Here is a 144,179-nt window from a genome sequence, read left to right on the forward strand (position 1 = left end):
GAAGTTGAACATATTTTCATTTGTTTATACCTCTTTTGGTAAACTGAGCATGTTTCTTCCCCAATTTTCTCAAACTTCTGGTCTTTTCTGCTTGATTTTTTAAAGTTCCTATAATGGGGGGATATTAACCCTTTATCTGCAAAATACTGTTGATTTATGTTATATATTTCTCTTCCAGTCATTTGCTTTTTGACACTACTTATAGTAATTTTTGCAATGCAAAACACTGCTCTTGTATTCAGCTTTATCAACAATCTTGTATTATCTCTGGATTTTAAGCCAGGAAAGCATCTGGGCTGGGCATTTGTTAGGCTGTAGACCCCCAAACTGGGGAGAGTTATGGCTGAAAGCCCTCAGTCTTTGGGTTCGATCACCAGCATGTAGTCACAGCTAACGGGATGGGGCCTCGAGCTGCAAGGATGAGTATTAATAGATACCCTTCAGTCTGTTATTGGGGGAGGCAGAGTGTGTGGCTCGGGAAACTCATGTCTGTTGGAGGACTTAGAGGGGGTGTGGATGAAGGCCATTATAATATTGCTCTCCCCTTTATAGGACCAGAGCCCAGAAGAAATACAGAGTGACTCTCCATGCTCCCAAGAAGTTGAATATTTTGAGGTTCTTGATAAAATGAGGTACACATTCCAGGTGTGCAGCTTTGTATAGAAACAGTTTATTAAAATAAAAGGAAATACAATATATAGAAGGACTGCTGCTTAGAAAAGTAAACCATAAGCAAACTTTCTCATGAACACTGGAAAAAGGCAACATTGTTTTTCCTCCATTCCATTTCTGCAGAGCAGAATGTTTCCTAGTGGTTTCTGCCATCTTCACACTCATGGTAATGGAAGAAAGGTCAGAACATGTTTTTATGGTAGGAGTTTGTATCTGGCCTCATAAATTTTGGGCATCCAGAGGGTATAAGTTTAGCAGAGATTACCGAACAAGGTGTTGAAGGTACAGCCTGGTTTCTTCTTGCTGCTTATTATAAGAGTAGATGGATAAACTGAAGGAACTGTTAAACAAGGAACCAGAACTTGAAGATTTGGGAAACTCTCAGCCTATCCATATTACAGAAAATAAGACGTCCTGGAAAGAGCACCGGTGTGGCTGGACAACTGTTTCATAAAGATATAAGTTTGGAACCAGTCAACTATCTCAGCAGAAACTCTGGCAGATTGGATTAACCGTGATACACATGGGACAAACCGAAGGCATTCTATAGGTAGGAGAATAGATCTACCCAACTGCAAACATGTGCTACCCATCAAGAAGGAGGAATGACCCCAAAGGTGAAACAGAGATGAGCAGGTCTGCTACTCCCACAGTGGGCCCAGAGAGTAAAAGTCTGGGGGCCAGTATGTCTCTTCCATGGTTTCAGTGGGCCTGGCACCGCCAGTGCCACCCAAGTGGGACCAGAGAGCCGAGTACCCAACCAAAGATAGTCCTTGAGCCTTAAACATAATAGAATCTAACTTACTAGGTTTTGGACTTGCTTGGGACCATCAATCCTTTCTTCTCTCCACTTTTGGAATGGGAATGTAAACTCTAAGCCTGTCCCGTCAGTGTATTTTGGGACCAGATAATTTGTCTGGTTTACATGTTCACAGCTAAAGAGGAATTCTGCCTAAGGATGAAACGCATCTCTAGTCTCACCCACGTGTGAATTAGGTGAGATTCTGAACATACCATTGATGTTGGAAAGCATTAAGACTTTTCAAGTTCTTAAAATGGGTGAATGTATTTTGTATGTGGGAAAAATGTGAATTGGGGGGGCGGGGGCGAGACTAGAGGGCTGAATTATTCTGCCAAATTCATATGTTGAAGTGATAGTCTATGTGACTTTTTTGATGACGTGGTCTTTAAAAGGTAAATGTTAAGAGGTCCTTAACCCAATATGGCTGGATCCCTATAAGAGAGAGAGACCCCAGGAAAGCACACACATGGCAAAAAGGCCACATGAGAACACAGCAAGAATGCAGTTACATCTGCAAGCAGAGGAGAGAGGCTTCATTAGAACCAAACTGCTTACATCTTGATCTTGGACTTCTAATCTCAAATACTGAAGAACAGAAAATAAGTTTCTGTTCTTCAAGGCACCAAGTCTGTGGTATTATTATTATTATTATGGCAACCCTGGCAAATGAGCACACATTCCTAGTGGAGGAAGGAAAACATAAACCAACTCTCTTTATCACTGAAAGAATGCAGTACTTTTTCTCCACTGCAATGGAGAAAAGGGAAACATTTCCGAGTGACTTCTACCACCTGCACACTGAGGGCAAAAGGGAAAGAAAGGTCAGGAAAACAGCTCTTGTGGAAGGGAGTGATGGCCAGACTTGGTTCTCTTATGTCTGTGGAGATGAGACTTCTGGCTAAAGCCCCGCCCACACTCCCTGCACACATATGGCTTCTCTCCTGAGTGGGTCCGCTGGTGTCTGATGAGGGCTGACTTGAAGCCAAAGCCCCGCCCACACTGCCCACACACACATGGCTTCTCTCCTGAGTGTGTCCTTTGGTCAGAGATGAGGTCAGATTTCTGGCTAAGTCTTTGCTCACACACTCCATACCCATCAGAATCCTCCCCTAAGTGTGTCCTCTGGTGTCTAGTGAGAAGTGACCTGAAGCCAAACGTGCGGCCACACTCGGAGCACATGTAAGGCTTTTCCCCTGTGTGTGTCCTCTGGTGTCTGATGAGGGTGACCTTCTGTCCAAAGCCCCGCCCACACTCAGGGCACACATAAGGCTTCTCTCCGGTGTGAGTCCGCTGGTGTCCTATGAGGGCAACCTTCTGCCGAAAGCCGCGCCCGCACTCAGAGCACAGGTAAGGCTTTTCCCCTGTGTGTGTCCTCTGGTGTCTGATGAGGGTGGCATTCTGGCGAAAGCCGTGCCCACAGTCAGCACAGACATAAGGCTTCTCCCCTGAGTGTGTGACCTGGTGAATGAGGAGCAGGGACTGCTGCCTGAAACCACGCCCACACTCTAGGCACAAGAAGGGCCTCTCACCAGAATGTGAGCTCTGGTGTTGGAGGAGCGATGCCTTCTGGCAAAAGCCTCTCCCACACTCAGGACATACGAAGGGCTTCTCCTCCAAGTGTGTCCTCTGGTGTAGGACGAGGGCAATCTTCTGACGAAAGCCTCGCCCACACTCCTGACAGACAAAGGGTCTCTCTCCGGAGTGTATCCTCTTGTGGTTAGTGAGCGAGGACGTATACCTGAAGTGTCGCCCACATTCCCTGCACGTGTACGGTTTCTCCCCTGAGTGTTTCCTCTGGTGTATGGTGAGGGAGGACTTCCGGCCAAAGCTTCGTCCACACTCCCCACAACTGTAAGGCTTCTCCCCTGTGTGCATCCTCTGGTGCTTGAGGAGGTCTGACCTCTGGCAGAAACCTCTGCCACATTCAGGGCATACGTGATGCTTCTGGAGGCGAGCCAGGCTTGAGTTTGTGCTGCGTCCTCGTGTATATTTTTCACATGTGACTGCTCCAGATTCTGAGCAGTCTGCCCCTGTCAACATGTCAGCCCCCTCAGGAGTCATCTTCTGGTCTGTTCCTTCCCCTCTGTTGCCTTCCACCTTGTGTACTGGCTGACCTTGAAATGGGCCAAAGAATAATATGCTTGAAGTCCCACTTAGCTGCAGCCTCCTGACCACGGCGCCAGAGCCTTCGCTCTCTCCATCTTCTGCTTTTTCTCTCAAGCAGCTTGGAGCTTCCAGCGGGAAGTGACTTCCTACAGAAGAGCTTGGGGAAATCTCAGGGGGGTGGCCACACAGCACATATTGTCTGAGGAGCTGCGGACTAGGAAAGGCCGCTGGGCAGGAGAGACTGGGCTGGAATTCTGTCCTTGGTTCTGCTGGAGAGAAAGTCTGTCATAATCAGCACGGTACCTTGTGGACAGTGAAACTTACCCAGCAGTCATTCCTCAGTTCACAGAAAGACTTCTTTTAGAGAGCTACCCCCTCCCGCTGTGACACCTTCGTGTGTGTACCGATGCAACACAAAAAAACTCACAAGACGAGCCAGCTCTAAATGATCAGCCTGGCAAATAGTTTCAAGAAAGCCTGAGAGACAGCTTCAGCCCCATGAAGTGCTGCCATTAGAGTCATACATTTCCCGCAGTACAATTACCTCACAACCCACAGGCATTATCACTGATATAAACATTATCACAAATACAGGTTGGAGCAAAAGCAGGTTTACAGTTGTGAGTAGGTGAAGCACAGAGTTTATTCTCGTATTATTTTTGTATTGTTTTCCATATGAAATACTGTAAACCTACTTTTGGCACAGCCTGTATATGCTTTTACTGAAAGTATATGACTTACTACAAATTTCTTTAGTGATTTTTTCCTACAGGAAAGGAATGGGGTCATTACAAGGAATCTTTCCACCTGGAGGCCCCACCGGGGAGGCAGTACACGGGATCCCTGCAGGAAATGAACCAGGAGGTGTTGCCACCATCCTAAACAAGTGTTTTCTAGAGGATATCTGCCGGGTTTTATGCCAGAAAGTGGGGACTCAACAATGAAACAGTCTACAACCCCTTAAAGGATTCTGGCACCTGGTGACCCCAATCAGTGCCAACCTGCTTTTCTTAGTGTTGTGCAAATTGTTGTGAAAGGAACAATACCCCCTGCAATAGCTCTTTACTGGGAGACATCAATTTGTAGGCCTTGTTTTATTACACTGGTTCTATCCACCTGAAGCTGATGAAAAAACAACCCATGACACTATACTCCAGGGGTCCTCAAACTTTTTAAACGGGGGGCCAGTTCACTGTCCCTCAGACCGTTGGAGGGCCGGACTATAGTTAAAAAAAAACTATGAACAAATTCCTATGCACACTTCACATATCTTATTTTGAAGTAAAAAAAAAAAAACAGGAACAAATACAGTATTTGTATTTGCATGTGGCCCGCAGGGCGTAGTTTGAGGACCCCTGCTATACTCAGTATCCCAGGCTTTTTCAGACCTAGCAGATTCTTTCTTCAGTCAAAATAAGATGTGTTTTATAAACTTTCTACAACATTGGTTGTAAACTACAGTCCACCAAATGTTTTGTAAATAAAGGTCCAAAGCCACACTCTCCATGTAGTGTCTATGGCAGCTTTCACAACAACGGCAAAGTTTAGTAGTTGCATCAAAGAAGGCAAAGGTTGGAAAGACTGAATTACTTACTATCTGGCCCTTTAGGCTAGAGGAAAATCTTTCCTGAACCCTGATTTACATTATTGACTCATTCGATCTTGTCTAAAATGCCAACTTTCAATACTAACAAGTATAGCTACTGTGAAACCCCTTCCTCATACTTCAAGCTCCCTAGTTTTGCTTTTCAGCAAGTTCTTAATAAACTTAGTCATGTGCGTGTGTGCGCGCACGTGTGTATATGTATGTATATGTAGCTGGATCTAGAATCTCCTGTGAAATGGCCTTGAGAATCACAAGTGCTGACTCCACTGGGCATCCAGATGTGACAGTGAACATCCTTTCAGTCTTGCATCTATTTCTGGCATCAAGAGGTCCCACCATGATTGGTCAAATGTGCTCCAGTGCAGCTCACTGAACTGTCAGTTTATTTTGTTAATCTAGGCTGTCCACATTTCACAACCTGTGGAAGGTGTATATATCTCTGAGCAGCAGTTTCCAATAAATACTCTGTTGTAATTCTAGAATTCTGACAGCTGAGCTTTCAGTACTGCACAACTGTCTACTTGTCTCTGAATTGATGGGAAGAGAAAAGCAGCCACTGCCTTCTTCTTGTCTTGCTTGTACACTCGATGACATAAACCCTAAAGCCAGTGGTACACAGCACGTCATTACAGCAGTGCCTTTCACTGGGAAAGGAAGCACATTTGTGTGTCTTGTACATGAAAAGGTGCCACATACTAAACCTGACAAGCTCAGGGGAGGCCTGCATGGTGGCCTTTCAAACTCACAAAGGATGGTCCAAAATTAAAACTTTTTAACTGAAAGCAATTCATGATGAGTAGTCATGTCCTAGGCTAGAAATCTTTCCTGACAAAGGTCAATTTTCACCTTCACTAAGCCTGTTGTTTTTTTGCATCTACGATAACATATCTTTGGAATGTGAAATTAATTTCCTTTTTCTGGACCCCTCAAAGCACAGGCGCTACTCTGTGGAAATAAAAAATCCCTTCATTGTTACTGAGTTAAAATTGTTGACTGTTAACTATCCTGCACCCACCTATATGAAGAAGTATTGTCTATTATTTTACTTTTTATCCAACCCCAGAGGTTCCCCCCTTTTTTGCTTTCTCCCACCTCCCTAATCTATCATGAATGCATTTCATATAACCCACTTATGCCTCTTCTTTTGATTGTAATGTGTAAGATAAGGTGCAAAACTGCCATTTTCTGGAGCATTTTCTCAATCCGGTGAGACTTTGCTTCCTGGCAATTGCCATCAGTTTGGCACAAATAAACTCACAAAAATCTTTATAGGTTTGGATGTTTCTTACATTGACATTTACTTAGAGTAGTTGGCGGGATTCCAGTGAAGCTCACCCAGGACCCCCAATGTATCTGGACCCAGTGATAGGATCCAGCAAGGGGCCCATTGAGCCCCGCTGGTTACCAGCCACATTGGGTGAACTTGGATGAGTTGTCTCTCTGATCCAGGACCTTCCCTTCCTTGTGGTAGAGGGACAGACTTTACTTGAACTGTTCTTAGAAAATCCTCAAGGTGGTGCTAAAAGATAGGAGTTGAGAAGAGTGGCTGGCTTTGATTTTGGCTTTTCAGTTGGCATTATTCCATTGCAGTCTGAGCAAAGACTTTTGCTGATGAGACCCTGCACTCGGGCTGTGACGATGAGGACATACCCTCTCTCCAGCCAGAACCTTAGGTGTTCTTAGGAGACTAAAAATCTTCGTGGAGGTGTCAGAGGACATTCCTCACAACCTGCAGAAGCCCAATAGGAAAATTCCAACTCAACTGTAATTAAACAATTGACTTCTACAGGGATGCACATATAAAGGTGGTTTCCCTAGTGCTCTGAGTCCTCACAGCTGTATTAAACAACTGGGGAGACAAACTGAGGCACGTAAGAGGGTTGAATGCAACTCAAGGAGTGAGAGCCTAGAGCAAGCATGTCAAACTCGCAGCCCACAGAGAATATTTTTGCAGCCCAGTCAATATAACAATATGTAAGAAACGTTTTAATAAAAAAATTCATAACTTAATTTTTACAATATCCAGTTATACATAATTATTAATAACAAACTACAATGTTTGCTAATGACTGATTACTATAATTGTGTTGCATTCATTTCCCTTACGTGCCTTACTTGCAGGCAAACCATTTCTCTCCACTAATACTAACAGCGAATATTCTAGCAGCCGATTGCCACGTTATTTGTCTTGTACTGACTTGTTTGGTGTGCGCAACAGGAAATATTTCACTTTCAGAGAACAGAAAAATAGGTTTATTTGCATTACACTTATTAATTTGTGAGGTTATTCAGTATCTACTAAGTTAATGTTAAAGAAAAATATTAATTTTTATTAAAATGTTCTATTATTTTATGTTAATGATTACTCATTTATTTCAGCCCCTTGTATTCAGCATGTCTCTACTGAAATAAACCTACGTTTCTATGAAAATTGAAGCTTTTGTTTTTTTGCGGCCTACATAAATTTAAACCTTGGTTATTTGGCCCATGTTAGCCTTTGAGTTTGACATGCTTGGCCTAGAAGAGCTCAAGTTGTAAGCAGCACACTTAGACCCACTACATAACCTTCCTAGAAAATTTGTTCAGACTGCAGATATCCAAAGAAAGATTAAAATTAAAATGGGAAGTCATGCCTGTAAGGTCCATGAATCCCAAGAATCCCAGCCCCCCATTAATACTCGCTCAGAGTACATGTATAATTCATATGGAATCTCAACTTGCAAGAATCTACAGATATGGGGAAATTTAACTAAAAATGGTATCAGCTTGAAACGGCCAAAGTGGGGGATTTTTGAGACTCCAAACTGATTTTTCTGCATGCTCAAGTAGAAAAAGCCGGCTGTAAAACTGAACAGATGGGAAGCTTATCTTGATTGGAAATTAGGAACTTTTAGGAAAGGCTCCGCTAAAATATCTTCCCTACAGGAAGTTAATAAGAAAAGTTAAGGGGCTGTCTCTGAACTAAAGAGGGCTTCCAAAGCCAATAAATGCCAAGACCCCATTCCTCCCCGCCTCCAGCTCCTCCACTATACCCTTTGTTCTCGGAGCTTCCTTGTACAGACTTGCCCTCCACCCCGCTTCTCCCTTCTCCTCCTCTCTCCCCTCTACTACCACTCCCTACTGACCTAAGGAAAAATGATAATAAAAATTCAGAGAAAGATAATTCAGGAACTTTAGCAGCTTGTCTCAGGTAGAAGGAAACCAGTGATTATATATATTCCTTGGACTAGCACAAAATTAAGAAATCTAACCAAAGATTTCTCTGACCCTCTTCAGGACCCCAACAAGTTTGTAAAGGCATTTGATTTAACTGTTAGAACATATGATTATGGCTATTCTGACCTATTCCAATTAATACACTTACTGGTTTCTGAGAACAAGGCAATAGGATGGTTGAATCAGGTTTGCTGGCATATTCCTGTAGAATATTTTTTTAAAAAACGAAGAGAGACAGACCAGGAAAAATGCAGGTAATTAGCTCACCAGCTTTACCACGCCATACCTGAGATTCTCGCCTGGAAAATGGAGTGGACCAAGATCCAGCAATATAAAAGAAAGCCTGATGAATCGGTGCTTTATTTCTTTGAACATTTTGAAAAACTTTCAAATTCTCAGTTCTGTCTCCACACAGTTTTAAGAATCATCAAAATAATCTCTTATTAAATTTGGCATTTTTGGAAGGACTAGATAAAGAGCTTATAACTTTGAACAAAAAACATGACCTGGCAGACAGCCATCAGAACTGGCTATTCTGGCTGGTCAACTATCAAACTATTCAAAAGAAAGAAAAATATAAACCTGCCAACTTTATGAACTTAAAGCTCCAACAATTAAGCAATCAAGTCAGATCTACTCAGAGGTTTCTAAGACAAGGGCAGAGAAGAGTCTTTTTACTATAAAAAGCCAGGTCACCATAAGGAGGATTGTAGAAAAGTGAAATGGGATTTACAAAGAATAAAAGAACAGAAGCAAGCATAGGGCTGCTCTAAGGACTATGAGAGGGTATTTCCACTATTTACTAATACTTTAGGAGAAACTGAAATTATCATGAAAGGGCAAGTTACTAAGGCCCTTGGAGATACTGGGGCTACATTATCTATTCTTAACCGTACCCAGCTAAGTTTCCCTCTCCCTCAAAGCTTCTGTGCACACGGTAGGGGTATATAACCAACCAATGACTTTTAAAATCAGGACCTGTCTCCTTTCAATCAGGGAATGTTATGGGGCAACATATATTTTTACTGGTCAAATCGGTCCCAATTCAGTGGATAGAAAAAGATTTTCTTAAAACCCATGATGCCCACATATCCTTTTCCCAGAAAGGTGAAATGTACTAGTATTCAGGACTAGATCAATCAGATACTGAAACAATTGGAGAAATTATTAAAGGAACTTCCACAAGAGGAAAGTAATCTTAAAACTGAACGTTTGTTGCAGTATGTTCCAATGCAACTTTGGATCCTTTCCAGAACAGATATTGTCAAGATCAATTCAGCCACTCCTATTAAAATAACTATTGATAATACTTTGCGTCTACCTAATATTTGCCAATATCCTTTAAGACCTGATGCACTAGCTGGAATTAAGCCCATTATACAAGACTAGAGGCCCACTGCATGACATTCGAGGGGTACTTAATGCTCCCGCCACCGCTGCTGCGCCTGCCAGTCGTGAGCCCTGCTTCTGGCTGAGCGGCGCTCCCCCTGTGGGAGCACACTGACCACCAGGGGGCAGCTCCTGCATTGAGCATCTGCCCCCTGGTGGTCAGTGTGCATCATAGCAACCGGTCATTCTGCCGTTCAGTCGATTTGCATATAAGGGCTTTATTAGATAGGATTAGTTAAAAAGGGGACTTAAAATTCCATGTACAAGCCCCTGTAATTCTCCTATCCTTCCAGTAAAGAAACCAAATGGAAAGGATGGAGATTTGTACCAGATCTCAGTGCTATACATAAGATAGTTATTCCAAGACACCCTGTGTTCCAAATCCACATATTTTATCAGCCATTCCTTGGACTGCTGATATTTTTTCAGTAATAGATTTATGTAGTGCCTTTTCTAGCATTCTAATAGAAAAAGACAGTGCATTTTCTCAATCCATTAAGAAAATTCTGTACAGGTTTGAATGTTTCTTGTGTTGAGAGTCTTCTGTATTAAATATGGTGACTGAGTTAAATATTATTAATGTTGCCCTTATGGGAACCAATTTAACCATTTGTCTAATAAGAATATTCATCATAATTTTTGTGCTTAGCTAGTAATATGGCACATTTTAGCTAAAAGTGATTTGGAATTCCAATGTCCACTTTGGATAACCCTAAACTTTAACATGGTTTTAAACTATGGTTCTGTCTACCTGATGAAAAATCCAGAAGTTCCTGAATAAAAGCACAAATAAAAATAAAATTTAGCAAAATAATGATTTTCAGTGAATCAAAAAAATTCCATGATGTAGAGGAAAATCAGCTCATAAACTCTTGAAAAATCTATAGCTGCTCTTGGGCTGATTGATTATTGAGATCAATAAAAGTACATCAGTAATTGTACATGAACTCAAAACTTTCCAATACAAAGAGAAAAACCAATGCCTAGTGGCTCATTAAGGAAATGTTTCCTTCTGCAGCTGCTGGATGTAGTATAAAAGAACAGCTGTGAGTTAAGTGAATAACCTTAGACACTGGCTCACAAGAGGAATGCTTGTGCTGTCACTGCTTTTAAACAATTTAAAGAATTTTAAGACTTGGTTCACAAATGTAAAAGGTGGATGTTTTCAATGTTAATCAGAATTAGTCCTTAGAAATTGGAAAATTTTCATAATATGCCATGTCCATGATTTTAAGACAATATAAAAGAAATACTAACATATAATTAATTTTATGTATCAACTTAGCTGGCCACCAATGTTTAGTCAAACATTATTCTGGGTGTTTCTGTGAGGGTGTTTTTGGATGACTTGAACATATATATAGCCGATTGCCCTCCCTTATGAGTAGCCTCATCCAATCAGTTGAGGCCTGAATACAACAAAAGGTTGACCCTCTTCCAAATAAAAGGGAATTCCTCTAGCCCAGTGGTCAGCAAACCGTGGCTCACGAGCCACATGCAGCTCTTTGGCCCCTTTGAGCGTGGCTCTTCCACAAAATACCATGTGCGGGCACGCACGTACAGTGCGATTGAAACTTCGTGGCCCATGTGCAGAAGTCGGTTTTCGGCCTGGGCTAGTCTATTTTGAAGAAGTGGCGTTAGAAGAAGTGGGGGGTGTAGGTCGGTCAGTCAGTCGGGCGACGGGAGATGATGGGAGACGCGGCGCAGGGGGCCGCAGGATATGCAGCGCGGGGGAGGCATGCGTGATTCATGCACGAGTTGAGTGAGCCAGTCAGTCAGCAGTCTCATGTGCAGTGGTTAGTGCTAGTCGCGTCCGCAAATCGCGCACGGGTGACAAAAGTACCTACTCGAAGCATAAAGTTATCTGTATTTTTCCAACCAGCTGCAAATCCTACAGGTATTTTTGTCATCAATTTAAGAATTGTAATTATTTTGTGTTGGTGGCTTTATTATTATTTTAGCAAAGGCCAGCTTAGGAGTACCCTAATTAAGTTAATAACAATGTACCTACCTATATAGTTTAAGTTTAAAAAATTTGGCTCTCAAAAGAAATTTCAATCGTTGTACTGTTGATATTTGGCTTTGTTGACTAATGAGTTTGCCGACCACTGCTCTAGCCTGTCTTCAAGCTGGCACACAGGGGGAGGAGGATGCTTTGTTTTTTCCTGTTTTTGCACTCAAACTGAAACACATCTTCCTGGGTGTCACGCCTGCTGGCTTTTGGACTGAAACCACACCATCAACTCTCTTAGGTCTTCCATAATCAATGAAAACCAATTCCTATAATACATTTCATAGTGTGTGTGTGTGTGTGTGTGTGTGTGTGTGTGCGCGCGCGCACGTGCGTGTGCCTAGACATTTCTTATAAAACTACATATACAGTTACCTAATGCCCCAGTGTACTGGGTTGATAGTATCCTACCAAAACTCATGTCTACCTGGAACTGCTTGCATTAAACACCTCAATCTTACCAACCAGACAGATATTGCTAGAAACTATCAGAATAGTCAAAAGAAAAATAGTGCTAACACCAAATGCTGGCAAGAATGCAAAGAAAATGGATCACTCAAACGTTTGCTAATAGGAATATAAAATGGTATAGCCATTCTAGAAATGGGCATGGCACTTTTTCTACAGAACTGAATATGCCACTACCATGTGACCCAGCAGTTGCACTGTTGGCATCTACCCCAGAAATGATAACCTTGTGTCCACATAAAAACCTGTACACAGATGTTATAGCTGTAAAAACCCAAATGTCCTTCAGTGGGTGAAAGGTTTAACAAAATGGTACATTCATACCATGGAATACTACTCAGCAATAAAAAGAAGGAAATGTTGATTTGGATGAATCTAAAGAGAGTTATGCTGAATAAAAAAAAGGCAATCCCAAAAGGTAACATATGGTATGATTTCTTTTATATAACATTCTTGAAATGACAAACGTATAGAGACAGAGAACAGATTAGTGTTTGCCAGAAGAACAGGGGAGAAGAGGGAATTGGCTGTGGCCATAAAAGGGTAGCACAAGGGATCATTTTGATGGAATTCTGTATCTTTGAATCTAGCAGTACTTATATGAATATACATGGAAAAATTTTCAGAAAACCACACACAGAGAAGAGTGAAGGTAAAGCTGATAAAATCTGAATAAGGTCTGTGCATTGTATTAACAGAAATACAAGCCTGGTGTAGCAAGAAAAAAATCAATGCAGTTCACTAAATTAAAAAACTAAAATAACTCTCACCCAACAAGGTCTAGGAGAGAATTTTATGAAGCTGATAAAGGGCAGTTATAAAACTTACATTTAGGAGGAAAGCATTCCTCATAAGATCAGGAGCAAGGAAAGGATGTCACTCTGACCATTTAAATTCATTCATTGCACTGAATGTTCTTGCCGTGCAATGAGGCAAGAAAAAGAAGTTAAAAGATATACTGAATGAAAAGAAAACTATACTTATTCACAAATAATAAGATCATCTATGTAGGAAATCCTATATAGTAAAAAAAAAAAAAAAAAAAGAATATGAAAAAGCTGCTAGGACTAAGAAGTAAATTTTGCAAGTTTACCAGATACAAAATCATTATACATAAATTAATTGTATTTCTGTGCACTATCAACAAACAACTGAAAAATGAAATTTAAAAAGAATTTAAATTGCATCAAAACAGAGGGGTAAATTTGACACAAGATGCATAAGACCTGTGTACAAAAACTATAAAACAATGCTAACAAAAATTAAGAAGTATCATAAAAGTGAAGTGATATACTCTGTTTATGTATTGGATGGCACAGTATTATTTACATGTAAATTCTCCACAAATTGATGTAGATTAAACTCCATCCCAATCAAAAATCCCAGTAGACTTTTTTTGTGTGAAAATTACCAGGCTAACTCTAAATCCACATGGAAATGAATAAAATCTCTAATAACTAAAGCAAATTTTTAAAAAATGTTGGAGGATTGGTACTAAGTTTTAGCCTTATTATAACACCACAATAATCAAGACTGTGGTATTGACATCAAGATATACAAAGAGAAGAGTGGGAAAAAACAGAGTCCAGTTATAGACCCATACACACATGGTTAACTGATTTACCATGAAGGGAATAGGCAATTCAAAAAATAAAGGGTTGTCCTTCCAATAAATGGTGCTGAAAAATGGATATTTGTAGACAAAAAAAAAAAAAAAAAAGACTTAAATACCTAGTATAAAAATTTATTCAAAATAGATAATAGACCTAAATGTAAAATAAAAATCATTAAACTTTTAAAAACAAAAAAAAAATACATATGAAATCTTTTTGACCTTTAGGCAAATATTGTTTAAATATGCCACCAAAAGTGAGACTCATGAGAGAGAAAATTGACACTTGCATTTCAAAAGTAAGAATTGCTCTTTGAAAGACTACTAAGGGAATGAAATGCAAGCCACATTTAAGAAAATATTTGCAAATCAAATATCTGATCATGGATTTCTATAATGAATATAGGAAGAGCTTTCAAAACTCAATAATAAAAGATAAGAAACCAGTTTTTTAAATGGGTAAAAGATTTGAGAAGACATTTCACCAAAGAAGATATACAGATGGCAAATAAGCACATGAAAAGATCCTCAACATCATCAATACCACACAGCTAGAATGTCTAAATCTAAAATAATACTAAGTGTTGACAAAGATGCGGAGCACCTGGAATTCTGCTGGTGGGAATGTGAAAAGGTGAAGCCACTTTGGAAACAGTTAATATAAAATTTAACCTTTTATATTAGTAAAAAATTAAATATACACGTATCACATGATTCAGCCATTCTAGTCCCAACTATTTATCTGAAAGAAATTAAAGCATATGTCTACACAAAGACTTGTGTCATGAATATTCACACAGACTTTATTTGTATTTGTCAGAACTGGAGACTACCCAAAGTCTTTCGATAGAATAGTTGAATAAATTGTGATATCGAGAAATTAACTACTGATCTATGCAACACTATGCATAAGATTCAAAGTAATGATGTTAAGTGAGAGAATCCACTATGTATTCTGTATTCAATTCCTATGAATCCCATAAAATGCAAACAAATCTACAATGATAGCAAGCAGGTCAGTGGTTTCCTGGAAATGGGAAGGGAGGAGAATGAGGCATAAGGAAACTTTGGGGTGATAGGTATGCTTGGATTTTTTGGATCGTGGTGATGAATTCATAGATGTAAACATACATCAGAACTTTTAACCAAAATTTACCATTTAAATATATGTAATTTATTATACTTTGATAATATTCCTTATAATTATCCCTTAACTATTGTACCATAACATATTTTTATATTATACTATAATTATAGATCATAAAAAAATATTTTTTAAATTAAATTAAAGCGATGAACTTACTGTAAAGTACAAGTCCAGATGTATGGTTGTATTTAGATGCAAAAAAAAAAATTTAACAAAACAAAAATAAAATGCCAGGAATGTTGAAAATAAAACAATGAAAAAAGATAAATGATGAAAAAATTTATCCTTACCTTCCAACATTCACATAAAATTAATTCCAGTTGGATTTTAAAGACCTATAATGTTCACAGAATTTATATGGCATTTCTACAAATCAGTAACAGAAAGAAACAGCCACATAAAGAGGCGGAAACACCTTGAACAGGCACCTCACAGAAGAGGAAACACCAATGGCTAACCAACACAGAAAAGATGCTCATGCGCACAGGAAAGCAAACCCCCGTGAGGCTGCAATGCAGACCAGATACAGCGGTAAAAACGAGGTCTGACAGCACCTAGAGCTGGTGAGGGTGTGGAACAAGCTCTCAGCACCGCTGCTGGAGTGTGAGTGGCATCACAGCTTCAGGCACAATGTGGCACAGCCTAATCAGGTTGCGGCCACTCGTGCCTATGAACCGACACTGCACTTGCTCCTACGTAGGCATCTGGAAAAACTCTTGCACATTTTTCCAAGGAAGTAACAAGAATATATAGCAACATTGTGTAACAGCCAAAAATCAGAAATACCTTAACTCTCTAAAAGAAAGGAACTTCAACTGCACTAAAATAAGAATATTCACATAATGGAATCATGTACGTTTTTAAAAATATGAACTAAACCTACACATTATAATGTGAGTCTCACAGAAAGTGGGTGAAAAGGCATGTTCCAGAGGGATGTGTGACATCACCATATTATATGCAGAGAAGATTACAAACATACAAAACAACACATTATATCAGCAATTTTAAACCTTTTTCAACTCATGGCAAACAAACTACTAAAATGCTGCAGCACAACAAATATTTATTTTTTGCCAATCTGACAAAAAAAGGTATACTTTTGATTCATTCACACCAGACAACTGTTGTTGTGTTGGATGTTGTCATTCTTTTATTTGGCAATCTAAGGGAAAGAGGTCAGTGCCCCTGACTAAAAGTCAGGTGTTGCATGTGGCGCACCAGTGTGCACAGGCAAGCGTGGCCTCAACCTGATCAGGCTGTGCCACACTGTGCCTGCAGCTATGATGCCGCTCACACTCCAGTGCTGCTGCACACGGGTTGAAACTGCTGCTCTATATGGTTGAAGAACCATCAAATGGGAAATAAGGATAAAGGTAGGCATGGAAATGCTGATGCAGGCACTGGATTCTCAGGGGCAGGGTGGAGGAGCAAAATACCACCAGGGAAGCTACAAGGCTGGTGCCTGGACTTAGAACGCCTGTCAGGCTACAGGGAAGGCACAGTGGCACTCACTGCATAATTCTTTATACCCGGTTGTAATCTTAAATAATCCATCATAAAATAAAACAATGTTAATAGAATGTATGACTAGAATCAATGCACAAAAATGTTACCAGGTTAAGAATAGTAACAGGACACTGTCTAGCAGGGGCAGAGGACGTAGGCTCAGAGGGCAAGTTATATAGAAGATCAGGCCCAACAAGAAAAGCCCAAGAATAGGGAGACCCTAGGTGTGCTGGAGAAGGGCTGCCAAGTGAGCAGTGATGCTCCCTGGGGGAGGAGGGCAGTGTGCCAGGGAGGCCCTCTCTGTGGTGGGCAGGAGGGCATGGAAGGGAGGGCTGGAGAAGAGCTTCCCCCCAGCAGCTCACAGATGCTACTCCTTCCTCACCTGCTGAGCGCCTCACTGGCCTGTGTCCTTGTCTGCTTGGTGCTTCTCACTCACCTGGACAGAGTTCCAGAAGGCATTGGCTCTCCTCTCGCCAGGGCTCGTCCCCTTGCTCCAGTTGTGTGATGAATTTTGGTTTGGAAAAGGCAATTCCTACTCACAGGAAAAGAAAGCAAGGTGACCGTGGGTTAGTGGATTAAAAGGCAATCAGAACTTAGAGTCAGCTGGGAACGCAATAACCCAGAAGGGGGTGAGGAGGCACACAGGAGGGCAAAGGCTCTCTGAATGCTAACAGAGTGACTAAGGAGGGGTAATTCTGGGCCTAAAAGCAGGACACTCATTCTCCCCTGTGCTGGATTGAACACAAATATTCCCCCATTTGCAGCACCACCTTTTGGGAGGAAGGGGACTGAAAACAGCCACTTCTGGAATGAATTGCAGTAAGACCCCACATCCACACCTAACTAACTTCACTATTTTCAAAGCTAGAGAACCCAGACATTTCCTGGGGATACAGGGAAAATATTAGTTTTCTTTCTCAGCCAAAAGCCTGGTGGCTGCTGCCTAAATGACCACACGCAGACTCCAAGACCTGAAAAGGGCTGTCCTTACCTAGCGACACCAAATGGCTGTAGGTCTCCAGCATTACATCCCGATACAGGGTCCTCTGGGCAGGACTTAACAGCTTCCACTCTCTCTCGGTGAAGGCCACAGCTACATCTCTGAAGGCTATTATTGTCTGTAATAGAAACACATCCTGCTCACCCAGGAGCCAGCCACACCCACTAATCAGTTCACCTATGCTACTAACCAGCACTGAGGCAGCAAGAAGGCTGGTGTGGGGCACCTGGATGAGACCCATTGATCCTGCTTCTAACCTGAACCCTGATGCCATGGGTCAACACTACAAATCCCCTGCCCACCTGGCTGGTAAGTCTATTTAGGAGTTCTCTGTTCTGCTCTGCTGATCTCTATGTCCGTGGCACTGTCAACAACAGTGTTGATAACTGTAGCTACACAGCAAGCCTTGGAATCAGCCAGGGCAATTCCTCCAACTTCATTGTTCATTGAAGGTATTTTAGCTATTCTAGGGCATGTGCCTTTCCATATACATCTTAGAATAATCTCATCTATAGCAACCAAAAATAAGTTACTGGAATTTTGACAAGATTTGTATTAAACCTGTGTATCAATTGGGGGAGAACTGACATCTTTACTATGTTGACTCTTCAAGTCCATGAACTCATGTTCTTTTGATTTCTTTCATCAACATTGGGGGTTTTTGGCATACAAGTCCTATATATGTTTTGTTAAGAATTTCTTCTTTTTAAAATTATATTTTTCGGCCAAAACCGGTTTGGCTCAGTGGATAGAGCGTCGGCCTGCGGACTGAAGGGTCCCGGGTTCGGTTCCGGTCAGGGGCATGTACCTGGGTTGCCGGCACGTCCCCAGTGGGAGATGTGCAGGAGGCAGCTGATCGATGTTTCTCTCCCATCGATGTTTCTAGCTATCTATCTCTCTCCCTTCCTCTCTGTAAAAAATCAATAAAATATATTAAAAATAAATAAATAAATAAATAAAATAAAATAAAATTATATTTTTCGTTTCAGTGGCCATATGTTCATTGTTATGATACAGAAGTACAACTGTTTGTATGTTTATCTTGAATCCTGCAACCTGGCTGAACTCACTTGATAGCTCTGAGTATTTTTTCTCCTAGGTTCCTTGCGATTTTCTACATAGACAATTATGGCATCTGCATATAGGAACAGGTGTATTTCTTCCCTTATAATCTGTCTGCATTTCATTTCCTCTTCTTGCCTTTATAGTAGCACTTCTGGCACATTAATGAATAAGAGTGGTAAGAGCAGACCTCCTTGTCTTGTTCTTGATATAAGGAGGGAAACTGTATCTCCAGCATTAGGAATACTGAGATACCACTCATTAGGATACCAAAGAAACAGAAAATAATAAATTTTTGGCAGGGAGTGGAGAAAGTGGAACCTTTGGGCATTGCTAGTGATAAAAGTAAAATTGTGTTTTCTATGGAAAAGAGTTGGGCATTTCCTCAAAAAGTTAAACATACAATTTACCATAGGGGCCAGCAAAGAACTGAAAGCAGGGATTCAAACAGATAGTTATACACCAATGTCCATAACAGCAATATTCACATTTGCTCAAGTATGTACAGATAATTGTATATTATTCAGCCTTAAAAAAGGACATTCTGATACATGCTAAATTATGGATTAACCTTGAAGACATTATGCTATAATAAAGTGAAATAATCCAGTCACAAAGGACAAATATTGTTTGATTCCACTATATCAGGTACATAGAATAGGCAAATTCATAGCGACACAAAGTAAAATAGAGGTTACCAGCAATTGGGAAGAATGGGAAATGGGGGGGTTATGGTTTTAATGAATAGACTTTCACTTTGGGAAGATGAAAAAATTTTGGAAATGGAGAATGACAGTTGTACAACACTGTGAATGTACTTTATGCAACTGAACTGGACAGTAATTCCTCATTTAACATTCTTTATAGGTTCTGTGATTTTTAAGCAAAATGATGTATCATGAAACCAATTTTACCATAGGCTAATTGATATAAACCAGAGTTAAGTTCCTATAGTAAATGATCATTTTAACAAAATGACATTGAACCAAAACACATTATTCAAGGACCTGATATGTATTTAAGAATCATTAAAGTAAGAAATTTTGTTATATAAATGTTAGCAATAAAAAATTAGCTCTAGATTTTTTGTAGATGTCCCTATAAAATAAAGCAGTTGCCATCTGTTACTACTGTTCTGTGCTTTTCAGAAATGGTTGCTAAGTGTTCTCAAATATTTTTACTGCATCGACTGATGTAATCATGTGGTTTTTTTCTTTAGTCAATATTGTGGGTTACATTAATTGAGTTTCAAATATGGATCCAGTTTTGTATCCTGGAGTAAATGGTCCTTGGTAATGGTATATAGTTACTTTTATATATTGTTGAATTCAATTTGTTAATAATTTAAGGATTTTCATGTCTATATTCATGAGAGATGTTGATCTCGTTTTAGATTTCTCTGTTGTCCGTGTCTGCTTTTGATGCCAGCTTAATAGCTGCCCCATAAAGTGAAATGGAAAGTGTTCCCCTCGCTTTGTTTTCTGGAAGAAATTATATAGCGTTGGTACTAAGCCTCCTTTAAACAGGTGGCAGAATTCCACAGTGAAATCACCTGGGCCTATAGCTTTCTTCTGTGGGGGTTTTAAATTACAAATTGGACTCCCTTAAAAGTTATATGGCTGATCAAATGATCTATTCCGTATCGGGCAAGTTAAGGTACTTTTTGTTTTTCAAGAAATAGGTTCATTTCATCAAAATTTCCTGATGGCTAGAGTTGTAGTAATATCCCTTTTTAAATTCTTGACACTGGTAATTTGTGTCTAATCTCTTTCTTAGTCTTGCTCAATGTTTGTCGATTTTGTTTTCAAAGAACAAGTCTCATTTCACCTTTTTTCTCTATTTTTATTTTTCAATTTTATTGTTTTCTGCCTTTATAATTATTATTTCCTTCCATTTGTTCACTCTGAGTTCATTTTGCTCTTATTTTTGTAGTTCGTAAGGAAGCTTTTGGTAGGTTCTTAAGATGGAAGCTTAGATGACTGACATAAGACATCTTTTTTCTAACATATACATTTACTTAGTACTATAGGTTTTACTCTCGGGACTCCTCTAGCTGCATCTCACACAGTTTGATATATTGCATTTCCTTTCCATGTGTGTTCTTATTTGCCTTGAGACTTCATTGTTTTGATTCATGGATCATTCCTTCTAGTGTGTTATTTCTTTTCTAAGTGCTTAGAGATTTTTCTGTTAACTTCCTCTTAATGATTTCAAGTTTGATTCCATTGTGGTCAGAGAACACACTTTTGTATGATTTCAATTTGTAAAAGTTTGTTACAGTAAACACATTTTTATTTTGTATTATGTGTTGTTTTACAGCCCAGGATATGTCCATCTTGGATATGTTTTTGAGGGCACTTGAAAAGAATATGTACTTTGTTACTGTTGGGTGGAATGTTCTGTAAATGTTGATTAGATTCTGTTGTTCGATGGTGTTGATAAGTTCTTACTGATTTGGGGTCTAGCTATTCTATCTCTGAGAGAAAGATAGTTATGTCTTGAATTGTTGAGTTGTCCATTTCTCCTTTCAATGTTCTGTTCTCATATTTTGAAGCTGTTATTTGATGTGCATACATTGAAGATCATAACGTCCTCCAGGTGAACTGACGCTCTGTGTCTGGTAACTCTCCTTGCTTTGAAGTCTACCTAACCTTGTATTCATATAGTCACTCCTGCTGTATTTGATTAATGTTATATGATGCACCTCTTTTATCCTTGTGTTTTAACCTGTCTACATTGTATCTGACGTTTCATTTAGATAGCACATATGGTTGTTGTTTTAATCCACTGTGCCAGTCTCTCAGTTGGTGAGCATTCTAACTTTGTTTCTCAGTTTTCTTTCTTTTTTAAAATTCTTTATTGTTTAAAGTATTACATGAATCTCCTTTTCCCCCCCCATTGACCTCTCCCCAGCTGCTCCCACTCCCCAGCACAAGCCCTCACCCCCCTACTGTCTGTGGCCATTGGTTTTGCTCATATGCATGCACACAAGTCCTTTGGTTGATCTCTTACTCCCTCACCCCCTGCCTTCCCTCATAGGTTGTACAGTCTGATCGATGCTTCTATGTCTCTGGATCTATTTTTGTTCATCAGTTTATGTTGTTCATTATATTCCACAAATGAGTGAGATTATGTGATATTTATCTTTCTCTGACTGGCTTATTTCGCTTAGCATACTGCTCTCTAGTTTGATCCATGCTGTTGCAAATGGTAAGAATTCCTTCTTTTTTACAGCAGCTTAGAATTCCATTGTGTAGATGTACCACAGTTTTCTAATCCACGCATCTGCTGATGGGCACTTCGGCTGTCTCAATTTTCTTATTACTGACTTCTGGTGGGTTACTTGAGCTTTTTCAAAAATTGAATTTTGATTTATCTATAGTTTTTTAGTATATCTCTTTGTATAGCATTCTTAGTGGTTCTAGGGGATACATTATGTATGTGTAACATCAATTTCCTACTCATGTCATTTTACCAGTTTGAATGAAATATAGAAACCTTATTTCCCAATATATCCTATTACCCTTCTTACTTAAAATGTAACTTTCTTAAGTACTTCCTTTGTATACATTTAGGATCACATCATCCATCTAATTATTTTTGTTTCAACCACCAAAATTACTTTAGAAAACTCATGTATAGGAGGAGTGCCTACTGTATTTACCCTGTTTTTCCTTACTGTGTTCTTTTTCATCCTGATTGCATCAAGGGTTCCCAAGACCACCCTTAGGTTTGATGTTCACTACAAGGACTCACAAGACACACCATATAGTTGTACGCATGGCTGCAGTTACAACAAAAGGATACAAAGCAAAATCCACAAAGGGAAATGGTATGAGAAACAAAGTCTAGAGGAAACCAGCAACTAGCTTCCAAGAATCCTCGCCCAGTGGAGACACACCTGGCGCACGAAAGTCCTCCAGCACGGCCGTGTGACAATATGTGTTAAATGTTGTCTAACAATAAAATTCATAAGAGGCTAAGTATTCAACTTTTTTAGTAGGAGCTGGCCCAGAGGCACCCGCTGCCTAGCACATATTATAAATCGAGGTCCCAGAAGGAAAGCAGGTGTTCAGCATAAACCAACCCACTGTATACTTTAGGCCCAGTGAGCCATTCATATCAGTTCTGGGAACGTTGCCAACCCTCCTGAAATGCAAGGCCCTGATGCCAGCCAGAGGTGGATCTAGCCAACAGGACTTTCTAAGGATAGAAGTATCAAGCCTGCTATGTTAATTCTTTACTGTGCACAAATGTTCCACGGTTCCCTCTTTTATTTGTTAATAAAATTGCCTTTATTCATTCTCCTGGAAACAAATTCTCAGTTTCTTTCATCTGTGAATTTCCTGATCTCCCCCTTCATTCATGAAAGATATTTTCATTTGTTACAGGACTTGGCATTAACAATTCTTTTCTTTCAGCTCCTGAAAAACATTGCATCCTTTATATCTAACCTCTGGTTTCTGATGAGAAATCCACTACCATTCTAACAGTTTTTCCCCCAATGAGAAAAATGTGTTTTATTTTTTTCTGGCTCCTTTCAAGGTGTTTTCCTGATCTTTAGTCTTCAGAAGATTCATTATAATGTGTCTTGGCATGGATTTCAGTGGGTTTATCATGTTTGACATACACTTGGCTTTATGGATCTGTAGATTTACATCTCTTGCCATATTTGGGGGATTTGCAGCCATTGATTCTCTAATACTTTTTCACCCCTGTCCTCCTTCACGTCTTCTCCAGAACTACAATGGTACACATTAGATATTTTGTTATATTCCCACAGTTCGTGTAACTGTTCATTTTTTCTTCAGTACATTTTCTCCAAGTGGTACAAATTGAGTAATTTATATTGTTCTATCTTCTAGTTCACTGATTTCTGTTCCCTTGAATCTGCTACTGAGCTTTTCTTCAGGTATGCATTTTTCAGTGCTGAACGTTCCATATGCCTCTTCATAATAACTTCTGTTTCTTTGCAGAAGTTTTCTAATGTTTCATTCATCTTAAGTGTGTCCTTTTAGCTGTAGATATCCAGTTGTCCAACTGAATGGCCTTGGTACTTTTCCAACTGAATGGACTTGGCACCCTTGCCAAAAATCAGCTGACTATATATGTGAGGATTATTTTTTTCTGAGCTCTCAATTCTTCTCTGTCATCTATATTTTTATCCTTTTGGCAATACAACAGTTTTCTGTTTGTAGCTTGGCACTAACTATTGAAATTAGGGAGTGTGAATCCTCCAATTGTTCTTTTTCTTTTTAAACTGGTTTTGGCTATTAAGGGTCCTGTGAGATTCCAAATGAATTTTGGGACAGGTTTTTCTATTTCTGCAACACACACACACACGGGATTTTGATAGAGACTGGATTGCATCTACAGATCACTTTCACTGCTGCTGTCATCTTAGCAATATTGTCTTCCAATCCATAAGCATGGGGAGACTTTCCACTGATTTAGGTCATCTGTAATTGCAGCAATGTTTTGTAATTTTTAATGAGCAAGGCTTTTGCTTACTTGGTTAAATTCACTGCTGAGTATTTTGTTCTTTTTGATGCTATTATAAATAAAATTTTAAAAAGTTCTTGTTTAGATAGTTCCCTGGAAATGTACAGAAACACAACTGACTTTTATATGTTGATTTTACATCCAGAGTTTCACATTCAGTGTATTCATAGGTTTCTCTCTACTCCTATGAATTGTCACTTGTGGATTCCCTGACACTTGTTGTAAATTTTGACTAAAGGTTTCTCCACAGTCACGAGATTTATGGGGTGCTATGGACTGACTGTGTCCTCCAAAAATTCATATGTTAAGCCCTAACCCCCAATGTGTGTATATCTGGAGATATTGCTACCACTGTAATTAATCTAGTTATTAACAACAGGAAAGGAGCAAAAGGGACGAACAAGAACAACTGCATAGTCCTCTGCAGCTCTATGGGGTCAGCTTTTTTGGGGTCTCCCCTCCCTGCAAAGCCCAATATTATAGGTATGTCATTTGGGCAGCTTCACTAGGAAGCTAAAGCTTTACACTCCCCAGGGAGCCACCAGCCTATTCCCCACAGATCACTGGGGGATGGGACTGGACAGGGAGAATAAACACATGCCCAGTAAATTTGGGCTGACACCAGGAAGGAACTTGCCTGTCAGTCTCACCTGGGAACAGGCCACTGGTCAGAATGGGCGTGGCTGCTGTAAGGGTGCTAAACAAGAGTTCCTTCTCTCTTTTTTTAAAAAAATATATTTTATTGATTTTTTACAGAGAGGAAGGGAGAGGGATAGAGAGTTAGAAACATCGATGAGAGAGAAACATCGATCAGCTGCCTCCTGCACACTCCCCACTGGGGATGTGCCCGCAACCAAGGTACATGCCCTTGACCGGAATCGAACCTGGGACCCTTGAATCTGCAGGCCGACACTCTATCCGCTGAGCCAAACCGGTTAGGGCGAGTTCCTCCTCTTATGCTCCTGGAACTCTTACTGCTCCAGGCGCGGTCTCCTGCATTTGCCCCCATGGCCCATGGCCCACGGCCATGTGGACACCTATACACAATGGACTAATGGACAGCTGCTAGCCTGATGCTGGACTGGGCCTGGTTCCAACATGGAAAGAGAACTCTGGACTCTGACTCTGCTTCTAGCTCTACTCAAACCCCAGCTGCACTTCTTCTGTAACTGGACTAAGGGAAATGGGACTTGGGAACCCAGGATTGTAATTCAATGCAAATAAAAATCACTCATTCTCCCATGTGAGTCTCATAAAATTCTTTTTCTTGAGATACGGTAAGAACTCCACCCCTACCACCCAGTGGGGAAGAGGACACCCAATTTCTCCAATAACAATATGGCCCCCAAGGAAGTAAGGTTAAATGAGGACATAAAGGGGTCTCTGATACGATAGGCAGGTGCCTTACAAGAAAAGGAAGACACCAGAACTCGTTCCCTCTCTGTCTCTGCCATGTGAGCACATAATGAGAAGACAGCCATCTGCCAGGAACCCAGTCAGCTGGCACCTTGATCTTAGACGTCCCAGCCTTGGGAACGAAGAGAAAATAATTTCTGTTGGTTAAGCCAGCAGTTTGGTATTTTGTAATGGCAGCCCTAGCCGACTAATTCCGATTTTGGTTATGAGAATGGGGCACTACTGTAACCTAAAAGTGTGGAAGCAGCTTTGGAACCGTGTGATGGGTAGAGGCTAGAAGAGTTTTAAAGTGCATATTAGCAAAACCTGAAGGGAATGTTGGTAAAATACAATATTCCAATTTCTCCTTTCAGGAAAAAGCCCTGAGCAGAAATGGCTAAGTGTCATGTTGTATGTATATATAGGTATAATATTCTATATAATTCAGGTCTGACACATACAAAGTATCTGAAAATGCAATTTAAAGAATCCAAAAATATGTAATTTCTATGCCTCAAATAACAAACAGCAAAACAAACCCCTTTGGGAAATTAGTTAATATTTGGTCTCTTTATGAAACAAGTATGTTGAGTGCCTGACACTCTTCCAGGTATGGAAACTTCACCTTAAAAACTAACCCACTCAGATGCTCTTGCCTGGTATCAACTTTTCACAAGGAAGCGAAGCACAGGAAACATTGTTGGTCATAGACAGGATTAAGTTCAGGGTATGCTGAGGATCCCACAGGAAGTGGCAGAGTAGGTATGGGGAAAGTAAGCTGGCACAGCATTTCATTCTGGCCAAGAATGCTTCTCTATTCACACTATAAATCAGGGGTCCTCAAACTACGGCCCGCGGGCCACATGCAAATACAAATATTGTATTTGTTCCCGTTTTGTTTTTTTACTTCAAAATAAGATATGTGCAGTGTGCATAGGAATTTGTTCATAGTTTTTTTTTAAACTATAGTCCGGCCCTCCAATGGTCTGAGGGACAGTGAACTGGCCCCCTGTTTAAAAAGTTTGAGGACCCCTGCTATAAATGGTAAAGTGAAACGTACAAAAGAAAAGTTTCCCTCTTACATTAGGGAACATTCTGAATTGTATGCACTATATACACTTTTTTTTCTCAAAGGCATAAAAGATTTAACAATTGAGGGACACACAGCTCTCAATGATGTCTGGTAACATCAAAACCAAAGACTTGTAACTTATACAGTAATAGGCAAAGATCTACCATATGAGCCCAGCATTAACATGAAGTTTAGATATTGCAAAAAAAAAAATCTGCCTTATTTCTAGAACAGGCAATACAAATCTGAATGAGCACAGCTGACGCTACGTTGAGTGACTAGTATAACCAGCACAGAGTGCCCACAGCATCTATGCAGGTGGCCAGGAAATGTTAACTGCATCTGATTATGAAAGTTCCCATGCTGCCTGAGAGATTAGAACATCTTTCTATTAGGATATATATCCATTCCATTATATATTTCCAAATCCTTGGTTTCAACATGGCAAACTCTTTCTCAAAATCCTTCAAAGCCCATCTTGCTCCAAGTTCAAGTCCATACTCCTCAGCCTGGCTTTCAGGAGTCTGAACTGTCTCCATCCAGGCTCAGAGGAGACGAAGGCAAAGCCTTCAGGGGCCGGGCAAGTAAGAGTGAGAGAAGCAGGCACTTGGCCTTGGGGTGAAGGGGCGCAAGGGGCGCAAGGGGAGACGCTGTCGTCTCCAGCCACGAGCCGTCTGCCCCAGCGTGCAGCTGTAGGACAGTGGGAAATAATCCCTTCTCGGAGAAGCTGGCAATCCAGACCTTTAGGTGTAATCTTCCAACTTGTGGAAACTCATTTAAATATAAAGCATGGGTCCAGCCAGACTACATCTGAGTCACAAACGAAAACAGTTCAGCACCCTTCCCTCTACACACAGAAAAGCAGCTCCAAGCTTCCCAAATGGTGAGTCGCCCAGACTGAGACACACTATGCTTCCAGCCTTATTTCAACAGAAATGCCTTCCCTCAGCTCTTCAACTTGCCAAGTCCATGGCGGGGAGGCGGAGGAGGCGGTCACTTCCTCCCTCGACAGCGTTCCTCCACTTTATGAGGCCCTGGGAATCACTGGGCACTGAAGCACGAATGTCCAGTATTTTTAACTTAACTTCAATCAGTTTTCTACTTGGTGAATTCCTGAGTCGTGAATGAAAAGGCTCCAGGTAAGATGGGCCACACCCCCAAGGTCAGGGTAGGGTATTGCCTAATACCAGCAAGGTATTAATTAGGACAAGAAAAGGCGACGGGGCCATCCTGCAAGAGCTGGAAAGAAATTCCAGGACTCACCTTATCCCTGGTTGTCAGGAGCCCTGGAGCCATACTCCTGGTCGCTGAGTGCTCTTCCTAGAGAAGAGGCAAGTTGCACAGGCAGAGCTGGGGAGAGAAGAGCAGCGGAGGGTGCTTAGGAGGAAGGTCCCATCTAGCATCCCAGGTCAGCCCGAGTGAGGGGAGGTATGGAAGGCAGTAGCTCATCCTTAACCAGAGTCCTGTAAATAGGGCCCCAGAGCTGGGCCACCAGTGGGCTCAGCCCCAATGCCTGGTTGGGAAATGAAGCCACAGCGGCTGGTGAGACTTTGTCACTGTGTGGACTCAATTAAGAGGAAAGGGCCTCAGAGTGGCCACAGGTGAGCATTCACATTGAGAAATAAAGTGACTGTCATAGTGAAAACAGAAGTTCCACATCCACGTCTGCCCTGAGGCTAAAGGACAAGGCCCAGAAAATTAAAAATAGAGAGCACTACAGGCTCCACAGAATGCAGATTTGGGGGGAGACTTGAAGCAGGGTGGAAGACATAACCTATTTCAACCTCCCCTCCACTTATATATCCAAGATTAGCTTCCCAAGAATTGAAATATGTCTTGATTAAGAATGGGCAGTTGGCCGAAACCGGTTTGGCTCAGTGGATAGAGCGTCGGCCTGCGGACTGAAAGGTCCCGGGTTCGATTCCGGTCAAGGGCATGTACCTTGGTTGCGGGCGCATCCCCAGTGGGGAGTGTGCAGGAGGCAGCTGGTCGATGTTTCTCTCTCATCGATGTTTCTAACTCTCTATCTCTCTCCCTTCCTCTCTGTAAAAAATCAATAAAATATATTTAAAAAAAAAAAAAAAAAAAAAAGAATGGGCAGTTGGCAATTGGCTCAGATCTTCAACAAATCAATTTCATAAAGAAGTTTTTAACAGGAGAGATTTTTCTTAATACCAAGCTGCATAGGAGATAAACCACTCATCAGATGTCATGTATAGGCCTTGTTTGCACAAATGAACATTTTGGGGACTATGAATGACAACTGGGTATTAAATGATGTTAGAGAATTATTGTGAATATTGTTTGGTGTGATCATGATATTCTAGATATAGAGAAAATGAGTCAAATGCGGTCGAAGTACTAAGAGGTGAATTGACATATTTGTAATTTTCTTAAAATGTAAAGCCTTCAACAAGTTAATAGCAGAGGCAGGAAGGGAGAGAAAGAGAGTGTAAGCTGGAGTGTACAAGCACTCTTACGGAATTAAAGGAAGATGAGGAGACATCGATGCATGCAAGGTGAGGACCTAGACTTCTTTTAAAAATATTTTTCCATTGATCCTTAGAGAGAATGGATGGGAGGGACCAGGGAGGGAGAAACATCCACTTATGTGAGGGAGACACACTGACTGGTTGCCTCACTCACGTGCCCCAACCGGAGCCAGGGATTGAACCTACAACTGAGGTACATGCTCTTAACCAGGAATTGAACTTGAGCCACTTCTGTCTGCAGACCAATGCTTTAACCAGTGTGCCAAATTGGCTAGGGAAATGTTTAGACATTTTTGAGGCAATCATGGAAATCTGAACACTGACTAGATATTAGATGGCATTAAGTAATCAGTATTAATTTTATTAGACTTAGGATAAGAATGGGCTATGCCCACTGTCTCTCCACCTCTCACTAGGAGGGAGGCCTGTCCCATGTGGGATACCATCGCCCATCCCCTTCTGAAGAGCCTAAGCAACCAAACAACTGAATGACCGGTTGACCAGTCGCTATGACACACACTGACCACCAGGGGGCAGATGCTCAATGCAGGAGCTGTCCCCTGGTGGTCAGTGCATTCCCACAGCCAACCTCCTGCAATCCCTCCCTCCAGCCGGCCAACCTTCCACAGTCCCTCCCCGGATCGGCCGGATGTGGGGCAGGCCAGCGGGCCAACCTCCCACTGCCTGACCAGGGGGAGGGACCATAGGAGGTTGGCCGGTCGGCTCCCTGATCAGCCCTGATTTCTGGCCAGGCCGAAGTACCCCACCCATGCACGAATTTGTGCACCGGACCTCTAGTGCTTAAATAAGAGTGCAACGTCTACAGTTAATATCATATTTAATTATGAAAAACTTGATGCTGTCCTGCTAAGATCAGAAACAAGACTAGGATGTCTGCTCTCAGCACTCCTATTCAATATCACACTAGAATTCCTAGCTAATGTAAGAAGACAAAAAAAGGAAATAAAAGATAAACAGATTGGGAAAGAAGAGATAAAATTGCCTTTGTCTGCAGATGACCAGATTGTCTATGTAGAAAATCTCAAAGAATAAACAAGAAATTTCTGGAACAAATGATTACATCAAGATTGAGGATACAAGGTTAATATACAAAAGTCAACTGCTTTCCTATATACCAGCCATCAACAAATGGAATGTGAAATTAAAACCACTAGACATTTCTATTAGCTCCCAGTAAAGTGAAATACTTAGGTATAAATCTTTTCAAAAAATTGTATGAGATCTAGATGAAGAAAACTACAGAACTCTGCTGAAAGAAACCAAAGAAGATCTAAATAAATGGAAAAGGACAGTCCATATCATGGAAAAAGAAACTTGGTATTAAGATGTCAGCTCTTCCCACTTGATCTATACACATTCAACAAAACCATCATCAAAATCCCAGCAACTTACTTTGAGTAGATTAATAAAATGGTTCTACTAGTAAAGATTATATAGAAAGGCCAACACAATACTGAAGAAGAACAAAAGCAGAAGACTGGCATAACTGGATGTCACAACTGAGTATAACGCCACAGAAAAAAAAAAAAAAATATATATATATATATATATATATATAGATAGATAGATAGATAGATATAGATATAGATATATATAGATATATAGATATATATGTAGTTAAAAAAAATAGTCATGGGGATATAAATTTAGCGTATTGCAATACTATGTATGGTACCAGGTGGGCACTGGAAATATCGAGGGGACCACTTTGTAAAGTATATGATTGTCTAACCACTATACTGTACACTTACAACTAATACAAAATAATACTGAATGTAAACTGTAATTGAAAAAAATGTAAAACAGATAAAATAATAAATGGAATAAAATGATGAACACGGAAATAGACCCACACAGATAGAGTCAACTGATCTTTGACAAAGGAGCAAAGGAAATTCAATGGAGAAAGAATTGTCTTCTCCATAAATGGTAGTACTACTGGAATAACTGAACATTCACATGCCAAATAATAAATAAATAAATAAGAAATAAGAATCTAGACACAGATCTTATACCTTTCATAAAAATTAACTCAAAATGGATCACAAACCTACAGACAAAATGTGAAACAATAACTCCTAGAAGATAACATGGGAGAAAATCTATGTGACCTTGGGTGTGTCAATGTCTTCTCAGATAGGACACCAAAAGCACAATCCATGAAAGAAAAAAGTTGGTAAGCTGGATTCTGTTAAGATTAAAACCTTTTGCTCTGTAAGATACTGGTAAGAAAGTAAAAAGTCAAACCACAGAGTAGGAGAAAATGCCTGAAGAAAAAAATCATCATCAGAGTTAAGAAACGCACTATACTTCCCAGTAAGTGAAAAAACAAACTGACAGTAAACAGTAAGGAAACAGGTTTGAAAACACTATCAAGCAGTATTGATCTTATTTAAATTTATAGAACACTAAACCCAAGTGCAGAAGTACACACAGACTCTTCACAAGGAAATGACATTCTGAGGCATATAAAACAAGTCGCCAATTTCAAAGGACTACAAGTAAAGAGTATGTTCTTTGCCCAAGACAGAATAAAAGTGGAAATCAGTAACAGTGAGATATCTAGAAAGACCTCCATAATTAGAAATTAAGCAATACTGGTCTGAAGGAGATATGGATGAAAACAAATATTCCAAGGAACATGAAGAAATGTTATGAACTGAATGATTCTAATAAATACATGTCAAAACATATCACAACTAACCAAATTTGTGGCATGGAGTTATGGGCTGTAGTGTGTCCCCTATCAAATTCATATGTAAAAGCCCTCATCCCCCAGTACTATAGAATATGACTGTATTTAGCATAGGTTGTTTAAAGAGGTAATTAAGTTAAAATGACATTATTAAGGTGGGCCTTAATCCAATATACTGGTATCCTTATAAGAATTTGAACAGAGATTTCCAAAGAGAAGATGATGTAAACACAGGGAGAAAGCCATCTATAAGCCAAAGAAAGGCTTCAAAAGAAACCAACATTGCTAAAACCTTGATTTTTAACTCCAGAATTGTGAGAAAATAAATTTCTGCTATTTAAGCCACCCCATCTGTGGTGCTTTGTTATGGCAGTTCTAGCAAACTAATACAACAGCTGAAGCTGTTCTTAAAGGGAAAGTGATATTCTTAAATGAATGCACCAGAAAAGGAGAAATTTTTTAATTAAAAAAAAAAATTAGCTCACACCTTTTTTTTTTAAATACTCAAGGATATTTTTTCCATTGGTTTCTAGAGAGAGTAGAAGGGAGGGAGGAGGGGGAGAGAGAGAGAGAAACACTGACATGAGAGAGATACATTGATTTATTGCCCCCCACACGTGCCCCTACTGGGGCTGGGGAACCTGCAACCGAAGTATGTGCCCTTGAGTGCCTTTGACCAACACTAACCACTGAGCAAACAGGCCAGAACCAGCTCACACCTTTTAAGAAACTAGGAACGAAGACAAAACTTTAGCAAGAAGATAATAAGTAATAAATAGGAAAAATCAATGGAATAGTCAATAACACCAAAAGCACAAATAGGCAAATGAGGCTAAGCTTAAAAACTTCTGTGCAGCAAAAGAAACAACACAGTGTAAAGGTATAGTACAGGATGGGTCAAAATAGATGCAGGCCATATACCATATACAGGGTCAATATCCAGAATATTAAAAGCACTTCTACAACTCATTAACAAAAAAACAAACAAACAAAAAATAACCTGACTAAAAATGGGCAAACTACTTGAATAAACATTTCTCCAAAGAAGAGAAACAAATGGTCAATAGTGCATGAAAAGATGCTAAACATCATAAATTATCAGAAAAATGCAAATCAAAATCACAATAAGACAATCTCTAGCCCAACAGGAGTGACTCAGTGGTTGAGCTTCAACCTATGAACCAGGAGGTCATGGTTAGATTCCCAGTCAGCATCCCCAATGGGGGATGTGCAGAAGGCAGCCCATCATTGATTCTCTCCTATCATTGATATTTCTACCTATCTCTCCCTCTCACCTCCTCTCTGAAATCAATAAAAAAAATATATTTTTTTAAAAAGATACCATCTCTACCTGTTAGAATGGCCATTACACACACACACATACACACACACACACACACACACACACAAAATAAGTTTTACAAAGAATAGGAAAATACCCTAGTCTATTGTTGGTACAATTGTAAAATGGTGCAGCCACTATGGAAAACAGTAGAGAGGGAGGTTGCTCAATAAATTAACGATAGAAGTATCATATGATACATTAATCCCACTTCTGGATATATACCCAAAGAAATTAAAAAACAGGATCTTGAAGAGATATTTACATACACATGTTAGCCAAGGTGTGGAGGCAACCTGAATGTCTATCAACGGGTGAACAGATAAAGAAAAAGTAGTAAAAACATAAAATGAGTATTAGTCATTCAGCCTTAGAAAATAAGGAAATCCTGCCTTATCCTGGATGAACTTTCAGGGCATTATGCAAAGTAAAATATGTCAGTCACAAAGAGACAAATGTTGCATCATTCCACTTCTATGAGGTATCTGAATTACAATAAATTAAATTAAATGGAACTCCAAAAAATAATCAATGAAGCCAGAAATAATAATACAGGAAGAAAAAAATAGAAGAGGCAAATAGAAAACAAACAGTAATAGTAGAGACCAAAATCTAACCATACTGATAATTACATGAAATAACCCACCAATTAACTGAAAAGCACAAACTGTCAGACTGGATAAAAAAAGCAAGGCCCTACCGTATACTTTCTACACGAAGCACACTGTAAATATAGGCACGGCTCAGGTAAATACAGAAACGATGTAAACAGACATAGCATGCACACAGTAAGCATAAGAAGTTAGGAGTAGCAATATATCAGACAAAGCATATTTCAAAACAAGAGCATTACCAGAGACACAAAGACATGTTTCATGATAATAAAGGAGTCCATTCATCAGAAAATATACTAACGGTAAATGTATAAGCATTTTATAACAGTGCTTCCAAATATATGAAGAAAAAAACCAGAATTAATGGAGAAACAGAAAATTCCATAATCCTAGTTGAAGAATTTAACACCTTGTCACAGTAGTTGCTAAAATGATGAAACTACTGCTAAATAAATTGATAAAAATAACTAAACAGTTAGAAAATAAAAGATCTGAATATAACAATCAAGCAACTTGACCTAACATAGTATTAGAACAACACCCAACAACTGCAGAATATATTCTTTTCAAGGACACATTCAGCAAGACAAGATATATACACTGGGTCATGAAATAACTCCCAACTTACAAGGGCTGACACTGTACATACTTTGTCTTTGACCTGAATGGAATTAAATAAGAAATAAGTAATAATAAGTTGAAAAATCCCAACATATCTGGAAATTAGACGACAGTGGATGGAGAAAAACTGCATTTATCAAGTATAGACAACTTGATGACTTTTTTTTTTTAATTCTTACCCAAGAATATTTTTCCATTGATTTTTAGAGAGTGGAAGAGAGAGGGAAAGACAGAGAGAAATATCGATGTGAGAGAAGCACATCGATTGGTTGCCTCCGTGCACGAGCCCCGATCAGGGCCTGGGCCTGGGCCAGGGAGGAGCCTGAAACCAAGGTACGTGCCCTTGACCAGAATTGAACCCGGGACCCTCCGGTCCACAGGCCGACGCTCTTTCCACTGAGCCAAACCGGCTAGGGCTCTCTTGGTGACTTTCATTAAAAATGGAAGCAGAGAGATGAGGCAATAAATGAAGGAAGAAATCATGACCCTCCTCTGGTCAAAACCCTGCAGTGGGTCCCCTGGACCACAGATCCACACATTACCTTACCACCCACGCCCCTGCCAAATAACAGCCCAACCCCCTTTCCCACTTGAGTTCCCATCACTGCCCCCACAGATGTCACTTTCCAGGCAGAAAGGATAGCCCCTCATTATCCTCACATCTGGGTGCCAAACAGTGACCCAGGAGGAGCCAGGACCAGACACGGTGCCTGTCCCTCAGAGAACCACCTCAACCAGCGGGACAGTCAGGCCACCGGAATGCACCAGGCAAGCCCTCAAGTCCTCACGTGCAAGTGCTCTGGGAATAATTCTGCCAGAGAACATTCAGAAATATTTGCATTGGAGACCATCTCAGCTGGTTAACAAGGGTGATCGTGTGAAGCATAAAGGCATGAGGGAATAAAACCGCATGGATTGGAGTAGACCCCCTGTGGCTGTCAACTGCAGCCTAGCTGGAGTGAAGGGTGACAATGATTCCGGAAAGGCTGTTTGTGGGCCAGTTCCGAACGGATAATCAGCATCACCTAACACACTCTCCCTGAGCACTCACTGTGTGCCCTCACCCCGTCCAAAGATCACCTTTCCACCTCCCACCCAGACATTGCTATTAGGCCTGTTTTACTGATGAGAAAAAGGGAGGGACATCGAATGAGGGCAGATGCCCAGGGTCACAGGGTCAGTACTAGTGGAGCCTCAGAGTCTGACTTCAGAACCCACCATAAAGAGAGGAGGACCTTTATGTAACAGGAAGTAGATGAACTAGAATGTGGGGAAAGACAATATGCTGAGCTAACATAAAGGTGAGGCGAGAGGAGAAGAGGGGAAAGAATGGACAAGACTTAACAGCTCATCAGATTACTGGGAAATCTGGAAAACTCAAGGAGGCAAGAAGCCTGAGGCCATGCAGTCTGTGCCAAGAGGTAGCATCCTGCCATTGAGATGGCAGGGCAGAATGGGTGAGAAGGGAGAGTGCAGGGGATGCAGAAGGCAAGTCCCCGAGAGCGTCCTGCACGTGCCCCTCACCTGGCTGCTGAGAGCAGGCTTTGAACTGTAGCAAGGCATTTTGGGACAACTGGGGAAACGGAACGCAGCCTGAATGTTAGATGGCATTGATAAATTGGGGTTAATTTTGTTGGGTATATATATGGGGTATAAAGCGTATTTTCTTTAAGTCCTTATACAAAAGAGATGCATAGTGAAGTATTACCCGTAGAGCGTTATCTGAGATTTGCTGCAAAGAAAATCTACGCTGGAGAGCAGAATGTTGACAACTACTGCAGCTGAGCACAGTGTCCTCATTGCTTTGGCTGTATTGTCAGATTTCCATCATTTTAAATTTAATAACCCATCTCCCTTCACATCCACAAAAGTAGAAAAAAACCTTAAAGGAGAGGGATATTACATATACATATAATTTATCTTCTGGGAAGGAACACGCAGAATTTAGTGTAACTTACTTAATAGTCACAGTTTCTTACTTCCATCTTCTTCCTAAAGAAAAATAAAGACTTCTTTTATTATTTGGCAAGAGTCAAAAAGTCTTTATACCCTTGGAAGAGAACATGACTGGCAGTCTCTAGGTATAAACAGAGAAAAACAAATCTAAGTGACCCACTCCTAACCCCAGCCAGCCCTGTGGCTAACCTATGCCTCTAACTACTATTCCTTGGTTATACAAAATGAAAGTTCAGAGGCATTTTAAAAAACAAGGACTATTAAATCTTTAGACTGTTGTATTTTCTGTGTTTTTAGTTTTAATTAGTTGCTATCACTCTAACACTTACATAATAATCTGGGTTTGCAGCATCTCTTTTTTGAAAAAAGAGAGGGGATAAACTACAAATACTGGCTGGTCTGATTCCTGCCCTCTGTTAGTGTCATTACTGTCATCAACAGAAGTTAATGTCACTAGGGACTGGGCCCACGGGTCAGGAGAAAGTGAACAAATGTTCTATCTTTATCACATTAGATGCACGAGAGACAAATTTGAAGGGTAGAGCACCTGCTTTTACATTTTCCTTAAAACTTTGAAAGTTGCCCTAGCTGGTTTGGCTCAACAGATGGAGCGCTGGCCTGTGGACTGAAGGGTTCCAGGTTCAATTCCGGCCAAGGGCACATGCCTGGGCTGTGGGCTCCATCCTCAGTAGGGGGCGTGCAGGAGGCCGCCGATCAATGATTCTCTCTCATCATTAATGTTTCTATCTCTCCCTCTCCCTTCCTCTCTAAGATCAATAAAATATATTTTAAAAAATTAACAAAACTTTGAAAGTTAAAGAACGGCTGGCTCCAAGGTAAAAGTTACTATAGCATTTCTCTCTCTATAAAATGAGAATTCTACTACCTAACATACAAGGCTGGCTGAGGAAATAAACTATGCAGTGCACAGAAGGCAGGCTGCCAACACAGGCATACTGCTGTCAAACACGACTTCTCACCACCTGTGTTTAGCCGGGGCTCAGAGGCCCCGAGGACAGTGGGTCGGGATGAGTGCCTTGGAGATGTTGGGAAGCCCAGGAAACCACCTGCAGCTCTGAGCCACAGAGTACTACACACAGGTACCAGGGACAAGCAGAGCAAGGAGCCCTCTGTCATGAGCAAAGGCACTACAGGGACACAAGGGCGTGCTGCCCACCTGAGAAGGGGCTGCCAGGCCCCCAGCCCCTCTTCTCCCCACCCTAACAGGCAATCCCGCTGGATGTGGGGGGAGCATGGGGTGCACCAGGGCAGACTGGAGCAAGAGAGAAGCAGCTCCAGCCAAAGGATTCTCTCCCAGCCCAGGTGGGGTCCTCTTCACGAAAGTATCAGAACCAGGAAGGTTCTACGTCCCTACAGAGGCAGGGTGTGGGTTTTAGCAAAAGCCTGCTCTGAGCTCATGTCAACACTTAGCATGACATCATCTTCTATGTGCCTGTGGAGTTTAGTAAACGCACAAAGTAACGTTCCTGAGCACTTAGCATATGCGAGACACAAGTTTTACCTTTTTCCACAATGAGGACAGGTTCAGTGAGAAAGGGGCGCACCTGGATCTGAACTCCCCCTACAGAGGCAGGACGGCAGGCCTCGCAGAAGCTCCTGGGTAGAGGCAATGCCCAAAGAGGTGCACGCTTGCAGATCTGGGGGGAGAGGGCAGGTTCTGGTTGTTAAGTAGTGAACCTGAGTGATGACTCCATGGAACCTCACGGCCACATCTGGGCATGCTTGCAATGTTTTCATAATGAAAAGCTGAAAATAAGAACTTAAGTATGGATTCTGACCGCCCTCCCCCTCCCTCGGCCCCTGTAATTCAGGGGTCAGCCAGCCGCCCGGGGGGTTTGCGGGAAGGGTCCCTGCCCATGGGCTCCATACCCTTTACCCCACCCCGGGCTCTTGGGAGGGCCCCGCACCGGCGGGAGCCATGCGGACACAGGGAAGCCCCAGGCAACAGGAATACTGACCCCGCCAGGACCCCAGCCTCCCGCAAGGTTCTGGGGCCGCTAAGAGAGTCGCTTGGCCTCAGGCGCCCCACCCCAAATAAGTCTGCGGGCCAGCGCTTCCCCCAAACCCGGGTCCGCGGGGCCAAGCAGCGCCTCCCCCAGCACGGCGGGCACCACCCGGCCGCGCGCCCCCCGAATACCCAGAGGAAGCCCGAGCGCAAACCCACAGCCCTAGGCACGTCTGCTCCGGGCCAGGGCGCGCGTGTTCCCCAAATCACCCGTATTATTACAGGCCCCGACAGGACAGGACGGCGGGACCCCCGCCCTGAGAACTCACACCTCTGGGCCAGAGCGACACTTCCCACGCTTTCCCTTCCCAGGTTTCCCGACTGTCCTTCCCTCGAGCTGGCGGCCAAACCTACCCCGCCCACCACAGCCTCGGGAACAGTCACCGGCGCCAAGCTACGTCCAAGGGGCGTGTGGGTCGCTCCCCACACTGCCCCAGGGCGGGACTACAATATCCAGAATGCCCCGGGGCGGGAACTACACTACCCATAGTGCCCCAGGGCGGGAATATAATACCCAGAATGCCGCGGGGCGGGAACTAAGCTACCTACACTATTGACAAAGTCCCTCGTGAGGACTACACCTCGCTACCCACACACCCACCCGCCTGCCCTCACAGCCCCACTGGACTCGGACCTTCAGCCATGGTCTCAGGTACATGCCCACTCATCTGTCAGAATTACAGCCACTCGGGCTCTGGGACAAATTGTGAAAAATCAGACCAGTAAAGTCAAACTGACTTCGGGTGCATGAGAAGGGTGGTTCAGGTGAGCACTAAAATCTTTCTTTTTTAAGTTACAGGGTCTTTGTAATTTTTGTTTAAATTATTTCTAAAAAATGAAAAGGTGTTAGTTGCCTGGATGTGTACTTGTCCTCCATCCTGCAGATTGACCCGGGTTTTTACATTTAAATAAAAGCACATAATGAATGAAGTACTAACAAATGCTAACGATACTGGCATTTTTCTTTTTTTAAGAGAATATTATGAAGTTTGTTTTAAAAAAAAAACAGAGGTGTCACAGAATTAGTCCAGACATGTTTACTAAACAAAAACAGTCAAACAACAACCCTCAGGAGTAAAAATCACAATCCCCAAAGTCTATGTTGTCTGAAATACCAACTTTTACACAAAATTACAATACATAAAGAAACAATGTGACTCATACTCATGAAATAAAGCAGTCAATAAAAACTATCATTGAGCCCGGCCTGCATGGCTCAGTGGTTGAGGCTCGACCTGTGAACCAGGAGGTCACAGTTCCATTCCCCATCAGGGTTGCACCTTAATCCACAGTAGTGGGTGTACAGGAGGCAGCCTATCTGTGGTTCTCATCACTGATGTTTCTACCTATCCCTCTCCCTTCCTCTCTGAAATCAATAAAAATCTATATTTTTTAAAAGCTATCTTTAAGTAATTTCAGACAATGAATTTAGAAGACAAAAATGTACAAAAAACTATTTAAATATACATTTCAAAGAAATGGAACCACATTTAAATAAGGAATAAATCATGATAATAACAAGTAGAGGATATCAATAAAGAGAAAGAAAATACTTTTTTAGAGAATCAAGTGGAAATTCTCAGAAAAGAACAATAACTGAAGTGAAAATTTTACTAATAGGGATCAGGAAAGATTTGAGATGGCAGAAGAAATAAACTTGAAGATAGATAGCACCTTTGAAGTCTTCTAATATGACAACCGAGAGAAAAGTAATTTACAAAAAAAAAACAAACAGTGCCACCTGTAGAACCACCTCAAGTGTACTAACATATATGTAATGGGCCGTTTCCAAATCTTAGCTATTGTAAATTGCGCTATGAACATAGGGGTGCATATACTCTACCTGATGGGAGTCTCGGGTTTCTTAGGATATATTCCTAGAAGTGGGATCACTGGATCAAATGGCAGTTCCATTTTTAATTTTTTGAAGAAACTTCATACTGTTTTCCACAGTGGCTGCACCAGTCTGCATTCCCACCAGCAGTGTACTAGGGCTTCCTTTTCTCCACAACCTCACCAGCACTTGTCATTTGTTGATTTGTTGATGGCAGCCATTCTGACAGGTGTGAGGTGCTACCTCATTGTCGTTTTAATTTGCATTTCTTGGATTATTAGTGACTTTGAGCATTTTTTCATATGTCTCCTTAGAGGAATTCTTCATGCCCTATACCTAGAACAGTGATGGCGAACCTTTTGAGCTCGGCATGTCAGCATTTTGAAAAACCCTAACTTAACTCTGGTGCCGTGTCACATATAGAAATTTTTTGATATTTGCAACCATAGTAAAACAAAGACTTATATTTTTGATATTTATTTTATATATTTAAATGTCATTTAACAAAGAAAAATCAACCAAAAAAATGAGTTTGCGTGTCACCTCTGACACATAAGTCATAGGTTCGCCATCACTGACCTAAAAGATGGAATTCTTTCAGCTAAAGTTTTTATATATTAATTTTCTTACTTACAAATATGAGTTTTTCAATAGGTAGTAGAGTCACCTCTACCTTAGATCAATGTGTTAGCATAGTTTGATAAATTTCATTACTTACACATTTTCTGAAACTACAAAAGTCTATATAAGGTTTTAATGCCTTTTGAGTGATGGAAGAGACCAAAGTTCATTAAGGAAATGGTTTATTTTTACTTAATGTTGTTCTTATAAAGTGTCTTATTAACACTTAATATTTATTTTCTTATCTTTCTCCCCTTCCTGTTTGTGAAAGTAATGAATATCTTAGAAGATGGAGTTAACTTTGATTTTCGAATGTGGGAAGGTTTGTGGTTTGACCTGAGCACAGCAGTGGAGTTGATATGGGCCACTAGGAAGCTTGGAGTTGTTCATGTGAGGGGCACCTGTGCTTTTCCCAGTTCCCTTTGCAGAGTACATTGGCTGTGGCTTCTCTACTATTCGTGTTGTAATCACAGTTGCCGTTGGTTAGGTGGGGAATTGGGAAGTCAGGACGTCACCTGGTTGGCAGGGTGGTCCTCAGTCCCTGTAGTAAAGGGGAGGTTGCATGGAATGGTTTCTGAAGGCACTTTTTCATGTAAAAGCCTTGAGTTCTGTCAGAATTACTTTTCCTCCAGAATTAGTCTTAACTCATAGTTAATTTCAAATTGCAGTTTTTGTTTTAACTCAAAGTGAACTTTGGTGATACCTGAAAGGTCAAGTGGAATTTCTTTCCTGTCTCTCTTGTTCTTTGCTGCCAAGAACCCACTTTCTGTCCCCTCTTGCTAACATGTCACAGTGTTTTTATTTCTAACAGTTCTAGGAATGGGGGTTTTCCCCTTCCCTTCAAAAGTCAGCCAGCCTTTCTCCTGGTTAGAAATGACTTGTTTTCGTTCCATTTTTTGTTTTTGAAAGCGAAAAGCTTTTTACTTGCTGTTTACATTTATGAAGTGTTAGCAAATTCGTCATCTCGATTCAAATTCCTGGCGATTCCATGATTTAAATGCAGATTGGGGAAAGTACAGTCTTAAGTCAGGTAGACTTAAAGGCATTGTGCTCATTAGGTTTGTTAAGCAGTGTGCTTCTATAAGTTGAGAGAGAAACGAAGGCTTGTTTCTTACAGGGTTTATGCATTTTTGAATAATGGGATCCCAGACCTGTCTAAGTTGAACTAGCCTTGCTTCATGTGTCAGAGGGAAGAAGTGAGGAGCTGTTTGAAGAATTATTGAAAAATCAACTCAGTTTGTTAACTGGTCACTAGCATCATTAACATCTGTTCTTCCTAGTATTTTTGTTAAGAAAAATATTAAGTATGTAAAAAGTTGAAATGGAACATGTCTATTAATATATCCATCATCTTGGTTCAATAATTAATGTTTTGCTAAAAATGTATTTATATGTTTGTTTTTTAGTTCAACTATTTGGAATTACGTTGCAGATATCATAACACTTCACCTATGAAAACTTCCATTTATATCATCCCCACCAAAAAATAAGGATAATCTCTAACTTATTCATATTACTATTATCACATCGACTAAATTAGCAGTAATTCCCTAATGATGATTTTTCCCATGAACTTTGCTTCCATTCTGAATTGTCTGCATCCCATCCACTTTTTAGATTCTTCTTTTTCCCAGTTGTAAAACTAACTACATCTTTTCAAAATTTGGTTAGTTGTTGCTTGTGAAACTTATGATTTTTATTAGTCCTTTTTAACAGTATTTTGTGTACACAGCTTTTAAAGATATCTGATTTTGCATCCCCACATTCAAGTCTTTGTTGGTCCATTCTGTTTATCCTACTATATTTTGCCAAAGTCGAATCTACTTGACTATTGTACACAAAGACTTGGTATTGTATCAACTCACTAGAAGCCAGTGCATGAATTCACACACGGGTGGGGTCCCTCTGGGTGGCCTGCAGGGATCGGCCGAAACCCGCAGTCCAACGCCGCCTGCAGCTCCTACCTGCCGCTCCCGCTCATCCCGGCCCCACTGTGCCTGCCGCGGGCTCCCGCCCAATGAGTCCCGGGAGAAGCTTGCGCTGTCTCAGTAGTGCTCGCCAGCCATGAGCCCTGCGTCTGGGGCCCTTCCAAGGGGAGCGGCCTGTGGGATCGGGCTGAAACTGGCTCTCCGACACCCCCCGAGGGGCCCCAGGTTGCAAGAGGGTGCCGGCTAGGCTGAGGGACCCCACCGGTGCACGATTGGGCCATGGTGTGTCTGGGCTCCAGGGTGTGTCTGGCCCATCTTGCTCAGACCCAATCCACTGGACCCCAGCAGCAAGCTAACCTACTGGTCAGAGCATCTGTCCCCTGGTGGTCAGTGCACATCATAGCGACTGCCCAACCAGTTGACTGTCTGCCCCTGGTGATCAGTGCACGTCATAGCAAGCGGTTGAGCAGCCTTAGCATATCACACTTTGATTGGTTGTTTGGTTGTTCTGCCGTTCAGTCTATTTGCATATTACCTTTTTATTATATAGGATTACCTAACAAATTCAAAGCACTCCTTAACATGTATTACTGTGATTTTCATGCTTTCAATGTTTCAACCTCCACAGTCCACAATGCTGGTTCAGAGTGGAGCCTGTTAGGATGGGCCTCTGAGGGTTAGGAAGTATAAGAAGAACCTGCAGGTTAGGAGAAACGTAAGATGATTAGCTCATGGGATGGCATCCACAAAGAGGAAGCTGAGATGGAAACAGAATTGTGTTTTGTGCTGCCTTACTTATTAACCAGGGAATCATGCTTACTAGGAGCACGAAGGCAGTGCTAGACATACTTAGAACCTGAAAGCGCATGAGGGCTGCAGGAAAGGGGAAGGGGGCTGGCCAGTTAGGTTTTAAGCTTTGCAATACTTCAGTTTTCATGTTAAGAGCTGCTCATAAAATGGTTTCAAATTTCTTAGATTTGGAAGTAAAAAATATTTTATTTGTATTCAGGACAGTGGGAGGCCATTTAATTAACGCAAAATTGTAGAAAGGGCTTCAGGGGTGTGGAGCAGCCGACTGGTGGGAGCACCTGACCATCAGCATGGGCTAAATGAGCAGCCTTTTAAAGAGGAGTTTTATTACCCTTGTGTTGTGGAATTTTTTGTTTTGGTAGATATTTAGTTATTTTCATTTTTAAAAATCTTTTAATTTTTAAATTAACCATCTGTTACCATCATTGTATTCTTAAACTTCATGCATTTCTACTTTTTATCCCCATGAGTTGTTCATTACTCCCAAGTATTTCCTCCCATGGAGTCCCTTTTCACCATCTTCTTTTTATTGTACAAACCACCTTGCAATTTTATTCCAGCTTTTCCTCTCCAAGACCTCCTGCAAGCATTGATCTCCTGTACAGTTATGCAGTCTCTGTATTGCTCTCCCTACATCACCGCCCAGTTGTGGTGAGCAGGCAGAGGAGATCCCCAGCCCAGCTCTTCCATAAGACCAGGCCAGACTCAGAAACAGAGAGCAGACTGACAGCTGTCAGAGAGAAGGGGTTTTGGGGGGCTAAGTGAAAGGATTAAGCTCCCAAAAAATACTCATAGACACAGATAACTGTATGGTGATTACCAGGAGGAAATGGGGTAGGGCAAGATAGAAGAGGGTAAAGAGGCGTAAAATGGTGACAGAAGAAGGCAAGAATTGGAGTGGTGAACACACAATACAATATACAGATTATGTATTATAGAATTTTACACCTGAAGCCTATATAATTTTATTAACCAATATCACCCCAGTAAATTCAATTTTAAGAAAACAATGAACGATTTTGTGTAATTTGTAAAGTTGGGGATTATTATATGTTTTATATCATGGCTTGTTTTAAGAGTTAAATTATGTAGTAGTTGTACAGAGTGCTTATGCAGTTGTATAGTTCTATTTAAGATCTTTTGTAAATATTTATGTAGCATCACAGGCTAGCTAAGTTATAAATTTTCATATTCTAACAACCGAAAATAACTTTACTCTTGTTATTGTGGATATTATTACTTCTAAATCTCACCTTTTAAAATAACTAATGATATAGTAAAATGCAAAAATATGATTTTAAGGTCATAATCAATCTATGGACAATATTATCAGTAATTTGTAAAAAGAAATATCACAGGAAGTAGTGCTTCAGAATATTTTCTGGGTTTCCAAAATGGCAGCAGATTTGGTGGAAGCTACACTGACCTTCTCCAAGGACCAAACTGGAATTACAACTAAAATATAGAAAAATCATCCAGAATAACCAACTGAAGACTAACTGGAGAGAAGCCTTATAACCGAAGACTTAAAGAGGAGGCCACATCGAGACTGGTTGGAAGTGCAGAGGCGTAAGAGGGCTGGCCGGACTCCCACAGGCAGGAGCTGAAGTTCCAGAGGAAGATCTCAACTGTGAGAAGTTTCCCCCTGACAAATCTGGGCTCTAAACCCAAAATTTGCTTCCCCGTCCAGAACACCAGAATCTGGAAAGGTGTCCACAGAACATCTGGCTGTGAAAATCAGCAGGGTTTCTGCTCACCAGGGAGAGATAGCTAGAAATTCAGGCACCCTCTTAAAGGGTCAATGCACAAAATTTTATTTGTAGCCGCTCACCTTGGGCTCCAGCAGAGGGAGGGCAGAGTAGACTAGAGCTGTATGAGGAGAGTCTAGGATGGGTAGCTCTGGGGAGAGAGCTGAGAGGATAGCCGCCTGGATCCCAGTGTTGAGTCATTCCCCCATACTGCAGAAGATATCTTTCTCCAGATGACCTTTCCCACCCATGCAGCTTTAGCCTGGGGGAAGCAATAGCCCCACTCATTAGAATCCCTCTTGCCCCACCCTGTGGAGCTTATGTAAAGCTGAGCTCTACAATCAGAGGTTCATTAAGTGAGACTAACAAACAGCCTACAGGCAGAGGCAGATCCCTGTGTGCTTTGAGTCTTTGCCTCATCTATTCCTTGGCCCAGGGCTAGTAAAAGCAGACTTTGGTGCACATTTTGGTCCTTTCTACACACACCCAGGCCCAGCAGAAGGAGCCACAACTTGTGGGTCGCTGATAGCCCCAAACAGATTGCGGGGAGCCAATCACAGACAGTATCTGACATTGGCCTGTACCACAGTCCCTCCAAAGAGGCCCAGAAAAAATACAACCAGTAGCCATCTTTACAGAAAAACAGAGCAGGATCCAAAAAGCTGCACAAGCAGCATATCCACAGGGAGATCTCAGCAGGCACCAAACCCAGCTGAGGTAAATTCCACTTCGTATAATCAGCACTTGCACAGCCTTTTGCACACTGTGTTGGGGGGTTGAGCCTCACTGTCAGCCAGCCTGAGGGTTGAGCTCACACATGAACAGGTCAATAGCAATCAAGATTCAATTACAACAGGAGCATCCACACAGCACACACAAGAGACATTCTTAGAGCAGCCAGTGGTAGTGACCAGGGAGACTGCACCACTGAGCCCCACAGGTCACCTACTACATAAGGCCTCCCTACCAAGACTGGGAGTCATAGCAGACCTACCTAATACATAGAAACAAATGCTAACTGGCAGCCAAAATGCAGAAACAAAGGAACAGGCCTCAAATGAGGAACAAAAGAATACTCCAGAGAAAGGGAGTGGAGGTAAGCAATTTATCAGATAGAGAGTTCAGAGTAATGATTATAAGGATGTTCAACAGCATGAAAAGGATATAAAAGCCATAAAAAGGACCAGTAATAAATAAAGAATGCCACATCTGAAATAAAGAGTACACTGGAAGGAATAAACAGCAGGCCCGATGAAGCAGAGGATCAAATCAATGATTTGGAGGACAAGGTAGGAAAAAACACCCAATCAGAGCATCAAAAAGAAAAAGGACTGTTAAAAATGAGGATAGTTTAAGGAACCTTTGGTACAACATGAAGCATAATAACATCCATGTGATAGGGGTACCAGAAGGAGAAGAGAGAGAGCAAGGGATTGAGAACCTATTTGAGAAATACCTGAAAACTTTGCTAACCTGGTGAAGGAAAAAGACAAATCCAGGAAGCACAGAGAGTCCCAAAAAAGATGGACTGAAAATGGTGCACACCAAGACACATCATAATTAAAATGCCAAAAGTTACAAAGAGAGGATCTTAAAAACCACAAGAGAAATGCAGTTAGTTACCAACAAGGGAGCTCCCATAAGACTGTCAGCTGATTCCTCAACAAAAACATTTCAGGCCAGAAGGGATTGGCATCAAATATTCAAATTGATGAAATACAAGGACCTAAAACCAAGGCTACTTTACCCAGCAAGGCTATCATTTAAAATTGGAGGTGAAATTAAAGGAGTTTGTCACCACCAAACAAGTATTACAATAAATGTTACAGGGCTTGCTTTAACAAGCAGAAGAAAAAGAAGAGAGGAACATAGTTTTTAAAAAATGACAAAAAATACATACCTATCAATAATAACTTTAAATGTAAATGACTTAAATACTCCAATCAAAAGACATAAGGTAACTGAATGGATAAGAAAATAATACCCACATATATATACTGTCTTCAAGAGACCCACCTCAGAACTAAAGATACACACAGACTAAAAGAAAAAGGATGGAAAAAGATATTTTATGCAACTGGGAAAGAAAGAAAATCTAGGGTAGCAATACTTATATAAGACAAAATAGACTGAAAACAAGAGATATAGTAAGAGACAAAGAAGGACACTACATAATGATAAAGGGATAAATCCAGTTAGAGGATATAACTTTGTAAACATTTATGCGCCCAACATAGGAGTACCTAAATATGTAAAGTAAATCTTGACGAACATAAAGGTAGAGATTGACAGTAATACAGTTATAGTAGGGGATTCTAACACCCCGTTCACAACAATGGATTGATCTTCAAGATAAAAAATCAATAAGGATATAGAGGCCTTAAATGACACAAAGATCAAATGAATTTCATTGATATCTTCAGAGTATTCCACCACAAGGCAGCAGAATATACATTCTTTTCAAGTGCAAATGGAACATTTTCCAGGATAGATCACATGTCGGGACACAAAATAGGTCTCAATAAACTTAAGAAAATTGAAATCATATAAAGCATCTTCTCTGATCATAATGCTAAGAAACTTGAAATCAATCACAAGAAGAAAACTAGAAAACACACAAAAACATGCATGCTAAATAACATGTTACCAAACAATGAATGGGTTAAAAATGAGATCAAGGAATAAATCAAAAGATACCTTGAAAAAAGATAAATGAAAATGAGAACACAACAACCCAAAATCTGTGGGACACAGGGAAAGCAGTACTAAGAGGGAAATTCATAGCATTACAAGCCTATCTCAAGTAACACGAAAAAGCTCAAATAAACCACCTAAGTTTTCACTTAAGGAACTTGAAAAACATCAACAAAATTCAGAATGAGGAGAAGGAAGGATAAAGTAAAGATCAGAACAGAAATAAAAAAAAAAATAGAGTCTAAAAGACCAGTACAAAAAAAATCAATAAAACCAAGAGCTGGTTCTTTGAAAGGTAAACAAGACTGACAGACCTTTAAGCAAGCTCATCAAGATAAAAAGAGATAGAAACCATATAAATAAAATAAGAAATGAAAGAGGTGAAGTAAAAACTGACACCGAAGAAATACAAAGGAATGTAAGAAAATATGAATAACAATATTCCAAGAAGTTGGACAATCTAGAAGAAATAGAAAAATTCCTAGGAACATGAACATTCCAAAATGAAATCAGGAAGAATCAAAAAACCTGAAAAGACAGATTAAAACTAGTGAAATTGGAGCAGTAGTAATAATTTTAAAAACTCCCAACAAACAAAAGCCCTGGACTGGATGGCTTTACAGGTGAATTTTACCAAACATTCAAAGAAGAGCTACCACCTATCCTCAAACTATCCCAAAAAATTCAAGAGGATGTAAGACTCCCAAGTTCATTTTACGAGGCCAGCATTATCCTAATTCTAAAGCCAGATAAAGACACAACAAAAAAAGATAATTATATGTCAATATCTCTGATGAACATAGATGCTAAAATCCTCAACAAAATATTAGCAGATCAAATCCAGCAGTGCATTTAAGAAATTATACACCAAGATCAAGTGGGATTTATTCTGGAGATGCAAGGTTGGTACAATATCCACAAAACAATAAATGTGATACACCATGTAAATAAATTGAAGGATAAGAACCATATGATCATATCAATAGATGCAGAAAAATCATTTGATAAAATCCAGCACACATTTATGATGAAAACTCTTAGTGAAGTGGGGATAGAGTGAACATACCTCAATATGATAAGTGCCATATATGACAAACTTACAGAAAACATCATACTCCTTGGGCAAAAACTACAAGTGTGCCCCTAAGATCAGAAACAAGACAGCAATGTGGGCATTCACCACTCTTATTCAACATAGTACTGGAAGTCCTAGCCATAGCAATCAGACAAGAAGAAGAAATAAAGGCATCCAAGTTGGAAATGAAGAATAAAACTATCAGTATTTAAAGATGACATGATACTGTATATAGAGAACACTAAAGATTCCACCAAAAGACTACTAGAACTGAAAAATGAACTCAGTGAAGTAGCAGGATACAAAATAAATATCCAGAAATCAGTCCCATTTCTATACACCAATAATGAACTATCAAAAAGGGAAACTAAAAAAAAAAAAAGGATCTCATTCACAGTTGCTTTAAAAAATAATTAAAATACTTAGGAATAAATTTAACCAAGGATGTAAGAGACCTGTACTCGGAAAATTATAAGACACTGAAGAAAAACGTTGAGGAAGATACAAATAAGTAGAAGCATATACTGTGTTCACGGATAGGAAGAATTAACATCTTTATAATGTCCATATATCCAAAGCATTCTATAGATTTAATGCAATGCCTATCAAAATACCAATGGTATATTTCAGAGAACTAGAACAAATAATCCAAAAATTAATATGAAACCAAAAAAAGACCCCAAATAGCCACAGCAATCTTGAGAAAGAACAGCCAAGTTGGGGAGGTATCATGCTACCTGATATCAAACTCTATTACAAGACTACAGTAATCAAAATAGGGTAATACTGGCATAAAAATAGACACATAGGTCAGTGGAACAGACTCAAGACCAAAAATAAAGTCACACTTATATGGTAAATTAATATATGACAAAGGAGACAAGAACATACAGTGGGGTAAAGATAGCCTATTTGATAAATAGTGTTGGGGAAATTGGATAGATATATACAAAAAATGAAACCAGACTACCTTCTTACACCACACAGAATAAATGCAAAATGGGTTAAAGACTTAAATATAAGACTTGAAACCATAAAACTCCTAGAAGAAAACATGGTGAAATTTCACACATTTCTCTGAGCAATATTTTTTCTACTATATCTCCCCAGGCAAGGGAAACAAAAGAAAAAAATTAACGAATGGGACTAAATGTTTTTGCACAGAAAACGAAACCAGCAACAAAATGAATAGATAACCTACTGAATAGGAAATATATTTACTAATGGCACATCATTGAGGGAATGAATAATATGCAAAATTTATAAGAAATTCATACAACTCAACACTGGAAAACCAAACAATTCAATTGAAAAGAGGGCAGAGGGCCTGAATAGACATACAGATGGCCAATAGACATATGAATGTCACTAATCATCAGAGAAGTGCTAATTAAATCCACAATGAGATATCACCTGACACCTGTCAGAATGGCTATCATCAATAAATCAATAAACAAGTATTAACGAGGTTGTGGAAAAAATGAAACTCTCATGTGCTGCTAGTGGGAATGCAGATCGGTGCAGCTGACATGGAAAACAGTATGGAGTCTCCTCAAACAATAAAAAATGAAACAGTCTTATGACCCAGTGTTTCCACTTCTGGGTACATATGTCCAAAGAAACCCAAAACACTAATTTGAAATGATATATGCACCCTTATGTTCATTGCAGCACTATTTACAATAGCCAAAATATGGAAGCAACTCAAGTGCCCATTAATAGACCAGTGGATAAAAAAGTGGTGCTACAAAAAAAAAAAAAAAAAAAAAAAAGTGGTGGTACATATATACAATGAAATATTACTCGGCCATAAAAAAGAATGAATACCATTTCCAACAGCATAAATGGACTTAGAGGTCATTATGCTAAGTGAAATAATTTATTCAGAGAAAGGCAAATATCATATAATTTCACTTATATGTGGGATCTAACAAGCAATATAAACAAAATAAACGCAGATTCATTGAAACAGAGACCAGATGGTTCCCAGAAGGTAGGGGGGTTGAGGGTCTGGGTTAAAAAAAAAAAAGAAAGGTACTAAGAACTACTAATTGCTAATTACAAAATAGTATTGGGGATGTTAAGTACAGCATAGGAAATATAGTCAATAATATGGTAATCTCTATGTACAGTGCCAGGTAGGTACCTAAAATATCAAGGAGACAACTTTGTAAAGTATATGATTGTCTAAACATGATACTGTACACTTGAAACTAATAAAAAATAGTAAATTTAAACCGGAATTGAAAAATTAAAATATTTTAAAAGAAGCCCAACCATGACTTGTAAATTCAATCACACAAAAAATAAGGAAGTATCAATAAGCAAATTGCTACTTTACCATATTCTGAGCTTAAACATCGGTAGAAATACTTGAGTCACAATATAAATTTGAAAAATTTGCCAAAACCGGTTTGGCTCAGTGGATAGAGCGTTGGCCTGCAGACTGAAAGGTCCCAGGTTTGATTCTGGTCAAGGGCATGTGCCTGGGTTGCGGGCACATCTCCAGTGGGAGATGTGCAGGAGGCAGCTGATCGATGTTTCTCTCTCATCGATGTTTCTAACTCTCTATCTCTCTCCCTTCCTCTCTGTAAAAAATCAATAAAATATATATATTTTTTAAAAAATTTGAAAATACAAATGTTAACCTTCATTGATTTTATTCTACCATTATCACTTTTCTTTCTCATTATTTCCCTGAATGAATGCCTGATGGTTAATTTTCCTGTGTACTTGAATGTCCCAAGAAGGTTTTAATTTCTTTCATATTGTATTAACATTTTAGTTTGGTGATTTACACTCTGTTTTGTAACATCCTGTCAAAATGGTACAAAGTCAGATCATCCTTTAAAGAAAATTTGACTTTGATTGACATCGGCCTATTCAACAGCAATGTTATGAGACAAGAATACAGGGGAGTAATATTTTAAAGGATTGAAAAGAAACAAATTTTAAGCCTTGGATTATATGCAGTTAAGGTCTTTTAAATTCGAAGACACAGAAAATGATGTTATCAAAAAATAAAGTCTCAAAAGTTGTATTTCACATAAATCCCTTTGAAAATATTTCTAGAGGAATTCTCCAGTAGGAAGAAAAATAAACCTCCAAACACACTATTAGTTTTGTGGAAAAAATGATTGATGTTAATGACCTTTATTGTATCCTAGAATATAGATGAAAGTGTAGCATATTCAGATAACTCAGAATTAAAGCTCCAGAAAATATCCCCTTGAAATAAAGACTGCTGTGATGGAGAAAGCAACATCAGAGGAGGCAAGAGCGCTTGCTTGGCTGGCTGAGATGATATTAATATCGACATATATAAGAAACTGAAGAGGAAATTAACATAATTAATGACATAAAACCATTACAATGTAAGAAATTTCCAAATTCCATATAAATAAAAAGAACACTTGATCTATAAAGTGTAAGATTCAACAGGAGGGGGGGAAAAATAACAATAAAGAAAGTATGGAAAATAAAGTGTAAACTAAGATGGCAGAAATAAATCATAATACAGCAATAATTAAATGAATCAAGGTAAAGATGGTCAGATAAGATTTTTAAATGTAAAAAATTTTTAAACAAAACATATTGAAAATAATAGAAAAATACAGAGGGCAAATATGAACACAAGGATGACCTAAGCCCAAATATTGATAAAAGGTTGAATCCAAGGTAACAATGGCATAAAGGAGGAAAAGACTGGGAACCGTAGAAGCAATGGTAGATGTAGAAAAATGTGCTTGTTCATGACAATGCAGTCAAATGAACTCAAATGCCCTGGTTCCCGTAAAGCTGTCTAAAAATATGACCAGCAAGGAGGGGACACGCATCCCTTTTAAGTGCACCTGGAGTGTTAAGTTTTCCGTATGGATCCCGATTACTGCTGCTGAAGGGATGCAGAAGGGTACCATAGGGAAGTCTATTTGGTACCATAAGCTCTCTCTGGATGGTTCAGGCTGGACTTGAGGCTCCAGACGTCTGGAGGGGAGGGCATGGAAAGGCAGGGCAGGGTCAGAAAAGCGAATATGGACAGAACACACTAGTGATATCCGAAGAGGCTGCTTAAGACCTGAATCAGCCCCAGGCTTTGACCCCTTGTCTTGCCTTCCACCCTTCAAACCCTAAGGGTCTGTCCTCAGCTCACCCTGACCCATTCCTGGTTTCTGGGTGTAGCACATGTGCACATGTCTGAATGTTTGTGTATTGTCCCCAAATTTATATGTTGAAATCCTAACTCCTAAAGATGATAGGGCCATTGAGTGGTACTTGTAAGCCCTTATTAATGCGATTGGTGTTTTATAAAAAAGGCTCCAGAGGTCCCTAGCCTCTGTCCACCATGTGAGAACACAGCGAGAGGCTCTAGCTATGAACCAGGAAAGGGCCATCACCAGAAGGTGACCTTATGCCTTGACCTTGGACTTGCCAGCCTCTAGAACTGTGAGAAGTAAATTTCTATTGTTTTTAATCTGCCCAGTTTGTGGTATTTTGTTCTAGCAGCCCTCAGGGACTAGGACAGCGTGTTTCAAAACATATATGGAGAGTGAAGACTGGGCCAACACAACATTTGAAAAAAAGTTTTAAGTAGAAAAATTATGGATTCTTGGATTTGAAAAGACTGGATTGGTTTGTGAAAGGATGAGTGTGTGTGTGTGTGTGTGTGTGTGTGTGTGTGTGTGTGTGTGTGTCCCAAAAGTCTTTGTGCAGTTTAAAGCTTTACTAACTCCAGAATTATAAGTGCTACAAATTTATAGTTATTATTTAAAGGTTTGACTACATATAACTCTTTTATACTTAGATTTATACATCTTGAATAACAAATTTTAATTTTTTGTGTGTAGGTAGCTCTGATTGAAAATGTGACTAAACAAACACTAAGAATTCACAAAACTAAGTAAGTGTAAAAGTTTTGAGCCTGGGTTTATACAAGACAAAAACATGATGTGCGGAAACTAGAGTTGAGGGCAGAAGAAATAAAATAAAAATCCCTGGGAAATAGCCACAATTTCAGGTTCAAGTTCAGATTTTCAAGGTTTATGAAACTGATGGGCCTCAAGTCAAGATCTCTTAGGGACAAAGGGAACTGGGTGACATCTAGGTTCCAGATGAAATTAATAGAAAATTGGCTAAAATCTCTCTGGCAGGGTGGAAAAGACCTGGGAGGACAGATCTAGAAGGTCCAGTAGGGTACAGGAATATGTGGGGCTGGGTGGTGGGGGATGGGCATCCTCCTCTTCTTGTCCCTCCCCCACCCTCAGGAACCTTTATGACAAGGTCACAGCTCTGTGATGCAGGCCTGGGTTTCTGCCCAAAGTGAGCTGGCAGTGTTCCATTGCCTGAGGGCAGCAGTGCGAGTCAGATCATGGAGAACCTTCTCTTCCCTCTGAAAAGCGCCATTGCTACCTGGCAGCGCTCCAGTCCTTGCTGGGTGATCGATGTCATCCTCGGCATCGTGTGTGGGGTGCTGCTCTTCCTTGTGTTAGTCCACGGCTCCGAGAGTGATGGACCCTCCCCACCACCGAGGGAACATAGAAACACCAGGAAGGTAAGGATCCCTTGGCCCAGACCCAACAGAGATGATCTTTTTTCTCTTCTTATTCCCACTTTTCTGAATGACCCAGGGAGACTCCTTGGATGGGAAGAAAGAGCAACTGCTCTCAGGAAAGAATAGAACCTCATCCTGCTGGGAATCAGCCAGGCGGGGCAGGGGTTAGAGCAGGTGGGAGGATTTCTATGCAGAGATCTCTGACCAGGAGGCCAGGTGTGGTGGGGGATCTAGGGCACAGCCCCAAACACAGTGACCAGTGGCCAAGGACAGAATTCTAAGGGCTGGACCTGTGGGGGACAGGCCCAGAGTCCTGGTTCCCCACTGCCTTCCTTGGCAGGTGTCTGGGGTGAGCCTCCCCTCTGTGGGGCTGATCCGAGGGCAGGAACCTGAGGGAGCCCCTGGGGGCCGCTAGCAGGGGCTGGGGCGGGCTGTGGCCTGAGGGAGCTCCAGGTGGGCCCACAGGTCTGAGGATGTGTGTGTTTCTTGAGCTGAGAAACAGAAATAGAAGAAATCAATGGTGCATCTCACATAGAAAATCATTTCTGCATTCTTCAAAGCAGAAAACAAAATATTTTACCCACTTTACAACTACGTAAAAGCCAGCTTTAAATCAACATGGTTTTATTTCTATCATAAATACTCACTGAACCATGAATTTCTCAATACTTGAGGAGAAGAAACAATAAAGCTAAGACTCCACAGAATACTTCAGCATTAAAGACACTCTGATACTAAAAAATAGTAATAAGTAAAAGAAAAACCAGAATGCCGCAGTAGGTAAATGTAGAAAGTCATATTGCTCACGAACACTGAGCGTCTGCCGCTTGTCTAGAGAGGAGAGTGAGAATGGGGTCCCAGCCCCTCATTTTTCTTGTCTCAGCGTTCAGTGGAGCTGAGGAGGAGCAGCAGGAGCAGGAGCAGGAGGAAAAGTGGAGCTTTGAAAGGTGAGCTGCTGCCCTCCCTCAGCCCTGCCTGCGAGTTTGCCTCCATCTGCATGTCCCTGAGGCCCAGGGCCCGGTCCCCGAGGATGCCAGGGCAGAGCCGTCTCTCAGGAAGCAGAGCCCTCGGGAGGCTCCAGGAAGGAGGGAGAAGGCAGATGCTTCCCAGATTCCGTGCTGAACGAAGCCTGAGGGCCTGGGAATGGGTGTTTCCCTAGCAGGGGTCCCAGGAGGGGCATTTGGGCTGCTGTGGACCAGTAGTGCCTGACTGGGAGCTGGGACCTCCAGGTCCCGCTGTGAGTGTGTTGCTCACCTTTGCTCAGATTCCTCCCAGGTGCCCCTGCCCTTTCTCCCCCACAAGGAAGTAGGGAGGGCCGCAGGGGATTGTGGATAGGAAACACTTTGTAAATGACAAAGCACTACCTGTCCTGAGCCTTGCCATTGCTGTCAGGGGTCATGTGGCCTTGACCCTGATGCTTGGGCTCCTGAGTCAGCTCTCCAAGGTGTCACTCTTAAAGGGCCATGGCAGTCAGCCTCCTGTAAGACCCCCTGGCCCTGGTGTACCATGTGACGCAGTCTCCTGACTTCCAGCCTGCAGAGAGTGCCTGCAAGAACTGGAAAAGGCTCGGAGCCTAATCAATCTTCTTGGAAGGTAAAGAATCTTCCCCTTCTCTCCAGGGTCCTCTTCCCTCCCGAACCTATGATGTCACATTAGGCCGCCTGGCTCTGACCTGGGAGGGGCCATGGGACAGGGTGTGGCTATGGCCTTGAGGTGAGGGACAGCAGGAGCACTGGGAAGTCAGGGTCAGGGCCATGGAGGACCCTGGGTCCCAGGTGCCCACCCCGCCCAGCCCGCCTGCCTGCTCCTGGCTGCAGCCTGTGCCTCCATCTCCTGCAGCCACCTGGAGAGGCCCCCTGAACAGGGCAGCTTTCGTCAGCGCTCCCGTCAAGACCCCTCTGGTGAGTTCTGCAAAGCAGCGCCTGCTGGAGCCAATAGGCCCTATGGGGAGCTTGTGGAAGATGCTGCTCCCACCATGTCCCCCTCGGCTTCTCTGGCTCCTGTGACTGAGTACCCATTACCTCTGGCCTCCACCTTGTCACCAGGCCCGCCAGCTCCTCAGTTTCCCTTCATTCCCGCTCATCCCTGAGTGCCTCTCAGCCACCAGAGCCTTTCCTTCCCCTAGATGACCTTTCACCCCAGCCACTTGCACTTTCCTGTTCCCCCTCACTTCCCCCTGACTCAGGGGCCCACCTTCCACCTCCCACAGCCTCCTCTCCCCGCCCAACACCAGCCTCCACTCTGACTCTTCCCCAGTGGGACTCAGTAACACTGACACTTGGCCCCATCCTGCAGAGTTCATGTCCACACACACCTCGGTCAGCTTCTCCCACCCCAGCCATCTCAGGCCTTGGCCACTCAAACTGTCCCATTTCAGCCCTGTCCTGGTGGCAGGTGGCTGCCAAAGCCTCATGCCTCTCAGCCTCATCACAGTGGGAGTCCCAGCAAGAGCACCCGTCTCACCACCCACCAGAGGCCTCGTTCCAGGAAGACCCCGCAGACAGGCAGGCAGAGGCTGGGGACCTCTCTTTGCTCAGCTCTGATGAGCAGAACCTCCTGGAGACACACATCGCAAAGAGAATCAACATAACGATTTTGAAAGAAAATGAAAAATACGCATCATATCCAAAACAAATGCACCCAAACTACCACCCGCACCCTTTGGGGAATACGTGGAAATCACTGGGTGCTGAGCAGGACACCACAACCCCCCAACCCTTCTGGAGCATGGAGGGCGATCAAGAACAACTGCATAGACCTCTGCAGCTCTACAGCCAGCTTTTTTGGGGTCTCCCCTCCCTGCATAGCGAATCCCTGGAGGCTACTGCCTGGCCATCCAAGGGCTCTTCCACATTACAGCCTCCACCTTTCTTATTCAATGGCATCTCGACTGCCTGCCCAGTTCAACTGCAGGCTACAATACCTCCACTGCTCTCCCATTCCCAGCACATGTCTCACTTGGAGTCCCAATCTCCACCCTTGCTTCCAACCATGCTTCAATTACAGCCCCCACCTCTGGCTCAGGTCCAGGCCCAGGGCCATCTCCCATCCTCTCTACCAACCCTACCACCTTCTCCACCTCAGATGAGGGGCTGTGGACTATCATGCCCGACAGCCCAGAATAAGCCGCAATCTTTAATCCCAGTTGATATTCAACATCCAGAAAGGCCCTTGTTGCAGAAGCAAGTAGAAAGTGGGTGGGATTTATCCTCTGTAGTCAACAGATCTCAGGAAGTCTTCACTGTCTTCACAGCCAACCTTCCCAAGGACAGCATCCTTCCTGAGAATTTTCCAATCAGCCCTGAGCCCCGGAAGCAGCTGGAGCAACATCCCCAAAACTCGCATATGCAACACAACTGGGAGCTGTCCCCCAAGATCCGAGAACCTCCAGAACTAGGGCAACATCAGAGTGAATCACCAGGAATATGTCAGGCAAAGGACAAGCATGAGCCCTCACAGCCCTCTTCACTCACAGGTGAAAGCAGCAACGATGCACAGAACGTGGGGCCTCAGCTAAGCCCCGATACAGGGAAGGTCCCAGAAGACCTCTCCAGGGGCTCAGAAATCTCCTTAGTGACGTTTCAGAGGGGAGACTCTGAGGAGTCAGAAAATGATGAGATGCTTTGGAGAAGGGACTCCAGAAGTGAGTTACTGAGGAACTTAGACAAAAATCTACAAAACACGCTAAAAGGCCACTTGGGCAGAAAGTTGGGACAGGTGAGCAAGAACCTGATGAGTGTGCATGGACCCTGGCTTCCTGTCAACCACTCTTATGCCACGGCTGACACTCACATGGAAACCAAAAATCTAGGAATCTTAAATGGCTGGGAACCCTGCATGAACGCCTCCCCCGGGGCCTTCTTTCTCGATACAGACATTCAAAAGGTGCTAGAAGCACATGTTACAAAGTTATGGGTGAAGCACCGGTGGGGCCTGCCCCTCAAGGTCCTCAAGCCCGTGAGTCTCCTTAAGTTGAAAAGGGCTCAAGCCTCACCCATTCTGCAGTCCCCCCTTCCCCCCTCACCCAGCTGTGTATCTGGGGCCTACTCGATAGTCAAGGTTGTTGAGTTCCCAGGAAAACCTCCTCAGGCCTGTCCGGGAGAGAAAGTGAAAACAGAAGACTCAGTTCCCACCCTGGCAAGGCCTCTCCTTGCCCCCTCACCTGTGTGTGAGGACATGCAGGGTGCTCTGGGAGGGACCCCACCTGGTGCTGACCATGGGCCTGCAAAGGCCTCTGTGACTAGGCAGGTGGAGTGGGCCGAGAGGGGCAGCTTAGATCTCAGTCCAAGTTCAGCAATGGCCAGGAATGAGCCCAGAGGGAAGAGTAGCAGCGGGGCCTCACAAGACCCCTTCGATAGGGTAACAATGCTGGAGATGAACTTAGGATCCCAATCTTTGAGGGCCAAAGAGGTGGAGGAGACAATGGAGGCCAGTATGTCCCCTGCTCTTCAACCAGAATTGGGAACAAATGTACAGACAACATCCCAAAACATCAATGCACATTTGAGGAATGTGGAAGCTCCAAGGACCAGTAGCGTCTCCCTATTCCCTAGAATGTCTGTTCTCCAAGATCCAGGAGAGCCATGCCTTAAAAATGAGGTCACTAATGAACTTAAGTCCAAAGTGAAGGTACCTTCAAAGAGCCAACCTCAAGACTGTCCCACACACAAGCCCCTTGCTGCAGACAACTTGGCTTCTCAGGTGCACCATCGCCACTTCCAAAGAGAGCTCCCTAGAGTCAGGCTAGCTTCCCATGTGTTATGTGGCCTTAAGACACCCCAAAGGAGCAGCCAAGGGAAGCAGGAACCCAGGATCTCAAATGTTCAAGACTCTTGGAAGAATCAGAGACAAATGATCGTCCCTGCCTGTAAGAGAGAGAATTGTAGGAGGCCCAACCCAAGAGAGCAGGCAGAAGGGCCTGAGAAATTGGGGACTTCTCACACCATTAGAAAGACCCCCTCTGCCATGGCTATGGGCACAGTAGACTCTGCTGGGAGGAAATACCTTCAGCTGGGGCCAGAGAAGAAACAGGGTCCTCCAGAAAGTTTCTTCAGACAAAGAATGAGGCTCTTTTTTCAGGGGATTTTCTCGAATAAACAACTCAAAGGTCAGGATGCTCTGCTAAACTACAAGCTCAATTCAGCCCCTGCCCAGGGCCAAGGACCAGTCAAAAGCATATCGATTATGGACCCCAAGATCCCTGAGGCTCAGACACTCATAACAACTGTAGGACAGATTCTAGAGGAGAAAATTGCCATTCACCATGGACTTCATACCACAGCATTAAATGAGCACATACAGGAACCCCAAGCCCCAGTGTGTGGGTGCTTTTGCTACAATAGGCTTCCCTTCTACTCAGAGAAAGGGGGAGTGATGAGTCATACAGCCTGCAGTCAGCAGGCCAACTCTAAGGACCAGAATTGTTCCACTAGGGAAGGGCAAGTCCGACAGACAGAGTCCTTGGAAAGTATCAGATTCAATGATGAGCCCTTGGGCCTGAGTTGCCTCACATCTCTTCCCCCCAAGAAGATTTTGTCTTCAGTCCATCTCTGCCAGGATGGGCCAAAGGTGCCAGGTGCCCTAGGCCACCATCAACACTGCCCGAGGCACTGTCTTTTTCGGGTGGGTGTCTTGCCTGGTCGACCATAAACATGTCTCTATGAAAAAAATCAGTCCATTTTCTCAACACATTCAAAATATTTAATTTTCCTCAATATATGTTTGTTTCCTCCTGAGAGGTTGTGCAGTGGCTTCTGTCTTTGGTGTGCTCCGTGTGCACTTTGGCTTCTAGAAGGGAGGGCCATAGAGGGAGACTGACATTGCAAGCTCACTCCTTATCTCAAGTTCCTTCATTGCACCATATGTTTTCACAAATAACAAAAACTACTCAAACAGAAAGAGAAAAACCCATGAAGACCCCACCCCAGGATCTGGTTCAACCCATCTTTCTCCTGCTTCCGCTCTACTTTGAATGTTATGCAGCTGTAGGGGACAGGTTTACGGGGACATCACAGGGCTGGACATTCCCACTCAGGTTCCAGAAAGTATCAGAGCAAAGTGGATGGAAGTTTGGGGGGTGGGGGTAATGGTGTGGAGGTTGCTGGGCCCTGAGTTCAGAAGCAAGCTCTTGGTGTGAAATTGATAACATCTGCCCTTAAGACCCCTTCTCTCCCTGATGAAGGCTGGGGTGGAGATGTCCCTGTGAACCCCTCTTAGCTCACCCTCCCCAACCCTGCCTTTCCCACACTTAGAGCCCAGTGAGGAAGGCACTCTTCGCTCTGTGGATAGGTGGCAGCGTCAGGGAGTCTGCTGAGGGCTGAGTTCACCTCTGCCCCAAATGAATGAATGGCCATGGTCATGGGTCACCTGCCTTCCTCTATGTAAATCCTAGGGAAGCAGTTCTGGCTGATGGAATGGAGCATGACTGTGGTACCTACTAGTATCTGACAGGCGGACACGATGAACCTCAGGCGGAATGTGGGTAAAGAACTGAAAAGGTGGGATCCAAGGAAGAAGGCAAAGTGGCACAGAGTGTTCATCAATGTGCAGTGACCGAGGAGCCCGAGGTCCCACCGCCATCTACCAGCCTGGGGCGGGGGGAAGGGCTGCACCCCAGCTCCCTGACCACAGACCTAAGGAAGCCACCTCTAGGGCCAAACTCAAAAAAGTAAAACAGGGAGGGTTAATGTCCTCACAATAGTTAATAAGCTTGTGCATCCTCACCTCCTGAAAGGATGACAGGACAGGTGGGGAAGCCAGGACTAGGGAATTCGGGATGCCACACCCAGCATGGGAACCTTCAGAGAAACACATGAACCAACACTGCTCCGTGGGAGATATGGGGACTCAAAAGGCTGAGAGACCAGCTGCCATCACGTAAGTTACCTGGCTCCAGTCTCGCTCACCCAGAGCCGGGCAGCAGAGGCCATCGGACAGGACGTGGCACACGGGAAAGTGGAAGTGACCTGCCCAGGATGGGGCTGCAGCCCAGGAGGGGTCCCTTTGTGCTCTGCGCCTAGTGCAGCTGCCCCCGCCCCCCCGCCCCCAGCCACACCTAAAGCAGGAAGACAGCAATGTCTCTGGGGTGACTGTGAAGATGGGGGCAGCAGTGACAGCTCAGCCAGGACCTGTGGGAAGGGTGACACCCAGGGCAGAGTGTGCCTTGCACCCTCAGGAGCTCAGGACCTTGAGCCTGGCTGCTGCTGGGTGCTCCCAGGAGCACAGAGAGGTGAGTTCTTGGAGTGCAGGAAGCTGGGCGTGAACCCCACATTCCTGTCAGAAGTGCCACAGACTGGGACGCTGGTGAAACGAGAAACAGGAAGGAGCAAGTCCCTCTGCCCATCTGCTGCTGCTCAGTCTTCCCTAAGGCGCAGGAAGGCCAACTATGGAGAGGCCCGCACAGGGACCTCCCAACAGAGACAGAGACCTCACAGAGACTCTCCATGGAGACCTCTCTCACAGAGATGACATGCAGAGACACCTCCCAACAGAAAGACACACACAGGCCTCAGAGACACTGCCCAACAGAGAGACAGGGACCTCACAGAGACTCTCTCCACAGAGACCTCTCTCACAAGATATTACAGAGATTCTCTCCAGAGACACCGCCCAACAGAGACAAGAAAGACCTCACAGACACCTCCCCAAAGGTAACACACACAGACCTCAGAGACACCGCCCAACAGAGACAAGAAAGACCTCACAGACACCTCCCCAAAGGTAACACACACAGACCTCAGAGACACCGCCCAACAGAGACAAGAAAGACCTCACAGACACCTCCCCAAAGGTAACACACACAGACCTCAGAGACACCGCCCAACAGAGACCTCCCACAAGATGACTGGCAGACACTCGCCACAGAGACCTCACAGAGATATCTCTCAACAGACACCTCTCTCAGACACTTTCCACAGAGACCGCATACTAAAACCCCACACCAATGTCACAGAGACTTCCCAAAGATCCCTCCAACACTGGCCTCACCCAGAGACAATACACAGGGACCACATGTGGCCTCAGAGATACTTCACAGCAAGACCTCACAGAGAGACTTCCTGTAGAGACAGGAGAGACTCCCACTGCCCCACAGAGACTTGGCACGAACCTCACATCCCTGTGCCAGGATCCTGAGCATCACCATGTCCTTCCTAGGGCACATGATCCCCTTAGGGACCTGGCAGCACCAAAGAGGTCTCAGCTGTGCCCCCTTGAGGTCCTCGAGACACTGTTAGTATTGCACTAAGTGGGGGTGTCTGCTTGGGGGAATGCTTGGGAAATTTTGTTCTTTTGTAGTATCATCGCCTCTGAACACAAAATTACAAATTCCCTGTGTAGATTTGTAAAGTTAATTGTTCCACGGGGTTTTCATTAGTTGGAGAATCGAAAATTTAAAAAACAACTAAAACACAGTCAGTTTCCAATGAAACAAAATCTCTTTCGTCCACTTTCAGTTACTGTCCAGCCAAATGCTATCACTATCACATTTTTATTTTGTTGGGGACAAGACCTGAACTTGACATGACTTGTTTACTTTGGGACATCGTGACAGTGTGCAACAAATAGACTCTAGGAACGAAAGAATCCAGGAGCGAGTCCTCTGGACTTCACACTCGCTCCCAGGAGGCTAGCTCACTAGCAAAGCATCTTGCACATTAACAGCTCGCACCAGATTTGTGGTGGTGGTTTTATTTTATTTTTTTCAACAAACACTCATGAGCATTTTTCACAAATAAGTCATATTCCTGGCAATATTCTTATATCATCTGGCAAAATTATACTTAAGCATGTTATTCCTTAAAATGTAGCAATGCCCTCAAAAATATTATTGCACATGTTCCAGGATATGACAGTCCTAAAGTTCTGCTAATATACTTAAAAGGATGACCTATTAGGATTTTATTTTCAAATAATTCTATGAAATGCATATTTTCTAAGGCAGCATGCATTGTGTAATAATTACAGAGCTGAAAAGGACACATGCTTAAAACAATGTTGAAATATTACAAAACATCTCACTGAGGCCACGCTGACACACCTATAGCCTAATGCAGGTACTGAGGAAGGGCTGCTTAACATCCAAGTGGAAGGCAGTGTTCATTCAATCATCCTTTGTATTGTAATAACAAATAATAACAGGCCTCACGTGTATCCAGCAATTTTCAAAGGGTGCACTTGCAGAGACTACCTATTTCTCACTGCTAATAGGCAGCCAGTGGCCCTTGCCTTGGTAAAGTCTCTTTTAATGACAGTTGTCAAGTGTGTATCTGGCTAAGTCTCTCAAATGATCCATCGGGATGACAGCCTCAGGCCTCTCTCTAAGGGGAGCGGGGCTGATACCAGGGCCTATTTATCTCAATGAAAAGTAATCCTGCCTTCTGTTCCCCATAATTAACAAGTGTGTAACTATCAATTTTTCTACTCCCTTAAGTCACTGAATCATAAAATGATGGAATATGGTCATGGTTTCATCTAACATTCTCCAGATCTTTTTTTACGGTGCAACATATGCTGGTTAAGTTTATTAATCAGAATAAAATGGGATCGATTGGGGGAAAGTTCATAGAGGAAAATATCTTTTCTAAGTTGACTATCTTAATGGGGTTCAAATAAGTGATTATTCTTTCATCATTTGAATTAAAGTTGAAGATAAAAGATATATAGAGACAAGTGAGAATGACAATACCACATATCAAAACCTCTGGGATTCAGTGAAAGCAGTAATAAAAGGGAAGTTTATATCATTAAAGACCTATCTCAAGAAACAAGAGAAATCCCACATAAACAACCTAACATGACATCTTAAAGAAATAGAAAAAGAAGATAAAAAAACAACCCAAAGTCAGCAGAAGAAAGGAAATAATAAAAATTGGAGGAGAATGGAATGACCACATAGAGAACACACAGTCTATCCAAAAAAATCAATAAAACAAAGAGCTGGTTCTTAGAAAATATTAATAAAATTCATAAACCCCTGACTAGACTCACTAAAGAAAAAAGGGAAAAGACCCATATAAACAAAATCAGAAATGAGAAAGGAGAAGTCACCACAGGCATTACAGATACACAAAGGATCATGCTAGAATATTATGAAAGAATATATGCCACCAAATTTAATAACCTGGAAAAAATGGATAAGTTCCTAGACAGATATAAACTTTCTAGACTAAATCATGAAGAATTGGAAACTCTAAATACCAGTATACTTGCTGCTCCATCAAGCATCAAACATTAGTGAGGTAAGTTAGACATTGCCCTGCCTTTAGGGAGCCCACGATGTATGGGGAGAAAGAAAGTTCACAATTTGAACATATGACAACTCTGGGTGGAATCAGAGCATGTGAGAAGGGCATCCAACCTGGAGGGGAAGCAAGGGAGGAAGAATGTTGTCAGAAAAGACTTTTTAAAGAGATGATAACTGAACAAGGTCTTGAAATTTGAACTGGAAGGGACCAAGCTAAGTGTAGGGAATGATAGTACAAAAGTATGTAAATGGCATAGAGGGTGGCACATTCAACTGCTGGGAGAGTATAAAGAGAGAGGAGGTAGAAGAGGATGCAGTTATGCAGTGCCTTGTTATGATGGGTCACTTAAGCCATGCCAAGGAGTTTGCATCCTTTGGCCACTGGTATCCATTCCTTCCTTGCTTTGGGAGGAGTTATTTTACCTTGTGTGAGTCTTGGTGGCATTAATTTAAACACCCTCTGCTACCAGCGGATGGATGGGCAGTTGACTCAAGCTAAGCCAATTGAAACATCACCAAGTGTGAGAGGGAAAGTAGTTAAGGAGAATATGGAAACATCTTCATTACAGAGAAAGTGATGGGGGTTTCTTTGGGTCATGAAAAGATTGGGAGATTGGATGGAAAGCCAAACCCAGGGTACAGATGGTGTGTGATGCTTTCCTATAGCCTGGATTCTTGTTACTTCATTTCCACATCTCATAACTGGATATAAATACTGAATTTTATTGCCCAGCTGGCGTGGTTCAGTGGTTGAGTGTAGACCTATGAACCAGGAGATCACAGTTCGATTCCTGGTCAGGGCACATGCCCAGGTTGTGGGCTCGGTCCCCAGTGTGGGGCATTCAGGAGGCAGGGAATTGATGATTCTCTCTCACCATTGATATTTCTATCTCTCTCCCGTCTCCTTTCCTCTCAATAAAAATATATTTTTTTAAAAAGTAAATATTGTATTTTATTCACTGGAAATATGTACTCTATAGTTATTGTAATCATATTTTTATTGATTTCAGAGAGGAAGGAAGAGGGAGAGAAACATTAATGATGAGAGAGAGTCATTGATCAGCTGCCTCCAGCACCAGGGATTGAGCCCGCAACCCAAGCAAGTGCCCTAACTGGGCATCAAACTGTGAACTCCTGGTTCATAAGTCAACACTCAATCACTGAGCCACACCAGCTGGTCTGTATTCAGATTTTCTAATCAAAATTTAAATACTTATTGTTTTAAATCAGCACTGTTATGGAAAATTCAGACTATGTAGACATCATTTCTCTATGGCAGTTTGGATGGGGTGTACTATTAGAAATTTTTTTGAGTAATATATGCAAAAACCCTTTCCAATTTTACTCTTATCCCATGTTCACCTAACAACCTTTTTGAAGTTTCAACCCAATAACAAAAAGGTTTCCAGTAGAAAATGATTTCTGTGTTATTTATGTTATATGAGAATTCTTCATACCTGGTGGATGTCTTGAGACCACACCAAATCACCACCCAACTAGTGCCAGAAAGAAAACACCAAAAGGGTAAAATTGGCAGGCACCAGCCATGCTAAAACAAATCCACTCAGAAGGTCACATTCTTCACAACAGCTGAGGCTGTAGTGATGACCAGTCTTTATACCCAGTAAACCTGAGGGTCAGTCTCACCAACTGAAGTGCCAACGGCAATCAGGGTGCAACTAGAGCAGGAGAGCACACAGAATCCACAATGGTACATTGTTGGGGTGCCTGCTTGGAAAATCAGGGAGACTGTGCCACTGGCCCTCACAGGACACCTACTCTGCCAAGACTGGGAAACATAGCAGATCTACCCAATACATAGAAACAAACACAGGGAGGCAACCAAAATGAGAAGACAAAGAAATATGTCCCAAATGAAAGAACAGGACAAATTCCCAGAAAATAACTCAATAAAATGGAGGCAAGCAAGTTATGGGATACAGAGTTAAAAACACTGGTTATAAGGATGCTGAATGAACTTAGGAGAAGAACAGATGATCTCAGTGAGAACTTTAACAAAGAGGTAGGAAATATACAAAAAGGAGATAGAAAGTATAATAAAGAACCAGCCAGAAATGAAGGGTACATACACTGAAATGAAGAATACTGGAAGCAATCAAGAGAAGATTAGATGAAATGAAGGGTCAAATCAACAATTTACAAGTCAAGGTATTAAAAAAACACCCAATCAGAACAGCAAGAAGAAAAAAGAATCCAAAAAATAAGAAAAAATGGGTAGTTTCACGGGCGTCTGGGACAACATCAAGTGTTGTCCAAGGGTAAGAGAGGGAGAAGAGACAGAGCAAATGATTGAAATGTACTTGTGGTAATAGTAATGGAAAACTTCCCTAACCTGTTGAAGGAAATAGACACACAAGTTCAGGAAGCACAGAGAGTCCTAAACAAGATGAACCCGTCCTTACTGTTTTGGCTCAGTGGATAGAGCATCGGCCTGTGGACTGAAGGGTCCTGGGTTTGATTTCGGTCAAGGACACATGCCCAGGTTGCGGGCTCAATCACCAGCAGTGGGCATGCAGGACGCAGCCAATCAATGATTCTCTCTCATCATTGATGTTTCTATGCAGGAAGCCACCCATTGTCTTCACTATCAGAGAAGTGCAAACAAGGATTTCGGAATACTGGGGAACCTTGAACACATGGCAAGGGCCAGAGTTATGCACCGATTGTCTAGTCCAGACAATGGGGGCTCAAGCTATTTCCTGATCAAATAGTCTCAGAGTAAATCCTTCTAATATTTACTGACCTTTAGTATAGTCTGTCTGCTACCGCAATTGCCTGCCTAAGGGCTTTATGTGTATGCAAAGTTGAATAAAAGGCTGGTGAGGCCTGGGCACCAGTGGAAGTCCTTCCCCTTGAGTTGGGCTTGCCCGCCTGGCCCCCAATATTTCCAAATTATTTCTTGTCTCATCTCTTTCGTTTCCGTGTGGCCCCTCATCCAGATCCTGAACCCTGAACCACACGGGATGTGGGGGAACACACACATTTCTATCTCTCTCTTCCTCTCGCTTCCTCTCTGAAATCAATTAAAAAAATATATGTTTAAAAAGATGAACCCAACGAGGCCCACACCAAGAAACCTCGTAAATAAATGGCAAAAGTTAAAGACAAAGAGAGAACATGAAAAGCAGCAAGAGAAAAACAGTTTGTTATGTAAAAGGGAGCTCCCTCCCATAAGACTGTTAGCTGATTTCCCAACAGAAACTTTGCAGGTCAGAAGGCATTGGCACCAAATGTTCAAAGTGATGAAAAGTAAGAACCTTCAACCAAGGTTACTATACTCAGTAAGGCTACCATTTATAATCAAATGAAAGATAAAGAGTATGCCAGCCAAGAAAATACTGAAGGAGTTACAAGAAATGTTAAAGGGACTTCTTTAAGAAAAAGAAGGAAAATAAAAAATATGAATAAGAAAGTATTACAAAGAATATATTCTCATTGACAAAGGAAAACACATAATAAAAGCAGTGGATCAACCAACATTAAAGTTTGTACAAAGGTTAAAATGTAAGAGTAGGAAGATCATATGTAAATACAGCAGTAAATTAAGGGATACACACACACACACACACACACCACATAAACAAGGAGAGGCTGAATAAAAAATGATAGTGATTTTAGAATGTGTTCAAATTTAAGTGACCATAGGCTGCTATAAACATAGCTTGATATATTTGAAGCACATCATAACCACAAACCAGAAATATACAAGAGACATATAAGAAATAAAAAGGAATTGAAGCACAACACTACAGAAAGTCAACAACATTCAACAGAAGAGAGAAAGAGGATAACAAAGGAATAGGAGAACTACAAGAACAACCAGAAAACAACTAATAAAATGGCAATAACTATATATCTATCATTAATTACTTTAAATGTAAATGGATTAAATACTCCAATCAAAAAACAAATGGATAAAGAAGTGGTACATATATATAATGGAATATTGCTTGGCCATAAAATAGTGAAATCTTACTATTTGCAACAAATGGACCTATAGCATATTATGCTAAGTGAAATAATTCAGACAGAGAAAGACAAATGCCATATGATTTAACTTATATGTGGAATCTAAGAAACAGAATAAACAAACAAAACAGAAATAAATTTATGGATACAGAGAACAAATAGTTGCCAGATGGCAGGGGGATTTTGGAGGTAGGTGAAAAGGGTGAATGGATTAAGAAGTACAAATTGACATTTAAAAATCAGTCATGGTGATATAGAGTGCAGCTCAGGGAATATCCTATATAATAAAGAGGTAATATGCAAATTGACAGTCATGCCCTCACAAGATGGCTGCCTACAACCAGGCGGGATTAGTGAGGGATGACCAAACGACTGAACAAGCAAGCTGCGTGGGGTGACCAGGCCAGCAGGGGGGGTTAGTGAGGGACAACCAAACGACTGAACAGCAGGCTGCATGGGCAACCATGCCGGAAGGGGCAGGGGGTGTAGTTGGGGGCAACCAGGCTGACTGGAGGGGAAGTTGGGGGTGATTAGGCAGCAGGGTCAGTGAGGGGCAGCTAGGACGGCAGGGGGGCAGTTAGGGGCGACCAGGCTAGTAGAGGGGGCAGTTGGGGGTGACAAGTATGGCTGGGGGGGGAATTGGGGTGACTAGGCCAGTGGGGGGGTGCAGTTGGGGGCGACCAGGCCAGCAGGGAGAGGGAAGTTGAGGGCAACCTGGCTGGCAGCAGGGGGCAGTTAGGGGCTACCAGGCCAGCACTCAGAGGCAGTGAGAGGTGATCAGGCTGGTGGCAGGGGCAGTTAGGGGCAACCAGGCAGGCAGGCAGGTGAGCAATTAGGAACCAGCAGTACAGGATTGTGAGAAGGATGTCCTGGATTGGAGAGGGTGCAGGCTGGGCTGAGGGGACCCACCCCTCCACCCCCGCCTTGTGCACAAATTTCAATAATCTTTAATAATAAAAATATAATATGCTAATTAGACAAGACATACTTCTGGACAAAGCCGGAGCTGCAAGGGAAGCCTGAATCCAGGGTGCTAGAGGGAAGCCAGTGCCGGCAGCTGAGGGAAGGAAGGCCAACTCTTGCACAAATTTCGTGCATTGGGCCTCTAGTACTGTAATAACTAAATATGGTGTCAGGTGAATGCAAGACTCCCCAGGGGAATCACTTTGTAAGTTATATAAATGTCTAACCTCTACGCTATGAAAGTAATATAATATTGAATGTCAACTGTAATTGCATATTTAAAAATTGAATTTTAAAAAAAGAACAAAATAAATAATGTTGTCTAAACCACCTAGTCTATGGTATTTTTTATAGCAGCCTGAGCAGATGAAGACGTAGAGAATATGTAAGATGTACATATCTTTGGGGTTGTAGGAGTAGAGACAAGAGAAGATGAGGAAATGCGACATTGAAAAGATAATACTATGTTCTTGAGTTGATGAAGAATGTATATTGTCAATTAATGAATCAAAAGCAATCACAAGGAGGATAGACATTTTTTAACCTGAACCTAGTTGCACCTCTTGAAATGGTAGAACTCAAAAGACAAAAGACAATTTTAATATCAGTTAGCAAGGAAGATGAACACCTACAAAGAAAACGTTATTAAAATGATGGCATAATTTTCAATACCAACTACATAAAGTATATTAGGTGAAAGTACTTTTCAAAACCTTTGAATGGGAAAAATTAGCATCTACAATTGATTATCCTCTAACATTATAATTTTTATAAGTCCAACAACAAATATTATGTTATTTTTAATATAAGCACACAATGCGAAATTATATATAATTCCAAAATTAAATGAGATCCAATATATAAATTTTATTACCCTGAACTCAGAATGTTGAAAGAAGACCAAGGCAAAATGATATATACAATATGATACTATATATAACCCCCCAAACTATCATTATATATAATTTTGGTTACACATAGCTATAATAAAACCATAAGCTCTTTTGTTTTGGAATTTTATCAAAATTAAAAATATAATTAGCATGTGATTCCACAAACCTTTCTTCAAAACAATTCAAAGAAGGATCTCAAAGAAATATATGCACACTCACATTCATTGCTTCTTTTTTTTTTCACAATAGCCAAGAGAAATCCAAGTCCATTAACAGATGAACAGATAAAGAAAATGTGATCTGTACATACCATGAGCCTTGAAAGCACGGAAACCGTAACACATGTTACAAGGTGAATGAACCTTTGGGACATTAAGTGAAGTAAGCAAGTCGCAAAAAAACAAATACTGTGTGTGATTCCACTCACACAAAGTATCTAAAGTAGTCAAAGACACAGAAACAGAAGGTAGAAAAGTGGTTGTGCAGATCTAAGGGAGGAGGTATTATTACAATATTATTGACTATATTCCATAATTAGGGAGAATTAGGGCCCAATGTGTACAGAGATCCAATGTTGAAAGATGACAATTTTCTAGAGATCTGTTGCACAGCAATGTAAATATAATTAACACTACTGAACTGTACACTTAAAAATGGTAAGATGGATTAAAGAAGGAAGAATCATAGGAATACATTTCCACAATACATGATTGTCAACAGATTTTTAGATTTGACAACAAAGGCAACAAAAGAACAAAAAAAATAAATTCGGCTTCATCAAAAGTAAAGACTTGTTTTCTTCCAAAGACACTATCAAGAAAGTAAAGCACAGTGCTCGCTTCGGCGGCACGTATACTAAATAGAAAGTAAAGGACAGCCCACAAAATGGGAGAATTCTGTGGAAACCTTATCTCTGGAAAGACACTTTTACCTAGAATATGTAATGAACTCTCACAGCTCAATAATAAAAGCCAAACCAACTAAACGCTGGCAAACGATGAGGACACATTGCTCCAAAGAAGAGGTACACGTGGCCAGAAGCATAGAAAAGATGCTCAACATCAGGGAAACGAAATCTCCATCCGCACTGAGATGCCGCTCCGAGTCACGAGGGTGGTGACAGGTCGGTCCTATGTCACTGGGATTTCCCCAGGATGCCAGGGCTTCCTCCAGGGGATTGATTCCTCGTGGAGAAGGAGGAAGTCTCTGTAGCCAAACCTGCCTGGTGCCTCCCAGGCTGTCCCAGTTCCTGGTGTGGGACCTGCACTCAGTCACCTTACCTCCCCAACTCCACTATCCTCACAGAAAATCTGGGGAAAGGAACTCACTCCCACTCTTTCTTTGGCTCCCCATCCCACCCCCCACTCCTCACCCCACCTCCGCTCCAGGAGCTACAAGGAAGTGGAGCAGCATAGAGCGGCTGAGCACACAGGGAGCACCTTCTCCCTATGAGCATCATGATTTCCCTGGAGGAGTGACGGGAGTGCATTGCTGTTTCCACAGATTCTACTTTAGCCACTAGTGTAGGGAGCAGCTCTAGGGTCAAGCCTCGTGCTGACCTGTGGCAGGGTCACAAACAAGTCCCAGCCTGGAGGGCAGAGCTCTCCTAGCATAATGAAGCCTGACCTTGTAGCCCTCCCTAATTCCTTCCTAAGTAGATAATGGGCTGCGGGAGGTGCAGCAAGTGTTGCCAAAACAAGAACATTTGTATACATGTTCATCTACCCTTGTTTTAATCAGACTATAAAATAAAGCATTGGCTTGCAGGCTGGGTCTTCTGTGTCCTCATCCAGGCACGGGAGATTCACCAAGCCCCAGCTGTATTCTCTTGTCTGTCTTTTTTTCAATGCTTCACAGACCCTCCTCAGGTTCACCCTTGGCTGGGCTAGCGAAGCACAACTAGGAGCGCTATCCTGCTTCCTACCTTATGCGCTGCCCTCAGGGTGTCGTGTCAAGTTTATTTTCCTGTAATAAAGAAGGTTGGCTGCAGGGAAATATGAAACACTTCTTCCCTTTTCTCCCCATTGCACCTACTGTAGTATTTTCCAAACGCTAATGTGCAAATCTCTCCAGGATTCCACGTACCCCGTGGACTTGGCCTCACCCACAGTTGAAGCAGCAATAGGCCTCCAGTCGGCCCCACTGTGCAGGTGCCAGGGAGATTTTGGGGTTCCCAGGGCTCCAAGGTGGGGGCAGCCCAGGCTCTGCCTCCCCCTGGGAACTGTTCACCCAAACAATGACTCAAAGGCAGAAACAGCAGGCGAGTGAGGACAGGCGCAGAGACACCCGGGGCCAGGTGTGAACCTGATGATGGTGACAAGGCACACAGGGGTGGAGCAAGTGTGTTCCCTTCAGACACAACTCAGTGCTCCTGACAACCCTAGGGGCGGGGGATGGGGGGCGGTTACCCTGGTTCACCACCGAGACCCTGAAAGCAGAGACGTCCCAGGACATATTCACACCAGTGTCCGAGGGTCCGGGCTCTGCCCGTCACCCACATATTTGCATCCAGGGCCTGCCACCCAGGCAGGGACACATCGGGGCTCATGGGGAGGATGCTCACCCGGGAGGGGAGGCGGCTTCTGGACCAGCCCCACGACACACAGAGTCTGGCACAACCTCCAAGCCCGTTTCTCTGTTTGAGATCCAGCTGGACAGGGAGGGGGCAGCGGCCGGGGAAAGATGGGCCCAGGTGAGAAGTCTCCTCCACAAAGTGCCCAGGAGGCTGGGAGAGTGGGTGCTGCCCGCCACACGGGACAAGGGAAGGCAGCAGAGGACCTGAGGGCTGACCTGCGATTTTGTGGGAGGGGGTGAGGGCCCTGACATGAGTCCATTCTCACCCGAGCTCTTTGTGGGGGCAGCAGAGGGTCAGGCCTCCTTTCACTGCACAGCTTCAGCCCCATCCCATCGCTGCTGCCGGACCACCGCCCGGGGCCACAGCTTTGCATGCTGGGTGGGCTGGGGCCTTGCTTGGGAGCCTCAGCCGTCCCACCCAACCTGAGCCCAGGGAAGGAATCAGAAAAGAACCTGGGGAAGAGGCAATGCCAGGAAGCAGGGGGTGAGGGCCAGGGCGTGGCCACATGGGAGCAGAGCTGGGACAGGCAGTTCTGCAGACAGGGGTCTCCTCCTGGCTCAGCTCCGTCCCTCACTGCTGGCTCATCTCACTCTTACATCCGTGCCCAGGTCCCTGCTTTGTCTGTGTGGTCGGTAACAGTGCCCACAGCCGGTGACGGGGCCCTTCCCTCAGCCTGGATCTCAGCTGCCACCAGCCCTGGGGCCACACGCACCTGGGCCCCTGCCGCCCCTGCTGGTCGAGCTTGTGAAAGGGCCCCACAGGTTGTGAGTAGGACCTGTTTCCCACGCGGATGTAAATCTGCGTCAGCATCGATCACACAAGAGTCCAGCCCTGGTTGGGAGGGAAGGGACAGCAGTCTTGGGCGTCCTTGAATCCCCGTTGTCCCTGAGCCCCGTCCCCCAGCCACAGCACAGGGGTCCTCCTTCCCCAGCTGGACAGGATCGTCCCACACAGAAATCCCCCAAGGGACTTGGTATCCTCCCCACCCTCTGCAATTCCCCGTGTACCCACCTTTAACAGGCTTGTCGCCATTACTCTCCTGTCACCCCCTTGTTCCAGACTCGCCCCCACCCCCTTCCCCTTTCAATCACCGGCTGAGACAGAGGATGCTCCTCCTGCAGGAGGCCCATGGGGGACAGGTGCCCCTGAGGCCCAGCCTTTCCCTCTCGGGTCAGGGCACAGTCTGGCCTTGGAGCAGAAGTGGTGGAGGGGTCCCTGGGCATTAGAGAGCTCTGTGCTCCCAGGAGCAGGAAGAGGTCCCTGTCAATCAGGAGGAGGGACTGAGGGTCCCCTGTGGATGCAGAGCGCCCAGGACCTCCCGCATCCTCCCTTCCTCTCAGGTCCCCTCTCCAAGGAGCAGCGCAGACCCGAGCACAGACACAGCGGCCCCCAGAGCATTTTCAAACGAAATTATCTTTATTCATAACAGACCCACAATGTCCCAAAGGTGCTACTCCTACTCTCACCCCAGGCCCACCCCCAACCTAATGGTCCTGCACTCCCTCCTACCCCCACCCCAGGCCCACCCCCACCCTAAGGGTCCTGCCCTCCCTCCTACCCCCAACCCAGGCCCACCCCCACCCTAAGGGTCCTGCCCTCTCTCCTACCCCCACCCCAGGCCCACCCCTGCCCTAAGGGTCCCGCCCTCCCTCCTGCCTCCCACCCTCCCATGTCAGTGGAACAGCAGGATCAGCCCTGCGATAAGAAGGAGCCCTTGGCTCCTCTGGGGGACAGCCAGGCCCCATGCAGTCCGGGCCCCTCGGGGCGCTGGCAGTGGGGGGCACACCCCTCTGCTCCATCCTGGCTGCAGTGCCGCTTCCTCCCACTCCCTGGGTCAGACGGGTCACACTTCCTCTTGCGAGGCTGTGAGGAGGGCACCAGCCCCAGAGCCAGTGCTGGCCGCCCACAGACCCCGAGGTCGGCCCCTGAGTGGGGGGTCTTCTCAGCATGGACGGGGCCTCCCCCCAGAGCCCACTTCTGAGACTTGGACGCTGCAGGTGCAGCTCGGCTGAGGCCTCGTCTCTGAAGGGACTGGGACTGGGCCGCACCCCGGGGCCCCCGACCTCCAGGGCAGGCCAGGCCCGAGGCGGGGACAGGACTCAGAGAGAGCGCGCAGGGCAGCAGGCGGCCGGGAGAGGCCCAGAGGAAGGCCAGGCTGCGGAGGTCCTCGTCCTCCTCACAGGGCCTGTCTGCTGGCCCGAGAGTCTCCCTGACAGGAGAGGCCTCTCTGGGGACGCAGGCCTCCCTGGGGCCCAGTGCACAGTCAGCAGGCCCGTGGCCCTGGGGAGCAGAGGGGGGGCATCGAGCCCGCAGTGGTGGGTGCTCCTGACGCTCCGCAGAGACAGCAGAAGCCTGGGGCCTGGGCCGGTGGGCGCCTGCTGGGCCGCGCCTTTGCTGGTCCTTGAAGTCAGTCTCTGGTGGGCAGGCTTTGTCACTGACCCCCAGCTGGGGGCCACGGTCACGCCTCTGGGCATCTTGGCTGGTCGCAGACTCAAAAGGACTTGAGTCCCACAGGGGAGCACCGTGACTCGGGGGTGCCTGCACGCCCCCCTCCTTGGAGGCCAGGAGTCCGTTGTCTACCAGCTGGGAGGAAGAAGGGACAGTGACTGGCGCTGCTCACGTGTGTGAGGAGGAGGAGCGTGGGTGATGGGACAATGGCACTGGGGGGAGGAGGGGGAGGTGACACTGTAACTTGAATCCACGACAGTCATGTGTCTCTCCTCTGTCCCCTGTGCCATATTCCCAGCTTTGTGGCCCCTCCCCTTCTGAGCTCCCACCCCCTCCTCTCTGTAGCCCTCTCCTTCTTGTCCTCCTGCCCTGCTCCCACCCAGGACTGGCCCCTCGGCATGTGGTGCCTGCAGGCAGGGGAGGCATGGACACAGTTATGTGTGTCCTCGTTCTGGGCTGCTCCCTGCCCTGGTTTACCTGAGTGCACACTCCCCTGGCTCCCTGAGGGCCCCCGCCCCTGATCTACCTCCCTCCCTCCTTCCCTGACTCACTAGGGCCTTTCCCTCCTCTAACTCCCCTAGTGTCCCTGGATGCTATGGCTCACTTGGGGTCCCCCTCCCATCTTTCTAATGTCCACCCTCCCCTGGCTCACCTGGGCAGCAGTGAGACCTTCCTCCTGCTCCAACTCCTCAGCTAGGGCCAAGGGATCCTGCTGTGTGTCTGGGGAAATTATTTGCTTCAGGAACTGGGAGTCAATGACCTCCTCCACCTGGGACAGAAGGAAGCTGCTGTGAGCCCCTTGGCAGGGAGCAAACTGGGAGTCAGCGGGGCCTGGAGCACAAGTGGGAAAGCCAAGACCCACCCGGCCTCCTGCACAGGCGGGTGTTTTACTCCATCATGGTCATCAGGTGCACACACACACACACACACACATACATGCACATACACACACGGGCACACCCACATGAACACAGCACACACCACACACACACACAAAGCGCACACATGCACACAGACACACACACTCGCACGTGCCCAGCTCAGGAACAAAGAGCAGAGCCCAATCCCATCAGCCTGGGAGAACCCAGGTCGGGGTGCTGCAGCGCCACCCTCTGGGATCTTATAGACCCGGAGCTGCCAGCCAGCCCACCTGGGTGACAAAGTCTTCCTGGGAGCACAGCTGGTCCAGGTAGCTCAGGAGATCTTCATCCTGCAGCCACTCCATTTCTTCATCTTGCCATCCTCCACCTGGCGCCCCCATGGGCAGCTCATCCATGATGTCCATGTCCTCCTGCTCGGCCTCAGGGGGGATCCCATTGTGGGACTCAGTCTCCCGGGGCAGCAGGGCTGTGTGGGTGCACTGGGTGCTGGGTACAGCCTTCCTGGTAGTGCGAGCTGGGCAGAGAGGGAAGAGGAGGGAGCGTGAGGGGATAAAGCTCCCACCTCCAGGGCATGGGATGCTGAGGGCAGTGTTGGGGGCATTGATATGGGTGCGGCTGGGTCGGGCCACCTGAAGCCTGTGACTATGTGAGGGGAGAGGCCAGAGGGGAGCACCCAAGAGAGTCATGTGTGAGGACGTGTGGAGCCACCGAATCTCCAAGGGGCCCCGCAGCCAGCCCGCTTCTCAGCCGACTTCATGTGGGGCCTTTGACAGGGAGCGGGGAGAGGGGATGAGAAAGTGGACCAGGTCCAGACCCCATGGGGACCAAGGGCTGCTGAGGCCCGACTCTCAGGGCTGTTTCCCTTGAAAGACCAAAGCCCCCCTGAAGGCGAAGGGCCCCTGTGGGTGGGACAGTGGCCTGCCCTAGGCCCTGTTGCCTTTGGCCATGGGCTCCCGTGGGAACATGCTGGCCTACCTGGCTGCCCGCCCTTCACTGGGGCTGGGGGCCCCCGAGGATCAGGTCTCGGTGGGGCAGGAGGCGGCTGGGTCTGCGCCCCCTTCTTCAACTGCAACTTCTCAAACTGCATCTGCTCCTCCGCCTCAAACTCCATGAACCTGGGGGTGAGGGGGGCACAGCTGTGCTGAGAAGGAGGCCCCAGGAGCCCAGAAAGGCAGCAGTGGGTGGGGGGATGGTAGAGCCAGGGCCTTGGGGCTGTCAGGGCCCGGACACTGGGGAGGCAGGAGGCTGGCTGAGCACACTCCTGCACAGCCCCTCTGGCTGTAGTCTGCCCACGGGGCAGGGCACCTGCTCCCCAGCCTGTCCTGAGCCTTCATGTCCAGCCCAGGACGGGTCAGGGTCAGAGGAGGGGGGGCTCCCTGGGAGGTGGGACAGAAGCACCCACGCTCTGAAGCTGAGGGAGAGGCTTCCCCAGGAGAGAAGGGCCTCTGGGCTGCGGGGACCCCGTGCTGAGTGACACCCTCCCACCACCCTCCTCTCTGATGAGACCTCACAGCTGGACCCTGCCCCGCAGTCAGCCGTCCCCACCCCCACCCCCAGCTGTGGGGACCAAGGACCCTGACTCACTTTTCTGCCATCTCAGAATAGACCCTCTGGTCAAAGCTGCTCTTGTGCTGCCATTCCTGCATGGCCTGCCCTATTCCCTCCTCCAGTGTCATGGTGGGCCTCAGGCGGGACAGGGACCGCAGCGCTGGCCTGTAATGCCTCAGGGTCAGTCATGGCTGCAGCCTGGCCTCCACCCGCCTGCCCACCCCAGCTCAGTGGCACCAGGTTCCCACCCCCACCCGGCAGAACTGAAAGCTCCAGACTCGCCCCCTGCCCTGCCCAGTGCACTCACATGAGGAAGCAGCAAAGAGCTCCCGCCTCAGGACTCTGGGGAAGGTGCTCCCGGGCCAGGGCCTTGAAGCACTGCCAACGACAGAAGTCCTCATACACACTCTTGGGGTTACAGGCGTCATCCGGCGAGGCCTTGGACTGGGAGCCAGCCAGGCCACCCTCCCTGGAAGCCCCGTGTGGCCGTGGTCCAGGATCCACTCGGGGGATGATGGGGACCAGCTGGGCAGGTGGTGGTGCAGCTTGAGGAGGAAGGCCGGGACACCAGCCTCCATCGCCGGCCTGGGTGCCCCCAAAAGCCGAGGGGGGCATAATTGTCTCCACCGCAGTGGCTTCCAAGAAGAGGGGTGCAGGGCACACAGCACCCCCACAGATGGCCCCTGGAGCACTCCCGTTGAGGGGGGCCTGAGTCAGGACAATGGTCTGAGTCTGGGAGGGCTGTGGTCGTCCCCCTTCTGACCTGACCTGGTCCATGATGTTACAAGCCCCAGGCCCAACGGGGCCTTGACCAGCATCTCCTGCCACCAGAGGTGTCCTGGGCAAAGCAGGCAGCACCAGGGGGCGGCCAGGAGGGAATGACGGGGTCTTGAGGGGCGGCAGGTGCTGCTCCCAAGGTGGCCGGTGTGCGGGGCCAGTAGTGGGCGGGGGAAAGGGCTGTGCTGTGAAAGGAGTGATGGGGGCACCGGGCTTCAGGGTCACATCCGCTCCCAGCGCTGCAGATGCTGTTGAGACAAAGGAAAGGGTGAAGGGAGGAGGAGAACCAGCAAACAGCACTGAGGCGCTCTGGGCCCCTGTAGCCACTGGGGAATCAGAGCAGTGAGTCTCCCAGGGGAGGGCCATTGGGATGGGCAAACTGTGGAGGTGGCAGATGTCCTCAGGTCATTGTCACGCTCCATTTGGGAATTACTCCACTGGAGAGCTTGCTCCCCAGCGCCAAGGCTCCCTGACCGCTGTCTGGGAGAGGAAACGGCCCCAGCCAGCGCTGACCCTGAGAGCCGCCCTAAGGATTCCCTGGCACCGACCCTGCCAGCCTCAGGCATGGCCCTGGGCAGCAGTCAGCTCTGGGGGAAATGACCCCAGGCAGACCCACTCCTGTAGTGACCGTCTCTAAGGTAAGTTCTAGGCACCCAAAGGGCCTCTGAGAACAGGCCGTGTCTGAAATATCAGGGCCCCATCTGCTCCTCAGTCTTCCCTTTTCTCAATAAATCACCCCCTTTATGTCCTGGGCTTGCCCAACAACACAGAAACACTTGAGTAATGTCTCTCCACAAGAAGGCACAGGGACCCTGATCTGACCCTTGAACGCACTGACCACCATGCACATGTGTGTCAGAACCAACAGTGAACACTCAACACGGGCCAGGTCCTGCCACTTGGCCCCAGCACTCAGACTAATGGCCCCTCAGGAGCTTGTCATTTCACAGCCAGCAATGGCTCCAGAGGGTTAAAGAAGAACCACGGAATGTGGCAAATTAGGGCTGTCGGTAGGGGTTTCCAGAAACTTCCATAGCAGCTGTCCTGTTAGATGGGTCGTGGGACTGCAGACTGTGTGAGGTCCTTCCCCTTCCAGCTCCCAACAGTGGAAAGTGAAGGCCAGTAGGAAGCAGGTGTGAGCCAGGACAGTGGGACATAGTTGTCTAAACACCACCCATGCTCCACATCTGTTTTCTGTCCCTGAAGCAGGAACGTGGACTCTGAGCAAACCCCTCATCTCAAAGGTAAAGGGCAGGGCAGAGGGTGCGCCATGAGATGCTCGACAAGAGGAAGTCGGTCTGAAGACCTGGGTGGCCACAGGGGGAACGATTCGGGACAGCTCAGGGAACCGGGCCCTCTCTTGGTGGAAGTTACCCGGCCGCCCTGCCCCTGTGGAATCCAAGCCAACAAGCAGCTTCCTGGGCTGAGGAGGAGTGAGCTCTGGGCCAGAAGCAGGGGAGAAGCTCTGGGCTGCAGCAGTTGGAGGACCTTCCAGCCCAGCCCTCAGGGGGGACATTTCATTGTGGACTTGGCCACAGGCAACCCCACTGGACAGCTTTCTGGCTAAACCCTCCCATGGCCCCCATTAGCTCTAGTGAGCTCAGGTAAAGTCCCTTAGAAAGATACTGCGGGGCAAGCTCCAGGTGCCCCAAGAACAGCACACAGGACTAGGCTTTCCTGTGACCACCCTGTGCCACCCCCACGACATCGCCCACTACTCCCCACACACACGTGGGAGTGGCTTGTCTCCCCTCTGGGAAGAACCCACGTGCCTGCTGCCGTCCTTTCTCCACACCCAGGCATTTCCCTGAGCCACCCTGACCCACCTCTAGGAGCCCTCCTGCCAGTGCCCTCACAGGTTCCCATGGGCCCCCAGCCTCCCAGGTGACAGGTGCTTTGAGGTCCAGTGCTCTCTCCCTCCCCTACTTCAGTCAAACCGTGTTTCCCCAGTGTCACAGTTTAACCCCAAGTTTTGAGGGACATCTCAGTGTTTAAAACATCCCCTCTCCCATCTATAGGCTTACCTCCTACTGAAGCCATCCCCGCAGGCTCATTCACTGACCACCACTGCCTAGTAGCCTCCACAATGAGAAAAGTCAAGTCGAGAATTCAGAGACTGACCTGCTCCAACAGCTGCTCAGCATCCAGTGGAGGGAAGGTTTGGGTTTAAACTGTAGAATGTAGGGCTCCAGACATTCTGCAGCGGGGGAGGGGCCGAGGACCAATGGGCTGGGGTGGGGGTGGGGGGGCATTCCATGGAGGGCTCTGATAGGTAGGCCAGAACCAGCAGTTCCTTTCAAATTTAAAATCACAAATTTAAAGACACACTAGCAGTAATGACCTTCTCTAAGTTCTAGGCACCCAAAGTCACCTGATGTGCCCTTTCTTTCAGTTCTTGATCCATCACCCTAGTTCTGGGTCCTCAACCTGCTTCCTATCTGGTCTTGGTTGACTTCAACACAGGCTACACTTTCTGAACAAAATTCAGAACATGCAGCTGAAGAAATAATGGGAACTTATGGCCACACGGAACCCAGTGTTTGAAATTAGGACTGACCCAGCAGAGGCAGCATGCTCGGTGGCTGTGTGCACATCATTCCTTAGGAAGCAGTCCTGTGGCCCCAAGTGCCGCCCAGTGCTGGGAGCCCTGCAGATGCAGCCGGCCCAGCCTTACAAACCATCCCCTTTGCTCCCGTCCATCAGGGCAAGGCCCTGTAGCCTACAGGGCAAGACCAGACACCACCACTTTTTGTTTCTCAGAGTTTTATGTTGTTCACTGTCTAACTATTTACCTTTTGAGTGATTTTAATGTTTTAAACAAGTAATGCCTTTGCATAGTTCACAAACTGTGCAAAATGGAAAATATAGTGAGGAGTCTTCCTCCTGCCTCCTTCCCCTCTTGCAAATGACCGGAAAGATGATGGTATAATTTCAGTTTCCTTGGAAAATATGACATACTCAAGTCACTAAATTGATTCTGCTACTATATATATGTTCTATTGCCAACTGAAATTCTGCAATATAATACAGAAAAGGAGGGAGGGCAGGGTGACTTTGTTCCCATGCTACCTGCCATGTCAACGGAATTTGGCCCAGACAGTCATGTCTTGATCAATGTTAAAACAACAGTCTTGCAACGGAAACATCTGTTAAACAACATTTATTGAAAACCTCCACGTACTGAATAAATACAGGAGGAACGGGGTCAGGGGCAGGCGTCTTTTAGAGTGTGTCCAGGTCTAAAGTTCTTGGCCGGAATTGTGCAATGCACACCCGGACTTCTGGGAGGACGGACCTACTTTCTAGAAACCACGGACCTGCAGTCCAAGGGCATGAAGGCACTGGCCCCTCCGAGGACAGTGCTTCAGGCCGGCCTCTCCCAAACTCCGTCCCGAGCGGGCAGCCAAGTGCATGGACTGCACGTTTGCAACTTTAAAGTCGCAAGTGCTCCCTGCAACGCGCTGGGAGGTTCCTGAGCAGGAGGACCTGCAGGAGGCCTCACAGGGCCCCTCCCTCCACTCCTTCCTCTCCTGCAGGGACAGCCTGGGCCCTTCCCAGGGTGCCTCGCGCCAGGGCGCACGAGCACACCCACTGGGGGCGGGACTCTGTCCTGCACCTGCTCCCAGCGTCCGTTGGGGCGGTTGGCGCCCACAGGCGCGCGCATGCGCTAACGGCAGGCGGGTCCTCAACGGCCGCCCAGGCTGCACGCGGGGCCTGGCATGGCGGCCTCCGGAGTCCGTTAGGCAAACAGGGAGGTAAGGGGCGCGCGGCCTCCTCTCCCCTCAGGGGCCCCCTCTTCTCTGTGGTTCCCCCTGTGGGCTCTGTGCCCCGGGTCTGTGCTCAGCCCCCACACCCTCACATATTTCTGTGTTTTCACCGGGAATTGACAGCCACTGGCCGTTGGGGGTCAGTGATGGGGGCCTACACGGCCCAGTGATGCCTGTGAGTCCAACTCGGGGCGTCGGTCTGTGTCCCCCGCTTTCTGAACAGCGCGGCTCCCGGCAGTTCTTCCGCCTCTGACAGCGCCTCCGGTTCACGCCGTGTCTGCGGGCGGCTGTGGCCACGGGGCGGCCATGCCCGTGTGTGAACGTGCATGCGGAGCGCTGTATTTGGAGGGTGTGGAGGTGTATATGCCGGTGAACAGTAGTGTGTGTGCGGTTTGGTGTGAGGTGTGTGGCTGTGGGTTCTCCAAGATGGAAGAGTGAGTTCTGTGGGAATTTGGGAGGGGGTATGTATGCGCAGGTGTGTACGTGGCATGAAGTGTGTTTGGGACATACGTATGGGACACAGGTGTGCATGTTTGCAGGTCACGGCTATTCGTGGGTCTGTTCGGGGCTTGTGGAGAGTGTGTGTGTGGAGTGTACTGTGTTCCAGGGCCGTGGCCGGGGAAGGTGTTATGCCCAGATTTCAAAATCCCCAAAGACAGACCACCAGGGAGCCGAGTCCGATGCAAAAGCAAAGAGTCATTTATTCAAACTAGCTAGTTTGGTCCCTCTGCCTCCCTCACTGACACAGTGGAGTGACAGGAAGCAAGAGAGCCCGGAGTCTTGGAAGAACAAAGAATTTATAGGGCTTGGGTCAGGGGGTGGGGGCTCACTCGGACCACTGATTTGGCCGATTCCGGTTGGCTGAGTGAGTGCCGGGGGCTAATGACGCAAGGGCAGGGTGCAGCTAGGGTCTGGTTACACAAAGACAGGAGGTGGCTAGCATACTTTTGGCCTTGGGCAAGTTTCCTTGCGTTCCTATTGGCTGAGATAAGGGCTGGCTGAGCAACTGATACATTCTATGGCTTTTGCTTGAAGAGGAGTTAGGAACACAGTTATCAGCCCTGTTCTGTCCTTTCATTCCCCCCTTGTCTTGGAACTTCCGGCTCAATCATGAGACGGACTGAATTATTAACTGAACTATTTTATATATTTCTTGACAAATTGGACTAGTCTGTTAATAATGCAAGGGCCGAAAGTCAACAGCATCAGGAGGATTATAAGGGGTCCGCCGAGGTCCGCTGTCTTCTTGAGGGTGATCTGCAGCAGGTGTGTATGCTCAGAGGTCACCTTCCAGGCAGGCTCCCTGCTGTCCTGGGCATAGAAGGAGCTGGGCTTGTGACCTGGCAGAGACAAACTATAACAAATGGTCCGGTGGAAGGGAAAGAAATCATTTTAGTTTTAACAACCTCTCTTGAAATAGGATTTTTCTTTTTAAAATTCCTCTATGGCTATCAAAAAGCCAAATCAATATTAATTTATCTACTGTATTTAATTTGGCCTGATGTTTGCATAAACACAACAAGAATGGTAACTGACTATCTTTGCTGGAATTTCATGATTGAATCTTAAGGTGCCCCATAGGGCCAGGAAGCCAAGCCATTTAGCTGCCATCAGGCCTGCCTGCAGCATCTGCTGCGTTAGGTGAATCCCTCACCTGTAGCAACTCCACCTGAGCCCACGCTGTAGGCTTTAAGCCCATCTCAGTAGCCCTCCTACTCGTTGCGGCCCAGAGTGAGTGGGGGTTCCGCAGGGATGCAGAGGCATCCTTATTGCTCCCCTTCTACTCTTACCAACCGCCAGTGATGGTAGGGCATGGGCCTGACGCTCCAGCGCCAGCCATCTTCAGGGCTCCCAAGCAGGATACCAGGCTTTTCCTGTGGCACTTTTATTGGCTTCAAATCTTCAGAGCTCAGACAGGTTTCTTTAAAACATGATATTCCAGTCAAAGTTTCCAGTTAATAAAATTACTATTAAAAACCGGTCTTATTGATTTTATGCAAAGAAATGTATTGCCATGACTTATTAAGCATTGCCAGATTTCAGAGGAATTATATAAGGAGAAAAACATACTGATCTGTTCTAAGATTTTCTGATTTTTCTTGTTAGTTCTTTCAACGTTTTTCTTCTCCTTTTTATTATATATACAACCGTTTTAAATTTTATACTTTCAGATTAGCCTTTAAACCTTCTTTGTATGTCCTTTAAAAATGCACAACCATGCCTCAGACCTTTTATTCCAAATAGGCTTTTCCCAGCTCTCTACAGCTGAGATTTGTACCATCCCTGACAGTACAGGCTGCCAACTGTTAGCTGTCTCTTAATAGAGACCAAAACCTGATGGGTATTCTTCTTTGCCCAGTTGGGCACCTGCCCTCTTGGCAGCTAGACACCCTCTACTCTTGGGGTTCACCCCACATAGTCCCCTTCCAGGATAGCCAACATACAAACCTGCAAGAGAATCAAAGGTTAATATAACATATTAATACAATGAAACATAATATTGGCATCATGGCCACTTCAGGCAGCCAAATCCTCCGCTACTAAACATGAGATATGGCAATGCTATACAAACATTTTAGGAAGGTGACTAAAGTCCACTCTTTGACCTTTCTATATAAGGTAAAATTGTCCTTGTCTTTCTGAAGCCATGTCTATGAAGATGCAGGCATCATCTGAGTCTATTATACAACTTTCTGCAGGTATAGTCCTTTTCAAGTTGGGGTGAGTCCTGGAGTCGTGAACTTCTTTACCCACATTGAGTCCCCAGGCTGGAAAGGGTGTACAGAGTCCGAGGTGGCACTGGCAGGGCATCTCGAACAAGCTTATGGGTGGCTTGTAATTTCTGTAAGAGATCACGTCCAAGTAAGGGGTACAGGCATTCTGGCATGACTGGAAACGAATGAGTTACCGTGTTCTTTTTGAGGTCCACAGTCCTCTTTGATGTCCAAGGAAAAAGGCAGTTTGTCTGGTGGCTCTTAGAACCAGTGTCTTCTCGGTGTTTTCTTAGATGTTATTGGTCCCATTGGCTCTGTCAAGACTGAATAGGCTGCTCCAGAATACACCAGGAAACTAACCGGGGTTTTTATTTATTTATAAATATTTATATCTAAGTAGACATATAAACATTAAATAAACATCTACATTTATACCTTTTCAGTGAACAAGTACTTTTACAGTCTTGGGAATTTTGGCAGATAACAGGAACACTGCCCGAGTCCCCTGATTGTGGCCTGACAGGAACAGATGTGGAGGCCTTTGGCTGGGGGGTGTAAAGTCTTCATTCTTCCTCTCTCGGCACTGCTAAGGACAGGATCATTGGAGAGGTCTCTTCACCTAGGCAAGGCTGTGCTGAGCCATCTGGGGCAAAAGTGGTTTCTGCTTCCATTAGAGGGACCAGGTCAACTGGTAAATATAGGAATTCATGAACCACCTGATGGCCGCCTAACTGACATCGGCAGGGGCGGCAGAATAGTCTGCAGCTGTGGTACTGGTAGCTCTAATAATGGTGACTTCCTGCTCTGAGAGGGGAGGTACCTTCCGAGTAACTACCGAGTGCTCTGCCGCTATATCAATCATAAAGTTCACAGTCTGGCCCCCGATCTTCATTTTGACCATCGGCTCATGGGGGCCCAGTTGGAAAAAGCCCAGTCTGTCCTAGTCAGAGTCAGCTGTTGCCAGTCCAAGGAGGTCTGCCTCAGGCGGCTCTGGTCAATAGCGGCTGGGTGGTTTGGATGGCCTTGCCAGCTTCTTCTGGCCTGCTTCTGCCCTGCCTGCCTCTTTACTTCTGCTACTAAACTTTACTCTATTTCTTCTTACACACGCAGAACTGGACCCAAGGCAGCGAGGTTTGAGCAACTTTAAAATTCCTTAATATACATTTTATCATTCATGTTGCAGGGAGGGACCGGGTTGGCTCCTCCTGAATAAAAGAATTAATCAAAATAAGGCTTATTTTCTAACTTCATTTGTCCCTGGGTGTGGACAACAAATGACACTAATCAGATTGATATAAACGATTTAACCTTTGTTTAGGGAGGCAAATGCAAAGCATTTGCTCCCAGCTTACTGGTCTATCATGCATTCAATTTTCTTAAAATGTATTCTGGCACAGGAGAAAGTTGTTTTGTTGTACATAGGTAGTTTAACCCCTATATAACTGGGCTTGGACCTCTGCCCAGCAAACTGCAGTCTATAAGTTCAATATGCAGCCTCTGGTTCTTCTAACCCAATGAGGTTTCGGCCAGTCTCTGAGTCAGACTCCTACTCTCTTGGAGAATTTTAAAGTCCTGATGGCTCCCGGGTCCAGGGAGAGTGCCCTTTTGTTAACTCTTAGGGACCTGCTTTCTTGCCTTTCTATCAGTTCCCTTTGTGGCAGAGCAGCAACCAGGCCTTTTTCAAGGGAATGCACTTGAAGGGGATATCAGCCCCTCCTGTGAGCCAGCTGCTCCACCTAGGGTCTCCCGGGGCCCAGCCAGAGCGTCCTCCAGCAAATCTCGGAAGCCACTGCCCTTTCACAGTGGTATGGACTCAAGCAGGGGGTTCACTGGATGTAGCCTGCAGCGAAGCGCTTGCTGGCTTCTGCCTGCAGCTGCTCGTGCCCACAAACCCTGCCCCACAGCACGCTCGGCACCGTCAGCTCCAGCACCTCGGTGTTCTCCAGCTTAGCCTGCACCTCGGTGTCCGCCAGCAGCTGCTGCAGCTCCTGTAGGCTCTCGTTGATCCGCGCACGCGCTGCTTCTTCTCCACCAGGGGCTTCAGGGCCTTGCGGGCAGCTCAGGCATTCAGCCCCCCCCCCCCCCCCCCCCCCCGCTTCTTTGACCTGGCTCTCAGGGGCTGCGTCTGCCTGGCAAACAGTTCTAAATCACCAGGGCGGCTGCGGGTTTTAACACATTTTAAATGTATTTTTACTCTTAAGATATATCTAGACCTTTTGTGATCAAACTAAGAACAGGTATTGGTCTAATTTAGCATTGGAAGGGTTAAAAAGAATAACCCAGGGCAGAGAAAGACTACATTGTTTACAGTTACTTCTTGTGGCCTTGAAGTTCATTGATAAGACCTGTTAGGTCTGCAGCCAGTAACTTAACTGCCAACGCCCCCACCCCCTTTCTCTCAGCCCAGGCCCAATTGCTTTTCCTCACAGAGTCGGCCTGGAAATATAACGGGTGCATCTGTAACATTCAGTTACAGATGCTTTCAGAATCAGGATGAGGGAGGAAGGGAAAGACCAATTGAAAACAGCAAGTTAAACAAAATACAGTCACAGGCAGTAAATCTCTCCGAGACCTGTGGAGCTGTCCACTAAAGAGAAAAGAAAACCATGAATAACAAGTTCTTTGAAATTTGCTACTTTGTTAATTTGCTAAGCAAACAGTTAACTTGAAAAGACTTCTCTCTTGCTTTTCTTACAAGCAATCTTGGAATTTAGCCAGCTTTTAACTCTATCCTAGAACTTCAAAATTTCAATTTAATACAGCGAATTTACAACCCAGGAGAGAGCAACTGATAGAAATTTATATTAACTAAGTGGGCGGATTCCCCTTTAATAGTGAGCAAAAGACTCTGAGAACAAAAATGATTCTCGCAGCTGCTAAGAGATTTTGCAGACTATTTCGGGGTCCAGCCTAAACCTTCAGCCAGATGAATTAACAGAAATGCAAAATAAATCAAAGTAACTTTCACTTTACACAGACTAGTAATGAGCAGCCAATAGACAAAACATTTGTATTCACACTCTCTTAGTAGACTAGCCCAGACTGGAGCTGAGCAGATAAACAAAACAATGCCCAACTCCCCAGACGGGCGTGGGGGCACTCCTGGCACCCATGTCCCAGAACAGAATTCTCGACCAACGTTTTGGTGAGAACCTACCGGAGGAGTTAAGACTGCGTCCAGTGCCTCCTCTCGGCAGCAAATTGGCTAGTCCCACACAAACAAACAGCTGTCCACTCATGCTTCCTCAATGTTTCAGCATTCATTCCAATTCTACAATCTCTATTGTACCTCTTCAAAAATTTTTTAACATGTAATTAAGAACAGCAGGTTTACTTTGTCCCGACCTCATGATGATCGGTGACGAGAGACAGACAAGGGAGGGGGTGACCCATTTTCACAGATCCTCACTCAGATGCCTGCCTGACCAAAGTTGTGAAGCCACACAAAGGAGCGGAGAGGGCAGGCTCCCTCCTCCACATTTATACTCTTTCACCAGATATTCATTCAGCAAAGGCATTCTGCTACCACAACATACAATTTTTCCCAATTCAGTTTGAACCTTAAACTTTTAGCTGGCAAGTCAAATATTCAGCATTTCTTAAGCAGTAACATTTTTAAGAATAAACCTCAAAAATGCAAAACATAAGTTTTTTATCATTTGAATTCAGTAAGCTTCAAGGTCCCAAGTTCCCAGCAGTTCTGGGAAACCACACCTGAGGCTGGCAAGCAGGTTTGGCCCAGCCCTTGACTTTAAAATGACCATAATGCTTAAAGGAGTAGTTTGAGTCTGTCCCATAACGTCCGTCCAGTGAGTCCACAAAATTAGACAAAAGAACACAGACACCAGACAGACAAAGACACTTAAGAACAGCCTTCCGCCCCCACGGAAGAAAACTGGACGATGGCCGTTTGCCAATCAGCGGGAGCGACCCGCCACGTCCCAGAGGTTCAGAGGTTTGAGGGGAGTCCACTCCCCTCGTGAGGGGTTTTTACACCCCTCCAGACGGAGGGCCAAGGCGTCCCCTGACTCCTCCTGCCTGAGATCCGCCAGTGCGTCCACTTAGATCTTATCAGGCACAGATTACAGAAGCGAGCTCGCACAGAACAGAACATACGACACACAGACACTTACCGCGGTTAGCAGACCCTCCGGAGTGGGGTCCCTAGTGGGTCTTGGGAATCCCGGATGGGCCCCCAAATGTTATGCCCAGATTTCAAAATCCCCAAAGACAGACCACCAGGGAGCCGAGTCCGATGCAAAAGCAAAGAGTCATTTATTCAAACTAGCTAGTTTGGTCCCTCTGCCTCCCTCACTGACACAGTGGAGTGACAGGAAGCAAGAGAGCCCGGAGTCTTGGAAGAACAAAGAATTTATAGGGCTTGGGTCAGGGGGTGGGGGCTCACTCGGACCACTGATTTGGCCGATTCCGGTTGGCTGAGTGAGTGCCAGGGGGCTAATGACGCAAGGGCAGGGTGCAGCTAGGGTCTGGTTACACAAAGACAGGAGGTGGCTAGCATACTTTTGGCCTTGGGCTAGTTTCCTTGCGTTCCTATTGGCTGAGATAAGGGCTGGCTGAGCAACTGATACATTCTATGGCTTTTGCTTGAAGAGGAGTTAGGAGCACGGTTATCAGCCCTGTTCTGTCCTTTCAAAGGATGTTTGCTGGAGCTCCGTGTTTGCATTTTTCAGTCGGGCCCTAAGGCTCACATGTTTTGGGTACCGAGGGTGTGTGTATTTGAGGGAGAGATGGTTTTTGTGCTTATACAGGGGATGGAGGATGGTATCTATGTATGGGAGGTGCGTGATACGGTTATTTGTTAGTGTTTGTGGATGTGAGAGCTGACTCATTAGCTAGGAGTAATTTGGAATTTGGAAGTTGTTTTATATGTGTTTTGCTGGAGATATTTCTACGTGTCTTGCCCATGTATACTGGCCTGTGTTTATGTCTATCACCAGGTGCATGAATTATCAGTTTATTCAGGGGTTCTTAGATGTGATTAAAGTGTATTTCTTTGGAGAATACTAAAGTGTTTCTACATGTATTTGGTAGTAGTTAGCAAGCAGTGGTCTGTATATTCAGAGTGATGCCAGAGAAAACAATGTGTATAGTGTGCTTTTGTTACATACTGAAGAGGCGAGGTGACCAGGTTGTATTCTGGAGAGGTGGCATAATGCATAGTGTTTGAGGGGTCTGTATATTCAGGGCTTGAGAATATTTGCAAGCGTGTGTGTTTCCATAGGTGTGTGGGAATAGTGTATGCATATTAGTGAGAGTTAAGGAATTGTCAGTGCTTTTGTGTTTTGCATGTATCCATCTGAGTGTGTGGGGTGTATATTCGTGAGTGGTTTGTGGGTGTGTGTATTTGGGATTTGTGAGTGTATCAGGAGGCTTAGGGTCCTCTTTGCATCTGTTCCAGAATGTAATGCTTGCAGAATCTGGTGGTATTGCTTGTATGTGTCCACTCAGAGTGTGTTAGGTGAATTTATATCTATATATCTATATCTATATCTATATCTATATCTATATCTATATCTATATCTGTATCTATAAAAAGAGGTGATATGCAAATTAGGCCGGGACTCTGTAATGGGTCACGACAAGACAGGAGGTGATTGTGCGCAGGTGAGGCCCTGAGTGGAGATGGAGACAGAGACGGGGGCGTGGACAGGGACACGGGGGCAGCCTGAGCCCCCCCCCCCCCCCCCACGGCTAAAGGCAGGCCCCGGGAGCCGGGCCGGAGCGGACATGGACAGGGACATGGGTTCCGGCTCCAGCCGCCAAGGCGGAGCACAGGCTGGGAGAAGAGAGGGCAAGCCCACCCACAGCCTTCATGGCCAATCGCAGGCCCAGAGAGGAAAGGGCCTGATAAAAGGTCCGGAGTAAAATGTTGACAGCAAGTCCCTTCAGTATAATTGGGGCATTAGAGGCTCACAGAATGATTATTTCCTTTTCTGTGAAACACATAACTCTGACACACTATTTACAATTAAATAACTTCCGTATATTTTGACATTTTACAGCCCTGGAAAGTTACATATAATGATCAGCAAAGTGAGAAGATGAAAAGAATTTTTAGGCTTTTAAAGATGTAACCAATTTCTGTCTAGAAGACAAACCAATCAAAAAAGTGATGGTTTTATTGCCCCTTAGGACATTAGCCAGATTGCATCTAATTTAGCAGTTTTACTTCAGGCTTTCCTCTTTGGCAATCTCCTTTGAACAGCATTATCATCCTGCCAGTCCCTTCACTGAGTTAAACAGAACTTTTGCATCTGCTATTATGTATTTGAATAAGAATTATGTATTTAAAACATGCAAAATTTTATTTTGACACAATAAAACAAAAGATCATTTGATTCTTCCCTGGAACACAGAAAAGCACAAACTTGAATCATTGGTGTGGCTTAGGCTAACTTTCCAAATATTGTTAATAAAATTCATGTAGGGATCTTCACAGAGCCAAAAATTCTCTCTTTCAGGCCTACATATTCAGCATCTCCAAGGAGGAGGCCTGTTGTTCTGTGTTTTGTTTTGTTTTGTTTTTTAATACTCACCAAAGGATATTTTTTCACTGCTTTTTAGAGAGAGTGGGCTGGAGGGAGAGGGAGGAGGAGAAGAAGAGGGAGAAGGAGAGGGAGAGGGAGAGAGAGAGGACCCGCTTGTGGCCGAGGGCAGGCCCTCGCCAGCAGTCCTGTCTCTGTGCATGAGCTGCAGAGGAAACACCTTTTCTGACTGCTCATCGGCTAAGCTCCCTGTATGCCACTCACAGTGTTCTTGGTAACTTGGGTGATAAGAATCCAAGAAGGTGATCTAGGGTTTTTCCACCTCACTTCTAGAGGAAAAAAACGAAGATCCGCTGCTGGAGGGGCTAAGAAATGTCATGTCCTGCCCTAGCCGGTTTGGGTCAGTGGATAGAGCCTCGGCCTGCAGACCACAGGAGGGCCGGGTTCGATTCTGATCAAGGGCATATACCTAGGTTGCATGTACCTCCAGGTCAGGGCTTGTGCAGGAGGCAGCCAGTCGCAGTGTCCCTCTCACATTAATGTTTCTCTGTCTTTCCCTCTCTCTTCCACGCTCTCTAAACATCAATGGAAAAATATCCTCAGGTGAGGAAAGAAAGAAAGATCATATCCTATGAAAGAGACATCTTGAAAATGCCTAAAGAAAGTTGTCATTTTTTTGTGGTGAAGGGACTGGAGTCTGTGTTGATGAAAACACCTTGGCAGCTGCTGACAGTGTCAGCAGCAGCCGGGTGATGGGGACAGCGCCTTCCCCTGATCAACCAGGTTGCCTCCTGCAGAGGGAGGCCTACTGACGGCTTAGGTCTGCCGGGAGCTGGCCTAAGTCGTCAGGAAAACATCCCCTGAGGGCTCCCGGACTGTGAGAGGGGGCAGAGTGGGCTAAGGGACCCCCCTCCCCACCCCCATGCATGAATTTCGTGCACCGGGCCTTTAGTGTATTTGATAAGTAGAGGTTGTTTGTGACTGTGTATATGTTTGAGTTCCTGGAGCTTATGGATGGGCTGTGTGTTCTAGGGAATGTGAGAGTTCACTTTGTGTTTGGAAACAAAGAGACTGTGTAGGTTGTGTGTGTGTGTGTGTGTGTGTTCAGGAATCACGGAGTATATGCATTTTATGGCTGTGGAGTTGCATATGGATTTTTTTGGGGTGTGACACATGAGGCAGTTGTGTACTTGTATTTTTAGAGGGTCTGAAGTATTCAGTATTCAGTGTGTATATCTGGGTGGTATGTTGGTTGCCCATGTTTATACACAGGCCCATGTTGTGTGTGTGTATATAATTGTAGGTGTAGAAGGCGAATATTCCGGATGATTAGAGGTTTGTTTGTAACAATATAGGCAGTAAGAGGTGGTCTATCTCTATATTCCAGGAGAGTGAGGGTAGAAATGTACATGTGTGTTCATATATGTAAATTAATTTTTGTTTATATATCTGGGTGGGAGTGGGAGTTCCTACAGTGACCCGCCTTGGTTGCTGTCATTGGGGTGAGTCTCTGGTGGTTACTGAAAATTCTTTGCTCCCTGCACTGTGGTCCCACCCAGCGCTCGCACCTGCTGCCAGCTCTGGCCCTGCTTGCACCCGCTGACGGCGCCCGGCACCAGCCCCAATCACTCCACGCTGTCAGTGTGTGCTAGCAGTGGCTGCTGTCCCCGATTGCCCCTCAGGGCTTCTCCACCTCCCCCTGCTCCTGAGGGGCAATCAGGGCAGTAGCCACCACTTGCACCTGCTGACAGCACTAGCCCCACTCCCACTGCTGCTGGTGCCGGCCTCAATTGCTCTGCACCATCAGTGGGTGCAAGCGGGGCTGGCACCGTCAGTACATGGGAGTGGCGGCAGCTGGCAGACATGGAACCGGGGGCCATGGCAGGAGGGCTTGGGAGGGGGCACAGAGGATGAGCTGAAACCTGCCCCTATGCCCACCGCAGCTTCATGGCCCACAGTTCCTTGCAAGGTGCATGAATTCGTGCACTGGGCCCCAAATGCTAATGATATGCTAAAGCTGCTCAACCGCTCGCTATGACGTGTACTGACCCCCAGGGGGCAGACAGTTGACCAGTCACTATGATGTGCACTGACCACCAGGGGGCAGATGCTCTGACCAGTGGGTTAGCTTGCTGCTGGGGTCCGACTGATCAGGACCAAGCGAGATGGGCCAGACACGCCCTGGAGCCCTCCTGCAGTCCTTTCCTGGCTGGCCAACCTCCCGCGTCTCTCCCCGGCCCCGATTGGCATGGTGGGATCCCTCGGCCTGGCCTGTGCCCTCTCCCAATCAATGTCGGAGAGCCGGTTTCGGCCTAATCCCACAGGCCAAGGCAAGGGACCCATTGATGAATGAATTCGTGCACCAGTTCTCTAGTTGTACATAATGCTGCAATGGACATAGAGATGCATATATCTTTTAGAGTTCGTGTTTTGTGCTTCTTTGAATAAATACTGAGAAGTGGAATTGCTGGGTCCTCCTTGTTTCTTTTTATGGCCTTTGATTTAAAGTGTATTTTGTGTGATATAAGTATTGTGATCCCAGTTTTTTAAAATTTCCATTTGCATGAAATATCAGTTTTCATCCCTTTAGATCTGAAGGAGGTCTTTTGTAAGCAGCATATGTCTGGGACTTGCTATGTTATCCATTTAGCCATCCTGTGTCTTTTGATTGGAGCATTTAACCCATTTACATTTAAAGTAATTATTGACAGGTTTGTAGTTATTGCCATTTTATTATTCATATGTTCACCTCCACCTCCACCTCTACCTCCACCTACACCCACAACCACACCCACACTCACACCTTCTTTTTCTTGAGTCTTTTTAACATTTCTTGTAATACTGTTGGGTGGTGATTAACTCCTGCTTTTTCTTTTCTGAATAGCTCATATCTCTCCTTCTATTCTAAGTGATAGCCCTGCTGAGTAGAGTAATCTTTTTTTTTTAATATATATTTTATTGATTTTTTACAGAGAGGAACAGAGAGGGATAGAGTTAGAAACATCGATGAGAGAGAAACATCGATCAGCTGCCTCCTGCACACCTCCTACTGGGGATGTGACCGCAACCCAGGTACATGCCCTTGACCGGAATCGAACCTGGGACCTTTCAGTCCGCAGGCCAACGCTCTATCCACTGAGCCAAACCGATCAGGGCGAGTAGAGTAATCTTGATATACCAGTAGGCCCTTGCTTTTCATCACTTTGAATATTTGGTGCCAGTCCCTTACACCTTGCAAAGTTTCTGCTAAGGAACCAGATGATTATGGGAGCTCTGTTGCAGGTAAGTAGTAGTACTTATCTTGCTGCATTTCAGATTCTCTCTTTGTAATTAACCTTTGCCATTTTACTTATGATGTATCTTGGTGTGGGCCTCTTGGGTTCATCTTCTTTGGGACTCTGCACTTCCTGGACTTGTGTGTCTATTTCCTTCACGAGGTTAGAGAAATTTTCCATTCGTACCTCTGTAAATAGGTTTTTAATCCCTTGTGCTCTTTCTTCTTCTTCTGGTACCACTATGATCTGAATGTTGTTACCACTATGATCTGAATGTTGTTATGCTTGATATTGTCCCAGAGGTCTCTTAAGCTATCAGCATTTAAAAAAAAATTATATCCTTATTGCTGTTCCAATTGGCTATTTTCAGCTACATTGTCTTCCAAATTGCTGATTCGATCCTCTGCTTCATGTAATCTACTCTAGACTCACTCTAATGTATTCTTCATTTCAGTTATTGTATTCTTCATTTGATTGATTCTTTTTTTTTCCATCTCCATTTTTATGTTCCCCATCTCTTCTTTTGATTTTCTTTACTGTTCTAGTCAATGAAAGGGTAACTTTATTGAGGCCCCAGGGTTCTGGGATCCAGGCAGAAGACTTCTCTGCAGTCGAGGAGCTGGTGGAGGGGCCTTATTTAACCTTCTTGGGGCACAGGTTGTTTTGGTGGCTGCACTTATTTTTGTGGCAGTTGATAGCGTGAGGATACAACTGACTGTAACACATTTGGTAGATCATCTTGTTGCATTTGCACTTCTGGGCAAGCTGGTGGAAGGAGGGTTCGATGATGCCATCCCACAGATGAAGCATCAAGTACAGGGTGGGATTTTTCTAATAATGTAGTCAGAGAGAGTGTGACCATCCTCTAGCTATTTGCCTGCAAAAATCAGATGCTGATGGCTAGGTGGGATGCCCTTCTTTTCTTGGATTTTAGCTTTGACTTTCTCAATGGCATCACTGAGCTCAACCTCAAGGGTGATGATCTTGCCAGTCAGGGTCTTCACAAAGATCTACATCTCTGCGTCTGCTGGGGAGACTGTTCTGCTACCTCGTTGAAGAGAAAGATCCTATCTCTTTATTAATGTTCTGAGTTTATCTATGTTTTTCCTATGTTCAGTGAGCATCCTAATCAAAGTATTTTGAATTCTGCATATGGTAGATTGTTTGCCTCTGTTTTGTTGTGTTCTTTCTCTGGATTTTTTCCCCTGTTTTTTGTTTTCATTTGGGACATGTTTCTTTTTTTCCTCACTTTGGCTGCCTCTCTGTGTTTGTTTCTATGTATTTGGTAGGTCTGTTCCATCTCCTGATCTTGGTAAAGTGGCCTTATGTTGTAGGTGTCCTTGTTGGACCCAGTGTTGCAGTCTTCCATGTCACCTGTGCCAGGTACTCCAGGATTTGTCTCTTGTGTGACTTGTGTGTGCCATTCTGTTGCAGGTGAGCCTTGATTGCTGTTGGCGTGTCAAGGAGAGGTATTGGCTCTCAGGCTGATTAGCTGTGTGGAATGGCTGTGAGTACAGCAGACACACTGTTGTTATACAGGGGTTGATGCCATGGAGCAGGATTTGGATAAAGAAGAGGGGGCACAAATATATTATGGAATATTACTCATGAGAAAAAATGAAATCTTACTATTTGCGACAACATGGATGGACCTAGATGGTATTATGGAAAATGAAATAAGTTAGACAGAGAAAGTCAAATACCATATGATTTTATTTATATGTAGAACCCAGAAAACAAAATAAACAAACAAACGTATAGATACAGAGAACAAACTGATATTTGCAGGTGGGAGTGGGGCTAGGGAGCTGGATGAAAAAGGTGAAGGGATTAAGAAGTACAAATTGCCGAAACCGGTTTGGCTCAGTGGATAGAGCGTCGGCCTGCGGACTGAAAGGTCCCAGGTTCAATTCCGGTCAAGGGCATGTACCTTGGTTGCGGACACATCCCCAGTGGGGGATGTGCAGGAGGCAGCTGATCGATGTTTCTCTCTCATCGATGTTTCTGGCTCTCTGTCCCTCTCCCTTCCTCTCTGTAAGAAATCAATAAAATATATTAAAAAAAAAAAAAAGAAGTACAAATTGGCCCGACCAACGAGGCTCAGTGGTTGAGCATCGACCTAGGAACCAAGAGATCACGGTTCAATTCCTGGTCAGGGCATATGCCTGGGGTGCCAGCTTGATCTCTAGTGTAGGGTGTGCAGGAGGCAGCCGATCAATGATACTCTCTCATCATTGATGTTTCTATCTCTTTCTCCCTTTCCCCTGTGAAACCAATAAAAATATATTTGAAAAAAAGTACAAAACAGTCACAGGGATATAAAGTGCAGCATAAGGAATATAGTCAGTAATATTGTAAAAACTATGTACAATGTCAGGGTGTTACTAGACTTATGGGAGGATCACTTCATATGCTATAAAAATGTCTAACCACTATACTCTACACTTGAAACTAACATAATATTGAATATCAACTATAATTGAAAAATAAAAAGGTTACCTCCAGAGAAATATCTGAGTTTATATTCTGATAGGGTTATTGCTTGGAAAACACAGGTTATCATGATTTATAAACCAAATTTTGATAGAGCATTCCTATAAATCCTTTAGATTGGAAATAAGAAGAGATAAGAATAAAAGAAACCCTCCGCCACCCCCATAGCTGTTGTCATCCAGTAGAAGAACCCCAAAATCAGTAATTGTCCCAAAATAATACACAGCACAGAAGTGTTTCAAATCACTGAAAATATCCTACTGTAAGGTCATGTGGCTCCAACTTGTTTGCTCTGGTTCAAGCTACTGCTGAACATGCTTCACCTTCTAACACCAACTGCACACAAAGTACTGGATTAAGTGTACTTTAACCCAAAACATTTGGGACTAACTTATAGGACATAGCTGTGCCCTGGGTACTATTAAGCTCAAGGGCCTACACACACTTACTTAAGTAACTAATGAAACTTAATGGACATTACTGGTTTTCTTATTAATATATGAGGTACTATTGGGATAATCAATCATACCCTTAACTTTTATTTCAATACTGGATTAAAGACTTAGTTTTAAGACTAGAAATCAGAAAACTCCTAGAAGAAAACATAGGCAATAAACTCTTTGACATTTGTCTTAGAAATATCTTTTTGGATATGTCTCTTCAAGCAAGGGCAACAAAAGCAAAAATAAATAAATGAGATTACACCAAATTAAAGAGCATTTGCACAGTGAAGGAAACCATTAACAAAACTAAAAGATGACCTGCTGAATGGGAGAAAATATTTGAAAATGACATATCCAACAAGGGGTTAATATCCAAAATATATAAGGAATTCATACAACTCAATGTAAAATATATAAATAAACAATCTAATTAAAAATGTATAGAGCATATGAGGAGACATTTTTCCAAAGAAAGTATGGAAAAAGAGACACATGGCCAAGAGACACATATAAAGATGCTCAACACCACTAATTATCAGGGAAATGCAAAGCAAAACCACAGTGAGATATCACCTCACACCTGTCAGGTTGGCTAGTATCAAAAGGACAATAAACAAATGTTGGCAAGGATTTGTAGAAAAGGGAACCTCATGCACTGTTGGTGGGATTATAAACTGGTACAGCCATTATGGAAGTCAAATATAGAGGTTCCTTAAAAAAATTAAAAATAGAACTATCATATGACCCAGCAATTCCTCTCCTAGGTATCTATCAGAAGAAAACTAAAACACTAATTTGGAAAGATATTTGCACACTTATGTTCATTGCAACATCATTTACAATAGCCAAGATATGGAAGCAACCTAAATGTTCATCAATAGATGGATATGCAATGGAATATTACTCAGCCATAAAACAGAATGAAGTTAAATCTTGTCATTGTGATAACATGGATGGACCTAGAAGAGTATTATACTAAGTAAAATAAGTCATATGGAGAAGGACAAGTACCAGATAATATCACTTACATATAGAATCTATAATATAAAAACAAACAAACAAAAACACCAGACTCATAGACATGGAGAACAAACTGATGGTTGGCACAGGGGAAGAGAGGGAAATGAAGGGGAATAAGAGGAACACATTTCCAGTTATCAAATAAGTTATGGTAATATAATGTACAGTATAGGTAATATAGTCAGTGATATCACAGTAACCTTGTATGGTGCCATATGGTTACCAGACTTATTGTGATGATCTCTTCCTTAGGTATACAAATGTTGAATAACTATGTTATATACCCAAAACTAAACTAATATTGTATAATAACTATATTTAGATAAAAATGGGAATATATTTATCTTCAATTATATGATACATGTTCATTGAAATATAAATTTTTAGAAAGGCAAACAAGTATGAGGAATACACATAGTGGTTTATATTATCCAAGACAGTTTTATGTATATTTATTTAAACATAAGTGTAATTTTAGATATCAAAATTACAGCTAAGCCACAGAATAACCATCATTCAGAATCACCTGAAATCTGGCTGAATGGAAGCCCTATAACTAGAGAATTAAAGAAGCCACATTGAGACTGGTAGGAGGGCTGGAGGTGGAGGCCAGCTTTCTCCCAGACAAAAGTGCTGACAGAGGTCATTGTTCCTCATCAGAGCCGCCCCCCCCCCCCCCCCCCCCACAGAACCAACAGACAGGAGCCATATCTGAGCTTCCACCAACCTGGCCCACACTATTCACTCACCCTACCTCCCTGATGATACCCAATTTGCAGCCCTACCCAAGCTGTTTGCAGTGGGTTTCCCATATGACTGTCCTGGCTTAGGCTTCAGACTTTCCTAAAATCTCTCAAACAAGCAGCAGCTGGCCTCAACTTCCATACCTCTCAATAAGTGGCCCTGCAGTAGCAATAGCCTGCAAAGGTTCATAGCTTGGCCTCTCATGGACACCTCCAAGCCCAACATAAGTAGCAGCCATCTGCAGGTCACTCTGTAGTTCATGCCAGGTGGCCTCAGGCAGAGCACAGGCAGTGGCTGACATTGTACCCCCTGGGAGGCCCCAGAACCAGTGCACCTAATGGTCAGCTTCAGACCATGCCAGATTACAACTTGACTACATCCACCAGTGACACACTCAAAGGGTGGACTTGGTGAGCACCAAAGCCCCACTGAAGCATGTCTTGCTCTACAGGGGCATCTCCTGCATAGCAGTTCTCCCACTGTAGTTGCAGCTGGTCCTCACAGCTGATTCGCCTGGGAGTCAATTCCTTCCAGTAACACCAACAGCAATCAAAGTTCAACTACAACAAGACAGTGCACACAGCCCACATAGGGGCACAGCCAGAATGCCCAGCTCAGATGACTGGGGAGGCTGAGCCACTGGGCCCTACAGGACACCTACTACAGGAGACTACTCTACCAATTCCAAGAGGCATAGTAGTTCTACCTAATACATAGAAACAAACACAGGTAAGCAGCCAAAATGCAGAGACAAGGAAACATGTTGCAAATGAAAGAACAGAAGAAATCTCAAGATAATGAACTAAATGAAGTAGAAGGAAGCAAACTACTAGATACAGAGTTTAAAATAATGGTTATAAGGATGCTCAAGGAACTTAATGAGAATTTAAAGGAACTTAGGGAATACTTTTAAGGAACTTAGTGAGAACTTCAAGGAACTTAGTAAAAACATCAATGACAAAAAAGGACCAGTCAGAAATTAAGGATACACTAACTGAAATGAAGAATAATTTACAGGGAATCAACAGTACAGTAGAGGATGCCAAGAATCAAATCAGTGATTTGGAATATGAGGAAGCAAAAACACCCAATCAGAACAACTAAAAGAAAAAAAGAATCCAAAAATATGAAGATAGTCCAGCCGGTGTGGCTCAGTGGTTGAGTGTTGACCTATGAACCAAGAAGTCCCCAGTCAATTCCCAGTGAGGGCACATGCCTGGGTTGCAGGCTCAAGTCCAGTAGGGGGCATGCAGGAGGCAGACGATTGATGTCTCTTTCATTGATGTTTCTATCTCTCTATTCCTCTCTTTCCCTCTCTAAAATCAATAAACTATATATTTTGAAAATATATAGAAATATGAAGATAGTGTAAGGAGCCTCTGGGACAACTTCAAGCATACCAACCTTCGCATTACGGGGATGAAGGAACGAGAAGAGAGGGAGCAAGAAATTGAAAGCCTATTTGAAAAAATAGTGACAGAAAAATTCCCCTAACTGGTGAAAGAAATCAATCTATCTATCTATCTATCTATCTATCTATCTATTTATCTATAATAGAGAAGTATGCCAATTAACCATGACGCCATAATGGGTCAACCAGATAGGAGGAGGTTATGCGCTCAGCGTTGGGGGCGTGTCAGCAAGGGCCTCTGCACGCCTGCACTGGGGGAGGGCCTGATCAGCAGCGGCCATGGCTGCTTCAAGGGCTGGCGAGGGAGGCAGGGCCATACTGGCAGCTGCCGTGACTGCTGTGGAGCCCAAGGAGGGAGGCAGGCCGGACCCGCAGTGGATGCAGCTGCTGCGGGGCCCAGGGAGCGAGGCAGGGCCAGACCAGTGACTCGAGGGTGGGTGGCACCGCGAGATTTCGAATCGCACGCTGGGCTTCTAGTAGATTTATAAGTCCAGGAAGTGCAGAGAGTCCCAAACAAGAAAAGCCCAAAGTTTCCCACACCAAGACACATTATAATTAAAGTGGCAAAGTTTAAAGACAAAGAGAGAATCTTAAAAGCAGTTAGTTACCTACAAGGGAGCACCCATACAACTGTCAGCTCATTTCTTCACAGAAACTTTGCAGGCCAGAAGGGAGTGGCAAGAAATATTCAAAGTGATGAAAAGCAAGGACCTACAACCAAGACTAGTTTACACAGAAAAGCTATCAGTTAAAATTGATGGTTAAATAAAGAGCTTCACAGACAAGAAAAAGCTAAAGGACTTCATCACCACCAAATCAGTGTCACATGAAATGTTGAAGGGTCTTTAAGAAGAAAAAAATTAAAAATATAACAATAAAATGGCAATAAATCTGTATCTATCAACAATTGAATATAAAAAATCAAAATAAATGAGCAAGGAACCTAATGAACAAAATAAACTGATGAATAAAATATGACCAAAGGCATGGAAACATGGGACAGACTGGCAAATCTCAGAGTGAAGAGGGTTGGAGAATGGAAAGAAATTAGCCAAAGAACTTATATGTATACTAGAGGCCCAGTGCATGAATTCGGCATGGGCGGGGTCCGGCCAGCCCGCCCCAATGGGGGCACATTGGGCCAGTTTGGCAGGAGGGAGGGGCCCCCAATCGGGGTGTTGGGAGCCAATAGGGGGCTGGGCCAACCCGGGTGGGGGGGCAATTAGGGCCCGGATCAGTCTGGTTGGCTGCTGCAGTGCGCATCATAGCCACCGCTCGTTCTGGTTTTCTGCCGTTCCTGTTGCTGGGCTTTTATATATATAGACTAGAGGCCCCATACACAAAATTTGTGCACAAGGATGGGGGGGGGGTCCCTCAGCCCAGTCTGCACCCTCTCCAGTCAAGGACTCCACAGGTATTGGGGCTAAACTGGCAGTCAGACATCCCTCTTGCAATCCGGGACCACTGGCTCCTATCCACTCACTTGCCTGCCTACCTGATTGCCCCTAACTAGTCTGCCTGCCTGCCTGAGCACCCCTAACTGCTCCCCTGCCTACCTGATTGCCCCTAACCACCTCTGCCTGCCTGCCCGATAGCCCCTAACTGCCCTCCCCTGCCGGCCTGATCGCCCCTTCCTGCTCCCTTGCTGGCCTGATTGCCCCCTAACTGCTCCCCTGCCAGTCTGATCGCCCCTACCTGCTTCTGCCTCGGTCCTCGCCACCATGGCTTTGTTCAGAAGGTCTGGTCTATCCTGTCTAATTAGCATATTACTCTTTTATTATTATAAATATGCATTATCCATGGACACAGATAATAGGGTGGTGAAGGCCTGGGGTGAGGTGCAGAATCTGGGTAGATTGGGGCAATGAAGGGGAGGGGGTTAAGAGGGGGCATCAATAATACTCTCAACAATAAAGATTTTTTTTAAAGAAGTAAAATTTTAAACAAGATCATATCATAATCGTTTTTGTAAACTATTTTTTATTTAACATACAGAATTCTGCAATATAAATTACCACAAACTTAGCAGCTTATAACAACACGTATTTATTACCTAAGCATTTTTGTTGCCAGACTGAAATCCAGTGTTGTCCAGGTAGCAGTCTCATCAGAGGGTTGACTGGGGAAACATCTGCTTTCAAGCTCCCTCAGGTTATTGGTAGGATTCATTTCCTTGCAGCCAGAAACTGAGGTTCCTGTTTTCTAGCTGTCAGCAGTGGGTTGCTCTCAGCTCTTAGAGGCCCCTTTCATTCCTTGCCATGAATGAGGTCCTCTCCATAGCCCCTCTCACACCATGGCAGATTCTTCAAAGCCATCAATAGGACATCCCCCGAAGGCTCCCAGACTGCGAGAGGGTGCAGGTTGGGCTGAGGGAGTCCCCCCGCCCCAAGTGCACAAATTTATGTGCACTGGGCCTCTAATATATAATAAACCCTCAGCCAATATCATCCTAGCTAATAAAAGTAATATGCAAATTAAGCATCACTCCATGACAAAGATGGCGGTGCCCATAGCGGCGGGGCAGGATGCTGGCGGCGTCACCCTGGCAACGTGAGCCCAGCAGGCATTGCCTCGGTGACCCGCGAGCAGATTGCGCGGCCCTCGAGCAGGCAAGCACAGCCCGCAGGCAGCCCCCAGCAGGGCCTGCTCGCAGGTCGCCACAGCAATCCGCGAGCAGGAAAGTGCGGCCCGCAGGTAGCCCCCAGCAGGGCCTGATCCCGGGTCGCTGCAGTGATCTGCAAGCAGGCAAGCGCGGCCCACAGGCAGCACCCCGCCCTGGCCACAGCTCAAGGGAGAGAACAACACGCAGGCGAGGACAGGAGCCTGAGAGATCAACACAGAGGGGCACCTACTCCAAGCCTCTGTGGTGTGGCTGGGGGCAGGCCCCCAGTGGGGACACACACACTCACACACACATGGGGTGCCTGCTCTGAGCCTTCGATGTGGCTGGGGCAGGCCCCCAGCGGACACACACACACACACACATAGACACAGACACACACACACACACACACACAGAGAGACACACACACACACACTCACAGACACACACACACACACACACACACACACAGGGCGCCTGCTCCGAGCCTCCTACGCGGCTGGGGGCAGGTCCCCAGCAGGGACACACACACTCACACAAACACACACACACACACACACACACACACACACGGGGCGCCTGCTCCGAGCCTCCTATGCGGCTGGGGGCAGGTCCCCAGCAGGGACACACACACTCAAACACACACACACACACACACACACACACACACACAGGGCACCTGCTCCAAGCCTCTGCTGCCAGACTGTGGCCATCATTAGGACATCCACTGAGGGCTCCCAGACTGTAAGAGGGGGCAGGCTGGGCTGAGGGACCCCCACCCCCCAGTGCACGAATTTCTTGCACCGGGCCTCTAGTCTTATATAACAAAAGCCTAATATGCTAAGTGTCCAGACATCCAGTCGGCAGTTCAACCAATCAAAACATAATATGCTAATGATATGCTAAGGCTACTTACCACTTGCTATTACGTGCACTGACCACCAGGGGGCAGACATTCAATGCAGGAACTGCCCCCTGGAGGTCAGTGCACTCCCACAGGGGGAGCTCTGCTTAGCCAGAAGCCCTGAGCCGAGCTCACAGCTGGCGAGTGCAGTGGTGGTGGCGGGAGCCTCTCCCGCCTCCATGGCAGTGCTAAGGATGTCCGACTGCCGGCTTAGGCCTGCTCCCTGTCAGTTGGATATCCCCTGAAGGGTCCCCGACTGTGAGTGGGTGCAGGCCAGGCTGAGGGACACCCGCTCCCCCCAGTGCACGAATTTTGTCCACCGTGCCTCTAGTACTCAATAAAACTGAAAGCTTTCCCTCTAAGATCAGGAACAAGACAAGGATGTCTACTCTCACCACTCTTATTCCACATAGTGCTAGAATTCCTAGCCAGAGCAGTAAGGCAAGAGAAAGAAATCAAAGGCATCCAAATAATGAAGGAAGAAGTTAAAATGTCACTTTTTGCGGATGACATTATTCTGTACATAGAAAACCCTAAACAGTCCACCAAAAAACTGCTAGAAACAATAAACAAATACAGTCAAGTTGCAGGATACAAAATCCTCATTTTACCCTAAGTACCTCTTTCCAGGCCCTGGGAGTTAGGACTTCAACATATGGAATCTGGGAGGGGACACAACCAGCCATAACAGTGGTCGAGCTTAGTTCTATAGTGACCTGAGTCTATTGAAGAGACCTGACTAGAGGTCACAGTGACCAAAGAGCTAAGCAGTGGCAGCGGGTAACACGCATCACAGTGAGAAGCAAAGCCCCTGAGGTTTGGTACGGCACAGAGGTTGCTACTTAGAGATGCGACCCATAGACTCACGGAATTTAAAATCTCCTCCAATCAGAGGGAGCCTTGGAACCCTAATGTCTTAACCCCCAGTATAGCAAAGGTTCACTATACTGTTCTCGTGATAACTGTCTTATCAGAAATGGCTTAAAAGTAGAACGTTTATATGAAAGCAGGGTAGACTTGCTTATTTAAAACTAACACAATCTGAAAGCTGTCCACAATCCTAAAAGGAAACATTCTTGTAGTTGCATTTATTATCTTCACCCTGCAAAGTATCTTCCAGTTTTTGACCTCCTCCATTAATAGGTCACAGTAACTCAGTGGTCCCGTGCCATGATTTTGTAGAGCTATATATAGGTGGTTGATAAAGAATACTGTTTTGTCAGAAGATTCTGTGGAAAACTTTAGGTTAAGCAAAGCAACAAGTTATTGTTTTATTCTCTATTTTTTTTTAGGCTGAAAATTGTCAGAGGCTTTATGTTATATCAGATGGATATATGTGTCATGATACAGGGTGGACGCTGGAGAAACAGAACTAGGAAAATGTGCCTTCTGTCCATTACAACTTAGAGTCCCACAGCTTCAAAGAACAAATTTTTAGTTAGTGTCTCCTTCATGTAAGACAGTGATACTGGGACATTTTCAAGATACACCAATAGTAGAAAAGAAACATGTACTAAATATGGTACTTGAATGGTTGTGAGACATTTAAATTTTCCCAGAAAACAATTCTTGCTCTTTATGGTTATAAGGAAAAAACATGTAGATAATTTGGGGCTAGATAAAGAACATTCGTGAAGTGATACATCTAACTTGAGAAAGTAGAAAAGAACACAGTATACATCCTATTGGTGTTTCTCTAACACAGTGGTTCTCAATCTTCCTAATGCCACGACCCTTTAATACAGTTCCTCATGTTGTGGTGACCCCCAACCATAAAATTATTTTCGTTGCTACTTCATAACTGTAATTTTGCTACTGTTATGAATCGTAATGTAAATATCTGATATGCAGGATGTATTTTCATTGTTACAAATTGAACATAATTAAAGCATAGTGATTAATCACAAAAACAATATGTAATTATATATGTGTTTTCCGATAGTCTTAGGCGACCCCTGTGAAAGAGGTCGCGACCCACAAGTTGAGAACCGCTGCTCTAACAGAAAACATTGTCGAGGTTATTTGCAATGTGCATTGCCCCCCCCCTCCTGTGTGGGTTCGTTCTCTCTCTCTCTCTCTCCAAAAATACACTGAGGAAAGGAAATGCTATGTGGCAGGCACTATGCTAGGACTGGGGATACAATGGTGAGTTAAAAGAGAAATAACTGGCCCTGACTGGCATGGCTCAACGGATAGAGCATGGGCCCACACAGGGAAGGGTCGCCAGTTATATTCCTGGTCAAGGGCTCATACCTGGGTTTCAGGTTAGATCCTCCAGCCCCCTTCAGGGTGCATGCAGGAGGCAACCAATTGATGTGTCTCTTTCACATCAATGTTTCTCCCTTTCTCTCACCCCCCCCTTCCACCCCCCACCACACCTCCTTTCCACTCTCTCTGAAAATCAATAGAAAAAATAACCTTGGGTGAGAATTAGATAAATAAATATATAAATAAATGAGAAAAATTTTCCCATTCTGGTGAAGATTATAGCCTAAAATGGAAAAAGAGAACACTAATTTAAAAGCCCCATATAAACAGCCATAATATTGCAAGTACAACCATAACCACTGGGCTCAGCTAAGTGAGACACTGGTGTCAGCCCTCTCTCAACCCTAAGTAAACTGTGTTCCAGGTAAAGCCTCCAGGAGGTTATATTTCGTTGATAATATCAAGGAATCACTCAGTCTCCCGCATCTGAAATTATGCAGTTTGGAATGTCAGGAACAAAAAAGGGGAGAAACCATTCAGAAGTGCAACTAACTACCCAGTCTCTCTCCTTGACTGCTGCAATAACCTCTAGTCAATCCAGTCTTCACTCCTCCTCCCCGCCCATTCACAGAGCTGCCAAAGTGGTCCCTTAAATGTAAGCCTGATTTGAAACTCCCCACTCAAAATCATCCAATGGCATTCCACCTAATCATAAGTCCAAGTCTTACCTGTGCCCCAAAGTCCTGCCTGATCGCCTCCCCTTCTCCATGGCTCCTCACCATTCTCCCCCCTTGCTTGTGGCAATCTGGCCAAACTTGCTTTTCTTCCTAGGTTTTACTCAAACACTACAGGTAAACAAAAACTCATAACTTAGTGGGCAAACAATACAAGTATATTGGGCAAGAAATGTAATAAGATACTTCACCAAAGAAGATACAAATGTTCACAGCAACAACTTTATTCTTCACTGTCCCAAACTGGAAACGACTCAAATGTCCATCCACAGGTGAATTAATGAATACATTTCATACATCCATATTCCATAAAAGAGAACGAAATGTTAATAACACAACATGGTGACTCTCAAAACATGATGAGTGAAAGAAATATGGGCACTAAGTACACACTATTAAGATTCTATTTACATAAAACTTGAGAACAGGAAAACTACAGTCACTGGAAGCACATCACTGGTTGCTTTTGCAGGGAGGTGGGACTTGATCAAAAGGTGCCTGAGGGAACTTTCTGAGTAACAGAAATGTATTATCTTGATTGTGGTAGTGACTGCACAACTGGAGAGCACTGGCGGCCCTCAGGCTGGGCCCCTGCACGTGCAGGCAGGACCAGGTCCGAAGCCAGCCCAGGCTGGGCTTTCCCCTGCAGGCCCCTGCACCGGCCCCAGCCCGAGTCCCAGAACTTGGACTGCGGGCCCCAGGGTCTCAGCATGGTTTTCTCCCTTGTTGCGGAGGGCAGTTTGGCCCCATACATATGTGGCTCTGTTTCTGGCCATTGGTTCTAGGATCACTTTATCACTCAGCTGAGAATTAGCCATACATGACCAACTCATTGCGGCACACACAACCGAGAATTGCCTACATAAAGTACAATCTAGGCCTTGTCCTATTCAGCCAGAATGCACAGGGATGCTCAGGGCTCACGGCAGATGGACTCTCTGAATAGCTTCTTCCCTTAGGAAGCCTCATGAGTCCCATGTGACGGGGACCATCTGACAGGAACCTTGGGAGGGTACTGCTGCTGTTCTGCCCAGTAAAGACAGGAAAGCATTGTCATTTTTTAAAAGAAAAATACATGTATAGAAAGGTAGATTCTGATACGCTCTTCTCACCCCTAAATTGACTTTCTTGTGTAATTCCTGGGGCACAGTGTACCTCATTGGAGACCTCTGCATAGGAGGAGTAATCTCACTGTTTATATTTGTTGGGCCAGTAAACAACTCTTGGTGCACCAGAATTAAGTTCATGCTTTTCTGTCTCTTTTTCTTTCTTTTTTGTGTTTTTTTTTTTCAAATGAGGTTTAAAAAGCTCTATCATGATTTCTATTCCTTCAAGAAAAAAAATTAATATTGCTATTCAAAGAATATTTAAAACATGCATAATTTCAGAATCAAACACAGTACTTTGCAACTGAACAAAGTTTGTTTTAAGAGAAACTTATCGTGTCATTCTTACTGTTTCATTATCCTATGGACCTGGATCTCTGCTGGACCTTAGGCAAACATTGTGGAACTACTGTATAGATAGAACACAGCAAACATGGCCAGGAGCCAGCTGCAAGTTCATCAGTGTTGTAGCATGTGACAGAATTGTATTCCTTTTTAAGGCTGAATAATATTCTATTGTAACATATACCAGTTTCTTGTCCATTTATCCATCAATGGGCATTTGGGTCTTTTTCATCTCATCACTGTTATAAATAATCCTGCAAATAATAGGAGTATGTAAACATCTCTTGAAGATCCTGCTTTAAATTAATTATATTAAGAAGTTGAATTTCTGACCAGATGGTAATTCTATTTTTATGTTTTTGAAGAAATTTTATACTGTTTTTATAGCAGTTGCATCATTTTACATTCCCACCAACAGTGAACAAGGCCTCCTCTTTTTATTCCAATGTCTATTCAAGTCCTTTACCTATTTTTTGGTTGGTTTATTTGTTTTTTTGTTGTTGTTGATTTGTATGAGTCCTTTACATATTTTAGATATTAATCCCTTATCAGATATAAAAAATATATATTTTTCTCCCATTTTATAGGTGCTTTTACACTCTGTTGACTGTTTCTTTGATGTGCAGACATTTTTCAATTTGATGTGGCCTCATCTATACTAATAAAAGGGTAATATGCTAATTAGGGCAGACGTCTTCTGGACAAAGCTGCAGCGGCTGCCCAAGGCTCAGGCAGGCCGCAGATGGTGGCTGCTGCTGCCAGGGCTGGCCCAAGGCTCAGGCAACAAGGGCCAGGCTGAGGCCCAGGCAAGCCACAGTGGCTGTGAGGGCCGAGGTTCAGGCAGCCGTGGCAGCAGCAGAGGCATGATGGGGGCATCGCCTTCCCCTGATTGGCCAGTTGCCTCCCTGCAGGGAGCGGGCCTAAGCCATCAGTAGGACATCCCCTGAGGACTCCCGGACTGTGAGAGGGAGCAGACTGGGCTGAGGGACCCCCTCCACTGCACAAATTTTCATGCACCGGGCCTCTAGTCCTATCTAATAAAAGAGAAACATGGTAATTAGGGTACAACTGCTACCCTTCCCATTGGCTAATCAGGGCGATATGCAAATTAACTGCCAGCCAAGATGGCAGTTAACCGCCAACAAAGATGGCAGCTAATTTGCATATGTAGGCACAATGCTGGGAGGCGAAAGGGAAAGGACGGAAGAAGCCCCCTGCCACTGACGGTGATCGGAAACCCATGGGGGAGCTAAGAGCCGGGGGCAAGGCCAAGGCGGCCCCCATGGCTGCCTTTGCCCTGCCCCCCAGCTGTGATCAGAGAACCAGGCGCCTTTGCCGCCCCAGCCAGTGATAGTGGGAAGCAGGGGTGGAGCCAGCAATGGGAGCTGGGCAGGGACGGAGCCGGCAGTCCGGGGAGCTAGGGATCCCTTGCCCAGGCCTAAAGCCTTGGCCAAAGACGTTAGGCCTGGGCAGGGGTGGAGGCTGCAATTGTGGGGAGCTGGGGGTCCCCTACACAGACCTAACACCTTGGCCAGAGGCATTAGGCCTGGGCAGGGGCGGAATCAGCGATCCTGGGCAGCTGGGGGTCCCCTGCCCAGGCCTAAGGCCTCGGTCAGAGGCATTAGGTCTAGGCAGGGGCAGAGCGGGAGATCGCGGGGAGCTGGGGGTCCCCTGCCCAGGCCTAAGGCCTCGGCCAGAGGCGTTAGGCATGGGCAGGGGCGGAGTCAGCAATCGTGAGCAGATGGGGATCCCCTACCCAGGCCTAACGCCTTGGCCAGAGGCATTAGGTCTAGGCAGGGGCAGAGCGGGAGATCGCGGGGAGCTGGGGGTCTCCTGCCCAGGCCTGACACCTCTGCCAGAGGCCTCAGGCCTGGGCAAGGGGCCGATCTGGTGATCGGCGATCGGAGGGTGATGAGGGTCAACTCCTCTGGCCGAGGCATCAGGCCTGGGCGGGGGGTGGAGCCAGCAATCAAAGGGGGCTGGGGGTCCCCTGCCCAGGCCTGATGCCTGGGCCAGAGGCATCAGGCCTGGGTGGGGGGCGGAGCCGGTGATTAGGGGGATATGAGGGTCCCCTTGCCCAGGCCTGAAGCCTGGGTCAGAGGCGTCAGGCTTGGGCGGGGGGTGGAGCAAGCGATCAGAGGGAGATGGGGGTCCCCTGCCCAGGCTTGATTCCTGGGCCAGAGGCATCAGGCCTGGGCGGGGGTCAGAGCCAGTGATGGGGGGAGATGGGGGTCCCCTGTCCAAGCCTGATACCTCTGGCGGAGGCGTCAGGCCTGGGCAAGGGGTCGATCAGGCGATCGGAGGGTGATGGGGGTCGATGCCTCTGGCCGAGGCATCAGGCCTGGGCGAGGGCAGAGCCGGTGATCGGGGGGAGAAGGGGGTCCCCTGCCCAGGCCTGAATCCTGGGCCAGGGGCAGAGCCAGAAATTGGAGGGGTCTGGGGGTCCCCTGCCCAGGCCTGACGCCTGGGCCAGAGGCGTCAGGCCTGGGCAGGGGGCAGAACCAGTGATCGGGAGGAAATGAGGGTCCCCTGCCCAGGCCTGACACCTCTGGCAGAGGCATCAGGCCTGGGCAAGGGGCCGATCCTGCAATTGGAGGGTGATGGGGGTCAACGCCTGAGGGCTCCCAGTATGTGAGAGGGTGCAGGCTGGGCTGAGGAACATTCCCCCCACCACCACCCAGTGCACGAATTTCGTGCACCAGGCCCCTAGTCTATAATAATAAAAGGGTAATATGCTAATTAGACCAGACGTCCTCCCTGATGTCCTTCCGTCCTCCCAGATGAAGCCAGGACTGTGAGGGAAACCCGGGTCCCGGGTCCCGGGTGCCTGCCGGCAGCTGGAGGGAGGGAAGCCCGGGTCCTGGGTGCCAGAGGGAAGCCAGTGCCAGCAGCCAGGGAAAGAAAGTCCTACTCTTGCATGAATTTCATGCATCAGGCCTCTAGTTTGTCTGTATATGCTTTTGTTGCCTGTGGCTTTTAGTGTTATATTCAAGAAATCATTGCTAAACACAATGTCATGAAGCTTTTTTCCTGTTTCCTTTTAGGGGTTATATTGTATTAGGTCTTACATTAGATTTTTAATCTTTTTTTAAAAAAATTTTACATATCTCTCCTTTTCCCCAGTTGAATTCCCCCCCCCTCCCCCCCAGCCATTCCCACCCTGAGCAAGCCTCCTCTTTTTAACCTATTTTGAGCTCATTTTTGTATATGGTTTAATATAAGGGTCCAGATTCATTCTTTTGCATGTGGATATCCAGTTTTCCCATTGCCATTTGTTGAAGAGACTGTTCTTTCCCATTCAATGGTCTTGGCAACCTTCTGGAAGAACATTTGACCATAGAGTCAAGGGTGTATTTGGGGGGCTATTTCAATCTGTCTGTCTTTATGTCAGTACAACACTAATTTACACTGTAGTTTTACACATATCATACAATTCTGTGAAATTGATGTTAACTTTTACTTATGCTTGATCTCAGATAAAGGTCACCAAATGCTCAATGGATGTAACTCTTAGATGGTGTCTCAAAATATATTGATTACATTTTCTAATACTAAGAAAAGTGCATCAATGTTTCAAACAACAGAATCCCTTGAAGCATTTTTTTATTAATCAATGAATTTGTCTGGATTGGAAATATTATCACAAACATAATTGACTTGGGGAATACAATAAAAATGTTGCCTTTTCAGGTAAGATACAAGGGGACATCTTTTTAAAAAGTCTCACATATTTCTCCAGCCTAAAGGAACAGTTCTCCATCCTTTTGTTGTCCAGGACAGTTCACAGGTAGTGTGACAGCACCTAAGATGGTGTGGGATTGATTAAATGGCCATTCTCAAATCTAAAGATGTACACACTCCCAAGGTATATATTATTTTTAATCTTCTTTACTCTCTTTTTAAAATAAAATTTGCATTTTTCTTTTTATAAACTTTTGCAGTGCTTTTGGAGATAAATGTTATTAGCGCTAGATACTGATAATTTTTCTCACATCTTCACCAAAAGATAAAAGTCACATCTTTTTTTATTAAATCTTTATTGTTGAAAGTATTACACATGTCCCCTTTTTTTCCATTAACTTCTTCTAGCCAACCCCTGCCCCTCACTGTAGGCCTTCACTATCCTATTGTTTGGGTCCATGGGTTATGCATATATGGGGGGAAAACTCAGAATCATCTCAATTGAGGCAGGAAAACAATTTCACAAAATACCTGAATATAATACCCTTCTATAATAATTTAAAAATATATCCTTTATAATAATTTAAAAAAAACACCCAGAAACCTAGAAATAGAAGAGAACTTCCTCAACATGACAAAGGCATTTATGAAATACCTACAGTTATCATACTAAACCGTAAAATATTGAAAGCATTACCTTGCTAACACCACTGTTATTCAACATTATACTGGGCTTCTAGCCAGAGCTTTTAGACAAGAAAAAGAAGTAAAAGTCATGAAAATTGGAAAAGAAGTAGTAAAGCTAGCTATCTCTATTAACAAATGACATGATCCTTTATATTTAAAAACTAGAGGCCCAATGCACAAAATTTGTGCAAGAGTAGGCCTTCACAGCCCTGGTGGCTGCGTCGGCTCTCGCAGCTGTGCCTTTGTCCAGAAGGTCGTCCTGATGGTCGTTCTGCTGTTCAGCCGTTTGGTCAATTTTCATATTATGCCTTTATTATTATTATAGATAATCTATAAGAATACATTTAAACACCACTAGACCTAGGTGTTCACAGCTGTGCCACAGCACAGCTATCACTCTCTAATGCCTGTGCTGCCTCCAGCTTGCAGAGCTCCAACTGAAAGAGAAGGGGGTAAGTAAAGAGGTGTCTATACCATGACTCATACAAAGTTGACTGCCCCGAAATCAACCAGTGGTAAAGCACTGCGGAAGCAACTGGCTACCAAAGCTGCTTGCAAGAGTGCACCCTCTACTGGAGGGGTGAAGAACCCTCCTCATCACAGGCCTGGTACCGTGGCACTTCCTGAAATGAGATGTTATCAAAAGTCCACTGAACTTCGGATTCGCAAACTTCCCTTCCAGCACCTGGGTTTGACTTTCATCCATTTCTTTTGGCAGCCTAAGTGTCTCCTCAAGATGGGATCTCAAGCGACTTATATTCTTTTATTTGAAATGTATCTTACAGGCCATCTAGGCCACCCCTGCAATTTTATACCTGAAGCAGCAAAATCCTAGGGAAGCAGGGCTGTGTCCACCTGCACACTGCAAAATGGGGACTGCTCACATCTCACTTCCATGTAGGTGACCACCAAAACCCAGCCTGGCGCTCTGAGGCATGCAGTGAAGGTAATGGCTGGTCATGTTGATAAAACATTTTGATAATATTTCTGTGTAATTTGATGGAGATCATAGTTTTATTTTGAGTGAAAAGAATCTTATTTAAAAACCCATTTGTGTAAATTACTGTGTGGTTTTTTGAACTAAATAGTCAGCTATTACATGTTTTAAAAATTCTTGAGGCACACTCGTGTGCCTGCCATGGCACAGCAGGTGAAATTCTCTGCCTTAGGTTAAACATCAGCATACCGTACAACCCAGGAATTCCACTCCAAGTATGTCTCCTAGAGACATGAAAACGGATGTCCACAGAAAAAAATGTATATGCAAATGTTTATACCAATACCAATTACAAAAGCCAAATCTAGAAACAATCCAGATGCCCATCAGCCAGTGAAAGGATAAATAAAATGTCATATATCCATATAATAGAATACTATTTAGCAATAAGAGAACAAACTATTCATATATGTATAACATATATGAACTTTTAAAAAGCTGAGTGAAAGAAGCCATGTTCAAAGGGTTGCATATTGCATGATTCTCTTAGGGACTAGGTCACCATTCCCTCAATCACAAAATACATATTAACCAGATATTCTTTTTCAATGGAGTTTTCCAGTAACTAGAGTGTATTTCCCCATTATCCAACCATGTTCTGCTCTGCCATTCACCACACTGTCCCCCTACACTTATGTTAGGATTTGGAATTGGGGGATGCTTTATAAAATCATCATAAGGCTTCTCATTTACAATCTAGGAAGTTGCTAGACCTCAAATATTGTGTATCTTTTCAGATTCTCTCAACCATGCCTTTTCTCATTTTGACTAGTGCCCTACCTCTGCTGGTCACTCCTCTACTTTCAGACTTGGTTGAAACACACCTCAGGATTTAGTATTTGGCTTCCTATGCAGCTAACAGTGGGCTGGATGATGATGCAACCTAGACATTTAAAGGACTTAGTTCCCCATCAGGACCCATGACCAATAGGTTTAGACTAATGGGGGCGGGCGGGGTGGGGGGAGAAGGCATAGAGGAGAGCTGGGCACACTTTAAGAAACAAAGGATCCATATATATGTAGGCAGTTTTTGCTTTACCCAGTACATTCACACTGGAACCTGTTCTCACTTTGCATGGTTCTCTACCAGGCAAGGCAAAGGAAGGAAACAACTGCATAAATTTCTATTAATAAGGTACCACGAAAAGCATGAACTGTATACACATATACCAAATTTATCGAGAGTCTGTTGTGTGAAACAGGCTGATATTAAGTACTCTGAATAACATACTAGGTGTATAAAATGAGATGTTACAAGAAATTAGTCTACATTACCTGTGAGAAATAGATCCACTATACAGTTTGCTTTAAAAATGTTTCTATATCAGTATTTCATTGCAAATCATCAAAGAAGCCCTCTACTTATGAATAGTAAGTTGATTGGGGCAACTGCAGAGGTTCAAAATTTGCAGTTGCACAGAAATGTAACTTAAAACGTTTTCTTATTTCTGAGCATCTTGAGCCCCCATTTCTGCTAGTGGCAGAAAACTGAAATCTCATCCATTTTAGATAACTTTTGATTTAGCAATTTTAGTAGTCTTATCAAATTTAGGGTTTTCCACCTATTCTTTTCCTCCCTGAGGGTGATCTAAGTTTCCAAAGGCTAACATTGCACCAGGGAAATGTGTCTGGTTCACACATCATCTGAGCTTGGTCCTTGCTGGCTGACTTCTAAGATCCAGGTGTCTGAAATGTCCCAACATATGTGCTCATGTTCAGGGTCCCACCACAGCCTCCATATGCCAGAGAACCAGTCTCTCTAGTCCTGATCCCAACTACAGGGCTCCTTCCTAGCAATGGCCTCAGCACCTTCACTTCTCCCTCACACTTCAGCACAAGGGGGCTTTCCCTAAGCTATATGGACACACCCTCTCACTGGGGTAGTTCATCATCTGGTCACAAGATGGCTGCAGTCGCTCTGGTCAACACACAACCAAATTCAAAGCAGAAAAATGCAGCACAAGGCTGTTTCTCCTCCTGAACCTTCCTCTTATGAAAACCCTCCCCCTTCACCACTCATCTCATTGGTCAGATCTGGTCACAATCTATCCTAGACCAAGAGCCAGGGTACCTTACCTAAGACTCCATACCTCAATGAAATCATGGTTCCCCTAGCAGGAAGTCCTTTGTGGGGGGAGGTGGGGGGCGGGGGGTGGGGGGAGGACGGGGGACGGTCGACTCTTCCAGTGTTTTCCCAGCACCCCCGTGTCGGTAGCCACAGCATGCATCCAGGCCTCACTGCTGAGGTGCCATGCTGTACACAGGCTTCACTAGGTCTGTGGTCTCACCAAATCCAACACCCTCTGTCCCTGGGCTCAGCCCCCTCCCACCCAGGGAGTCCCACTATGCCCATCCCAGAGCTCAAGAGCACAGGGACCACGTCTCCAGCACTCAGGGAAGTCTACAGGTTTCTTTCCCTGTCACTACTTGCTGGTATAAGTCTTCAGTAGAGAACACTCACTGTGCATTTCTTCCTACTCTGCTGGTCTAATGCAACTGTCTTCAGTCCTCCAGGTTTGGCTCTTGACAAGTTTATGCAAAATTCTAAAAAATTTTAAGTACCTGCTTCTGCCACTAATTTTCCAGTCAACATTGGCACTCAGAGCCAAGAAACTGTCCTTTGGTCATTGCTGAGTTGTCCTTCCTTCCACGGAACAATAAGCTAAATCTCTTAGCCTAATTGTAATGGTGAACTTCAAAGGATAAAAAAATACTTTATTAAAATGTACCACTGTCATCAGGTGGTCCATAGTGGGGAAGTTTGGGGGTGGGGGCTAGACACAGGGTATATGTGAACTATGTACTTTCTGCTGTATACCTAAATCTGTTCTAAACAATTTAAGGGGAAAAAATGCTCCATTAGTTCCAATTATGTACCAGTCTGTGCCAGAGGTTCAGTCAGAAGGGTTGTATGTACCAGTCTGTACCAGTCTGTGTCAAGTCCCATACAACCCTTCTGACTGAACCTCTTGTCTCAGCTGAGAATTTCTCACCAAGGCCAGAGGGGTTGGGAAGGATCCTGCCCAACTGAGGCTGCCCAGGAATTAATGGCAGGGGTAGAAGAGAACCTGTCAAAATCTTCGTGCCTTTTCTCCTAATGCCTGCTGCTATAATCACCTGTGCACTTCCCTTTCTGTCTCTTTCCTTACTAGTGAGGTTCTGTTCAGCCTGGCAATTGGCCTAAGCCACTTCCCAGCTTTCCTTTCAGCTAGTGTGTGGAAGATGGTACCAATGGAGACAAAGGAGTCATCAGGTGGCCTTGCTAAGATAATTCTTCAAAAGGGTCTGCCAGTGGCTCAGTGGTTGAGTGTAGACCTATATGAACCAGGAGGTCATGATTCAATTCCTGGCCAGGGCACATGCCTGGGTTGCAGGAGGCAGCCAGTCAACAATTCTCTCTGATCATTGATGCTGCTCTCCCTCTCTGAAATCAGTACTTACACATATAAAAGGCTAATATGCAGTGTCCCTCTCAGGAGTTTGATTGCTCGCTATGTCATGCGCTGACCACCAGGGGGCAGCGCAGAACGAAGGTAGGCCCCAGCCAGGAGCTGGATTGGCCCTGATCGCCAGCCAGGCCTAGGGACCCTACCCATGCATGAATTTCATGCACAGGGCCTCTAGTGTGTGTGTGTGTGTGTGTGTATACATATAGTGATGTGACAGCCAATTAGTAGTAATGTTGACACAAAGAGGTCACCTTGAGAATGTAAACTATGTACTAGATATGGCGTAATAGCTACAAAAAACCTAGGACATTCACTGGTCATGCTTCCATACTAACATTGGGTAGCCTTCACATTCCTTTGAAACACTAATTTGCCTAACCTATAGTTCTAATATTAATAGTCTGATAAAATTACTCCACCCTGACACTTTCTCATTTAGAGAAAAAATAGCTTTTAAGTCAAACTGAAGTTTAAAGTTACGGGTTTCAAGCCAGATTTCGGAACCCCAAGGAGTCAGATTATAGATGCTTCCTTTGGGAGGGCCATTCAACCACCAAACATTGCTGAAGGAATTATGTCTACTCCCCAGAGGATCCCTCAAGCCCCTCTCAGTAAGAGCCCAAGTGGGAGGGAAACTAGGAAACACAAGATGGGAGGGAGCAAGGAACAACCTGTCCAGCTCAATGAAATGGGGGTGTGGGGAGAGGATGAAAGCTGGCTAGTATGGTCCAAATAATAAGAAAAATGATTAGAGATAATTAGAACTTCTATAAGAAATTAGACAAAATCTGAATTAAAATTCCTTAATCCTACTGTAGCATTTCATTTTCTTGCATTTTCAGTGCACATGAAATTGATGCAATTTTGCCACTTATCAAAATTTTTATTTTAAAATCTTTTATTTTAGCCCTGACCGGTTTGGCTCAGTGGATAGAGCGTCGGCCTGCGAACTCAAGGGACCCAGGTTCGATTCCGGTCAAGGGCATGTACCTTGGTTGCCGGCACATCCCCAGTGGGGAGTGTGCAGGAGGCAGCTGACCGATGTTTCTGACTCTCTGTCCCTCTCCCTTCCTCTCTGTAAAAAATCAATAAAATATATTTTTTAAAAAATCTTTTATTTTAAAGGACTGCACAGTGTACAAAAATGTCTTGGAAGCCACACCCAACTATCTCAATTTATAGAGAAAATTTAAAGCTGCCACTGGTCAGAGGTGAACATGCCTAGAACCCATCTCAACATTCCACTGGAATGTTCTTTGAGGCGGGGGACAGGACAGAAAACTTCACAGAATTTGCTCCACCTTTTCAACTCTTGAGCCTTCAAGATATTACTGTTCAAAATAGTTTGAAATAAATTGAATCTGTCCTGGGATGCTAATGGGCACACATACCCCAGGTTAAGTACTGAAGTTTTTGCAAGATAAGTCTGCGTGTGCAGACTCAAAGAATGAGAATTAAAGAATGAGAATTAAAGGGTATCCTCAGCACATGTAATTGTGTGTACAAGTGTTTATAAAAATGGAAGAGTTGGTTATATGGCTCAAGTTAATTAACATGCATCTGAAAGTGACAGCACAATCAACAAATCACTGAGAAAAACAATGAAATTGTTTTCTTTTAAATGTTAAAAAAAATGAAATCAAGTATACAAGCATCATAATAGAAGTCTAAATACTTGCCGAATCGGTTTGGCTCAGTGGATAGAGCGTCGGCCTTCGGACTCAAGGGTCCCGGGTTCGATTCCGGTCAAGGGCATGTGCCTTGGTTGCAGGCACATCCCCAGTGGGGGGTGTGCAGGAGGCAGCTGATCGATCTCTCTCATCGATGTTTCTAACTCTCTATCCCTCTCCCTTCTTCTCTGTAAAAAATCAATAAAATATTAAAAAAAAAAAAAGAAGTCTAAATACTTACAGATAAAAGAATGCATCTAATTCTGCAAGGATGGAGATGAAACAATGATTTTAAAAACACAAGTTTTAAAGTAAAAGTATTTTTATTGAAAAGGTGTTTAACAAATTATAACAACTCCATTGTCCAGCCGTTACACACATTTAACAGATTCAATCAGAGTTACATACCATAATGCTCACTCAATGCAATGATACATTTCCATAATACGCAATACCACCCTGAGAACCGTGCCAAATTTTAAGATCAGAAGACAAACCCAGGAATTGAGCAAGATAAATATTTATAAATACAGTGTAGGGAGCAAATATTTCAATAGTTTTATCAAATGTCTTTCTTTTAGGTGTAATAGACCAGGGGGAAACATCTGGCACTCTCTAGATCAGATGAGAACTTGCCCCTCTCCCCCCAAACAGCTAATGCTTTCCAAAACTTTCCAGCGACCCCAAAGTGAGACAAATAAGCAATTAGGTATACTTCAGAAGTCTTAAATCCTCATTAGTTGGCTTTTACTAATTGATGTTGATACCATGCTGCTGATTATAAATTATGAAAGCAGGCTTTGTTTCCTTTGTAATAAATATTTTAACTTTTAAGAAAACCTGCAGAAAGAACTCCACTTAAACCAAAACAGGGTGGCAAGGAAACAGGTTACCGTGGAATAATAAGGCCCTAAGAAAGGCAGCAGGTCGTATAGTTACCTCCTTGTGGGCAAAATCCCTGCCCTAAAACTATGCAACCTACTACCTCTTCCTAGGAACCCCCCCTTTTTTTCTTGCCAGTCTTCTGCTTGGCAGAGGCACTTCAAAATAACCTGTTAAATTAGGCTTTGGTTTTTTACCCCCAAAGTTAAACCAATTAGAACTTTCACTGATGCTTTAAAATGTTACTGGTTGGTCGTAGGATCTTATATGCTTAAAATCAAACCTCTTGTTACAAAGAAACAAAAATTCAATTACATCAGAGGAATGAAAACCAGAAGCCTAATATCTAGTCCACCTTATACTGTTGGAGCCACCAACTTTTAAAAACATTTAATGTATTACCAAAATTTAAATATCAAATTTCATAAAACTTACCTCTTGATAAGGTGAAAACTTAGATGACACTATGTATAAATCCTGCCTGTAGCCAACTGGAACAATTTAACTTACTACCAGTCCCCTTTAGATGCCACGTTTCCTAGGTTACAGCCAGCCCTTGAGCCCAGTTATTTTGAGTTTTTAATCTTTTAATTATAATAAACAGAAGCAAATTGAGATCACCTTTTTGTTGCTATCAAAAACAAGCTTTTAGACACTATCACACTTTCCACAAAGGTACTTTTAAATGCTTTTACAAAATATAGCAGTTCTCCATAATTTGATTCACTTATTGGGCTTTGGCTAGTAGGTGTATGAAATGGGTCCTTATGTAATTAATAAAAGAAATTCAATTTTCTTCAGACCTTAGTCTAAGATAAGGATGAGTTTCCAAAGGCAGAGTGAAGATGATAGCCACAGTGGAGGCAGCACATGTCAGAAAAGCACAAAACGTCATGACTGTACTTGCCACACAAGCAGGTGTCAAGATTTAAGTCGAAGAGAACTTCTCAAACTTTCCCACTTTTCTTTGGCACCTTTTAGTCCCCCACCCCCCCCGCCTCCCCAATTTTTGTATGTTCAAGTTTATAACAAAACCACCACACAATTCTGGATCATGCACTTGTCCATCTATGCCAGGGATGAAACAAAAAGCATTAATTTGGCCCAGATAAATCACCTGGGTTGGATCCATCAAAGAGAGAATTTGATGTTTTCTCTCATTCGAAGTTCCTGCTGGGAATGGCACTGCACTGTCATCTTAGATCAGCAATTGTCAACCTTTTTCTCCTCATAGCACACATAAATTAGTTACTAAAATTCTGCAGCACAGCAAAAAATAGATTTTTTTGCCGTTCTGACAAAAAAAAAGGTACAATTCTGATTCATTCACACCAAAGAGCTATTGTGTTGGCTATTACAATTTTTTTTTTTAATTTAACCATCTAGGGGAAAAGAAGTCAGTGCCCTGACTAAATAGTCAGATGTTGCACGTTTTAAAAATTCTTACAGCACACCAGTTGAGAATTGCTGTCAGACACCAAGATTCAGGATAAATGTAAATATTTAGGAAGAGGTGACCTCTCGTGCACCTCCACATTTTCCTTTTTCTTCTCTGAAAACAAAAACATCAAGTACTTAAAACAGGGAGCTTTTAGCCTTGATTGATTATAAAAGCCCAAGGAAACATATGGTTTGACCATTGGAAAAAAGCTAAAACGTGAGCCTTGCCCAGCCAGCGTAGCTCAGTGGTTGAGCATCAATCTATGAACCAGGAGGTCAAGATTTGATTCCCGGTTGGGGCACATAACCAGGTTGTGGGCTTGATCCCCAGTGTGGGGCGTGCAGGAGGCAGCCGATCAATGATTCTCTCTCATCATTGATGTTTCTCTCTCTCTCCTCTCCCTTCCTCTCTGAAATCAATAAAAATATTAAAAATAAATAAAACAAAACATGAGCCTTTATGGGTGTTAAAAATCAAGTGGCCCTTTCTAGCATTACCCTCACGTTTTCTTTAAAACAACTCTCTATGTATTGCCCCATGTGACAGCTTCAGGGGATCAGGGGACCACCCCCGTTGTGAATAAAGGACCACTTCAGATTTGGGGGGCAAAGCTCAAGTCTCTGTGACTTACCAGGGAACAGAACCCAACTCTCCTTTTCCAGGCTGGAGATGAAGCCATCCAAATCATCACACTAGTGGAGCAGTGGTTAACAACACTGCCCAAGGCCACCCGAAACCAGGGAGAATGAATCATAAACAACCTAACTCCATTTTGGCTCAAACAGTGTCTTTCGATTCCATATTCACCTTTATCACCCAGGACCTCCCACAGACATGTAAAGCAGGTTGTAGGGTGACAAGCCTATTCACAATTCCTTTGGATAGGTCTGCTCTCCTATTAAAATTGCCTGAAATTTTCTCCACAACTTTCAGATTTTTGATTACTTTCAAATTTCTGAAATACACGTGATAAATTTTAAATCAATGTCTACTATAGGTACACTATACCCAGAGAAAATTAGCAACTGGCATAAAAAAAAACTGTAAATATAAAACATTGTCAAAATTAATTCTTTTGAGTTTCAAATATCATCTATATAAAAAAAAAAAATGCAGCAAGTCTACTCCGCAGGGAAGGCAATAGATTGTATAGTTATCTCCTGAACAGGGTAAAATAACTACCCCACAACTATACAATCTACTACCTCACTCTGATAGAGCAATCTTTTCTTTTGGAATGGAGAGCACAATCTTTTTCAAAATAAAATGCAACATAAGATTATCAGCATCAATCTAAATAAAGAATACAGTTATTGTGATATACAGAAATAAGCAAAAGTATCTTGATACAGTCTACTGGCTAAAGTTTGTAGTCTCTAAAAGAATAAGCAACTTGTACGCCATAAAGAAATGGTGCACTACAGCAATTTTACACAAGTTAATCTTAAATATATTGTACAATTAGCTTTCAACTTCCTATGATGCCGCAAGGATGCAGACTTTCCTATCACGTTAGGAAAGACAGTAGATTGTATAGTTATCTCCCAGTGGTGGGTGTGACCCTAAAACTATACAACCTACTACCTCATCCCACAGTGAAGAGAACATCCAGGGTGACTGATGAAAAGTGGAGCACCGCAGGAAGGCTTTCTACTCAGTAATCCTGGTTCTCCTGTGTGATAAAAGGAGGGCAGAAAAAAAGAAGTATTAGATCACTTTCTTTCACTTAATTTGAATATAAGTTTAACAAAAAAAACCTTGCACAAATCAGCAATTTAAATTATAGCTATGTATGATCTATGTATTACTTTAAGTTCCTGAATTCAGTTAATATTTTTTCTTTTAAAGAAAAAAACATCAATTTGTTGTCCCACTTATTTATGCATTCATTGGCTGTTTTTTGTATGTGCCCTGACCGGGGATTGAACCTGCAACCTTGGCATATCTGGACAATGCGCTAACCAACTCACCTACCCAGCCAGGGATTGGTTAATATCATTTTAAATGCTTAGTTATCTAAATCCACTCCTAATCCAATATATTTACAAGATCCAGAAATCACCTTTTTACATCACTTGATTATTATCAACTTGTGATCATATTGTAGTTGGTAGAAACAAAAATTTCATAAAATCATTTTATTCTACCTAAAACACACACACACACACACACACACTATAAAGGAATACAAGAACCTAACAAAATCTAATGACTTCAAATCCCAAAAGTCCTATACTTCACGTGTACGTCACAATTAAATGCATAATGAACAAAGGGAAATAAAAATATACACAAAGAGAGCCTAATTCTTGTTCTTTTTTTCAGGTTTGTTTTTTACTTGTTTTTTTGTTAATCCTCACCCGAGGATATTTTTCCATTGATTTTTTAGGGAGAGTGGAAGACATAAGGAAAGACAGAGAGAAACATCGATGGGAGAGAAACACATCGATAGGTTGCCTCCTGCATGAGCCCCAACCATGGCACAGGCCAGGGAGGAACCTGCAACTAAGCTATGTGCCCTTGACCAAAATTGAACCCAGGACCCTTTGGTCCACAGGGTGATGCTCTATCCACTGAGCTAAACCGGCTAGAGCATTAACTTCTTTTTAAATATGTTTTTATTGATTTCAGAGAGAGGAAGGGGAAGGGAGAGACAGAAACATCAATGATGAATCACTGATCTGCTGCCTCTTGCCCACCCCCTATTGGGGATTGAACCTGCAACTAGGGCATGTGCCCTGACCAGGAATCAAACCACGATCTCCTGGTTTATGGGTGGATGCTCAGCCACTGAGCCACAATGGCCAAGCGAGATCCTAATTTTTAAACTAGCCTAACTCATGTTTTCCATGCCAACAAGCATGCTTTGAGGATCAAAGTTAGGGACCAAGATATTTAATACCTTGGTACAATAATCTCTGAACTAAAGCAATATGATCAGTTTGGTTTTGTAATAAAAATCGTAATACCCAAATTAATCTAAACCACATTAGTCTTCAATTTATAGACTTTATATTTAAGAATTGACTACTATAAAGATTACTTACTTTATAAGGTATGCACTAAATTTATTATCACAGAGTTACTAAGTAGTAACTTAGTAACCAAAACCTGCAATCAAGAACACTCATGGCCCTGACTGGTTTGGCTCAGTGGATGGAGCGTCGGCCTGCGGACTGAAGGGTCCCAGGTTTGATTCAGGTCAAGGGCATGTACCTTGGTTGCGGGCACATCCCCAGTAGGGGGTGTGCAAGAGGCAGCTGATCGACATTTCTCTCATTGATGTTACTAACTCTCTATCCCTTCCCCTTCCTCTCTGTAAAAAAATCAATAAAATATATATATTTTTAAAAAAGAACACTCATGGCTTTCAGTTCAATGCAACAAAATTCAAAGTCCAGAAATAAACTCCATACTTTGGGTTAATTGATTTTCAACAAGGGTGCCAAGACAATTCAATGGGGAAAAGAAGTTTTTTCAACAAATAGTGCTGGACAACTGGATATCCACATGCAAAAGAATGAATTTGGAACACTACCTCACACCATATACAAGAGTAACTTATGACAAATAACCTATTTTACAAGAAGGGCAAAGGATCTGAATAGACATTCCTTTAAAAATATTGCTCACAAGCACAAATGGCCATTGAGTAAATATGACACTCAACATCATTTATTAGTCATCAGAGAAACAAAAACCAAACCACAATGGGATACCACTTCCAGACCCACTAGTATGGCTACAATTAAAAACATAGGCAGAAAGACAAGTTAAGTATCGGCATGTGGTGAAAACAGATCCCTCATATCCTGCTGGCAGAAATGTAAAATGGTGCTGGTGTTTTAGAGTTCAAAAAAAAGTCAAATGGTTTTACCACATGACCAAGAAATTCCACTCATAGTCATACTCCCAAGAGAATTAAACATAAAATTTATTCAGGAATGTTCATAGCAACAATACTCATTTGGAGTCAACAAAAACAAAGGTTTAAATCACTGTAATTTAGCCTTTCTAAGCCCCTGAGCTTTCCTAGCTGAAACATCAATACTCTAAACTAAATAATCTGTAAGAATAAGGGGGAAAGACTTAAAAGGCATCCAACACACAAGAGCCCACATCAAGTCTTTCATGTGTGCCATCTTATTTAATAGTCATCAGCTCTATTTTACATACGTAGAAACTGGTGCCAAGAAGTTTAATAAGTTGCCCAAATTATAGGAGATATCATTGGATCTCTAAACTTACAATACTTGAGCCAATTTCTATTCTATAAGACCAGATGACTCAAGGTAAGAGCATGTAGACAATTGTCCCTAAAAAAAAATCAAGCCTTTCTAATTCTAGTATATGGGTTGTATTCTAAACCAACACGGTTCTTTCAGCCGTGGTAAAACCAGCTGGTACCCCTATCCTAGCTCTCAACCCTGACCAATTTTCTTTTAAAATGTTTGAATCCTCAGCAAATGTAGGTATCTAAAATTAAATGTAGAAACTAAGAGAGTCATTTTTTCAATCTTGGCAAGTGTGACATGCTTTACTTTATACTATTTTTCTTGACCCAGCAATATAAATAGGTACCATGTTAGTAGTAAGCAATCTGGCAATTTACCTACCAAGGGCTATTAAAATGATCTTCCATTTGGGAGAAATATATACAAAAGTTGGGTGTTGATGGGCGAGGAGCAAGAGGAAGATATTATATAGCATCACTATTCATGAGAGCAGTGGTTTCTACCTTTCCACAATCCACAGCAAGGAAAGTCTTTTCTATTTCTAAATAGTACATGTCTATAAATATATACTAATACAATAAAACATTAATTCTGTTCAGAAATCATCAACTAATCCTTACTTTTATTATATACAATAAATTGATTTTGTGATCCACTGATGGTTGTCAAGCCTGCAGTTTTTAAGAAAACGATTAGAGCAAATTTTTGAAACTAATATCTAACAGCTGAGAGGAGCACTGTTAATTAAGCAAGCTTTAAGAACCACAGAACACAACCCTAATACTATGATTATGGGTTATCAGGATCCATGGAAATACTCATTAAGTAATAAAATAAGCCGAAACCGGTTTGGCTCAGTGGATAGAGCGTCAGCCTGCAGACTGAAGGGTCCCAGGTTCGATTCCGGTCAAGGGCATGTACCTGGGTTGCGGGCACATCCCCAGTGGGGAGTGTGCAGGAGGCAGCTGATCGATGTTTCTCTCTCATCGATGTTTCTAACTCTATCTCTCTCCCTTCCTCCCTGTAAAAAATCAATAAAATATATTTTTTTTAAAAAAGAAAAAGAAATAAAATAAAGTAAAAACCCTAACATGTACACTGATCACACCCATATATTTCTTGGCTACTGGGAAAGAGAAAGGAGTTGGGTAATTAGCTAGTGCATTTTCTGTTCTTGAGATATTTTCTCCTCTATAAAGTGTACTGCAGAATCAGAGAGCTGCTTGAAGCCTGGCTTATTTACCATGTCTTCAGACAGATCATCTCTGGGGCTTTGTTAATATATATATATATATCAAATCTTAGAGAGCTGTTAAGAGGAAATAAAACACAAAAAGCACCAAGTACAATGCCAATTACTAGTGGGTGGATGCTCAATATCCTGTAGCTGCAAACATTCTTAGACAACATGCTATTAAGCCAAACCTATCTGAATTTTGCCTTTCAGATAATTCTTTTTCAAAAAGTAACATACTTTTATAGCCATTTTCTTTTTTTTTTTTTTTTTTTTTTTAAATATTTTTTTATTGATTTTTTACAGAGAGGAAGGGAGAGGGATAGAGAGTTAGAAACATCGATGAGAGAGAAACATCGACCAGCTGCCTCCTGCACACCTCCTACTGGGGATGTGCCTGCAACCAAGGTACATGCCCTTGACCGGAATCGAACCTGGGACCTCTCAGTCCGCAGGCCGACGCTCTATCCACTGAGCCAAACCGGTTTGGCTATAGCCATTTTCTTTCCTTATTCACACAGTACCTCAATCCATAGCTTGCTTCTCCCCATTAAAAATTAGATTGTCCCTGGCTGGGTATCTCAGTTGACTGGAGTGTCTTACCAATACGCCAAGGTTGTGGCTGATTCCCCGCTCAGGGCACATACAAGAATCAACCAATGAATGAATGCATAAATAAGTGGGGTGTCTCTCTCTCTCTCTCTCTCTCTCTCTCTCTATATATATATATATATATATATATAATTTGATTGATTAAAAATCATAATTCAACTTGGACAAAACATATAAGAAACAGATTTCAGTCCAACAGAGCAATACAGGAAAGGAGCAAAGGGTAATAGCGTTGGGGTCAAGCAGCTACTTAGTGGCTGCTTTCTTGTGCAAGTTACTGAATTAGTTCTCTCATCTCCAAATGGGAAACTATAGCAGCCACACCTCATGGGGTCGCTTTGGGGATTGGGAACATATTCAAAGCACCTTAATAATCCAGAAGTATTCAATAAATGGTTAACTATTCTTCTTAATAAATTAAATCAGTTTGAGAAACTGTCTTTCAGACAATTTTACCTTCTCAGATATATCTGAGACCATCAAAAATACTTATCTTTTTGCCCAGCTGGTGTGGCTCCGTGGTAACCAGGAGGTCATAGTTCAGATTCCTGGGTCAGGGCACATGCCTGTGATGTGGGCTCAATCCCCAGTTAGTAATACTGCAATAATAACTGTATGGTGTCAGATGGGTACTAGGACTTATGGGGAGGAGTCATTTCTTTAATTATATAAATTTCTAATCACTATGCTGTACATCTGAAACTAACCGTCTATAATAATAAAAGCATAATATGCTAATTAGACCAGACAGCTGAACGACCTTCCAGACATCCTTCCAGATGACCTTCCGGTCGAAGCCAGGGCTGTGAGGGCCGAGGCAGCTGCCGTGGCAAGGCCCTTGCACGAATTCCGTGCATTGGGCTTCTAGTATAAAATAATACTGAATGATAACTAATTGATAAAATTCTTTAATTTAAAAGGGGGAGAGAAATCAACAAAAAAGAAGTGCTTTGAAGAATGAAATCTACTTACAAATTATGAATAAACTTTTTGTCAGTACCGGTATCAAGTAAAGGTTCCATAACTAACTTACTCATAACATTCACATTTTTTCAAATTTTTATTTTAGAGAGGAAGGGAGAGAGAGAGAGAGAAACATCAATGTGAGAGAGAAACTTAGATCAATAGCCTCCTGTAAGCACCCCAACTGGGGACTGAACATGCAACTTGGGTATATGGCCTGACTGGGAGTGAAACCTGCAACCTTTTGATGTACTACACAGGACAATGCTCCAACTGAACCACACCAGCCAGGGCAATATTCACATTTTAAAATCACCTATATTTTAGTAAATGGTGTATGATATATCATAATGTTTAACATACTTGAATAGTCAACACTTTAAAGTTAGGGTTAACGTACATCCAAAACGGGCCTCAGTATGCCCCCAAAACTGTTTATACAGTACAGGTTTTCTACAAGAATCCATAGCTTTTATCACATTTGCAAAGAAGTCTTGACCAAAAGAAGGTTAATTGGCATGATCCTACTAAAAACACATTCTGAAGGCTACATACTGATAAAGTAAAATTTGCATTTGGTTTGTTTTTTTGTTTGTTTTTTTATGGAATGCTTCTTGAATTTGTGCCATACTTGCACAGGGGCCATGCTAATCTTCTCTGTATCCAATTTTAGTACATGTGCTGCCAAAGCAAGCACCAAAGGTGGTATTTTAAGCAAACTAGATTCTAAATTCTTAAAACATGCTAAATTCACTTAGTCCAGAAGTAGACTACTCTACTTTGCAAATACTGAATACCTATTAAAAGCTTAAGCTTCTGAGCTAAAATGTCCTTCCAGAAGTCTGAGCTGCCTACCCTTTACATCAAGCATGTCAAACTCGCAACCCACAACAAATATTTTTGCAGCCCAGCCAATATAACAGTATGTAAAAACATTTAAATAAAAATTTTGTAACTTAATTTTTACAATATCCTGTTATACATAATTATTAATAACAAACTACATTAGCTAATAATGACTAATTACTATAATCGTATTGCATTCATTTCCTTATGCACAGGCGCACCATTTCTCTCCACTAATACTAGCAGCGAATATTTTAGCAGTCGATTGCCACGTAATTCGTCTTGGACTGACTTGTTTGGTGTGAGCAACAGGAAATATTTTGCTTTCGGAGAACAAGAAAAATAGGTTTATTTGCATTACGCTTATTAATTTGTGCAGTTATTCAGTATCTGATAAGTTAATGTTCAAGAAAAAAATATTTTTATTAAAATGTTCCGTTATTTTATGTTAACGATTACTCATTTATTTCAACCCTCTGTATTCAGCATGTCTCTATCAAAATAAACCTATGTTTCTATGAAAATTTAAGCTTTTGTGTGTTTTTTTTTGCGGCCCACATAAACTTAAACCTTGTTCATTTGGCCCGTGTTAGCCTTTGAGTCTGACATGCTTGCTTTACATTAATTTACATACTCTTATAAACAAAGTAGCTCAGAAAGCTTTATTTTTAAAAGCCTTTATTCAAGTGCCATCTTATGGTTGTATAAATTTCATTTTTGCTAAACTTCCATACAAGTAACAAGAACTATTTCCTTCAGAATCATCATTCAGTTTGACTTGCTGATTATCAATACAAATCAAAATTAGAATACTGGCTACTTACTCGAGATTTACTTCACTCTCAAATACTCAGGTTCAATACTAATGCAATTACCTGATGAAGCTGGCTGAATATTACAACATTACTATTCATCAAACTCTCCAATAGTATTTTGATTCACTGGGCAGAGCATCTGCAGTATTTTTAGCAATGGATTGCTCCTGAAATTGACAAGATGTTTTTAGATGTAACTAAAGTTAACCTAATTCTAATGTAAGATCCTCGTTTTATATCCTACACAAACATTGCACCAAAATTTTAAACAGCCAAATACTAGGCCATCCTTGCCAAAAGGACCATTTCCTTTCATTTACTCTTACGTCTCAGAGCAGGTACATAAGATGCTCTTGACTAGATGAAATTATCTAAATCCTGAATTTTTAAAATAAGGTGACTAATGTCGTAAACTCCAAGTATTCCTTTGTTAAATTTTCAAATGCAAATTGTTAATTTGGGGTCAATTTCCCTGCTAAAATAAGTGCATTGTTACCTCTGTATTCCTAAGTAAACTCTGCTACAAACCCTGTAACACAGGCAAATATTTATAAGGAAGACAATTCCACTTGGCTGACTTGTTCTGCTTAATGGTCCTTATTTATATGCCATTATTTCTTAAACCTTTAAAATCTTCTACCTTCCTATCTTTCATTATACCAATATGTCCCCAGGTTGAAAAATCCCTGTATTATCTACACATACCCAAAAGCAAAAGAAAAAAATGTGGTTTCTAGTTATTACATCTGGATTCCACAGTTCACTATAATTTACTATATCCTTAGCAGATAATTAATAGTTTACACTGTACAAGAGTGAATTCACTAAGAAAAAGTTCTTTCCTGTACATTAAGCAATCACATAATTGACCAAATAAAAGGGGGTAGGGAAAGCTCACAAGAGTAGCTTCCTAACACTGTCACAAAGCAAGAGAAGATGACCAACAGAACAAAATACTCCCAAATCAAATTCATAATATCTGCTATTTTAAAATAGATCCTCTAAATCTCAAAATATTCCTAGAAAAGCAAAGTAACCCTTAAAAGTATAGCTGTCTTCTGACTTAAAATACTACTTAAATTTAGATCTAGAAAAGAGCCTTAAAAAATTACCTGATGCAATTTCCTCATATTCGAAAAGAGGTTGTGGAGGGAACATTTTTGACTAATATGAAACTACACATACTCATCTGGAAAAAGTTAATTTTTGAAGAGAATTCCAAGTCTGTTCAGTAGCCATTAGCCCTGTTAACTATTGAGCACTTGGAAATGCAATGAGCCCAAAGTGAGATGTGCTGAATTGCCAAATACACTCTAGATTTCAAAGACTTAGTATTAAAAAAAAGTGGTGGTTCTCATTTATCTGGTTATTTAATGAAGTCCACTCTTAATCAGAACACCCACACAGGCAAAGCATGCAGTTGACTAGGCCTCCTTTGCCCCAGTCAGGTCACATGAGGCAGTGCTGACAACATTACTAGAACTGGGGATCCGGATTCTTCAATTCTCATCTAGCCACGGAAAATAATCATTGGCATTCTGGAGTGGAGAACATCCTTTACTATCTAAATAAAAGCTTCTCAGACTATTAAAATATTAAGTGATTACAAAAGCATGCTATGCTGGTCATTGATGGCAAATTTTCCTCATTCCTGAGGGGAAAATACTCTACCAAATAGAAACAAACAGAACTGCTATTAATACTCCTTGAAGACCAGTTCTATGGAGAAAAATACCCTTTAGAAGTATTTCACACTTTTTTTGACACTGTCAGAAAAAGATATTTTGCAAAAATACACTACAGCTGAATCAACAAGTATTTTCTATTTTTTAAAAATTCTGATCATCACCCACTAATTTGATTTAATGACTCAATGAACTGGAATCTACAGTTTGAAACATTGGTCTTTATTTCTTTCTATTAAGTCTGAACTAAATGATTTACAAACTTTCTCTTTATGACACTTGCAAAATTCCCGAGTCTCTCAAATTCAACAAAGCTTCAATTTTGTGAAGAGGAAAATACCTTTTAGCTGTGACTGCAAAGTAACTATCCAAAAAGGGTTCATTTCCCACATAAACTATCATTGTCTGTACCCTAGTGACACATCTTTTAAAATATATTTTATTGATTTTTTACAGAGAGGAAGGGAGAGAGATAGAGAGTTAGAAACATCGATCAGCTGCCTCCTGCACACTCCCCACTGGGGATGTGCCCGCAACCAAGGTGCATGCCCTTGACCGAAATCGAACCTGGGACCCTCAAGTCCCCAGGCAGACGTTCTATCCACTGAGCCAAACCAGCTAGGGCCCTAGTGACACATTTTAAAATGCTATTTAATCGTAACTGAATTTAAAACGGGTCAAGACATTTGTCTACGATCAAAAAGCTCAAAAGTTTAAAAACAGTACTTTTAGCAATTGTGTACAAATAAATCAAACACCTTCACAAAACCACTCAAAATAACTTACAAGTTTACAAGTATTTACTTCCTTAACTATACATACTCCCTGAATATACTGTAACTGAACCTGACCCCCATACAGCAAATAAAAAACACCTGGATATAAACAATCGTGGCCTAAAATACATAATTTTACCATTACGAGATTTCCAGGTCAATATAAATAAATGCAGGGGACTGCTAATGAGGTTTTAACTTAGGAATTCAGTGCCAAGAAGACAGTACTTAGTACAATCTTAAAAAGTAAACTCATCCAGTCTCCTAATTACTTCAAGAATGTAACACTCACTGTGCCCAATGCCTCCTCCTCGTTTGCCAACCCTCTCGTCAATAAGAAGTTTGCTCAAACACGCCCTCATCTCTGGCACAAAAGGCACGGGTCCAGGCCCTACTGTAAAAGTTGGAGACAGAGGGCCATTGCTGGCCAAGGACAGAAAGGTGACATAGTCCTCGCACCGGAGCCCGCCGGGCACGTGCACCAGCCAGCCTGCTTCCAGGGGTGCAGCCGCCACTCGGGACTGGGGCCGCTGGCGGGGCCCAGGTGGCCAGGCACAAACCCATCCCCCGTGATCCCATTGACTCCCGCCCGACCCACTGCCCCGCCAAGGACGGCGGCCCCGGCGGCCCAGCTGCTCCGGGACTGAGGCTGCGCTCGGCCGAGTGGAATAGGGGCAGGGAGCCAGCGCAGGGACGGCCCGCCCGCACGCTCGCTCGCGTCCCGGCCCCCCCGCACTTCCTACATTCCCTCCCGCAGGCCAGCCCCCAAGCCCAAGGTCTCCCCGGCCCACAAACTTGATGGCGGAAGTGACGTTGGGGACCTGGCGACTCCAGTAGCCAGTCACGCTACGGCGGGGGGAGGCGCCGACCAATGGGCGACGACCGGGGGCCGGACTTCCCCCCCAAGCTGGCTTGCAACGGGGGAAGGGAGGATTGAAGAATGTGAAGAATGACCCCTCCCCCCGCCCGTGAGGCGCTGGGCGGGAAGCGGAGGGGGCTGGGGCCAGCCGGCCGCGCCACGCGGCGCCCATCCCCCGCCGGCACCACCGCCACCCGCGGTCCCCCTCGAGGCCAGCCAGCCCGCCCGCCCCAGCCCCCAGGCCCCTTCCGGTCGGCCCCAAAGCTCCCTTTCTCCCACCGCCCCAGGGAGTCAAGCGAAGGAAAATGGCGACAGGCCCGCGCGCGCCGTCCGTTTACCCTGCTGACTTCGGGCTCGTAGAAAAGGCCACCGCCTGCAGTTTCCCTTCGCGGAGTCGGCCCGGTCTTCGTTCCCGCCGCCACCCGCCATCCCCCGGGGGCGGCGCGCGAAGACGCGAAAGGGAGCGCGGACGGAGGGCCGTGGCGGCCTGAGGGAAAGCAGCGCGGGCGCCGGGAGGCCGAGGCGGGTGCGGACCCGAACTCAGCGCGCGAGCCCATTGGCTGGACTGTCTGATTGACGTTCGCCTCGCCCTTTCGCCTGGGCGGAAACGAGCGCCCGGACCCCACTGGAGGGCGGTGGCTGGGCCCGCCCTGTGCTGGGCGGTCACCGCGGGAAGGGCGCGCGGGCCCGCCCACCCTGTCCGCTCCGGGTTTCCGATTGAACTGCGGGTGAGTGGTGGGCGGTGTTTCTCTCCCCGCCCCCCGCCCCCCGCCCCCCCCCCCAGCGTGACCACGGCCGGTGCCGTCACGTGGCGGCCGAGAGCGCGCCGGGCGGCAGTGCTCGGGCTCCCCGCGAGGCCAGCCCAGCTGGAAGCGAACTGGCGTTTCAGCCGACCGCCTCAGGTTCTGGAGCCCCTTTGCAAGGCAGTCTTTAATTTTCCTATTTTAAGAATCAATCGAGTGGAAGAACAAATGGATGATTTTCTTCCCCTTTTTCTGGTATTAATAAATAAATACATAAATTTTCAATTAACCTAAAGCACAGTTCCTGTGTGCCCATGAGGACTTTGCCCAACTAGGGCCCCAGAGAGCGGAGAGCGCTGGGTCGGTCTGTGCCTGGGGACCCCGCCCCCACTCGGGCTCCCTGTTTTCACTCACCCTCTATAACTTTGTGCACAAGATTTGTAAGCGTGAAAACATGAGCCTCCTCATGGGTAACATGTTTTTGGCGGCACTTGGAGTGTACCCGTTGCGTTTAGTTTATGATCTCACTTGTGTTAGAACTTGCGGTAAATGCCAGAGGAGTTAGGTGCAGAGTTACTCTGTGGGCTGACGTGGACAAGACACTAAAAGAAAGAAAAGGAGGTTGGCCTGAAAGGTGGGGGAGATGCAGGGAGAGCTTTTAACTTTAAAGTTAAAAGACAGACAAATGGGAAAAAACAACTTTGTAAAGTCTGTAACCGACAAAATATGAATGAAAATATCTAGTAGTTAAGAGCAAAGATCTGAAACCAGACTGCTGAGTTTGAACCCCAGTTCTGCCCTTTCCTCACGACACGGCAGTACAACACTAGAGGCCCGGTGCACGAATTCGTGCAGAGTGGTGTCCCTTGGCCTGGCCTGTGGGATCGGGCCAAAAACGGCTCTTTTTTATTTTATTTATTTAAAAAAATTTTTTTTAACATTTAGTCACCTTTATTTTTTGTTTGTTTGTTTTTGTTAATCCTCACCCGAGGATATTTTTCCATTGATTTTTTAGAGAGAATGGAAGAGAGGGAAAGACAGAGAGAAACATTGATGTGAGAGAAATACATCAATTAGTTGCCTCCTGCAGGAGCGCTGACCACGGCCGGGGCTGGGAAGGAGCCTGCAACCAAGGTACATGCCCTTGACCAGAATCGAACCCAGGACCCTTTGGTCCGCAGGCTGATGCTCTATCCACTGAGCCAAACCAGCCAGGGCATGAACCCGGCTCTTTGACATCCCCTGAGGGGTCCTGGATTGTGAGAGGGCGCAGGCCAGGCCAAGGGACCCCACTGGTGCACGATCAGGGCCAGGGAGGAACACAGGAGGTTGGCCAGCCGGGGAGGGACCATGGGAGGACTCCAGGGCATGTCTGGCCCCATCTCAGTCCTGACCGGCTGGACCCCAGCAGCAAGCTACCCATCGGAGCATCTGCCCCCTGGTGGTCAGTGCACATCAAGCAAGCGGTTGAATGGCCTTAGCATATCATTAGCATATTATGTTTTGATTGGTTGAATGGACTTAGCATATTAGGTTTTTATTATATAGGATTTGGTAAATTGCTTATTCTTCCTGTGCCTCAGGTTCTCATATATAATATTGGGATTATACCAAACACTTACCTTATAGAATTGTTGTAAGGCTTAAACATTGCAAGTACTTAGAACAGTGCTTGGTGCATATAAGCACTACATGAGTATTTGCTAATACTTACATATATACAGTACATTTTTTTCAAATGAGTAGAAAAAGAATACAGACAAAGGATATAAACTGGCAATTCATAAAATAAACAAAAATGGCCAGTAAATACAAAGAGATGTTGATCCTTGTAAGCAAGTAAATGCAAGTCACAGCTATCTCCCAGTTTATGACAAATCATCAAATATGCCCTGAAAAACTATGATGGCGGTGTATACCTATAGTTGTCAATATGGAAAGATTGTCAGGGTTATATTGTTATTCAAGAAATAAACCAGTAATGTGTATGACATGACCCCATAAATCTTAAGCAATAGTTAGCTTAAACACTCATGATGTTTGCCTTTACACATTTCTGGGTTCTTAGCAAGTATGTATTGCTTTCATAATAAAAAAAATTATAAATACAAAAGCTAAGCCAGAGACAGTTGTTCCTGTCAACCAACTGTTGCCACCAATTCAATGCCAACAGGAAGAAGAAATTTGGGAGACAGTGAAGAAGAAAACTTGATCTGGTGCAAACTGCTCAACAGTGATACAGTATGGCTGTGAATATAGCACTGCTATGGAACAGCACAGAAGTGCTACAGCAAAACTGCATGGTTGTGGAACTGCTCTAGCAAGTAGTTTTGGGTGACTCAGCTCTACCAGGCTAAACTCAGTTTTCCAGCTCTGGTGGAAAGTGTGGGTCTTCTGGCAGCAGGGGAACTGGCTTATATGGACAGAAGTCCCCACCCCTGATTCCTGATTGGTCTGTTCTCATGCAAATGAGGGCATCAAATCCTCACAGTTTCATCGGTCCAAAAGGCACTGTCTTGATTGGTCAGAATAGAGCTGCTCTGATTGGTCAGAGCTGCACAGCTCCCATTGGATGGGGAAAGCCTCAATACTATTGGTTGAAATGGGATTCCAGGAAACCTTTATAAGGACTGGCTCAGATGGCAGAAACAGTGTAAGCAGGCAGTTTAGCACTGAGGCTCTCTGTAAAGTGTGGTTTGCATAAGAGACCCTTGTGCAGAAATGGCTGTAGGCTCTGGTTTGTTTTTAATTTGAGCCCAGTTAGCCCTCAGGAGTCCTTTTTAGCAGGTGTCCTTTATTTTCCCCCTCAGGGTTCACATTCCCCAATATCCACTGTCTCCCTTTTTTGTAGTAAATAGAAACCTAGTTTTTAGGTGACAGCAGAACTGAGTGCTCTCTGATGTAGCTATGTGGCTAAGTTCTGGCTGCTAAGATGTGAGCAGGAAAATGGATGGGGTTTCTGGGTTCTGACCTCCAAGGGGAGGATTTGCCCTTTCTCTCCCTCTTTCTGATTTCCAGCTGCCTGGGTGGGATGGGGTGTGGTAAAAAGACACATGGAGGGGAACCCCAGTCCCCTGCTGTCATCCACCAATGCTTGTACTTTAAGTGAGAGACATGACTTCTCAGTTTGAAAGGGGGCAGCAATAGAACGTTGGGGAATCAGCTAGTATTGAAAGAAATATTAATCATGCTCTGTTCACCGTGACTGTTTTATTCTGATTAAAGAAAGCACCTTCTACCCTGGCTGGAGCTGACCGGGAAAAGCAGCCCTTCCTTCCCATTTGGAGCTGCCTATTCTCATGGAAAGATGAACAACTTTGAATCTGCAGAAACCAGAATTGCCAGCCCTTTGAAGGTCCCCAGTCCTTCTGCACACCTGCAGGCCTTTGCAGACCTCCAGCCTGCTTACCTGTTCACTGCCCACCTGCCACTCCCTTTGGCTATTTCCCCATGTAACCCCAGACTTGCATATCACTAAGCCCTTTGAAGACCCCTAGTCCTTTTGCATATCTGAAAACTGCCCTTTTGCCTACTTTTCCTTTGTACTTTTACTATTTAAGCAACTGGCTTATGGTGGGGTGCAGAGCCGATTTCTGTGGCTGACCTGCTGCTCTTTCACGCTGCCGGCAGGACTGGAATAAACGCTCATATATGATTCAACCCAGTCTCTGCTTCATTGGCTTGAGTAGTGACAGGCAGCATAGACCCATTGTTTGTCCGGTTACAATTTAAGCCCCTGACATTTAGGAATACTTCCACAGGAAGCTAGCCTGATCGGTCAGGCATGCCCACACAATGTGCTCTCCTTCTGCATGCGGGTTCTTAGGAGATGAAGAGGGCATTCTGTGGAAAGAGCACACTGCTTTTGTAATAGAGCACACATGGAATAGAGCTGAAAGTCCCAGCTCCTGTTTCCCAGGATGCACTCTGGGGCAGATTCTGTGTTCAATTAGATCATAGTAGGGAAGTGATTTGGAACTGCTGAGTGATGTGCAGGCCTGGTGTCATTACTGATCATTATTTATAGTGATAGCAAGAGGCAGGAAGAACATGAATTTGAATCCCTGCTCCCGACTAAGGAAGCAAACCGCTGCCCCAGGCAAGCCAGCCCATGGTAATCCTTAGGTTCAAGTCCGAGCCTGTTCAGAAACCTGCCCTCCATCTTCCCCTCCGCTCCCCATGCTTGTGGGGGCACAGCTCCAAACACTCACTGCTCAAGCCTCCTGGAATGTTAGTCCTCATCTTGGCTGGCTGGTCCTGGTCATTCAGATGGCATTGACACTTAGCCGGCTCAGGGAGACCTTTCCTGACCATCCATATCTCACCACTCTATTTTTATAACACCCTCAGCATTTTAACACTCTCTGAACCCATCTTGCTTGTTTTATTTTTTGCCCACCAAGAAGGCAAGAACCTTGTCTGTGTTTTCACAGCCATGTCTCCATCTCCTAGAACAGGGCTCCATGCTCAATAAACATCTTTTGAAAAAAGTGTGAAATTAAAAGCCAAGAGATTAGGGCAGTTTATAGAGGGGGACTGAGCTCCAAGGATACAAACAGGTGGAGAGGACAGCAAGCAGGAGTCCACTCTTGAAGGTGGTGACCAGCAGAAAATGTGAAAAAGCAGAGGGAATAACAGCCAGCTAGGCCAGGAAGGGAAGGAGACGCTGAACCCTGAGAAGACCCCAAACTGCTCTGCTGAGGTTCCAAGAGTAGCCAAGCTCCAAAGGACTCCAGAGACCCCGTGTCCCTGAGGCCGTGCCATCTCAGACCACACTTTTTGTCCACACCTCTCTGCAGGCATCCTCAGGACAAAACCCTCCCTCCACCTTTGTTTTCCTGAAGCCTAAATAAACCAAATAAAGCAAACACATTCCTGGCAACCCTCCCCAGGCGAGATTGGGGCTCTTCCTGAGGCTGCTCCCTCTGGCCCTGCAGTCAGCACTTCGCCTCAGGTGAGCAGTTCCCCCCTCCTGCCCCCCACTCCCCGTTCTTCACAGCTCAAACTCCCTGCCCATAATCCTGGGTCCCCACCACATCTTAGTGCAGAGCATGGACGAGTAAATCAGGATGATGCTGTCTGGGCAGGGACTCCTGAGGCCTCACTCTGAGGGAGATCCCAAAAAAAGGCACACATCCCTACACACCACCGGAGGCTGCAAACTGGTGATGGCCTGGAGTTCCCATCTGGTTCACAGAAGTGCTTTTTATGTCCTTGCAATGTTGTAAGTTTATTTTTAATTATCTGACAACTTTCAAAAGAATCAAGACATTTAATAGTTTAATAATCTGGGTTTCTTGCTTTTCTTAAAAAAAAACACACACACACAAAACAAAACAAAAACAAAAACCTGAAATCTCTGGCTGTATACACTCAGCCTATGTTCCAACAGGACAACATTTTCTTTAGACACAGCATGGCATCTGCTAATTGTCACAGCCTCCCTGTCCTCCAGCCGGCTTCACTTTTGTTAAGAGTCTGACTCCCATGGTCATCTGAGTTTGTGTCCTTGCTGCCTCCTCTTTGCAGGCACATCTACTGCCCCCCTTGGGCCAGTGGTTTTGACGTAGGCCAAGCAAAGTCCTTTCAGAAACTAGGAGAAAAGGACCCCTTAGCTTCAGACTAGAAGCTGTAATGGCAGGAGAGAAGAGGGCATTCTTCAGGAAAAAAGCAAAACAATCACAGAGAAAGAGACAAAAGAGAGAAGGGGGCTTCTGACAGTAACTAAGTGTGGGCCCTGTCACCTCTGAGGCCACCCTATCCTCTCCCCGGGGCTTTTCAGAAGTCCCTTTCCTTCTTCCCCAGCTGAGCAGGGCAGAGCTCGTGTCAACGGCAACCAGTCATCACTGAAAACAAGGTAGCTGGAAGGAGGAGGGACTTGAGAATGACATTCAGAATCCATGCTGCTAACTGTGTGATTTTAGACAAACCACTAATCTTCTCGGTTCCTTCATCTGTGCAGTGAGGACCCCATTGCTTACCTCCTAAGGGGAGTGAAGTTCCCATAATGTCATTTATGTGAAGCATCGCATGCAATTCTACTGATTGCAAACCTCTCGGTGCACCTAAGGATTCCATAGCCCGGATTGAACTTTATGTTTACTAAAAACTGGTGGCTGGAATGAAGAAGAGCGCGCTCCTTCCTGAAGAACAGCAGGGTTCTTTAAGGACATATTTGCAGGTCAGTATTCTGGGGTAGGCTGAAGAAGACAGGCCTCCGGACAGATGGACTTGGATTTGCATTAAGTTTACTCTTTCAATGTCTGTGTAATCTTGGGCTACGCAAGGTTACATTTAAATTCTCTGTCCCGGAGTTTCCTTCTATCAAGTGGAGATAATAATTCTTACCTCCTTCAATTATTTTAAGAATAGAATTAACTCATTAACATAAAGAGTGTATACTAAGTGAAAGATTCAGGGTTGGGCTGGGGTCACACAGAACAGACTCAAGGCTCAGTGTAGTCAAAGTAATATTTATTCCAGGTACCTGGGTGCAGGTGATTTGACTCCAGAAAGACTCAGCTGTGAATTGGGGGCGGGGGGAGCAGGCCTTTTATGCTCAGGGAAAGCTGCAGACCGGACTTCGGCTTGACCCAGATATCAGGACCCTGCCCCATGGTAGTTTTATGGCTTGTCCTTTGTCCGTCTGCTGGCGCCAGAAGTCCTTTCTCGGGGGGCTGTGCAGGGGTGACGGTCTTCAGGAATTTCTTTAAAATAACCACTCAGGGGAGCATGTTTGTGCAAGGCTTAGGCTAACCGAACGAGCTTTCCCTTTGACATTGGTTAGATTTTTTAAGGCTCAAGCCTTGCTTTCTCCAGTTAACCCTTCCACTAAGCATACAACAAATTGTTGTTATTATTGTGAGGGAAAAAGAAAAGCTGCAGTGAGAACTGGCCACGGGCTTCATTTCTGGCAAACCATTGCTACTGTGATTTCTGGCATCTGAGGCTCAATTGAGCTAACAGTGCACTGTGAGTCTTCAGAGCACAAAGCTGTTCTGTTCAGTTGTGCTAAGGACTCACCTCTTGCACACCCACACCAGTGGCCAAGCCAGTGACCCCCACCATTCAAGGCTGCCTATGTGAGCTTCAAGAAACAAGTGCTTGTTAAACAGATTCCTGTTTGTTTGTTTTTAAAAATCTTTGGATGATCAATTACCAACGTAAGACCACTTATCAAGAGAGATACCACAATGTGGAAAAAATCTTTTTAAAAAGTGAAATGTAGCAACTTGAATGTTGCAGTCAAAAGGATAAAAGTTGTAGACTGATTCCTAGGCCCGACCTCACTTCCCTGTGCAGAGGTCTCGCTGGCAGAGGAAGGAGAGGAGGAATGAGATGGGTTCTGTGGAAGCTTTGCCTCTTTATTTGACTTTGGCACAGAACCTGATGCTGCCTTGCACAATATCCTCCAGTGCCTGTTGGGACAGATGGCCCTGCAGGCACAGCCCGGCTGCCAGGCCTCCTGGAGCCCTGTGGAGCAGGTCAGCACTTGGTCAGCATGGGGCGGAGGGGGGGAAGGCAGTGATGCCCATTCTTTTAATGAGCTCTTGAAAGTAGGGCCTGATCACCTGAAACTATACTGTACCTCAACTCTATTTAAAAAATTAAATTTAATTTAAAAAGAAAAGCAAGCAGTGCCTGATGGAGAGTGTTCTTGGGGGGACCTGGGGCCCACGCTGCCCCCCTGGAGCCTCTTCGCTCAGGGAGGAATGCACTGCATTCCATGCTCTGCAGGAGCGCCCTCCTCTGCTGGGAGAGCTGTGGGACTTCCAGTTGCTGGGCCACCAGCTATAACTTCTCCAGCCTGGAGGCCTGCACTCCGGCTGCCTTTTCAGAGTGGCAGCCTGGCATTTGGTGCCACTGAGCAGGCTGTCTCCAACAGCCTCCATCATGGTCCACGTGTCTGCGCTGGTGGCCCGGTCGCAGGAGGTTGTCTGTCCTGTGGAGGCAGCATGAACATCTCCTTAGGAAAGATCTGCAGTGGGCAGGTCCAGGCACCTGGTTCATGGTGCTGCCTCAGCCTGCCCAACTCCACTGAACCAGGGGCACCTGAGGCGTGGCTGTGCAATGGGGCGGCCCGCGGAGACGACCACCAGGGACTCAGATCAAGATTTAGGAGCCTTTATTAAGCTGGCCAGAGACTACAGTTACAGCACCCTGCCAAAGCAAGGGCTGAACTGCAGTGCCGACTACAGGAGTTATAGAGTTTTTATTTGCAAAAACTACAAAGTTAGTTACAAAGCCTTGTTTACACAATTTGTCCCCAACACAGTACAGTATCAGTATAGTGACTGCCTTCCTACCTATGTGTTCTAGGAACAGAGAGCACAGCGTGACCCGCCTGGCCGAAGCGCCAGATATGCAGCCCAGCACAGCTGGCACTACTGGTTGCCTGCCCACTACCCACTTTCACCTCTTTCCTACCCAAAGAACCCTGACTCCTCAGGCCAGCAATGGTGGGCAGCTAAAAACACTGTTTGCTTTCTGCTTCCCTTGCAGTCAGGGGTGGGTGGCGGGTGTGCCACAGAAACAGAAGTGGGAGCTGTTGGGTGGGGCTTCTGGGGAAGCTGCTTAAAATAGGCAGAGGCCTCGCCCTCTGTCTGTCCCCTTCCTTCCTCCAGGACTCGGGGATGCCCGAGTGGAGCAGCCTCCTCGTGACCATGTGCTGAGGAGCACACAGCGCCGCTGAGAGAAGAGGGCGGAGCATCGGAACCACCAAGCCAGTAGCCCTGCCTCTGGACATTTCATTAAGTACAAAAGCAGAACCCCTAACCTAGCCCATTTGGCTCAATGGACAGAGCGTCGCGATGCCTGCGGACTGAAGGGGCCCGGGTTCGATTTCCGTCAAGGGCACGTGTCCAGGTTGTGGACTCCATTCCAGTGTGGGGCGTGTAGGAGGCAGCCTACAATGATTCTCTCTCATCATTGATATTTCTGTCTCTCTTCCCTCTCCCTTCCTCTCTGAAATCAATAAAAATATTTTTTTTTAAAAAATAAAAACACAGCTTAAAAAAACACACAGAACCCCGATTTTTTTTTTCAAATTATAAGAGAAAGTTTATTTAGAAAGTTACAGAGGTAGAAATGAGCCAGTAGGGCTGCCTAGGCTCAGGAAACAAGCTGTAGAAGCAAAAGAAGGGACTTTGGAGCTTAGGAGAGAGAAAAGCAAAAGCAATGCCCCTCCAGGGAAGAAGAGGAGGACGGGAAAGGCCTTAAAGGGAGAGCCCTCATTTTTTTAATCAACATAATCAGACATAATCTATCACAATCAAATCCAGATCTTTTTTGAAAAAGTAGACAATTGGAAGGAATTACCTGAATAATTTTAAGGGGAATGAAATCTCAACCCACCCACTGTGATATTTCTAGGAAGTCCAGATCTTGTTCTCTCAACTGTCCACAGTCCACAGCGCCCTT

At 44.3% G+C, this 144,179-nt stretch overlaps 3 protein-coding genes and 2 pseudogenes across 5 annotated transcripts; 1 reads left to right on the forward strand and 4 right to left on the reverse strand.

Moving 5' to 3' along the window:
- Nucleotides 1-648: 648 nt before the first annotated feature.
- ZNF169 (zinc finger protein 169) lies at nt 649-38,774 on the reverse strand. Of its 3 annotated transcripts, none has more exons than XM_070400823.1 (7): nt 38,691-38,774; nt 37,876-37,968; nt 36,313-36,346; nt 27,833-27,919; nt 17,530-17,656; nt 16,975-17,070; nt 649-3,849 (listed from the first exon to the last, which is right to left on the reverse strand). In XM_070400823.1, exons 4-7 carry the CDS (start codon nt 27,863-27,865, stop codon nt 2,297-2,299), a joined length of 1,809 nt encoding a protein of 602 aa, XP_070256924.1. In that variant the 5' UTR covers nt 27,866-27,919; nt 36,313-36,346; nt 37,876-37,968; nt 38,691-38,774; the 3' UTR covers nt 649-2,296. The 3 variants fall into 3 exon arrangements, with proteins under 3 accessions (XP_070256924.1, XP_070256925.1, XP_070256923.1); XM_070400824.1 differs by having other exon boundaries at nt 649-3,846; nt 37,833-37,968; XM_070400822.1 differs by having other exon boundaries at nt 37,833-37,968.
- Nucleotides 38,098-60,285, forward strand: LOC138998927 (spermatogenesis-associated protein 31A1-like). The gene is made up of 7 exons (XM_070400968.1): nt 38,098-38,747; nt 38,910-38,988; nt 54,460-54,594; nt 55,478-55,541; nt 56,127-56,187; nt 56,434-56,495; nt 57,848-60,285. The coding sequence occupies exons 1-7, from the start codon at nt 38,098-38,100 to the stop codon at nt 60,241-60,243; spliced, it is 3,447 nt and encodes a 1,148-aa protein (XP_070257069.1). The 3' UTR covers nt 60,244-60,285.
- A 14,662-nt stretch (nt 60,286-74,947) lies between these two features.
- Nucleotides 74,948-86,294, reverse strand: LOC138998928 (NUT family member 2G-like). The gene is made up of 8 exons (XM_070400970.1): nt 86,214-86,294; nt 82,838-83,015; nt 78,443-79,160; nt 78,172-78,300; nt 77,563-77,702; nt 76,857-77,101; nt 76,359-76,475; nt 74,948-75,841 (listed from the first exon to the last, which is right to left on the reverse strand). Exons 1-8 carry the CDS (start codon nt 86,292-86,294, stop codon nt 74,948-74,950), a joined length of 2,502 nt encoding a protein of 833 aa, XP_070257071.1.
- Nucleotides 86,295-95,807: 9,513 nt separating this feature from the next.
- On the reverse strand, nt 95,808-96,190 carry LOC138998778 (ubiquitin-ribosomal protein eL40 fusion protein-like; annotated as a pseudogene).
- A 33,441-nt stretch (nt 96,191-129,631) lies between these two features.
- LOC138999020 (U6 spliceosomal RNA) lies at nt 129,632-129,732 on the reverse strand (annotated as a pseudogene).
- Between the last annotated feature and the right edge of the window lie 14,447 nt (nt 129,733-144,179).

The sequence above is a fragment of the Myotis yumanensis genome, unplaced genomic scaffold (assembly GCF_028538775.1).
Source record: "Myotis yumanensis isolate MYYU_CA2020_CCGP unplaced genomic scaffold, mMyoYum1.0.hap1 SCAF_21, whole genome shotgun sequence".
Lineage (NCBI taxonomy): Eukaryota > Metazoa > Chordata > Mammalia > Chiroptera > Vespertilionidae > Myotis > Myotis yumanensis.

What these genes read in the sequence shown, in the direction of transcription:
- ZNF169 (XM_070400823.1), bottom strand. Translation starts at nt 27,865, where the DNA reads ATGGCTCCAGGGCTCCTGACAACCAGGGATAAG. An exon ending in TCCTGACAACCAGGGATAAG is followed by an intron (nt 17,657 to 27,832) that starts GTGAGTCCTGGA and finishes TTTCTATTACAG; the next exon opens with ACAATAATAGCCTTCAGAGA. An exon ending in CAGCCATTTGGTGTCGCTAG is followed by an intron (nt 17,071 to 17,529) that starts GTAAGGACAGCC and finishes TCCTGTGAGTAG; the next exon opens with GAATTGCCTTTTCCAAACCA.
- LOC138998928 (XM_070400970.1), bottom strand. Translation starts at nt 86,294, where the DNA reads ATGGTCAAAATGAAGATCGGGGGCCAGACTGTGAACTTTATGATTGAT. An exon ending in ACTCGGTAGTTACTCGGAAG is followed by an intron (nt 83,016 to 86,213) that starts GTACCTCCCCTC and finishes CTCCAAATACAG; the next exon opens with CGCTCCGCATGCACGTTCAC. An exon ending in GCTCTTTGCTGCTTCCTCAT is followed by an intron (nt 78,301 to 78,442) that starts GTGAGTGCACTG and finishes GAGGCATTACAG; the next exon opens with GCCAGCGCTGCGGTCCCTGT.
- LOC138998927 (XM_070400968.1), top strand. Translation starts at nt 38,098, where the DNA reads ATGGATTCTGACCGCCCTCCCCCTCCCTCGGCCCCTGTAATTCAGGGG. An exon ending in CTAATCAATCTTCTTGGAAG is followed by an intron (nt 56,188 to 56,433) that starts GTAAAGAATCTT and finishes CATCTCCTGCAG; the next exon opens with CCACCTGGAGAGGCCCCCTG. An exon ending in CTCCCGTCAAGACCCCTCTG is followed by an intron (nt 56,496 to 57,847) that starts GTGAGTTCTGCA and finishes CTGTCTTCACAG; the next exon opens with CCAACCTTCCCAAGGACAGC.